This window comes from Xiphophorus hellerii, chromosome 18 (assembly GCF_003331165.1).
Source record: "Xiphophorus hellerii strain 12219 chromosome 18, Xiphophorus_hellerii-4.1, whole genome shotgun sequence".
Classification (NCBI taxonomy): Eukaryota; Metazoa; Chordata; class Actinopteri; order Cyprinodontiformes; family Poeciliidae; genus Xiphophorus; species Xiphophorus hellerii.
In genome coordinates this window covers 28,766,955-28,888,850 of record NC_045689.1, presented here as the reverse complement: position 1 = coordinate 28,888,850, position 121,896 = coordinate 28,766,955, and the positions used below count along the sequence as shown (strand labels likewise).

At 38.7% G+C, this 121,896-nt stretch overlaps 1 protein-coding gene and 1 long non-coding RNA gene across 2 annotated transcripts; one reads left to right on the top strand and one right to left on the bottom strand.

Annotated features, from left to right (window-relative positions):
- Positions 1-301: 301 nt before the first annotated feature.
- dph1 (diphthamide biosynthesis 1) lies at positions 302-75,782 on the top strand. The gene is made up of 13 exons (XM_032545866.1): positions 302-410; positions 2,916-3,065; positions 14,103-14,166; positions 39,744-39,865; positions 43,466-43,620; positions 46,591-46,712; positions 51,599-51,667; positions 52,795-52,951; positions 56,853-56,953; positions 67,821-67,899; positions 70,864-70,998; positions 71,346-73,803; positions 75,727-75,782. The coding sequence occupies exons 1-12, from the start codon at positions 359-361 to the stop codon at positions 71,436-71,438; spliced, it is 1,299 nt and encodes a 432-aa protein (XP_032401757.1). The 5' UTR covers positions 302-358; the 3' UTR covers positions 71,439-73,803; positions 75,727-75,782.
- Positions 75,783-79,046: 3,264 nt separating this feature from the next.
- On the bottom strand, positions 79,047-84,409 carry LOC116737232 (uncharacterized). The gene is made up of 2 exons (XR_004342753.1): positions 83,509-84,409; positions 79,047-81,231 (listed from the first exon to the last, which is right to left on the bottom strand). It is a non-coding gene; the product is annotated as an uncharacterized LOC116737232 (long non-coding RNA).
- Positions 84,410-121,896: the final 37,487 nt, after the last annotated feature.

Here is a 121,896-nt window from a genome sequence, read left to right as displayed (position 1 = left end):
TATATCAGCTACAATCTTTTTATTGTGCGCGCGCTATGTTGCTTTCTTTTTTATTTGTTTCACGTCCCTTTTATTTTTGTTTTCTAATACTTCATAAAGATGTTATTGCCTTTCAAAAACATTTTCTGGCGTGTGTTTCGGTTTTGTGAGGGCGAACAGTTCCAGCTAAATATCGTATCAGACGATTCGACGTAACTGGAAGAAGAAGAAGAACGTAACTTGTGTTCTGGTATTCTCCTCCCGTCCCGCCGCTGTGCCATCGATGAGTTCGGTGCTCGTCTTATCGCGCCTTTCCTCCGCAAGCGATTGGATTCGCCTTTCTGTCGCTCACGTGCTTCTTGTTTGGAAGTGAGCAAACATGGCTGCGCCCGCAACCGAAGTGGAGGTAGTTCCCGTCAAAAAGCCTGCAGGTGAAGGAAACGTGTCATTTGTCCTGTCGTTTCATGTTCGCTCAGTATTTTATTAACAGTGTGAGTCAGATACAGTTTTACCGGCGTTCTTGCGCGGTCTAGTAGGAGAGACAACGTGCTGCTTTAAATGTCTCTAATTCACACGACAACACGTCGTTGAATGTCACAGTTGATTCTTTTTAAGTAAATTACAACAGTTCTCTTAAAGTGCATGCTTTCTGTCTCTAGTTTTAAACCTATCATGTTCCATGAGCAAATGAACTCAGAGCTTTCTATTAGGCAAACGTGCTGAAATTAGTCTGCTTTTTACGCAAACGTGAGTATGGAAAGCCGTCAGTTAGTATAATTAATGCAAAAACCATACCGCGTCTTAAAATGCTTTACACTATTTTCCTCATTCAGTGGCTTTCCACTTTAAACTTTGGTTCCTTTTTGAATTAACTTAAAATAATACAAAATAGTTCTTGTAATATTTGAGTAGACTGCCTCTACTTTTTGTCAAAATTAAAAGTAGACTATGCGTTTGGTTAAGACGCTATAAAGGAAGTGCTAAGGAAATGGGCTGGTTGTCTGTCGTAAGTTCAAGAGAAGTACTAGTTTTGAGTAAATTATTTTTTCTTAAAAAAAAATTCATTTTGAGATAAAACAAAAGAAGAAGAAATTAGCTAATTGAACTTTTTAAGCATACCTTAACCTATTATGTTGTTCAGGGATGGGAAAAATAGGCAAGCGTTTAACAAAATATCCACCTCAGCTAGTATTTTATTGCTCTTACTGATCACTGTAGACTGTGAAGATACAAAATTCATTTTTCAAAGAGTAAGATGAGCAGTCATATTTTTACACAGTGTCATGCATTATGGTTTTAATAAAAACTAACCTTGAGAACAGGTTTTGTGTATAGATGACTGTAACTCATCATCTAAAATATTGGAGCAATCTTCTTGACAATGTCTGCAAATGTCTCGCTCGACTCTTAACTGGAAACGTGAGCATGTAGCCACAGTTCAGGCTCCACTGCATTGGCTGCCAGTTTCTTACCGGATATTATTTTTTAAATTATTTTGTCGTTTCTTTCTTTTTTCTTTTTAAAGTTATGAACGGCCTAGGATGCGCCGTATCTCCAGGATGTTCTTTGTCTTTTCCAGAACACTTTGATTAAACAATAAACTGCTCTTGCATGTTCCCAGAACCAGACATAAAAGCAGAGGAGACCGGACATTTGCTGTCACTGCTCCTTTTTGTGTAACAACTTACCCTTCGATATTACTGGAACACTTCACATCACTCCTTTAAAACAATTCTTTTATTCTTCTAATGCATTGTGATCCAACTAGCTGGCCTGATTAATTTATTGTGTTTTATTCTGATGTCTTTTCATCTGTATTTTCTTTCTCTTATGAATACCACACAAAACTTTTTTGCAGTTAATATCGGTTCTTAAAGTGCTTTAGAAGTGAAGCTGGTGTAGATTTGTTATCCATCTCTGAAAATGTCTTTCATCTACAACAGAAATGTAGACGAAAGCTCATATGTTTGGTGGTGGTCGGCGGCGCACATGTTGGGAATCACACTCATGTTTTCTAGTCTTGTCCAATTATTAACCCCTTCTGGGATAATGTTTTCCTATATATATATATATATATATATATATATATATATATATATATAAACATTCCTGAAGATCCAAAGTTTGCCATCATAGGAGCCATTCCTGAAGACTTGGTTGAAAAATGGCAAAAAAACCAAACAACAAAAAAAAAAAAATATATATATATATATATAGTGTATATAGTGTTATATTTAGCCTTATGTGTTGTTGCAGGGTAATTTTTTCTTTCTTTTTGTCCTCACTGTTTCAGTAAAAACAGCTGTTTGTGCTGGTTGTTCATCGTAGCTCAACAATTCACGTGTGCTGCTGTGTTTGAAACTAAAGTGATTTCTGCAATTTCATACCATTTTTTTCTTCTTATTTCAAACTATATGATGTAGATGGTCTTTTAAAACATAAAAAGAAAATCTTGATTGTTTTCCTTTTAATAGAAATGTATTTACACCCATCCCCCCTCTGTCCCCACAACAGGGTACAGATTTTATTTAAGATCTTTTTTTTAAAGAGAAAACCTGATGAATGACTATATTATTTACATTAGCTATCTATAAAATAATTCTTTTAGATTTTAGTTTCTGATTCAAACAGTAATACATTCTCCATCTTTTTAAAAAATAATATTTGCACAATGCATACTGGAATAATGCATTTGTTGCATACTCTGTGGAAATGTAAACTTGCACAATAAAGTTTTTTCAACTCTTCTCTGATTTCAATGAATTTTAAACCCATCAGTGATTTGTGGAAATCTAATTTGAGTGACGGTTCCTTCTCTGTAATCTGCTCCTCCCGCCCACCGGTTGTTAATGTTCTGCTGTTGGTCATCTTGTATGATTCAACTTGGTTCGTTTTCTCAAATTGATAATATGTCAACGATCACCTTTTGTCTGCAGCGCGGGGCCCTCGGCGGGTAGCCAATCAAATCCCAGATGAAATCCTCCAAGACCCTGAGCTACAGGAAGCCATCAAAGTCCTGCCGTCAAATTACAACTTTGAGATCCACAAGACCGTTTGGAGAGTGAGACAAGCAAAAGCGAAGAGAGGTGATTCCTTTAATCTTCCTGTAGACAATTTGTTCATTTTAATTTCTATATTTACACTTTCGACTCACCTTGGCTTAATATTTGCTTTCGAGATGAAAGTTTTGCAGATGTTGAATGGTAATATGGCAGGTTTAGACGATCCTTTACATCATTGCAAAAATATATTTTGCCGATCTTACCTTAAGAAAAATATGATGTTTTACACTTATGTGTCTGCATGTGCTTTACTTTGAAGAAGTTTGATTCTAACGCTGAAAATTGCCTAATTTCAACAACGCTTTTAGAAAATGAATCAGTAAGCGGAGCTCCTTTGAACAAATGATGTTTTAAAAGTGAAAATATTTTAGCTTATTTTTATTTTAATAATTTAAAGCACCAAAACAAGTTTGGGATTTTTAGCTGTTGAGTATGAGTATGGTGATTTGAAAAGAGAAGCATGTTAAAAAGCAGTTCTATATTTTAGGCAGACTACATGGCACTCATCTAATGGGATAAATGTAATTTTTATTATTTCAATCAATCAACGAAGTTTATCCGCATAGTACATATCAACAACACGGTTGTTCAAAGAGCTCTGCCTTGTGAAAACCATATAAAACATAATTATATATAACATAGTTAGCAGTTGAGAATACTAATAACAGACATTACATTTTGGCGAATACCATCAATACATCAAATATGTTGGTCAATATTCCAGTTATTATGGTTCAAAAACAAGTATGCAGGTTTGTTGTCTTGATTTAAAGGGACTCAGTGTTTCAGCAGTTTTGCAGTTTTATAAGACTTATTGAGATATGACTTGGTGCAAAAGACTTAAGTAACAAAGTGAGCATCAAGGAAACTTCAGATTGTTATTTTGTCTGTTTTGCACTTTTCTCAGAAATGTTACATACAGTAAGTGTATTACTTAGAAGAGACAAAACTGTTAGAAATTCCCGTATTTTCTGTTAAACTGTTGAGTTGCATGGAATATTTCACCAGTAACTCATTATTATTTCATAAATATAACTAGATTTGTATTACTTCTCAGAGGTAGGGGACTTTTAGATTACATTGCATTTGGCATTTGATACAGAAAGCCAGTTTAAGGTAAAAATGTTTGAAGCCATATATGAGTGTGTTTTGACTTAACTGACTTTGATAACTGCTACTGCGCAATTTCCCACCTGCAAGATGTCCTTTTTTAAAAAAGGTTACCGTTGCCTCCACTGACAGTAAGATGAGAATTTCTGGAAACTGCCTCAGGATGAATAATCCACCAAACCAAATAGGAAAAGTAGTTTCTCTGAGCCATATTAAAAAAAAAAGATATACTGTATATATATATGTATATATATATATGTTATACTAACAAAACGTGCATTGAGGGTGGCTTCTTTTGAAGATGGTTTAAGCTCCATGTTGCTGTAATTTTACAGAAAGGTTGTTGTTTTTTTTTTTGCGGTCTTCTCCCTCTTCTGGGTCACTAAACTGAAGCAAAATGCTTTTCACATGCACTTCATGTCTTGTGTGCTTTGGTGTCAGTTAACACTGAATTTGTAAATGGAACATGTTGGCCTTTTTTTGATCTTTAGAGTGATGGCACTCCCATAGGAATTGTGCTGGTGTGTTATTGACAGTTTTGGAGAACTGCACTCACTCCGAAGCTGCTAGTGCCCCAACTCAGATTTTCTTTTCTCCTCACTGTCCATACAGGAAGGTTTCTAAGCACACCACCTGTGAATGCAGTTTCCTCTTTTTACTTTTCCCCTTTGAATAGGTGTGGAAAATAGAGGATGGAGGAAAAAAATTGAATTGCCCAACTGAATTCTAAAATTTATTCAAGAAAATGTAATTTCTAAAAAAAAAAAATCTACCTTTGCGTGGATGTCCTCATTGAGTATGTGCAGACCTCCATGGAGTGAAGTATGCCAGTGTATATGAGACCCTTAAGCCTCCTCATGGGATCAACTGCAGACCTTGTTCTTAATAAACCTACTTGGTCTTCCTCTATAGCAGAGGTGCCCAAAGTGGGTCCTGGAGGGCCGGCATCCTGCATGTTTTAGTTCTCTCCCTGGTTTAACGCACCTGGATCCAATGATGGCTCATTAGCTGGCCTAAGAAGATCATTGACATGCTGAAAAGGTTGTTACTACCACCAGGGAGAGAACTAAAACATGCAGGACGCTGGCCCTCGAGGACCGACTTTGGCACGCCTCCTCTATAGCTTGGCTTCCATTACAAATGTACACAAAACTTTTTTTTTTTGGCTGTTTTTCTCTCTAAAACACAAATTTCTTTCATGGTTTGTTCACTATTGGCTTGCGAGCCAGTGAGCGATGGGCCAGTTCTAATTCCAATTCAGTACTAGTTCTTTTTTCTTGAGACCACTTATTTTTGTTGTAATCTGTTGATGACAATGACAAATAAATCTTATCTTATCTTTTTGTATTTCTTCTATGAAGGCGCAATCGGTATGTCCTCTGTCGGTAAAGCTTGAGTTATTCAGAGGGCTAGCTCAATAACAAATTTTGCTGGATGATAAATTGTCCCAGCAATTATTATGATAAAAGATAATATTATAGTTTTTGAGACCATTTTCAAGCAAGTATATAGAGAATGGTAGAGTAATGCAAGGTCAACCACTCAAATTCCAACCAACTTTAATTTTCTAAAGAACACTTAACACTGAAAGTGGAAGATATTTAAAATATCCAAAATAAAACACAAGCGCAAAACAATAAATGAAACAGAAATAAAAACCACACACAACCAAAACCATAAATAAAATGGATTATGATGTCTTTAAGAACAAAATTGCTCTTCAAAAATATTCCAGAATGGAAATGATCAAGCTAATTTTAGCTTATTCTGCTATTAAAGGGTTAATTGCTCAACAGTTACTTTCAGGTAGCTTGCAATTCAAGCCCATTGCTAGGTTGCTTGCTTCTTGTTCACACATTTAAAAATAATTGTAAATTTTACTGTTACATGACAAATCTCCAAGAAATGCATAATACTTGTCTCCGATTTAGGTTTTAACTTATCACAGGTACTTATGCCCTGACAAACTGAGAGGTGATTATTCCAAATATATTTTAAAAATAAATAAATAAATAAAAATAGCTGTCGGCTCCAGGAGCTCTCCTTGCAGATTGTCATTTTACCTGGCAGTCCTACATAACTTGGTGAGGTTTATTCTTTTATTTATATATTTTTTTCTGTGTCCAGTAGATTTTCCTTTCCAATAACAAACACCCTGGGCCCGACTGGGAGCCACATATTTTGGTATCTTCTCTCTTTATAGCATAGCATAGCTATTTTCAGTTTCTGCTCCCACGCAGTGCTCCATGCATGTTTTGACTTCTACTAATTCTTGGTTTTTCATCTACCAGCCTGAACCTGAAAAAAGCTAAATATTTTTCACCAACACGTAATATGTAATCCTTCTGTCCCTTATTGTCATCAATAGAAATATGCGAATTGTATGCCAAAAGGATTACATCATTGTATTTATTTATTTTTAAAGCATTTGCTGTTGGCAGTTGCAGTGTTAGGTTTGCTACATCCTGCTGGTGCAGTTTTTTTTAAATGTATTTATTTATTTTTATCTGTGCTCAGCCTTTCTCTGAACTCAAAGAGCATAACTCACCTTATCATCCCTGTTCCTCTTTGTTCCTCTTAGTGTCCATCTGTTTCTTTGTCATCCTTTGAACTCCTCTTGAGTCTCACACAATTTGTTAAAAATTGGGTACAGAAGAACAACACACGGTAGAATCTAATACTGACCGTCTAACAACTTTGGTTTGTATCGGCTGTGAAAAGAAATAAATAAAAATAACTTGGAAAAAATAGTTGATCCTCTGTACCATTTGATTAAAAAAATTATTTAGCTTTTAAAATGACCTGACTTAGGTTTAGGTTTTTCATAGATAATACTTTATTGATTTGTCCCAGCATAGCATACATTAACAAGAATAAAAATAAAAGCAATAAAAAAACCACTCTTACAATGTGTAGTGATGGTCGTAAACACACACACACGTAGCTCAGTAGATTGATAAAAATGTACATTTTTATCAATCTCTCATTTTTATCAATGAATTTGTGCATTCTTCATAAAATGCACAACTTTAGAGAAAGTGTATGTATTAAAAAGTTTGTTTTGTAAAGGAAATAAATCCATCCACACTATTTAGTCAAATTCTTGGAAAAAAAAATCTATTGTCAATTATTCAAATCAACTATTTTTGATTATAACTTTGAATCAATAAATGGATGTGTTTATTTGCTTAGTAGGAAGGTTTTCCCAAAGTGTGCACATTTGATTGGCTGCAGCTGTCTGTTATTTTCTTTCTTGATTGCTAATAAGACAGTAAAGGCTGGCTTACTCTTTTATTCACAAACTGAATATTATATTTCTTTTGTTACGTTTTATTTTATGTTTTTTAAAAACGACATATTGGAAAATATTTATGCTTTTCACAATTTTAAATGGATAAGTCTTTATTGGGATTAAAACTACCAAACCCTTATTGTGATTGCTGACCAGCTTTTTATGTGTTCTCACTGCTGTTTTAAAAAAAAAATGTTTTTTTTGTTGATGAGAATAGTCAGAAAAATCCAAAACAAAACACTGAGATCAACATGTGAAACTAACGCGATTAATGTGGATCACTTAATGTTCTGCTCATATTGCACCTAAAAACGACTTATTTTTGGAACAAAAAATATCATGTTTTCATAAGCTGCTGTTCTAATCGTTCCCTTTTGGATGGTGTTCTAATATGTCAGTACTCAGCTTGCACCGGAACTGTATCGCAGTGTCAGCTTTGTGATTCAGTGTTTTTGGCTTAGCAACGATTTTCTTTTACAACTTTTAATTAAATTTTTTCCCTGTTGTCTTGCAGCCTGTGTCATGCCAATCTTCAGGACACAAAATGCAAATAATGTTGATCGCTTAGCAAAGTTTCCTCTCAGATTCCACTGAATTTATCTTAAGCCTACGACAGTCGCCTGTGATTACCGTTTTCTCTGGCTTCTGATGTTGCACTTTATGGGGGGAAAAAAGTTCCAAAACGTATTGTGTTTGTCCTGGTGTAGGAAGGCTTTAGAATCTGACACAATATTTGCAGCTACACAGTAATGAAAAAATGCAATATTTAGTCTGTATCACTCCAAACTATACATTACATAGATTTTAGGGTACATTGTGCAGCTCTTGTTTATAGATCATTCATTACATTTTATGTTTTCTTCTTAACATTTGAGTTTTATTTCTATCAATAATGTTATATGCCTGAGATCATGTTCATAGGGAAATAATAAATGAGCTCAAACCCAAACTGTAAGTTCTTATGTAGAAGGCAGAAGGCAACTGGATTTCTAATCTTGGTTTGAAAGTCCATTCCAGATTAGGGTGCTTATCTGTTCAACACTTAGGTTTTTAAAGGAGCAGTATTAGGTAAAATAAACTTTTTTTGAGCTTAACATTGTGTCATAATGTTAATGTTCACTCATCAAAAACATACCTGGAGTGTTGCTTTGATTCTTTCATGCATGTTTGAGAAATCCTTTAATTTCCCGTGGCAACCAATCAACTGTTCAAAACACCGGGGTGGACCTAGCTCCGCCTTCAAGGACAAAGCTCCTGCAAGGAGCTGCAGTTTCCAAGCTTTATACTCACCGAGCGCCCCTCCCCTGCAGCTTCCCTGCTTGGCTGTTTTTAGTGTTTTTTAGTGTTTTTGTCGAGGTAAGTCTTCGATATTTGGTCTGTTGGGGCAGAAATGTCTCTCAAGTCGAAAGCATTTATAAAGCTTAGGTCTAAGCTTTAAGCTTGCACTCTCACTTCTGGCATCTGACTCATCCTTTCACAGGAACCAACAGTCGGAGACAGTTCTTTATTTTCCGTCCACTATGGCAGAGGTGCACTCTGGAATCCTTCTCCGCTAATAAACCTGCCCTTTTCCATGTAATGACCCGTCTCCTTGCCTGCATGAGCGCCGGGTGATCCCTTAACCTTTCATCTGTAAGAAGCACTCCCGCTCCACCCCCTCTTATTGCTCCGTCTATCACTCCATCCCGTGTACATCCCACCTCAGCCTGCTCGGCCCGTTGTCTGCTCCATCTTTTATTACTTCACTGAAGTGCTGAAATTGTTTCAGGCCAAGTCATGTAAAAAAGACCCTTTTGTGTACTGAATTCTGGGACTTCAAACTAAACGGGTTCACAGACACGTTGATGGATTTCTGGTGGAAAGATGTGACAGAGTTAACTGGCAGAAAATGTCATTGTTGATTGAAATAAAGATTTTGGTGCAAAGTTGCTCACACGGCTGTGTTGAAATCGATGGCAGGCACCTCCCATGAAAACCTCCTGCACTCTGGGTGTGTTTTTCAGAATAAACTCAATCAATAAATGGAGCTCTATCTCGGTAAATTTGAAAGTCATCAAAAAGTTTTTCTGTTATGCAGCTCAAAAAAAGTGAAACTCATATATACAGTGGGTAAAATGGGTAATGAACACATCACCAACTTTAAAATAAATGTATTTATAAAGATGCAAATAACATAAAAGTTTCACTAGATGTTGGCAACAACCCATCCAATCCACATATGCAAAGAAATCAAACAATACATGTACTTAAAATGTGTCATTAAATAGGTGTTATTAGTGCTAATTTCTATAGATCCATCCTTTAAACCACAAATGTTCTATTGTCCTGAACTCTGAACTCTTTGGTTCTTGGGCTGCAGTTCGGCACATCCCTTGTGATGAGCCACTTCTGAAGCAGATACAACATCAGAAGCCTCTTACCTGGGCTAAGGGGGAAAAAAAAGAAGACTGGACTGTTGCTCAGTGATCCATAGTAATCTTTATAGATCAAAGCGAAAATTTGCATTTCATTTGTTAAATCAAAGTCAAAGAGTCTGGAGGAAGATTGGAGAGCCACAGAATTCAAGTTATTTGAGGTCCAGTGTGAAGTTTCAACAATTAAAGCTCCAGCATACTTCATACGAAGCCAAACAGTCGCCACATAGTCACGTGGTTTTGGGACATATGCATTGGCGCACATCTTCAATGGAACACCACAGACCAGCTGTGGGACGCCCCTCCTCGTCCAGTTTACGCCACACCACTGCTGTCGGGAGATTCTCCTTACCTCAATGCATCCTCTGTTTAGCTTTTACAAAACAGTCACGGAGCTAGAGCCACACTTTCTTTTAGACTTCCTCCTCTGTGAACAACGATGTTACAGTTTTCATCCAGGAGTTAACTATTTGCCAGTCTTATTATTATTATTATTATTATTATTATTATTATTATAGTACTAGAGAAGGATCGAGCAAATGTGCATTATTCCTCACCGTGTCAGATAAATGTTCCTTAAAAGTACTCATGTTCTACGAATTCAAAAACCAGATAGTGGAAGCGGTCTAGTTGAGGAGAAATATCAACTCTGCTATCTGAGCCCATTTACGCATAAAATATGGCAACAAACTTCTGACCACTCAAACAACACTTCGAAATAGTTCAACCAGGGTCTGGTGTAGAGTTCGGCAGGCGGATGCCTCCCTACAGACAAAATGACACAATTTTCGTCACGCGTCGTCTACGTCAATGAGAACAGATTTTGGCACTTCAGATGAAGTATGTCGGGACCTTTAGTGATGATTTGGGGAGTCCTGTCATCTGTTGGTGGTGGTCCATTGTTTTTTTAGACATGTCCAAGGTCAGCACAACAGTCTAAGAATACCTTACTCTTCTCTCTGCTGATAAGCTTACTATCAACACTGTCCTTATGTCCTTATGGGATCTGCCCATGCTGCCAGAAGTACAAATACTTTGCTTAACGACCATGGTGTTACTGTGAAGCATCCTGCCCTGACCCAAACGCCACACAGAATCTGAAGTGTTGTCAAGAGGAAGATGAGGGACAACACACCCAACAGTCCATACAAGCTAAATGCTGCTATTACAGCAACCTGGGCGTTCTTAACATCTCAGCAGTGCTAGAGATCCCCTCCATGCTACATACTGTGATCCGCTGCAAGAGCTCCCCTCATCAAGTACTGAGTGCTTGTAATCGACTATGTTGTTTTCTGAAGAAAATAAATTTGGCTTTTCTCCAGCTGTCATCATCAAAACTATCAAACATAAATGCTTGCAATATGCCACTGAGCACAAATATATCTAACGAGTTCCACATTTTGAAATGAATTTATGAAACAAATTAACACCTTGATGTCAATTTATTGAGATGCACTTCCCATAAAATGAAGACATGACCTGCTAATTAAAGTGATCGCCACAGCAATAAAATTTAAAATGATTATTTTGAAAAGATAGAAAACGACACAACCATAAAAGTAAAAAAAGAATCAACCCCATTTGATGTAAAATTGTCAAATTTACGTTTTGTTTTCATAATGTAGGTCATTTTTGAAAGCAATAAGAAGCACGTCACTTGCAACTCTGCGATAACCATCTTTCACTTTGAACATGAGGAAATTATCATTCAAATCTCCCACAGCTGGTGAAATAATCTACCTTTTTTATTATTTTGTCAAGTTGAAAAAATATCTGAAAAGCAGATCCTTTTTTGTTTTTAGCAAATATTCACGAGCTGCGTTCCATTCATTATCACCACATTCCTTCTCTTGACTTTGTGCCACATTCACCTTCTCGTTGTCATCCCCGTAATCCACATCTGACTTTTCGCCTTTTCTTCCTCTGAGGATTACAAATGGCTCCATCAGTGTGTTTGCAGTGACTGAGGACAAGATGTTACCATGTTTAATTAATGGACACAGAAAATGATTAATATCACTAAATGTAGCTAAATTGTTCCTGGATTAATTTTTGATATACTATGGAAAAAAATCTTAAATGCATCTGTCAAGACATTTGCATTGCTGTAATGATGGACATTTTAGAGGAAAGTGCTTTTATTTAAAGATGAAGATCTAACTTGCGAATGTAATTAGAGGCAAAATACTATGTTAGCATTTTGAATAGAACCTAAACTTTTTTCTTTTATTTTTATTTCCTGATTACATCCAGCTGCTGTCATTTTAAATGTATTTTTTTAGCATCAGCTAATCCTGAATGAAGTGAGGAATATCAACATAATGCTGTTTAAACCCTGAATGGCTGCATTCAAAGAAAATCAAAAACAGACAGAAGTGTTTGATCCTTTGACATTCCCTTTATCAGCCCATAAATGTAATTGCACTGATCCCAGGTCAGAGCCCTTCAAGAGAAATTAGCTGGTTTTCATCACTGATTGACTGATTTGACCGGACTTTTAATGTGATGTTAGCATTGTGTTAGAAAGTAGATAAGTCTTTCTTAAACAAAACCAAGTAATCTGGTTTACTTAGTGTAAAATATTAGTTTGAGCACATTATAACAATCACATATCACTTTTTATTTTGGCTGTACGTTTTGCACAAAGAGTCTAATTCTTAATTTTTGGTATCTAAAAATGTAATATTGACCAGTCATAATTACGTTTGAAAGACCTTAAATTGTAATTACAGATGTGCGACCTGTCAAATGACAGATCTGGTGACGTCATTTGAAATATGTTGAAATGAATTTTGACTCGTCAAAATGTAACTGAAGACATCTTAAATTACCTTTTAGCATAGACAAAATGTAGATCCATTTTTAGCTCTCTAGAATGTAATTACGGCTAGTCAGGATGAACTGATTTTATGTTAAAAAGGTTTGCCATACACTGGCTGCACTTTGTATTGTATTTCTGTTCATTTAGTGTTTCACATATTTTACTCTTTTCATCTTTTTTTGATTCTGCAACCTAACAGATCCCTCTTTTGTCATATTTGATAAATATGTCTTAAGTTTAATATTGTGAGAAAATCACAGTTATCTGTTTATTCAGTCAGTATTTGACACAGCTCACACAAAGTTGTTAAAATATGTGCTTTTTAAAAAAATTCTGCATAATTAAAAATTTAGTGCATCATGTTGTGGAAAGACGGTTGACCCTCTTGATATGAGAGAAGCTGAGTTTTGTAACAAAGTGGCTGCTTGGTAATTAATAAGATCTATTCGTTCACTAATCGATAACTTGCATCCCTAATAGATTATACTAGTGATTATATTGAGTGACGAAATACAACTGTTGGTTGAAAAATAACTAATGCTGTAAGTGCTCAGTTTGCACAGGTTATCATCAACTAGATGTTTTCAGATGAACCGGCTGCCTTTTACATTTTCCTCATTTCTCTCTCTTAAGAAGTTTCCTTTGCCAAAGCTCCCACATGTTTTCCAGCGAATGTAGTTCAGATCCCTTGTGTGCGCCGAGCCGACTCACTTCTTATTACTGAGGTTTTGATAGAAAACATGTGAAATATCTTTATCCAGTTCGTTTTTTTCTTTCTTTAATATGCTTTTTTTTTTTTTTTTTTTTTGAGGAGGAGAATTTTTCATTCAAAGCCGGTTTGTGTGTTTACATTAGTAGCAGTCATTTGTCTTTGAAGGAATATGCATAAAGGAAAGGGGCTCCCTGATTGCATGCGGGGTGCAGCAGAGATGATAGGCAAACTGTGCTTCTGGGCACTTTTGCTTGTGTTTATTAAAATGAAAAAATAAAAGAACTAAAGCATGCCTGTCTGAGAAGAGACACAAACTGCTTAGCAAAGCCCTAAAATTAGATTTTTCTTTCGGGTTTCTCGGCTCATGTGTCAGTAAATCAACTGACCTCTTATTGTTGGGATCAGAGGGCCAAGTGAAAGTTAATTGGTTGCCTGACTTTAAGGGCAGAATGACTCAGCGCTGCGCATGGCGCTGGTGGCGAGTTGTGAGCCGCAGAGAGCTGCGGTAATCGTTTTGGACTCTCCAGCAGCCCGTCACCCGCTAAAACGCGACCGGCAGCAGCAGAATTAATATTTCTCTGAAATGTCACCGTTTGCTATCAGCGTTGTGAACCAGCACAGCTGTGCCGTCCACCAGGTTTGCAATAACACGTCCCCCATTGCTAGAACACGAGCATGTAACCTCTGTTTGTCGTCGTCTTTTTCGTTTCAGTCGCTTTGCAGCTTCCGGAGGGCCTGCAGATGTTTGCTTGTGCCATCGCCGACATCATAGAGAGGTAAGCTGGAGGAACTAAAAAGGTGTTTTGTTTATTTATTTATTTCAGATTATTATTATTTGGGAGTGTGCGAACGAGCTGCAGGCGTAGAAGTCAAACCAGCAGCATGTAACCTTAAACTTGCCGTGGCCACTTGGTACTCATTAACAGACTGAGAGCATCATTGTAACGCCACGCCTTTGACTCAACCACCAGTTCTGCAGAAAATGAGATGTGATTAAGCTGTGTTTTTTTGGGGGGGGTGGTTTTTTTGGACGAAGAAGATACCGGAGCTCCTGTTGCTCTCAGTTGGAGTGGAGGGAAGAGTTATCATTCTTGTTAATTACATCCACGTTGGCCCTAATGCATCAAACAGACTTCATTTTATTTTATTAAATTTTTTTTATTTCTCTACTGAACTAAGGAGGATTTTTGATTAAACATCTTGTAGCTTCTACAAGTATCTTAGTTTTTTATATTTCGATATTTTGTTGGAATTGCATGTGATTCTGCAAATGTTTCACTATGGCCTTTTTTATACAATACTGTAAATACATAAAATATGCAAGTAAACAGATAATTGAACTCCTTATTCAAATAAAAGCCATTTTGTTGACAAAAACACAACACTAAAATATTCCTTTACTCAGCAAAGGATTAATCTGCATCTGAAAAAAAAATACTTGTAATATCATCATGTGAAAAGCTCAGCCCTTTGTACTTGACTTAGCATCAAGGCAGTGATAATGCTGATCTGGTGATTATTATTTGGATTGACTGATTAATAATTGGACATCAAATTGTGCTTAGTTGGAGATTTTTTTTTACAATATTTGAACTGGTTGAAGCTAGAACTATGCCACTTCAGGAGTTCTGGGTTGAGCATATTTACAGACAAATAAGTTGTTTTTTTTTTTTTGTTTTTTTGTACCCCTCCAGGGGGTCTTTTGTGGGCTCTAGTGTCCCTTTTACGAAAGTAGGCTGACAGGAAACAGGGAAGGAGAGGGGGGAAGACATGCAGCAAATGTCGTCGGGTCCGGGAGTCGAACTCGCGACAGCCGCGTCGAGGACTCAAGGCCTCCAAATACGGGTCGCGCTAACCGCTACGCCACCACGGCACGCCCCTAAGTTGTTTTTTTTATCTTAAATGCAAAATGTTCGGTATATACAATGGGTCAATACAGCCAATGCTGCAATGGAATGGTTTGGATCAAAGCATGTTTATATGTTAAAGTGGTCCAGTCCATACCTAAAATCTAATTTAGAATAGGTGTCACGAGTTGAAAACATCGATTTCCACAGATTGACAAAACTTTCTATTACCACTTGTGGAAACTCATCAACTCATGATCCACGTTTTAGTGTTTCTGTTTAGTGAAACATTTTGAAAACCATATCTCATTTTCGCTTCACACCACAATCACGTGTTCATCTGTCACATAAAATCCCGATAAAACACGCTGAAGTTTCCAGTTGTAATGTGACAAAAATGCGGGGAAACGGGACACGGATGCTTTCGCTCCGCGCCGCAATGGTCCGCCGTATCTGAACTCTGGTTCTGGCTGGTCTCCAGTAAATTAGATTTTGTTTTGTAGTGCTTATAAAAAAAGACACATTTCAAAACACATTTGAGCAAGTGGGCCATAATGTACTTAAAACATCTTTTTTTTTCTCTCTTTCTGTTTTGCTCTCCCCCTGCTTGCTGTTACTGCGGTCTCATTTTGCTCTCAACTTGCCCTTGTTTCCCCAGGAGCTGTGCCTGTCATGTGTTCTCTTAAAGAAAATGGGTGCTATCATTAAACACTTAGCGTGGATTCCTTACTGTGTTCGTCGATTGAAACCCGATTACAAAATAGACAAGATGAACGATAGAGTGCTGGGAGCTCCTATAAACTTTTCAGGGCGAGTGAGGTATTTGATTTCATGCAGGAAGCTTAGATCACATCAGTTTTAGTGTGTTAAGTTTGTTCTTGATTACACGGGCTTTATATTACGATGCCTTGCTGCACTTATTTAAAATATAAATAGTAAGGCCGCACACTTGCTAAGTGTTGAGCTTTGTCTTTCTGTCTCTACATTTTTATACATCATCTCTTACACCGTAATGCTGTTTATCTTTACTGCTCCTCTGTGAGGCGTCTGCTGTTTCTCTATCTCCTGTTCGACTTACAGTCAGTTCTGCTTCTTTAACACAAACCAGATAGAGTGCAGTTTTGATGATAGACTCCGGTCTTATCAGCTCTGCTGCTATCAGACTGAGAGCTGCCAATATGTGCTGCGGCGCGCTCAGACCGCACATCTGTGCAGTCCACATTGACGCTACGTGTTTGGACGTCCATCACGGAACGCCGCTAAATCGGCCTCATCTCCTCTAATGAGAGCAATTAGCGGACACTAATTGCTTTTCTGACTTCCTTTATAGCTCGTCTTTTATCATTTGTCTCTCGATGTTTTTCGCCTTCTCGTCGCCATCTGCATGATTTTTCCTCCACACTGCAAAGCAGAAAATATCTTTCTCGCATAGTTTTCGTTTTGATCTGCTGGATTACTGATGCTTTTTTTATTTCTTAATAAAGATCAGAGCAGGCACAAAGTAAGCAGGTTTTCTAATGTTTAAAAGTTAACTTAAATTATTATAATTTTTTTTTTCTTAAGAGAACAGATGGTTCAAACTGGAGGTGTACCAATCAGATACTAATATCTGTATTGGTCCCGATATAAAAAAAAATTCTACATTAGGTGCCGGTGACAATGTGGCTGATCTATAAAGGCAGATCTGTTCAGTCTAATTCTATGCTTTGTGCTCTGGGTGACGTCATCCTTTATTTTTTTTATTTCACATTATATCATCCCTTTCCTGGAATAATGTGATAAGTTATTTTTTGTCAAAAGGGATTTTGGCCAAAAAAAACAAACAAAAAAAACAACTAAATCATCATTTCTTTCTTTTCAAAATATGTTTTAGGCAAAAAAAAAATTCACTTTGGGCAAAAATGACTTGGGTCATTATTTTAGGAAGCTTATGATATATTAGAATTTCTAATTTCAGTTTCTGAACCATTTAGAAGAATATTAGTTTTATTTTTACATGTTTATCAAAGGTAGTCAACCTATTGTTTTTGTCGGTATCAATTTCTTTATTACTTATTTCACATTGGCTGTTCTACTCCTACTTGCACTGACTGAACAAATTAATGTTGTTGTCTTTACATCTTAGACCAAGCTTGTGAAGCTACTGGTGTATTTATGTATGCTGGTGAAAAGTTATCGAATAAATTTGTAATTCAGTACATTTATTCAAAAAAAGAAACATTTTAAGTCCATTTAGCAGAGTTTTTTCTGTATCCGATCATATCGGCCGATACTAAACCTCAGATATCTGCATTAGTATCAGAATTGAAAAAGGGGATTAGTTCATCTCTAGTTCAAATCACTCTTTAAAAGCCCCAAATTAAGTCATGTTTTGGTTGAATAACCATAAACAACTTACATTAGCTTTATTTTACATTTGAATAAATTCACCCTTACTGTTTTTTTTTAAAGCTTTTTAGCTGATTTTGTCATGGTTTATCCAACTAGAAGTGTCTGTATCCTTGCCTGTGCTAGCTTTTGCCTCCCAGTTGTGTGGTCCTTGATTTCTATGTAAAGATAAAGCCCTAACTTTTTAAAGAGGAACCTAAACCAACCTTGTTTTTCTGCCTACTTTAGCTCATACTATATATAATCTCTTAAGTTGTGCCCTTGGAGTGAGGATAGCCTTGATAACAATCTCGGCATGGCACATGAGATTTAGCAGATCCTTTCAGTGGATTAACCCATAGGTGAAAGTTTTCTGCTTCTGGATGTTTAATTTGACACCCTACCTCTCCCACCCTCCCACCTCCACCAATAAAGATTGCTTACTGTTCTGCTGCGCTGCCGTGGAGCTGTTGCTTTTCACGTTAAAACTAAAAAAAGATCACAGGACGGAATATTTAGAAGCATCTATGCAGCAAAAAAAAATGTAGCATGTTGGCAGAACTTAGCGCTGACCTTGTCTCACCTGCAGATGTTTAGTGTTACTAGAAGTCAAAATAGCATCATATGTTGGACCCATTTGTCATCCCTATTACCAACCCCTGTTACATGGACCGGGCCGAGATCCATATTGAAATTAGGATGAAAAGCTTAAGCTGCACCAATAGTTAGGACCTTCAGCTGGATGGATTGCAAAGTCTTAATGAGGACTGGCTCTAGTGAATCATGATGTGCTTCGGCCAAAACGTGTAACGTTTTATATATGCACGTTTACAATAGATAATAATGTAACAATAATATCTATTTAGTTGTTTTGGCATATTTTTGCTCAGTATTTGAACTAGGAAAAAATATGCTTAAAAGGATGATCTCTCAAACTGTTATACTTAAATACAGTGTAGCACTGTAGGAAAAAAAAAACAAAATAGAAAAAAAAGAGAGGCAAGAATCACAACTAGCAACAAATGACATAAATTAAAGAACTCATTGATGCTCATTAGAGCAGTGATCTGTTTGTTCCAATGCTCAGCCTCTTTTATCTGATTCTCTTTGTGCCAATTTATATAATTCAGTCCGCTGCCTGTGGTGACAATGTCATATGGGTTCAAAGATTAGTTTAGAGTCAGCTCTCACAGGCGAATGAGAGAGGAAACTTTCTAATCAAAACCAATAATGCTGTGTAGGCTGCCAGTAATGTGTGTGCTGGTAACTGCACCATTATATTTTATTGTGTGTTTCCCATTGCCTTGTTCTAGGTTTGAAAGGTACTTTTATAAGCTAGAAGCAAAATTTACTGAGAGAATCTCTGCCTGCAAAGAAATATAAATGCCCTGGCTAATAACTCTCCCTTTCAGATATTCAGTACATGTCATAAAGTTCTCCAAGGCCCTTCTATAGCTGATGCCATCTCATGATTATTGGGGTGTGATAAGCATCATTAAAGGGCTTTTATTTGACTTTGTTTTCCAGAACAGTACAACAGATTCTACAGTCTAGCACAGCTTAAAACGTTTGCAGGTTAGGACGGCACTGTAGGATGGTAAAAACCAGCCCCTTGTTCTACGCTTTGCTCCGTACAGAGGGTCTGGGCTTTCAGCTACTAAAAATGATTGCTTCCTGGACGTTTTAAACTTTACAGCTTTACTGCTGTTGATAAAACTACAGGCAGACTGCAATTCTACAATTGCACAGAAAGTTGACGTCACAACTTCTCCTTCTGTCTGTTGATTGGCCCGGCAGAGATTCTGCTTGAAGAATCTAGCTCAACGGGAGAAATCCCAGGAGTAGCACAAAAGGCAGACTAAAATCGAGTGGAATTGTGTAGGAAAGCTATGGTCAGGCTAGCTGCGCAGTATCATGAACACATGCAATTTGCAATAATATTGTAAAAATGTATCAATACTGGTACAACAGCTGGTAAAAGAAGAAAATATAATTAACAAGTTACTTCTGAATTATCGATAAAATTGAATTGCTGGACACTTAACACTCCGGATAGCTGCAGTAAATGTGTGTGGAACTGCCCAAAATTACAGCAGGGTTGGAAATCAGTCAAGACTGTTGGTGTAAATGTATCTGTTGAGGAAAAAATGCCCTTGTTGGGTTGATATACACATAACTCTGTTTTTAGCCCCATTTTGTTAATGTTCAGAACTTTTGTCAGCTGTGGTTGAACTGTTAAGGTGCTTTATAGATAAATTATTATGTTATGCCTAGACCAGGCCTAGTAAGCACATGAGTTTTTGTCCAAAACCACAAGCATTAGGACAGAAATACTTAATGGGAAATGTTGCTTTTATTAGTGGAGCAGCTATTTATTAGATTTAAAAGGCAATTACGTTTTCACGCTCTTGTAAGTGTGATGAAGGAGCAAAACGATGAAGATAACTTCACTATGCCATCACTGTATTGTACACAATACTTGGCAGCAGTAGCTTTCCCAGCATTGGAATACTTTGAACTTATAAAATGTGAGTGAGAAAAACGAAGAAAGATGTATGAGTAATGCATTTGTTCAAATCCATATTTGATGTACAAGCTTGTACAGTCACCAAAAATAATCATTCTTAATCAGATCTTCAGCCTTTCCAATAGATAAAACCTACAGATAAATAGAAAATCCGAGGGTGCTTTGTTGAAAATAGGTCTAAAGATATAACAGTGACTGAGCCTACGCGTTGATTGAGATGGCCAATAATCCATGGCATTTATTTCATGGCATGAGTCATTGATCTGTGGTTTGGAACAACCACAAAGTTACATGTGTAACATTTAAAGAACCTCTGCAAATTATGAAGACTCATGACGAAGCTTGGACAGAGTTGGAAAAACGCACAAAAATGTATTCACCAAGTTTGTATGGAAACTGGGGTGACACTTTATTTGAAGGTGTGTGCATAAGACTGTCATGACAGTGTCATAAACATCACATAACACCTGCTATGAACATGTAGGAGTCTTTATGAATGTTTACGACTGTCGTCATGAAGTGTCATTCGGTAAATAGTGACACTTTCAATGCGAAGTTGCACTGAAAGTTCCATTAAAAGTCAATTAAAAGTGTCAACTATGCATTATTTGACCAATAATGTTCCTTTTAATGCAAATTTCTATGAAAATGTTCATAAAAAGTCAATTAAAATTAAAAATGTTATTTACCAAATGAAACTTCATGACAATAATCAGAAGCATTCATGAAGACTCCATGTTTATAACAGGTGTTATGTCATGTTTATGACACTGTCATGTCAGTCTTATGCACATCCCTTATCAAAAAAAATACATTTAGGTAATTTTTTTTTGCTGTATCGTCAGACTCTATTCCCCATGTGACAAGCATATTATGAATTGACTTTGGCCCTCCATTTTATGTTAGAACCAGTTACTCGCAAGGTCACTGGGGATGTTTAAGTTGACCTGGTAGACCTGTTACCGCGGGAACCAGATTTCAGATAAGTTCCAGGTTGGTAGATAGAAAACCAAAAATCAGGTGCAATGGACAGAAATTTTTATACTAACAGCTTACGACTTTCCCTTCAGGTATCCGAGAGAGAATTTTCTAATTAAGATAAGAAGTTCAGCATGGCATCAATATCTCAAATTTAAAAAAACATTTGTGACATGTGAGTTAGTCACAATAACAAATTGTGCAGGACGATAAATTATCCCTGTATTTATTGCAATAAATGATAATATTGTTGTTTTGAGACCATTTTCAAGTAATATATTGATTGAGGGATAATAATGCCCTCTCAAACACAAATACAATTTTGTAGAGAACACCACACTGGAACTGAAAGATGTCTAAAATGTCCAAAATTAAGCTCATAAACCAATAACGATAAACTAAACAGAACTAAAACCACACACAACCAAGACCATAATCAAAATGAATTTAAGTTTCTGCAAACAAAATTTCCCTTCAAAAAATAATCATCAGAATGGAAATTATTGAGTTCACTTTAATGTGTCATGAAATTAATTGCGTGTTGTGACAACCTTACATGTGAGAATTATATGTTCAATGATTCTGCTGGTTTGGATTTGGTATCTGTAAAACTGTCTGGGAATTGCTGGGTTGACAGGGTTATTCAGTCAAAAGGGTGATTGAAAACCGTCCCTCTGAGACCCCCACTGTCATACCGTACCTGTTTTCCATCCGTCTTCATCATGCCAAGCCTTGGTGACTGCCAAAATAACCCCCTAAATGGCTCAAATAAAAGCTATGTCAAGTGCTGTGTGTTGGTAAATCCAGAAACAATATAAGCACACAACTCCCCACATCCCCAAGACATCTCTACTTCCTAGCTGTCGACATCCATCAGAATAGATTCCCTTCTGCACAGCAGGTTGAATCATTTCAGTGAGAGCAGCAGCAGCCACAGCCCACAGCCTCCCGGGGTAAATGTCAAGTCTAGCATTAGGAAGAAGCCTCGCAGGAGACTCCGACGCATTCTTTCCCTCACGTTGTCTCGTTCTCCATGGCTGAGCAAGAGCAACAGGTCTGGCAAATGAGCGAGTGAATGATCGTACACACGTTTCCCCAAACTTGCGTTCGGCTCTCGCCTGTGCTGGCTCTTTAGCTAATTGAGATGCTTATTAGTACTCCTGTATGAGCTTCAAGTTCACCCATAGAAGGTTGTATTTTCTAATGATGGTTTCTCCAGACAGCCGTTTTCCTACTGCCCACTTAAAACTTTCCTGAAGAAGGATCTCAACAGGTTCCAGCAAACCCCAGTGAAAACTTGTCAGCTTCTGTGAGGCTGTTCCCGTGGTTTGTGACATCTTCTTTAGAGAAATACAGTGACAGGACTGATGGCATATATTTCAGTGGAAAAGTTTATCACTTTCCCCAGTGCCACTTTTCATCTGTTCTATTTGGAATCTTAAATTCCTTCTTTCGTTTAGTAGGAAGTGGGCGCCTAAGGGTGCATTTATACCAGCACGCCAGCCCTGTTTAGTCCACTACTCTTAACTGTCACCCTCAAAATACTTAGATCTAAGTCAATGGGTTAAGAGATTAATCCAACTCTGGTTTGTTTGTCTAGAAAGTCAAGTTCGTTTGACATATGAGAATGCAAGCGGACCAGAGACCGATCCAAAAGCAGGAAGCAAACAATAGTGCAGGGCATTCTGGGTAAATACAGCCAAAACCTCAAGAGAGTCTAGCAGTAGAGGGAGAAATAGCTTGTGGTCTTTTACCTAGGATGAAAGAGAAATCCAAAACCACGAAAATGGTTGCAATCCATTTTTGTTCACATTTCGTGAAGACGGAAGTTATGCTCATGTCTTCTTCAGAGGTTTTTGTGTCGTTTTCTTCAGTACAGCGCCACCACAGGCGAGGGTGTGAAGACATTTTTTAATTGGTTTGATTTGTTTGACTCTGTTCAGTTGCAACTTAAGTCCCCAATCGAACCGACTCTATCAGACTATCAGGTGTGAAAACACCCAAAGTTTTTCTACTCCTTTCACATCTCTGTTGTGTTCCTACTTAGTTTGAACACAGCAAAGACCAAAGGAGGCATTTAAGAATGAAACTGAAGCCTGTCAACACGACCACGACCCGGAGATGAAAGTGAATCAGCCACACTAATCTCCATCCTCATCTCCCGGACAAAGACTTACAGGATCACAAAAATATCCACCAGTCTCACCTTTGCGAAACGTAATCACATCACATCATGCCCTGGCAGACCTGAAATTCTGGTAGGTGCTGACACTGTGTAATATGATACCTTGGAAAATAGCACCTCTGAAATTGTCCCTGCTGTTGTGAAAAGTACAATTGATTCTTTCCACAGATACAGAAAGACAGGGTGGCCACTTTGGTTGTAACTTGCATAAAAGTTAATGCTTGGGTTTGGATTCGTAGTTTAAAGTACAATATGAATAATTATTGGCTTTTTAGAAATATTAGATACTTAAGCTTTTACATCATGCTGGATTCTCTTTGTTTGCCACATTTCGGCAACATGGAAGAAGGATATGCAAAGTTATTCCTTCTGTCCTCATCTGTTCTTCCTCCAACATAATCACTCTGACCCACCATAATCACTCTTCTTTTGGGTGACACAGTGCCTGGCACATCTGCTTGTAATTTCACAGAAAGCAGTGTAATATTAAGTTCAGGCTCCAAAAAGTCTTTTTCTTCTTCAAGAAACTAACTTTTAATCAGTCGTTCACAGAGTTGGAGATCATACCCAACTGTGGGTTATTTAGGTCTACGGGTTTATCTGCACAGAAACGGTTGTTTTCCAGGATGATTTTTCGAAGGTTCCTGGTAAACGTGGTATTGTTTCTAGCCCTAGTTTGTGGTCCCATGACATTGTCACAAAAATACACCAGAAACAGAGAACTGTGTGTGTAAAGTTCGCATAGCCTGGCAGTAAACACCAGCTGATTACTTTTATCAAAGTATACCAGAGTTATAAGTTACAGTTTCAGAAATGCTGACATTATCTGTGATGCTAATTCCACAGCTTAAAGTCCTTAAATAAGCTAGCAAAGGTTCTGGAGGGACATCATTCTTTAACATCTATATGAATTACATGTTGCTACACAGTGTCAGTCTGTAGAGAAAAGACTGTTATTCTCTTGTTGACAAACCTCTCTCCCCAAATTCAGATATTGTTTTGAAAGAAACACTTCTGCTAAGAAGTGAAACTAGTGAACCATTTTATATACAAATGTTATACTTGTGTTATTCTAATAAATGCATTGGGACAAAAAGGTTGAAAGTTTTGTGCAATAAGCAATTGATAACTTGCTCTACTTTAACAGATGTTTGTTCTACAATTAGACCCAAACTTTTTATTCCACAGATTCAGATTTCTTTTAACTTTATCAACACATTTCTTCCAACTGGCAGTCATATTATGCTTTTGAGTGGTAAATATCAGGGTAAAAGCAAGGAGGCCGCCATGCTGTACGAGCCCCACCGCCAGGCTAAGCCTTTCTTGATTATGTTTTCAGAATAACTATAATAAATAAAAAAAACTTTTCTGTTTTTTTTTTAAGCCGGATTACAAGCGTCTCTGTTGCTCTGAGCGTTTCACTGGCGGAACAGATTTATTCCTAAAAGATATGTTTATAGAAGATAGGTTTATAGTTTATGCATTTAAAGCCGGACCAATCACACCGTTGGTGCCTCTGTGTGTTGCCTCGCGCGCTGCAGCAGCTGGATGTCTTAAGTTTACCTTAGCGCAGATCCCACTCGCCTCCTTTCACTCAAACTGAACACAGGCTGACCTGTATAGATATTCACATCAACCCCCTGTGAGGAATTATGTTTCTTTCCAGAGTTTTTGATCAAGGTAAGAGTTTAAAAACCCACCGCATTAGCTCTGGTTGCGCAACTCTACGTGAACAGCAGGAATAACTTGTAGTGGTGCTTTCAGAGGTGCGTTGAGTGAGTGGTGAGAATGATTTATATTTGTGGACAAAGAATTTTGTGCGGCTTTTCCATCTCAACACGCTGCCCAGCGCCCGGCTCTGTCTGCGCTAATAAAGCTGTATGTGTTCCCGGTTGGCCGGAGCATTAGTGGTTAACGAACCAGCGCTAACCTCATCATACAGGTTCAGCCCGGTGAGGAGCGTTAGCACTCACCTCGTAGTCACGCATCACTCTGGTTTTTTATATTATTTTACTCTGAACATATTCACAGTTGTTGTTGCAATAATCATCTTCCCCCCTAATATTTATTTAGTTAAATTACTCTCATTTTTTCAAGTGTAATTAGTTTTTAAACTGGACATTTTATGAAAGTGAAGGTCACATTTCTTCCCGTAATGAGACGGAGGCTGAACATTATCTGAACCACAGTATTATTTTAATCTCTCACTTCAGAGTGGATTAGTTGGCATTTTAAGAGCCTTTCTTCAAAGAAAGGCTCTTAGAATGCTGCAACAAATGTTTTCTTTCTCCTTTATTTTTGAAACACTTAGAACTGTGTCCAAAATAATCAGAAAAGATCAGTAATTTTCACTCTGCTTCGCATATTTTTGTCTGTTTTTGTCGTAGTAATGAACATTTTCTCATATGTGTTCAAAGCACATCCAGATAAACTTTCACTTTAGGACAGTGACTTATTAATTATACATAGCTCAGTTCAATAATAGATCTGGGTTGAGAAGGATGTAAAATGTTAGGTCAGGACAATAATTAGCCAAAGCGTCTGTGAAGAGAAATACAAAAGATAAGTGTGATTTTTTTCTTTTTTTTTTCTAATTTAGGAATTCTGAAAAGCATCTTAAAGAGTTAGGAAAGGAGTTAAAAAAATAAGAATGGAGAGAAAATGTAAAAGTCTTGAGGGAGCAGAGCGACACATGATGAAGGAAAGCCTTAAGGATAAACGAGGGAGGGTTTATTCGTATGTGACCTCATCAATCGTGGCGAGCACAAAGGTTCTCACACCGGATATTTTTCACAGTTGACTTTTATGTCAAAAGAGATTTCTATAGGAATGCCAGCTATTGCTCCATTTCATGTATTTTTGCCGACAGAGGGACTGGTAAAATCCCAATTTAACTTACGTCCAGCATTCACCTTTTAGAAGTTTGAACCGGTTATACGTTTGGACAAGACTACAAAACACATGACTTGCTGGTACTTTATACTGATTTCAAACAACTAATGCCTTAGTTTTCTGGTTTGTCTGTTTTTTTATGTCCATTTAAGCTCCCCTGTTAAAAATATAAAACCATTTATCAAGTACAGTCTTCTAAGACAGAACTTTTAAACTGTAGAAAGACGAATGCTTGTTGTTTTGGGTTAAAGTAATAATGTTGGATGCGTGCAGCTTGAGAACATTTTAATAATGAGCTGTCAAAAACTTATACAAACATAAATGATGTACATATTGCATTCCAGCCAGTTAAATTTCTCCCGACTTTTTTTTTTTCATTTGAATGCAGCTGCATTTTATGTTTTAAACTCTCAGTGAACCATCTTGACTTTTTGTTGGCATGATGAAAGATTAGAAGATGAAACAAAAATGTTTAGTCTTCTACCATTAAAGACATTAAAGTAGGTAATAAAAAAGCCTTAAGGCCGACATCTTTTGTTTGATGATTTGAGTTGCTATGTAAGCACCTTCCTCCCAGTAAGTTTCTAGAGAGAAAATATGACATTATGGCGTTACAGCGTTATAGATACACCTGCATTATTTTATATGCAGAGTTCATTTAAGTGTTTTCAAGGTTTCTGTTTAGAGAATTACCAAAATGATTTCTATTTTCTAAATGCCAGAGAAATTATCAAGAACATTTTTTAGAGATTTTTTTTTTTAAAACTTTTTTTGTATATTGTGTTTGAGCATTTCATTTGACAATTTGTTTGGATTGTTTCAATGGAAAGAATATTACTTTACTCATAATGACTCAATGACTCATTGATCTGTTTAATTGAAGTAAAGGTTGGCTTATTTTTAGATATTTTTTTTTAGATTAGCGTTTTGTTCTCGTATTAGTTTGTGTGAGAGACACATTTCAAAACAAAGTTTTTTTTACATTACACTGAATTGAAACTTTTTTGTTTGTTTTGTTTTTAAATTGTTTTTATGTCCAAATTGTGAAACATTTGAAAATGAACTTCAGAATGCTTGAATTTTACTGTGGGAAAAGTTTATGAACCCTGTTATTGAATGCAGAATATTTGCACTTTGAAATAGCAAAAGTTGTTAAAGAGGCAGAGGCCCAATTTCAAGGCATTAAGTTACAAAATCAAATTTCTTTTCACTCATATGTATATAGTTTAGCTTCTGTCACCACTGAAGGTAACGTAGTTACTTGATTGTGCTATAAAAAGGCACTATGTACCTGAAAAACATATAATACTGTCTCTTTAAAGAATCATTTCTTTGACAACAGTTAATTAATAGAAAGTTTTAATAGTCGCCACTCTTTTGTTCGCTTCTTACGTCTGCCTTTGTCGTGATTAATAATTGCTCACACAGAAAAGGGGATGAATTATTAATTGCACACAGTAACATTATCTTAAAGGAAGCTTTAGGCATGTTCTCCGGTGGTGGCACAGCAGCACATAATACCCCTGTTATCTCCTCTCCTTCATGCTTATCACGATCCCCGTCTAAACCCTCGCTCATCTGATAACTACTGCATCGAACTTGATTTACTTTTATGATTTTTTTTTTTCCCCAGACATCTGTGAAGATTACCGTGACTGTGTTTGCATATAGCTTTGAGATTTCATCTTTGACAGTAAAGTCAGTACAACAATGCCACTCCCTGTAGCCGTTTGCCGTATTTGCTCTTTTGTATTATTATGTAGACTTGGTTTCCGTTGTTCTAACTACACGCCGTTTTACTGTACAGCTTTGGGTTCTGCCTGGATAAAGCTATGGGGCTTTTCTATAATGACCCATTGCCCAGGCTTAGGAATAAATGGCATAGCAAATAGATGAGATACACTCAGGGAAATGCCAGTAATGATCTTGTTTTTCAGGGAGTTAAAGGATTATCTAATGGTATTACGGAAAACATCTGTGTAAGCATCATCCACTGCTCACAGCCTCGCTGTTGTCTCATTTTGCTGGCAGATGTTCAACGGCTGCAGGTTGACAGTCACTTTTCTTTTGTTTAATTCAAATCTTCTTTGTGGATTAGCAAACCAATGATTCCTATGTGGAAAACATGACAAGAAGAAGAAGTTAAATTGGAGGAAATAGTAAAAACCTACTGACAACAAAAGAAGGAATGTGAGATAATTTAATCCTTTTGCTCGTTGCCCCCTGCTTAGAGGATGGCAGTTGGGATATTGTCATTGTTACATGTGCATAAAGCAGATTATTGCTATCAGATTTGGTGATATTACAAACACAATGTGATCGCCCGTTTTTATTTGTTTTTTAATTCTTTTTCTTTTATCGCTGTCCCTGTGTTTGTATCTGCTTTATCCAAACACTTCCACGCGTCATAGATAATGCTCCTCATTTTCTCCTGTTTAGTTTTCAAGGTGCATATTCTCTTGTTTTCCCACCGTACACAACATCATTTATTCCGGCGGACTTTCATTTCTCTGATTTAATCTTTTTCCCCCCCCACTTACCTAAACTGAATTCATTTGGAGAAATAATGACGGTTCATCTGTGCGGAGAGATCCTACCTTTGGGAAAGGCCGTCTCTCTCTGTACCAATCTGCTTTCCCCTCCATCCAAAGCCCACTCAGATCCATACAATAGGGCTGTTGGTGGGTGTGTGGGGGAAGTGGAGGTGGGTGGGGTGGCGGTCGCTGATATCTGAAATGTAATGGAATAAAAGATGAGCTTTTGCCAGATGTGGGGAAAAAAATCACACGCATGTTTTGTGCAGAGGGGAGATGGTGGGGGGGTGATGCATCCTCATGCACTGCTGAGTGTTGGTAGACACATGGCTTGATGGGATGGAAATTGTATGTGCTCATTTGTGCAGTTTGCTCTCTGTGGCTGAACAAGAGCAGCAATGAAGCACCTGTACCCTCCCCACCCCCCAACCTCCTCCTGCTGACCTGCTTGTCTGTTTGTTGCCTGTGAAGCTAGTCTACCACTACTGTTATTGGATTTTATGCAGATGTGTTCCTGACAACACAGTCAGAAATGTTCTGTTATTTAGTGCAACCTTCCTCTGACCAATCCATTTAATGAAAATAAGCAATTCTATTGCCTCTGTTGATATATTTAGATGTGATTAGTATGTTACTTTTACTAAAAGAAATTATTTTATTTTTACATAATTGTTAGAACTGTCGTAACAGTATGAGACAGATGATCTGTGAAAATAGCAATCTCCTCCCTGAGCTATTATTGGCATCTGAGGAATAGTAGCCATCGAATTGCTTCTCCTAATGGAGAAGCAACCAATCAGAGCCAGAAGGCGGGTCTTAGCGCTGTCAGTCACACTTGTGTGTGTGCAGCTAAGTGTTCTAGTGGCGGGGAAACAACTCACTGTTCCAGGAAAACCGTTTATCCACCGTCATCAGTGGCCATGCTAGCTAGTGTTAGCATTCATGACAGGTTGCGCCTAGCTGCAGCATGCTACATAGCTTTAAGGGTGGGGTGAGCAGCGCCACACACATGCTAAGGTTAGCTCTGGTTGATTCTAGTTAGCACTGTGAGAAGGCAGAAGAGCTCAATTTATTTCAGTGTTTTTTTTCTTATACCATTCTGTCACAACATAGTGACTGTTTCAAGAAATATTTATTTTTTTATATAAAAGTAACATACCACAGTTTAATGATAAAATGGCACCACTCACATTTATCAACACACCTGGTAAAGATATTTAAAGAGCCTTCAATTTATCTTTTATTTAAGTAGCAACACATCTTGGGAACATTCAAACAATTGAAACCCAATTTCAAACATTTTTTAAGTCATGTTTGATATGTACGGCATTATTATAGTAACTGAAGATAACATAGTTACTTGATTGTGCTATTAAATGACTCTATATGTCTGGAACACATAATACCACCCTCTTAAGAAGCCCCTACTGTTTCCGACATTACCTATTCAGATCATCATCACAACAACGTTTCTCCATCCTGCTGTTTAGAACTGTTCTGGACTGAGAAGTACTTTTTATGAAAGGTTAAGTGCCAGGTGTTTGCTAGTTGCTGCTGCCACTAGTCTGAAGGAACAGAGTGAAGGAGGAGCAGGGGAGGAGTGCTCTGTATTAAATTCTTGAACAATATATACATTTTTTTCCACAGTTAGCTCAGAAATGAAACCTTAAGGTTTTTGACCAAGCAATCAAAATAATGACTTATGTATTTTACTCCTCAACCCCCTATTTGAAGTAAATATGATGAGATATGAACAGATTCTTTTGCAAAGCTATTAAAAAAAACCTCTTTTAAAATCCATTTAAAATTGGTAACTCAGCTTGATGGTGTTTCAGAGTCCAGGGCATATTATGCATGTCATATGTATATTATATTACTTTATATAGGATGAAATATTACTTCATTAACCAGGGTGATGTGATGTGGGAATGCAATCATAATTCAAGGATGATGAGGGGAAAGTTGCAGAAGTGATATATGTGGATGGATTGTTTTCAATGGTTGCACCCTCTCACCTTAATGTCTTCATATTTGTCTTCATAAATTCCAATTAGTTGTGCCGCATAATACATATTGAGCATCTCCTGCAATTTGGTAGCTTGAAGGAAATGTTAAATAGACTAATCTCTACTTCATAATGTATGTCCCACAGTGCCCTGTTCTATAGGGCCGTTACCACCTAATCTTCTTGCTTATTCTCAGTGGCTCTTGTTACAGCTGTTTACTTGGATATTTATATTTTCAGTTATGAGTAAAACTGAGTTTGCGATCAGAGTTGGTTGTTTTTCCGGTTTGATTTGTTAAATCTCCATGAGGGGAACTGTTAAAGAATGTCGGGGTGAAAATTTCCAAAAATGGTTAGAGGTTTATGATATGATGATATCAGTCATTTGACACAAGAAATTAAGGTGGGAGGACTGTTAGGATTTTTTTTTTATTTCACATCAAACTAACTTCTATTTTTCTACTTTTCTCTTCTAAAGCTTTTACAGTGATTTAATAAAATAACTCTTACCGTTTAAGTGTAAAGGGAGCGCCTCTGGTAGCTCAACACAACGTAATTGTGAGCTAGTAAAATTAACATTGGGTGATCATTACCAATAGACAATACGTCTATGATTGTATTGTCAATATAGACAATACAATCTATATTGTCTATATTGGACAATATAGACAATATTGGTGAGTACCAATATATTGGTACCAGAATACCAATATATTGGTATTCACAGAATATATCAAAATTCTAATTAAAATCAGCTTTTAATTAAGAGAAAAATATGTCCTCAATGATTCATATATATTTTGGTCTCTCTACTGATGAAGTTTGAAAACTTGCCTATAGAAACAGCCATCTTCAGATGAAGATAAAATTCTCTTTTTGTTATACTTGGATCCTGAGAAGTGTAAGTTCACTCTATGACAAGCTGACACTGTAGACGTCCATTTCACATTAAAATGGAATCAACTAAGGAATTTGAGAAATGAAGTCAAAAGTGAGAGACAACCAGCCTCGTTCTTCCCTATTCCACCAACACCTTTGACTTAAATAAAATTGCATTTTCAATCCTGGTTTTTATTTTTATGGTTTAAATGAACACACTACCTCTCTGAGATAAAACCATTATTATTATTGGTTTTATTTTGTCGCTTTCCTCAAGTCTTGTGTCATAAATCCGATAAAATCCTTCCACTTATCTTCTTTCTTTCCTGAATTTACCGCCTGGCAGCTTTTCACATGCTTAACTCTGCCAACTACGATGATGAAAAGAGAGACTATGATCCCGATGTTTGAGCAAATTTTCATGAAACCGCAAATACCAATGAGTTTTGACTAAACATCTCAACACTGATAATCAAATAGTTTTTAAGCTTTCTTTCCCCTTTACTCCAACTATCATAACTTTGGAGAAGCCTTATGAAAAAAAATGTTTTTGTGCTGTTTTTACTAACAGAAACTTAAAAGAAAACTCGATGAGTTCTCTCTTAGAAAAGAGAAAAACCTCTTTGAAGAAGAGACGGTCAAACGAGTACGGCTGTGTTGATCTTACAGAAACTTGCGACACAACTTGTGTCAGTGCAGGAGCAAAAACGGGGACAAATTAGATTGACCGTCATGTATTTAGTTTGTCAGGTCCTCTGCATTCAGAGACAGTCTTCACACTCGGCTAGGGCAATGAGGGAGCATTAAGCAGCGCGTCCGCAGGGTTGTAAAAGGTATTAAATTAAATTAGTCAAAATTAAGACCATTAAAAAGTAATAAATGCCAACTGATGAGGGATGAATTTTTTAGCAGCGACCCAACTAATTTTATGTTTGAGTAGGTTTTGAGCTATGTCGATGTTGTCACGACATCGGCCGGTGTGCGTTCGCGCCTCAGTCGCCATGTTTGCTCTGAACGGTAAATAATCATCAGCTCATTTGGGTGGCAGATCAGGTGAAACACGAGAGGATGATGAGGCAGCGAAGGTGAATGGCGTGAGTGAAGATTACCAATGAGAACGAATACAACAAAAGCAAGAGTGAGACTACTAACATAAGAGAAACTAAACGGGACATAACAATAAACCAAAAAATGCTAAACTATATGGAAGTACACAAAGAACAAAATGCAAACAGAAACTAAATACGAAGGAATCTTCTTCTTTTGACCAATAATTAATACAAAGGACTGGACAGAATATGGCAGGACGTGAACTAGATTATTTATTTATTTTTTTCAGAAAAAAGGTAAGATAATATTACTAAAGTACCTTGTGCTTGTTTAAGCTAGACCTAATACTGAAAAGAAACATATTTCTATGCTAACAGTAACTTCTTTATGGTTTTGAGGAGCTTTGATCTTATATCTTTTTCAGTTTTATTTTTTTATATTCACATTATCACTAATCTTTTACTTTTTAATTAGTTCAGTTCGCTAAGCCATGTTAGTGTCACTTACAGTTACTACTTATACCTTTTATGATAATTGTGTTGTAGTTTCCTGGTTTTGTATTTGTATCATTTAATTTTTTTTGTACTAATAGACAAAATTTATGCAAAGTCATGTTAACTTTGTTTGTATAGTCTTTTTTTTAATTTATTTTTTTTTATCAAGACAGATTGAGCATCATCCAGGGACAACAGATGAAAAATGACTAAGTCTGGCCCATCTACAGAAATGTTAATTATTGGGCATTGTCACCACCAAATAAATCCCATGTTCATAAACAGTATAAAGACAAAAGGCAATTGATTATAGTTTATCACGGAAAGTATTTTGAGTATTTTTAAAGTCCCTTTGTAGGATTTTAAAGAAAGCGTTGTAAATTAGCACTTCTGCTACAAACATTACGGTTTATTCCTTAAGAAGAACCTTTGTGTTATTCTGTCTTCTATTTTCTTCCATGTTCTTAGTGAGCATCTCGTAGTGCAGTTGTTATGGTCCTTGAAAAGGTATTTGACTGGATTTCCCACAAACTAATCTGACATGCACCCAGCTCACACGGTGTGTTGAAAGGGTTTGTTTGTTGGACATTTATCTTCTTTTTTGATTCCATAAGCGTCACACAGTTGAAACCTGAAATCTTTCTTCCATTCTCCATCTCTGTTGGTGTTCACCAGGGGTGGGCTCAATCACCTCTTCTTCTTATTCTCTGCATGAATACAGCGAGAGTAGACGTCCAAGCAGCATCACACCCATTGATGGTGTTAGAGTAACACCATGGCTATAACTCCTAATGTCAAACTCAACAGTGGGATAAAATAAAAAATAGGGAGAGAACAGCTGTAAAAGCAATAATAATAAAAAACAAGATCTGAAAGTGGGTGCCAGGGCAGAAACCAATTTATCCAGCAGTAACTTAGTTTTGGTTTTTGCTGATGATAGGACATTCCAACTTCTTCTAGTGTCTTCGTATAAACTTAATAACTTTATTAAAGGCAAGATCCCTAGGCTGGACAACAAATAGTTGTCTTGTTTAGGCATTCATCTCCTGATTTTATTGGATCTTTGCACCTGTCCTTACTTTAGTTACTCTTTCTCTTCAAATGCCAACACCGTGTAGACTGGTAAAGACGGGCAGTGGTTAGTCTTTCTACAAACTATCAATTCTGCAATGTGGAAATCTCACTTTAACCGTCAAAATGTTATTCTGAAACGAGATTATGTCTAGAAATAAATGGTCTGACTAAAAGATAAATTAAATTAATGTGACCAATAAATGCAATTGACTCTTAGTGGAAAACATAAAATGAACATTTTTCCAACACTATGTTGCCATTGTGTTTCTCACCAAATAGACTCTTTAATCCATCTCTGCTGTCACTGTTACTGGTGTATAAAAAAACCCTATAATAACAAACAATGGTTAGCCTGGTGGGGGCGCAAGTAAAGCCTGGTGGCCCACCAGGCTTATAATGCACCAAGGAAACCCTGGAGGAAGTGGAGATTAGCCAGCAAGAGAGAAGAACTGGCACCTATGGGGAACATTTGCTAAAAAATAAAAAATAAAAGTCTTATTGAATGGGTCAATGACTCTGCCCACAGTTATTGTTGTTTTTTGTTGTTTTTTTTGTCTTGCAGCCCAGTTACAGTTCATACTCTGAGGTTTGCGGTGTTTCTAAAACTGTTTGAACATTTTTCACTTTGAATTTGTTACATTCCTGCTGTGATTAACTGAAGTATGTGCCATCAGTTATTTGCCAGATAAATCATTGCATCTGCAATATTTTCCAGCCCTGCCAGAAACAAATTTCATAAAAAGAATTACCATCTGCTTTATCTTCCTGCTTCTATCTCAAGCAATTTGAAAGTTTCATGTCTTACACAAACAGGCTTCTTAAGAGGCAAAAAAAGAAAAGAATTGTAACATCTCATATCACAAATTACTCCAACTTTAAATAAGCAAACTAGTCAGGCAGATGGTATTCTTAATTCAGTCTAATTATTTCCATCAAAAGAAGAGTGCCTTTAGTGACAGAACGTCTTTGTGCGTGCTAATGGGATGCTTCAGAGGCAGGTATGTTTTTTTTTCTTCTTTTATTTTCTTTGTCTGAGCTGTAAGGTGTTATTACCAAACAACTTTCTCTTTTATGGTGGCATCTGAAGGAATTCCTGTCAAAATCAGAAAAAAGGATCTCATCTCTGGAGGACAGAGCGGAAACATTAGCTCGCTTTGATGTTTTCTCTAGAACTGGAATGCAGCTAAGTGAAATGCTATTTATGAAAAATATATCAGCTTAACCTGTTGATACAAAAGTGATATGATCAGCTTTCAGTGAATACATAGCCTGTGTTTGTGTGGGCACATGTAAACATATTTTGCAGCCCGGTTGTTGACATGTAGTTGTGTTTGCGGCAGACACCAGTACAATTTTATTATTATTATTATTATTATTATTATTGAAAAGATTTTAATCGGAGGATAATTTCTCACACGTTTCAAATTGTATGCTAAAGAGCTAATTAACAAGGGCTGTTTCGGAGTTCACTAGCTCCTCTGACATCTTAATTAGATCTTAATGACATTTCCGCTGGAAAGGCTGAGCAGAGTACGACTGTGCAAATATACGACGTGGTACGAGAAAGCAACCGACACAACAGTTTTAGTTTTAGTGCAAACTAAAATGTCGAGATTGGGTTCTTTAGGAGTTGAAATATGTGCATATTAGTAGTGATATAGGACAGCATTCTTTATATGTGCCAATCTGTTCCATTGTATGTTTTATTTTAAAATGGAGCTATGGAAATCTGGATTTTATTAACATCCTCCTTTACCCTATCAGCCATCGTGCCGCTTTTCCTTTCTCCCAGTGAGATATGGGAGTGTGCATCGCCCAGTAATTACTGTGCCTACGTCCCAGTAGAATCGCACCTCTCATATCGGCCTCTTACTCAGATCCTTAGCATTTATTACCATAAAATGTCACCCTGGAAATAACTAGATATACTTTGCAGCGCCAGTGGAGGTAGTGTGATAATGATGTTTTTGGCAGATAGATGGCTGATTAGATACAATGATCTTCTGTAGTGCTGTGTTTTGCATTGTAGATGGCTTTTTATGGTCTGCAGTGGATTGCATCCTTCCCCCCTCTCCGGTGGGCATGCGATGTATTTTTAGCTGTAGGGTGGATGCCAATTTATTCATTTCTAAACAAAGTCAGCAGACTCCGTTGGACGAAAAACAGCAAGCCACAGCGAATGGTAAAACTTCTCCAAGCGTCCACAGACCTCTGAACCTACCCGTTACTACAACGAGCTGTTGCAAGCAAAATCCCTCCATCCAAGTTCCTGCTGGAAGGAATAAACTGCTCACCAACTATGACTAGCATTGGTTAGCTGTCAAGTTGTCATCATATTGCGCTAATTCTTAAATGTACAGATATTGTAAAAGAAAAAAGGACACAATGTTTTGCTACTAATTGTCACACTGACAACTAAATAAGAAGGTCCAAGGGTTTCACATTTCACATGTCAGTGCCAAATTTTAACTAAAAAGAAAAATAGAGGAAGGGAAGTAGGCTAGTTATGCTAGCTTGACTTTGACAATCCTAACATGTAGATGTGCTGCAGAATTCGGTGTGTTTCAGTTCAGAAAAAAAACGGGGGGACGCACACACCAACTCTCTGAAAGATCATCAGTAGAGTAGATGTTTAAATTAGCTAATCAATCACTGCTGTGTTCAGACAATTGCTTATTAATAATCGCAAAATGAATATCAAGCCTGAAAACATAACACTGTAGCGGACTGAATGTTCTGTTCTTTGTGTGGGAAATGTTTGCGTGTTTTCTGGTGTTGAATCCTGATACACTGTTGGAGCTGCTGTTTTCTAGGTGCTATGGCAACTGGTCTGTTTGTAGCATAAGGCCGACACAGAGCAATTTTTTAAAAAACAACAACAAAAAAAGAATACGAGGGGTTTTGAGTTGCTCTAAAACATCTCCAAAATTTCTGGATGTAAACAATAGCATGCAAACCATCAACATGCACCAGGTGTTGGCTCACAGTACAATCAGGCAGATGCAAACAAAGTCTGAATCTTAACATCAGAGAGGGCAATTGATTCAAACCATCAAAGGCAAATATTTATTTGCCAGACAAATTGCTAGTTCTGATTTTTGCTGGGTTCAGCTGGCCTCTTCACTTGAGATCGACCATTAGAGCAGACCGGACTAGGAAAAGGGAGGAGAGGGAGAAAAACAAACAACTTGTATAAGAAGGGGGTCAGTTGCTGGGGGGTGGGGAGGAGGAACCCAGAGAGAGAGAGCCCCACCTGGAGTTTTTATCACAGAAAACGAAGGTGGAAAGGCTTAATAGAAACTTTGTCTGAGGCCCCTCACAGAGGCCAGAGTCGGGAAATAAACTGAGTGGATGGAGGTTGAAAGCTGGTGCAGCAGCAGACGCATTACGAAGATTCTGTTGGCTGGAACAGATGCTGTTCTGTATGCAGCCGTGTCTGTTTATCACTTCCTAAGCCTTCTGTCTCATCTCTGTTCTCCCCGCTTTCTGTCTAGCCTGAATCTGTCAAACTTAAACCACAAATACCTGGCGTGAACCACCTTTTTTCCCAACTACCCCCTCTCCTGCAGCTCTGTCCTCGCTTTCAAATGGTTCATTTACTTGTTCTGTGTTCCACTCAAATTTTATTTGTTTTACTTAGCCTTAATGACTTTACTTAACATTAATTTGCCCATAAAGGGCTATAAAAGTAAATGCTTGGTTTCTCAGTAATGCACCCTGTTCTTTCAAACAATTTTGGGCCCATAGATGCATGTTCAATTTGTTAGTTATCCTCACAAGAAGCTAGTTTTTTTCTCTCCTCTATTACTGCAAACTGGAACATTAGGTCCACATGGTTTATGTTACACTTTCACAACCTACTTGTGCTTAGGGGCATTTACCCTGAATGGCTTATTTTCTTCAAGCAAACTGTAGTTGAAGCAGTTTTTTTTTTCTTGTTTCCAGGCAGATTAGCAAAGAATCCAGGCCATAGATGGGATAAAAAAGCATATAAACTTGAAGAATTTTAAAGGGATAGTTCAGATTTAAGTCAGGTTCTATAAAGTAATTTGTAATTAGAGATTAACTGATTGTGCTGATATCCAAAACCTGTTTTTTGTAATGCTTCTGTGTGCTCATAATCATCATTCATGATTTAGATTTATAAATCAATAATAAAAGTCAATCTATGTTATTGTTTTTCTTTAGCTGTTAGCAGAGGCTACAACGCTTTGCATACTTAAAAGTATGTTAGCTTTAAAACTAACCATATCACTGTAATTTGGCTATTAGCATGGGTAGCACAGCTACCATGACTAATACCTTGCATTCCTTTAAGCCTTGCTCTCTCTCACTCTCTAGCAGCCTAAATATACCACTTACATGTCTCTTACTTTGCCCCACTGATGGTGAAACGAAGCAAACTTTGAGTTTTTTTTTCTCACAATAGCATGTTTTTCATTGACAAGTGTTTTCTGCCCAACAAGGTAGGGCTAAAAACAGCGGCTATCAGTGACACCACTGTTGCCTGTAGTCATGTGGCGTTGCATTTCAGTCAGTTTACAGAAAAGTGAAGAAATCTCTAGATCAATGGAAAGCTAGCCAGACACACCTGGCCTATTTAACCTGATTTTAGCAATTTAGAATAGTTGAAAATATTAAATCTTATTCTAGCAGCTACTACTGTGCTACACTACCAAATGTCATTTTTCAAATTACAGATAACTGCTTGTAGTGTGTTGTGTGGCAGGCATGCTGTACTCAGCCCTGCATTAGCTACATTTGGCTGGCAGACTCAGTGAAGCTGCGTCTCATCAATTTGCGCCACCCAGTGCCAGATCATCAACAGCAACTTTTGGAGAAGCTGTAATTATTAGGTTCCTTCTACAGACTTCTGAGTAAAACCAGGATCAAGGTTAATTCCTGTGGCCGGTCTATACAATACAACACACTTTCACTTTGAGGTAGCGCTCTTTTAGTCCTCTCCAATGTAGCAGTAGACAGGTGTTGTCTCAGTCCTTTGTTTTAAGCTTTCATGACATCACAAAGTTTCTTTCCTGAAACTCCTCCTCTTCCTGCTGAAGTGGATTGTGGGATAAATAGTCCTTATACTGTCCTCCTGTAGTACATCCTACATGGCTGGAGTCTAACTCTGAAAATACCCTCATATAGTTCCACTTAATAAATTCAGAAAACTTAAAAAATCCTAACTCTACTTTGTTTCTTTTTCACTTCCCTGACTTGGTAACCTTTATATATCAGTGCTGTTATGCTACGTTTTGGCTGTTAATGGCTGGTCGTAAAGCCACAAAGCAGCTCGGTATGTAAATCTGTTGTTTTGAGTCAGTCATTGATCAGCAAAATCATCAGACTCGATGAGTTGTGGTTTGGCCTGCTGCTCCAACAAAGGAATTGATGTACCTCAGCTTTCTCATAATCACACAGCGCCTCGCATGGCATGCGCATCGATCCCCATAGCAAGAATCAAGGCGAGGCACACATGGTCTGTGACTGCGCTGATTATTGCTTCTGTGTTTCATAGATTCACGGAGGCGGACACCATCATAATGGGGGACGTGACGTACGGCGCCTGCTGCGTGGACGACTTCACTGCCCGTGCCCTGGGAGCAGATTTCATGGTTCACTATGGCCACAGCTGTCTGAGTACGTTTCTTTATCTCCCTCGTACATGTTTGTCTGGTTCTTTATTGCTCTGAATGCAAAAAGAAAAAAAAAACCCACCAAGGTTACCCATCTACAGACAGAGAGCTACCTGGAAAAAACCACGTAGGCCACATGAACATCAAAAAAAAAAAAAAAGGACTGAGACTGACAGGTGTTATTGATGAAAGCAAAATGTAGGTGATTAGAACTGTGTAAACCTCACAAATCTAATTACAACGCTTAGAATTTTCTGCAGTTTGTCGAGCTGCAACAACTAATTTCAATGCCTTTTATCAGGATTTTATTTTGAAGACCAACAACTGGTAGTGCACAACTGAAGACCCAGCAGGTCTTTGCAGCATCACATTCGCCCCACATTCACATCAGTTGAAAACACATCAGCGGTGTCCTTTGGAAACCTCAAGCATTTCTGCAGGACCTTCACACATCTCACCTCACTGTCAGTCTGTCTTTTGCACATGGGAAGAAATGTTAAATCAATAATTTTGATACATATCTGCCAGAACAAGCTCACCTCGGCAAAATACCAGAAATGACCAACAGAATCTTAATGTGACTGAAAAAAAAAAAGTTCCTCCCTGTTTTTGTTAGTTCGGCCGTTATTTATCAATTGTAGCGAAATGATGGTTAGTGCTAATATTTTTAATTTCTAGGGAGTGGGGGACAGTCGCACATCGGTGTCTATGCTTACAAGCACCAAAGTTGAAGTTTTTAAAGTCTGAGTTTCAGGGTTAAGTTAGATGAGAAGAAATTGCCAGAACAATTTTGTTTATGGTCGTCTTTCTGTCTGTGATCTTAGCCTTCATCTCTCAGCCATGAGACATCATTTGCACTGTTTCCTAAGATTTCAACCACCTGTGAAAGATGAAAGACTCAGGCCTCAGAGTGACTCAGAGCTACTGTCTCCTCTGTGTTCCTTTCATTTTCTCTGCAGTTTTTTTCTCTTTTTAATATATATATATATTTATCCCATCCTCTTAAATACCATTGTCAAAGAGTACCTTAGAACTAGGCATACAAAATCAGTGTGACATGATTAAAACAAACCAGATATTCTACAGTTCATCTGAGCAATATATTTAGATGCTTTTTCCCATCAGTTTAAAAAAAAATGTATCCATGTGTTAAAATGGCTCAGATGTAACTGTACTGTACACTTTAACCTCCTTTAGAGTAGGGATGGATCTATAAATATGCAGATTGCTCCACACCTCTCCCCTCAGCGTTCAGTTACAGTTAAATCTGCTCAGGTTTAACTCTTGGTTATCTCTTTCACTGACAGACCTGGTGCAGACTTACTGTGATAGTACAGTTATTTTATTTTACTTTTTTTAGATTAAAGTTTGTACAGTCTTGCACAACAACAAAAAAGACATTAGAAAAAGACTTTATCACTTTCAAAAACACAACATTTTACCAAGTATGTATGTCTAAATTTCTAGTGCAAATATCTCAGTGCACTTGAAATAAGACAAAACTAATTTTCAACTATCATTTCAGCAAGGTATAAGAGCTTGTTTTAAGTCAGTAATTCCTTAGCATATATTAAAAAGTACTTGCTCCATTGGCAGATTATTTCACTTAAAACTCTCATAAGTTAAATAATCTCCCTGAAGGACTAGTACTTTTTTAATCAATATTAATGTTTTACTAATTTATCTTGCTGGAAAGTTACTTGTAAGTTAGTTTTTTTTAAATTATTTCAAGTGTAAACAATATTTTCACTACTAACTAGATCAAAAATACGTGATAGGATTTTGTGTTTTTGCAGTGCAATGCCAAAGATATTTTGACTTTGCTAATATTAATCTTTTTCTCACTCACCTGCTTTAGTAGATGCAAAAAGCATATTGATTAAGTCGTACTGCAAATCTAGTGTTGTATATCTAGTTCTATATCTAGTGTCTCGCTACCTGAGCAGATGGTAACAAAAAAAATCTTATTTTACACTTGTTACTTTGTAGAAAGTTCTTGTTTTCTGCCCAATAAATATTTGAAAACTAACAATAATTTTTTAGATGTAAATTATGTTTTAGACTCCGTTTTAAAATCTATTTGATAAATTGTTATAGATAACTTCATTGTTATAAATAACTGCATTTAGTTAAAACTTTAATATGACGTCAACTGGTATCTTTACTCTGTGTCATAATTGCCCATGTCCATTAAGAACAAACACTTGATAGAAGATTGCCTAAATGCTCACTTGTAACAGATTAATCTTAGTTGTACCCGTTTGTCGATGAGCCCATGTTCCATTATCAACATTTACTTTTTTAGTAAATTTGCCCACATAGTTGTTTGCATGTTTTTTTTTCGTGTTGTTTAATAAGGAGCTGTGGTAATGTGCCTTATTGCTATAACACATGAGAATAAAACCCAGTGATTGTGCAGTGAGACCTGTCTGTCTCATTGACTGTTTCTCTAATTGCGGCACCTAAGTGCACTCAGACCGCCGTGGTAATGTGAACACAGATCGATGTCGCTTTGCTCTGCCCTTTTACCATTTGGCAGTACTGATAAACAAGCAACGGACAGATGGTAGTCTCAGCTCAGAGGTTTACTCGTTATGCGCAACACTTTTGGTCTTAGTTTTACCTCATTGGGCCCTGCAGCCAAATCGAGCTGCTTTTAATACCCTTCCATATCCATACCTTATACTTCCTGGATCAAAGGTGGAGTCGCTAATCCTTTCTCTATCCAGTTAATTTTACAACCCCACCTCTCACACACTCTGGATCATTTTTACTTTTTCCACTTCTGCCTTGTGCGGCAAACTATTTGAATTTCCTTTACCCGTCTTTGAAATCTCCCTCTCCCTAAATTAATTTTGTCTTCTCCAGCGTATTTCTGTTGGGATTTTCTCATTAATCCACTCTCGTTTCATTCCCATCTGCTTTCAGTCTCCTGTGAAGAAAACAGTTTAGATGTCTGTGTGGTTTCTGAATTCACGTATCTTTCTTTGCTCAGTTGTTTAATGTGGTGACATTAAGGAACCTCTTCCAATCTTGAAATTTGCACCTTAATGGGCCAGTTATTCAATTAAAACAAGATGTCCTCTTGGTCCCAATGAGCATTTTACTTGAAATGAAAGGATGAATAATAGTTTTTGTCAAAACAATTGGTAATTCTTTTGTTTTAAGCGTCTCTCACTCCTTTTTTTGCCCTTCCTGTCCTGGACTCCTGCCATCTTCACTCAGCAACTTCTTCTTCTTCTGCACGTCTCTAGCAACGCCTTCTAAGCCCAAGTGCGTGGTAAATGGCCTATGAAATTAATACCATTAATAGCGATCACATGTGTCCCTCTCCTTCCCTAAATAATTGAGGTCTTTGCATCAGTTCCTGCATGAGTTGGCAACTTGATGGGAATGATTTTCAATTATACCCCGCAGACGCCAGCTGTGAGCTATAAATGCGCCTTCATAGATCCTGTATAGCTGGACAACAGAACATGTTAAGGGTTTTAATGTTCCGGGCGCCATCAGCTGTGTATATATTGCCGATTCATCTGACAGAAGAGTGAATTATTCACCTGTCTCCCCTTTCCTTTTTTATTTGTTTGTCTCCACTTCCCTGCAGTCCCCATAGACTCCACCGCGGGGATCAAGATGCTGTATGTGTTTGTGGATATCCAGATGGACAATGCACACTTCCTGGACACAGTGAAGTTCAACTTCAGTCCTGGACAATCCCTGGCACTTGTCAGCACCATTCAGTTTGTTGCAGCATTGCAGGTAATTGACCAAGGCTATTGTTCTCATTTTTAGCTGCAGCGCTTTGCAAATGTGTTCATTCTTTGTCATATTCTGTCATGTCAGAACCAGAAAACTTATTGTGCTTTATTGCGAGTTTATGTGACAGACCGAACAGAAGGTATTAAACACTTAGACGCTTAAGAGAAGGAAAATATTTTTGTTGTTTTCGATAAAAGTCTGAATAAAAGTATCCAGCCGTCAGCTGCTTTTCAATGAATTTGCGGAAACAGTCAACTTTAGCTTGGAAGTCTTCTGGCTGTTTCTGACACCTCGATGTCCTGCTTTAATCAGGGTGAGCAGGAACAGCTGCGCTCCGTCGGCAAAGTGCTTAACGCAGCGCAGTGAAGTGGAGACGCATGTAGTGTAAATCCGCAGTGATAGAGAGGAAGTTGTGTTGTATGAAATCATTTATTTGCCTGCAAAATCATTTCTATTCATCTCGTTGACAACTACGAGGGCATGGTGACATAACTGCACCATTCACAAGCCTTAGCAGGTGTTCTAGCAGTCGCTAAGGTTAGCACCGTCAGATAGACGTAGCTATTTCTAATCTGACAAGCTAGCTCATCAGAACACCAGCAACACGTTCTTTATGTATCCAACTGTTAACTCGTACCTCCAGCTTCCAGCCTGTGATTAGATTTCATCTCTTCTGCAGATGGTAATATTTACTCCATGGTTCATGTACGTCAGTATGAATTATTATTTAACACATCTGTCAAAAAATGCATCATGAAGGGAAAAAAAAAACATACCCAAGTTTCACCTGATTAAAAGTCGCAGGACCAGCCAAACTTCGGAAGTTACTATATAAGGGATAAATTATTCGAGCAAACTTGCAACAGGCAGCAAAAGGTGTCAGATTGGGGATGAGGTACAACTTCCCACTAGGTAATGAGATGAAAAACAAAACAAATCCTGAGCGTAGATCCAATTTTTTTCAAGATTTCACTACCTGAATCCAAAAGAGAATCTTCAGTTATTTTGCAAAGAAGAATGAAGGGAGTTGAAATGCAGTCCATTCACAATGTTACTATGTTATTTTCCTTCCAATTCACAATATTACACTACTTTCTGCTGGACTGTCAAATAACATCCATGTAAGGTAAACTGAAATGAATCTGAAAACTTTTGCAAGACATGATACACTCATCGAATCAGGAAAACATCCAGGATGACTTCCACAATTTATATTCTTCATCCTCTCATGAGTTACAGTTTTGACTTCTGTATTTATCCTTCTCTGGGTTTTTTTTTTGTTTGTTTTTTGGGTGCCGCAGAAATATACAGACAAGCATTCATCTCAACCCTTGCGCAATATATGCTTTTTGTTTTTTTTTGTGGTGCCTGGTTTTCATGAACCCTCCTCTGAGCTCAGTTCAAGTGTGGGTTTGTCAAATCTGGCAGCAGTTATTTTTGCTTTGAAAGGCGCAATGACCTCGGAAAGCCTCTCAGTTCAGCATCATGCTCAGGACTGCTCTTTACATAAGCAGTGGCAGCAGTTATAGTATTAAGCTTTAACATCCCTCTCTCTCTGGCTTGCTGCCTCGCTGTTCTATAATGTGCTCTGCTGCTTTCATTTTCTGTGTTCTTCACCGCTGCTGTGGACTTTTGCTAATGTAAAATACGCTATTTTTATATCACTCTACACTCCTGGGTGATTCTAAATTGCATTTTTTTGTCGTTTCGCTGCGTCCACGTGTCCATGTATACTTGTGTGCATACTTGTAGTTTTTTATGCATGGACGCCTTTATGGTTTGTTCTTCAGTAGATTTTTTTTTAGATCTAGACAGTTTCTATGATGAATTCTCAGGAAAGACTAATGAAGTGATTAAATTTATTTCATTTCATTTTAGCATTTTAGATATAATGGAGATTATAATACATTATCTCTGCCTTTTCCATTAATTTATGTTTTCTTTTCAGCCAAAAGGTAGAAAACAATTTGCTGTAAATTCAGCTTAATTGAAGCCATGTTTATGCAAATATGTATTAGGCAAAATTTACATTTTTCACTTTTTTGTACTTCCATTTGGGTTTGTACTTCTTCTGAAAACATCCCAAGTGATTAAACAACAACAAAAAACACTCCCAATAAGTTAATGTTTTTTGGTGTCTGGAAAATTAACTGTTTCAAAAACCTCCTGAATGTTGAGTCACAAATCAGCATTCACTTCCCTTCACCTATCAACCCCAACGAAGCCCAGCCCATCACCTAGCAACACAAGCTTGAGCTCCAGCTCGTTTTACTGCTGTACAATGGCTGCTGGAAAATACAACAGTTTTATTACTGTGGGAGGCTGCTTTTTTTTTGCAAAGATGTACGAATGTATAATTGTGCATCTATTTGCCGCCATTTAAATGTTTAGTTGAGGGGAGGAGCTTATTTGGATTTAAAGTGACAGGAGGCCCTGAAACAGCTCAGAACTGAGCAGACTGAAATCTTATCACCCAAGACTGATTTTGTGCACAACATGTAATGAGCGTTTATATTTTATTGATATTTTGTTCACTTTCGAATGATCTATATTCAGATTTTATAAATAATACATTTATAAATACTGAAGAAAGGGATTAAGCTATGTTAAGTTATTTTAAGCTTCATTAATCAATTGGAACACTAAATTCTTGACCTTTCCATAAAGACATCTTTATAATAATCAGTAATTAATTACACTAATTACTCTACACTGATTATAAAAAAAGGGGGGATATTTTAAAAATACAACTCGAAATGTAAAATTCAGATACAATTTATCTAAAAAAAAAACCCAGAAATTTTTTGATAGTTCAGAATCCAGTGCCTAACTTCAATGGAAGAAAAACATTTAACTATTTTTCTTTGGGATAAGGTGATCAAAATTGCAAAAGTTAAATCCTGCAGACCCTTGTCTCACCTCTTTAGAATAAATATGTGGAAATACTTTCCCCTCCTCTTCATATCGCAGGCTGTGAGTGCAGCCCTGAGGCCAGAGTATGATGTGCTTGTCCCCCAGTGTCGGCCTCTGTCACCGGGAGAAATTCTAGGCTGCACCTCTCCACGCTTGGACTGCCACGTCGATGCCATAATGTAAGAAGCCTCCTTCCTCCTGTCTTCCCCTCTCGCCGGTTTCATGCCCACTCGTGTGATTTAAGTCATAATCACTGTGACAATACTCCCAGTCACATAAAATGTAGTTGGCAGAAGTAACCAGGTTTGTCTGTGTTCCGTAAGCAGCCAGGAGAAGCCAGATGCTGATCCCCCAGGAGGCTAAAAATACCTTCTCACTGTGGAAATCTGCAAATTCGATGTAGTTTGACAGCTTTGGATGTCTTAAAACCGCAACACAGCCACGTCCGTGCCAAATTTTGTAACTTTTTAAACAAGAGCTTTTTTCGAAGCGCGACACCTACTGCGACAAGCGCATGGCGAGAATTGATAAACTGCGCGGCACATCTCAGTTTGTTTACACATTTGTTGCAGCTCATGTGATTGCCTATTTTAACTTATCTCATTTTCTGTGGAAAAAATATAACTTCCAGCCAGTTGTTGCATGACTTCTAAAAGGCTAGACTGGCGTGTGTGTGTGTTTTTTCTTTACGTGACTGTGTGTAGGTAAGATATTTCAAAGCGTTGGGGAAAAAGGAACAGAGAGATTTGCAGAAATAGCAACGTGCCTGCAGCTGCTTTTCGTCAATAACATGCCGTGCTGGTCTGTGTTCAACAAATCCTGGGCTTTGTTGCACACAGCGAGATAATGTAATTTCCCTGATTTAATTATGCATAGGTGAAAATTCCTCCTCTGTCTTATCTGCACACATTTAGCTTTAGTCATTTGGTGTTAGACCATGTGATTTGAACCTTCCAGTGCGTGAAAACACATGGAAAAGCTTCGCTATGTGCACAAGTGGAGATGAAAGCAATGCAAGAGTTACTGTGTGTTTTACATATTTATTTAACATATGTTGTCCATCTATCACATTTTGAGAAGCTCTCTAATATTTATACAAAGTGTATTATATTTTAAATCATAAACATTTAAATCCTACTTGGTTTTGGAAATCACTTGTTCACATCACATGAGTCACATGATCAACAATAGGTTGTTGCCCCTGGCCCAAACCATGAAGAAGAAGAAAACAGGAAGTAGTTGGAGAATGATGGCGTGACATTTTTTTTAATGACTTATCACATGAACAAACTTATTAATGTGTGGGTTTTAGTGGCGTTTCTTATTTAATGGAAATTGTGAAATTGTGTTTTTTCGACATTAGCGGCATATGGAAAATGTTTTGTGCACATTTGTAAACGCAGCTACTGGCTCTGGCTGTAGACAGAAAACCGATCATATAGTCGAAAGAAAAATATCCTTTTAAGAACAATATTCAGATTTGTGGTGCACTCTAGACTACATCAAACAGAATGTGACAAATTCATCTGCAAAGAGCAGCTATGCAGAATCTGTGGGTGAGTTTGGTGGCAGTAAGTGGGGTTCCTCCTCCAGCTGCTCTTCAAGAATAATGAAACAGTCGTATTCGTACAGCCTGGTAAAAACCAAACCCGTGTTCTACGCTTTGATCAATCAATCAATCAAATTTTATTTGTATAGCACATTTCAGCAGCAAGACATTTCAAAGTGCTTTACATCATTACAAACACAGAAACACAATGCAACATAGAATCAATAATCAAAACAAAGCATTAAGTCAAGTTCCATCAATAAATTTGTAATTGATTACATTTCAAATACAATTCTAAACAGGTGGGTTTTTAGTTGAGATTTAAAAGAAGTCAGTGTTTCAGCTGTTTTACAGTTTTCTGGAAGTTTGTTCCAAATTTGTGGTGCATAGATGCTGAAAGCTGCTTCTCCTCGTTTGGTTCTGGTTCTGGGGATGCAGAGCAGACCAGAACCAGAAGACCTGAGAGGTCTGGAAGGTTGATACAACAACAGCAGATCTTTAATGTATTGTGGTGCTAAGCCGTTCAGTGATTTATAAACTAACAACAGTATTTTAAAGTCTATTCTTTGAGCTACAGGGAGCCAGTGGAGGGACTTTAGAACTGGTGTTATGTGCTCTATCTTCCTGGTTTTAGTGAGAACGCGAGCAGCAGCATTCTGGATCAGCTGCAGCTGTTTGATTGATTTGTTGGACAGACCTGTGAAGACGCTGTTGCAATAATCAATACGACTGAAGATGAACGCATGGACGAGTTTCTCTAGATCTGGCTGAGACATTAGTCCTTTAAGCCTGGAAATGTTCTTCAGGTGATAGAAGGCCGACTTTGTAACTGTCTTTATGTGGCTCTGGAGGTTCAGGTCAGAGTCCATCACTACTCCCAGGTTTCGGGCCTGATCGCTGGTTTTCAGTTGTAATAACTGAAGCTGTGCATTGACTCTAGATCGTTCCTCTTTAGGTCCAAAAATAATAACTTCAGTTTTGTTTCTGTTCAACTGGAGAAAGTTTTGGCACATCCACACATTTATCTGTTCTAAGCATCTGTTCAGTGATTGGATGGGCTCTGAGTCACCTGGTGACATCGTAATGTAGAGCTGTGTGTCATCTGCATAGTTATGGTAGCTAATATTATTTCCTGTTATAACCTGAGCTAGTGGGAGCATATAAATATTGAATAAAAGGGGTCCTAGGATTGAACCTTGGGGTACCCCACATGTGACCTTTGACCTCTTTGATGAAAAGTTTTCAATTGAAACAAAGAAATCCCTGTTCTTTATGTAGGATTCAAACCAGTTAAGCACTGGACCGGAGAGTCCGACCCAACTCTCCAGTCAATTCAGTAATATGTCATGGTCAACAGTGTCAAAAGCTGCACTGAGGTCCAACAGAACCAGCACTGTGGTTCTGCCACAGTCCGTATTTATATGGATGTCATTGAACACTTTTACGAGGGCGGTCTCTGTGCTGTGGTGAGCACGAAAACCAGACTGGAAGGAGTCAAAGATTCATCTGATTCATCCAGAGGGTCTGGAGCTTTGGCTATTGAGAAATGATTGCTTGTTGGAGGCGTGGACTCTGACATTTTAAGCTGTTGGATCTGATTTTACCCAGTTGCTAATGTTTGGCCATGATGTTTGTATTGTGCCAGTTCAATGAAGCTGACTGGAAATTGTCGCGCGCTCACGGTCACAACCTCTTTGCCAACAATAAAATGTTGATAAAACTACGGTATAGCAATAGTAGAGTACAATTCTAAAGCAGCACAGAAAATCAACATCGTTCAAAACTCTTTCTTGTGTTTGCTGATTGGCCCGATTGAAACTCAGTCAGAGGAATTCAGCTACATGGGTAAAAATCCCAGGCGGAGAACTGAAGGGAGATGAGAATCAAGCAGAGTTGCTGCCATAAACTGGTTCAGACCCAGTTTTGTTTGGAATCATCCTTTAGTTATTTTTTTTAATAATTAGCTATGTCAACATGATTTCTTTTCATTGTGTCTGAGCCAAATGAAGGAGAAATATTTGGTTTTAGATGCTATCTGAGTATTGAGACTAGTTATACTTGCAAATATTGTTACTCAAGTATAAGTGAAATGTGGAGCCCAGTAAAACTACTCCTAGGAATACATTTATTTTCAAAAAATGACTCAAATAAATTTAACTAGTTTTCTACAATATCTTGACAGCTGCATCACTGCAGTGCAATTAAATCCTCATGCATAAAACACTAGCTTTAAGACTTGAGAAACCATGGCTTCCTTATATAAAGTGTGCATGCTATGTTTTCTTACATTTCTGCTACATATTTATTGATTTTGTACATGGAAATGAATATAACTGTGGTGAGATACAATCCTGAATAAGAATAAAAAAGAAAACTTGTAAAACTGATAACATGCATGCTTTAAACTAATACAAAACATGTTGATATTATGATGAGGCTCCATAAACATGATCTTAAACACTATCTCTCTCATGCGGCACCAAATGGAGGGGAAAAAAAGTGTTCTGTTGTGATGTTGAGGCATCACTGAAAGCTTAATTACAGAGTCATAGTTTCCTTCAATAATTAGGCTTCCTTTTTGACTTTAATAAATTATTATCAATTTAATGTCACGACAGATGTCTCTAACAACAGCATCAGAGTTCAGTTTCGTTATCTGTGACATATCTTTTACAGTGTCGAATATCATAACCTTTTGAAATGGCATTAATTAAAACTCGGCTTTGGTTTATTTTTACTTTAATTAGAACTGAGCAAGTGTGACAGAAATGCTGCATGCACAAAATGTAAATGCACATACAAGTCATTGAAGCACTGAACAGAAAAAAAAGGGAAGAAAAACAACTCTTAGCAGCCAGAAATTGTATTCAAAAGAGCTTTAAGAAAAGATCAGTGGAGCGTTTCTATCTTCTGAAATGCGCTTTTGCTCTTTTCTACAAAAGAACAATATGTGGATGTGAACATGATGATAAGGCGGAGGCTCAGAGCGCGCAGCCGAAATCGGACAACGGGACTGAAGTGCTTGCAGGTTTGTTGTCGCGGATGTAATTATTCGAGGGGCTCGGACGTTTCCGAGCAATGGCAAGCAATGCAGAGGAGGCTGTGCCAGATTTCATTCTGTTCCGTCGTTGCATATTATTTTGCTGGGACACGCGGAGTGCACGTTTTCACATAGGCGCGCTCTGACACATAGTCTAGACGAGTTTCAAAATTGCCTGCATGGCAAACGGCCTACATGCCCGTTTCAAGCTGCTCAACAAAGAAAGCAATTAGTGAGATTATTTGCATGTCTTCAGTAAGAACAGGTACAGACCTGAACACCCTCCACATCCAAGCAGCAAGGCGCTCCGGTTTTATGCTCCAATATGCATTTATGTTAGTTCATTTGTGTTTCTTAAAAGAGGCTGTATATCTACGGCACATTCATATTGAGATACAGCAGGTGAAGACAGACGATTTATTTTTATCTTTTTTTTTTCGAATTCCTGTGCTCACAATTAAATGTTTTTTTTTTAGTTATCTTGGAGATGGAAGATTTCACTTGGAGTCGATCATGATCGCAAACCCAGACATTCCCGCCTACAGGTAATATGAAAGAACACGTTAGAGAAATGTTTACGTGTGTAATGTTTTCTTTCCTGGAATGTTAGTTTGTAGCTTTTATAAAAAATACAGTATAATACAAGATTGGTAATCTCTGTGGTCCTGCTACCATTTGCAGAAAGACACCACTTCCTCTCAGACACAACCAATCAGAGCCAGAAGGAGGGTCTGATTGGTTGTTTCCAGCACTGTCAATCATGTTCGCGAACACACTGCAGATTACCAGTTTGCTGCAGTTGCTAACTTACCATTATAGAAAAACTGTTCATCCTCTGTCAATGGTGGCTGTGCTAACTAGCCTTTCTTTTTATTATCTTTAAAATGGCTTTCCTTTTTCGTGCCATCATTTCAGATGAGGGATTGAACAAAGTTTAGATGGGGTATTGTTTTGTAGCTGCTTTAGCCTTTTTCCACTATTTTATCCCTGCTGTCTCTGCCATTCTTCTCTAACAAACCTCTGAGCCAGAACAGAACAGCTGTATTTATACTGAGATTGAATTACGCACAGATGGTCTCCGTTTACTAATTAGGTGAATTAAGGCTACTGGCAGTTTAGTTGTATTCGATTAAAGGGTGCTGAAACAGGTTTTTTATTTGAAAAAAATAAAAAATTAACCATAATCTGAAGAATTTAGATGTTTCAATCAAAGAAAATACTTCTTGTTCTGTTTTCCAATACCTTCTAAGTTAGAAAATCATTAATATTGCTGTGCCTTGAAAAACGTGCTAAATAATGTTGCTCTAAATAATACACTTTAAGCAAACTTGTTTGAATTTAAAGCCAAACTCAGTTGTTATACATCCATACACTGCAGCTAAGATCACAGGTCTCTCCCTCATAAACAAGATTCTAATCTCAAGTGTAGCAGAGAAAAAGAGATTAAAAGCTCTGAAATACCCCCATTTCCCTAAGATACTGCAGCTCCTGTCATACTTGATGGCTTTTCATGATTAAACTTCCCGTCTTTTTGCGCATATCCGTCCTCGAGATAGATACCCGAGCAACAGCTGGTAATGGGAGTGATAAAGCTTCTCATGTTTATGCCTACGCACACCACCTAAAACATCTGTGTGCCATAGCGATTCTCTCTCTCTGTGCCTGTTTGTAGATATGACCCCTACAGCAAGGTGTTCTCCAGGGAGTACTATGATCACAAGGCCATGCAAGCCACCAGGCTGCAGGCCATCGACCAGGCTCGGCTGGCCCAGAGATGGGGTCTGATCTTGGGCACGCTGGGCCGACAGGGCAGTCCCAAAGTCCTGGAGGTGAGTTTGCATCCTCGTTTCAGCAGTCTGCTTGTCCCGAGGCTTCTTGTGCAATCACTGGTAATACTTTGCAAAGTATGTTTTTTTTTTCTTTAGACAGGTGTTTTGATAGCATGTGATGCTGATTGGACAGGCAGCATTCTGTGTGGCAGCTTGTTATTTTGTGATGCAGATCCGTATCTTTTGATAGTACTCTTCTTCTCAGGTTGCTTCAGTTGAAGCGGATTTTTTACTGTGGCCCTGAAGTTCGATAACTCACTAAACACAACTACAAATTTAAAAACATAAGAACATATTCAAAAACATGACATTAACTAAGCACAACTACAAAACACGAAACCACAATGGCATTAACTAAAATCAATTACTAATCAAGAAAACACATTAAGCACAACTACAAATCAAGAAAATTACTAATTCTTTTTGATTTTGTAGACGTGTTTAGTGAATTATTGAAGTAGTTTGCACTTCTTTCCTTTTAGAAAGAAGGAAATGATCAATCAGAGTAGCTAGACATTTAAAATATTTATAGAAAATATGCAGTTTAAAATCTACCACTAAGCCTTTTGTGTCGCGGTATAAGTTGACTTTAACTTGAATGCTAGATGTAAAAGATTTCATACCAGATCACCTATCTTTCTTAAAGCTAATGCAAACTCTGAAGCTTGTACTTCAGGTTTACTTAAATCCAGATTCGAAATATTAAGCCAGCATTGATGTAAAAATGTCAACAGGAAACCAGACAGATCATTTTCTTTCTTAGAGGAGAGAGGATTTAAGAAGGCAGATTTTAATAATAATAATAATTTAAAAAAAAACCTCTTAAAGCTTTCCAGCAGCGAACTGCTCAGATTAAGAAGTGTGGTGTCAGATAACCTCACAAGTAAAAGAACAGGACTAACTCTGATAAGAGCGCAGTCATTGAAATGTCTCATAATCCTCCCAGGGAGGTTGGATATCAGCATTGCTTTTTACCTTTATCTCATTTAAAGAGCATTTGTGGGATTTTTTTTCCTCTCCCTCCGTCTGGTTGCCTCCTGCTCTCATAACAACTCAGCCAACTGCCCACATCTCTAAAGGCAGACTCAGCAGGGAAGTGGAGTTTCTAAACTCGAAGAACAATTTAATTTATTGATACATGCATCCTGTTGGAAAGGTTATATTTATATGGGATGTCATATAACTCCCCTTTATAGCCCAAAATGAACCCAGTCTTATCTGGGTCCACTACTCTCTAGAGGTAGGTGCTGGTCTTGCCCAGAATAAAATTCATGCAATGCTCCATAGTTTGGCTGAATCACTCCAAAACAATGCCAAAGGAGTATCAGTTTTTAGTTGGAGGCAAGGTGATGTAACACCATGTCTGGGAGAGAGGAGTCAGTGTAACAATCGGAAATGCCTTTTTTTTTTTAAACCTTTTAAACAGGCTGAAAGGGAAGGATAGCCGACGTTTTAATCTGTCTTTAGCAACTTCTGCTAATAATTAGCACAGTAATAAAATCTAGAATTTAAATCCTTTCTTTACTAGGGTTTTAAAAAGGGTTATTAAATTATGCCTTCTGTCCGCCAAATGCCTGTAGAGGTGATGGTTCGACAATAAAATACTTTGAACGTCACTACACCTTGACAGTACATCTAACTTTTTTGTGGTTGTTGTTGAATGAAGGACTTTGAAAACAGCTCAATCTGTTGGATGGACGTTGTTCAGGTACACTCAGTGAGAGGAATAAAACATCAAATCGGTAACCTCAAAACGACATCTTTTCTTTTGATGTCAATTCTCAGGCTCAAACTGAAGGGATGAGTGTGAAGTGATTGCAGGAGTCAACGGTTCACTGCTTCTCTGTGGCATTTTGACCAGAGATTTCTAAAAGAAGACTTGAAAAGACACATTAGTGGCAGAAATTCATGTAGAACTTGAGCGTACCTGAGTAATTTTACAGAAAGGAATGGTTGTCTTTTCCCCGTTCTTATCGTGCATTTGCTAGTTTGCAGACACGAGCAGGCAGTAAATGCAAATGTGAAATCTGAAATCTCAATTAAACCATCTTCTTTCTGAGATTATTAAAGCCAAACCTGTGGACAAGCTAGCAGGGAGCTAGGGAGTCAGTGAAAGTAGATGCTCTGCTCTTGTAATGCATCACTTTTTATTGTGAGGTTTCATAGCCGAGAAGAGAAATGTAAAGAGTGGATTAAAGGTGTAGGAGAGGTAACGCTGAGGTTATAGAACTGTGAAGCAACAGCCATATTTATCACCGCTCTCAACATAAGGTGTCAGCCAAAATCCTACTTAGGGCCAGAATTTACTGCCTCTCTGAAAGGCACAGGCAACCTTAAGCAGTTAGAAGAGAAAGAGTATAAAGAGTTTGTTCAACTTCATTGTGAACCCCGGCGTAAAGTTGCAGTTTACTGCCAGTAACAACATTCCAACCAATAAGTAAAGATGTATCCATAATTGAATTGCTCATACTGCACATCAGTATACCTCAGGGACAAAAAAAATAGTAAAGCTGCCTGGAATACATTTAGAGAATCTCAACTAATTTAGGTGACTTCAACTTGAGCATAAATCTACATTTTAACAATATATGTACAATCTGTACCTCTGCTACAGCTGAATGGAAACATAACTTGTAATTAGCTGCGTTCAGTTACAACACGGTCACAGACATACAGTTACCTCACATTGGAAGAAGAAAAAACTGTACAGTGGTGAGTTCAGCTGGGAAGTTTTTTATGAGTTTTGTGGACCCTACTGGAGAGCCTATCTAGTGGGGAAATGTGACTTAAAAAATTGCGGGGGTTTTAATTAACTAGTTGAAATTAATCGCATTTTAATTGAAAGCCATGTATCGACAAAATAAGCAACATTTTCAATTTAATAAAACATTTTTGCTGCTAAATTATTGACATAATAGACAAATGAGCCCAATAACAAAGACATTTGTTTTTACTCTGTTACTTTTTTTATTCAACCATCGGATTGGTGCGAAATTATACCCATTCGGCTTTGAAGTGTTTCAGGAACTCCTGATCATTCATGTAACGTCTTTAGAAATGTGGACTGTGGACGCCGCTGACATTAGCGTTGGATACGTTTGTGCTACTGCTACATGTCTAGCATCAAGATGCTTTTTTAGACTTTAATAGCTTCACTGATAGGCTAACTCTTTTTTAGCACACCTTGGACACAACAATAATCTTTTCCAGCGTCCAGTAAAATTGTTTTCTGAAACAAAAGCGAACACCCCAGTGGGCTGAGAGAAGCAGCTTTGTCATCCATCGTTGTTGTTTGTGGATGCTTGTGCGTCAGATTTACGGGTCTACTGGAAATACTTGGATACAAAGGTTCCGACTTGGGACTTCTGTGTGCAAAGGAGAAAAAAAAAGCAAAACTGTATTGTTCATACAAAGTAAAGTAACTGTAAATTGCAAATTAATTTTCCTCAAAGTTAGGTCAAGCAGTTTCCATAAGCTTCAAGCTGATTGGTCAAAACAAGAAAGGCTTACTAACCTGCGACGTGTGGGCGTGTTTGTGTGTGTGTGTTTAGAGAGTGGCAGTGGGATGACTGAATAGAAACTGACAATATTTGTTACTCTATTAAAATATCACTCTGCTGTTAAAAGCCTATTGCTTATTCCACCAGCATAATGGTTAAACGTCTAACTAAGTGGCTCTAAAGGTTAACACACAAAAAACTTCCTCAAAGTGGCCCCAAATTGCACCATTTAACTCAATTTTCTGAAGATTTTCCATGACAGTTTCCTCTGGTAGGGCTTAATGATTCACCTCACACTATTCCAATTGACCCCCACTGCCCTGAAACCAAAATAAAAAAGGTTCTAAATTGGAATATTCTTGTTTTTATTTTGCTAAAATCCCTTTTTTGTTTTTCTGTAGCACCTGGAGTCAAAGCTCGAATCTCTGGGCAAGTCCTTCACTCGAGTGCTGCTCTCTGAGGTCTTCCCCAGCAAGCTGGATCTGATTACAGATGTAGATGCGTAAGTATTATTATTCACAGATAAACACTTAAGCATATAATTTATGTATTTAACATTTATTTTCCTTTGACATAACTCCTAATCTTTTCAGATCTCCTGTTCATTAAATTTAGCGACTTGATGAAATTTGCGAATCAGACATCAAGCAACCTGCACAAAAAACACTTGATATACTTCAGTTTTACCCTTTTCGCTGTGTACTTTTTCTTGCGTTCATATGGTTACCTAAACAAATTTGAGAGATGCGTTTCTGTAAAGTAGGCCCAAATCTGAAACATACTTCAACTGATTAATGAACCCGTCAGTGGAGCATACAGTACAGTACTCTGTTTCTGAGTAGGACTATTGAGCCAGAGCTGCTCATTGGTAGATAAAACAAAAAGGGGAATATGCCCTCCAGAAGCCAATATTTTATCCTCAGTTTTCGCTGCGTGAACGCAGAAAACAAATCAAGCGCATCATTTAGACTTCGACTGTTGCTGGTTTGAAGGCGAGGCTGCTGCATGTGAAGGGATTTTGATATATTTTCCAGACGCCCCTGACGCCTTTGAGCCACATTGTATAAAAGCATGATTGTGCAAGGATAAGTTCTTTTTTCTTTATCTGTGAAGAGGCAGTCACTTTAATATTGTCACTGGGCAGAGTTGAAAGCTTGTCATGCTGTCTATTTTGTTGTGTGTTTTTTTTAAAAGCAAGAATCCCGCAATTTCCTCTTATTTCAAAGTTGAAATGATTTTTTTTTTTGCGTGTAGAAAAAAATGCCTGCAAGATCCAGACTAAAGGGCATTATTCTCCCTGACAACATAAGCTTCGGATAATTTGTATGAAATGTCTTGTTTGCCGTCCAGCCTTCGAGTCCTTTATTAAAATCCTTTTGAGTTGACAATTGACAAACAGCCATTTAATTGAGAGCCATTAGGCTGGAGTTTAAATTGCAGATCTCCAACACTGAACACTTTCCTGTGGCTGAGCTAAAAAGATTATAAATACAATAGCAATAATGTCAGCCATGCCACAACGGCTCGCAGGGAAAGCATGCGGGTCCCTTCAATCAATATCCCAAAGGGTATAAGTTGTTTTTTTAAAATACCGGAACTTGCTGTTTATTATCTGAATGCATATTTTTATACATTAAAACAGCTAAATTTTATATTAAACAAATGCTTGTAGGAACTAATTTTAAAAAATAATAAATGGATTAAAGGTGAGCATTTATTGTATTGTTTATCATTTATCGTGATAAATATTTTATCGTGATAAGGATTTTAATTTATTGTTGTCGCAGTAAATTCCAAGCAATGATGTTCTAATTATCGCGATTGATAGTTTTACTGTTTTGTCCACTGTTTGTTTAATGAAAGCGTCATTGAATACACATAAATTTGGAATAACGGTCGCAGTGTAGTGATACAAATCACACTTCTTTATGTGACCGGTGTCCTACAAATAGGAATGGTTTTCAAGAGCTGTATTTATGTTTGTGGAGCTATAATTGCTGTGACACACAGTCATAGAGTTACGTAATAGAGATGTAATTAATAGTTTTTATTGTCACTCTTATCGTTATATCGTTATTGCAATAGTATTGAAAATATCGTGATAAAATTTATCACCTAGGTCAGCTGATCCTTTTACCAGTATGTAGCAAATTGCAGATATCCTTAGGTCAACATTTATTGTTTTTTTAAAATGTGATTATATTTAAATTTACTTCAATTTCAAATCAGAAAATCTGTAATTCTGGATCTTACTTCCTTACAAAGCTTCTATTTGTCAATTATGAAGAGGAAGGAATGAAACCGTCCCTCTCAAATGTTTGCTTTATTTCAAATTCCTTACCACATTTGCCTCTTGGACATGAATAATTTATATGTCAACTAATTCCCCTACTGAGCTGGTGTGAAGAACAGCGAGTAGTCAATCAGCAACATTTCTGATGCAGTCTGTAAGCATCATTCTGAGCATAATTGAGGAGTCAGCATAGTTTGCCAGCGCACATTACAACACAGCTGACAAACACTGTTTTCAAGCTTATATGTTTATAAGCAACATTGGCATTCAGGTCTTGGTGAATTTCCGGCATAATTCATCGTGAATGTCTCGCACATTGTCCTCAGCATTAGAACAGGGTGCATGGAAAGTAGATTTCTTACATGAATAATTCACTAAAGAGCCTGCTTGAGCCACTTTTGCATTAATATAAGGGTGTAGAAATACATAGAGAAAGAAACACTTTCTTTTGATGGGATAGAGAAACTGACTCGCGGATCCTCCTGACATAACTTATTTGACCACGCACTAAAGTAAAAATTCACCTGACTTGTCAATAAATTTTGGGTTTTTTTACGTTGCTGAAAATCACAATTGAAGACAAAAAAAACATTCTCAAACGCCCCGGCCGGCAACACTCACTCCTATCTTTAGAAACGCTCTCCTCAAGTTACTCCGATGAAACATCAGATGCAGTCTGACTTCACGTCTCGGTTTTTGTCTGATTTATCGGACTTCCAGCTGCAAAGGCTGCGCCGGAGATGGACAAGGGGTCAGCGAGCCACTGATTTGCAACAGCTCCAATCACCAAGGCGCTGGCACTCAACCTTCTTCGGATTGGCCTCTCGCTGCGGAGTAATGAGAGGTGTGATGTGTGAGGGAGGAGTGGGTGAGATAGGGACAGAAGGTCTGAGAGAGATTGAGCCAGAGAGACCTGGATATAGTTTGAGGGGGCTGTGTTTGGAAAGCCAGAGATTGTAGTTAAAGTGATTCTTTTCTTTTGTTTTGTTGTGTGTGTGTGTGTGTGTGTTTTCTTTTTGCGCTCCTCCTCAGACTGACGTGCAAGTGCAACACTGAAATTATGTAATTCAGGCACGATTCGCCCAACCAAAACAAACCCTCATTACAGACAAAAAAGCTTTTCAACAAGATCTGCTTCAGTAGCAACTATAGCCTTGATGTAAAGGAAAAGTCTAGAATACAAAATGAAGGCTCACCCTGTGTTTTTTCATTCAAGTCCTTGGCATGCAGCATGAAATGTAAATGAAAATGCAGTGTTTGCAAATTTGAAACATGCATCTAACTAAAAGCTGTGCAAAACAACACATGAAATTAGAGATATCATATGAATCTTCATTAGGTTGATTCTAAATTCAAAGCAAATCGAGACTGAGATGGAGCCAAAAGTGACCATCCAGCTTATTAGTGTACTTTTATAGAGGCAGTATTATGTAGTTTCCTAGCACATAGTGCCATTTTATAGCACAATTAAGTAACTAGGTTACATAATCGACAAAGTTGTTCTAAAAATGCTATATGTGAAATTTGGGTGAAAAGTAATTTGACTTTGGAATTTAACGCCTTGGAATTGGGCCTCTGTCTCTTTAAAAACTCCTTCTCTTTTTGAAAATCCGCCTTCAGGAAGTCATCACAACATGGCTCCTCTTTTAGCCCTTAAAACGTTTTTTTTTTTTTTTTTACCAGCGTTGCTCTAAGAAGAAGCTCATATAATTGGCTGATGCCCCGTTCCACAATCTGTTTACTAATTGCTGCTGGCTAGTCTGAAGGAGCTGAGTGGGGGAGTCACGGGGAAATTAAAGGATTTCCTAAGCATCCATGAAAGAATCAATATTAATAGATTATAACATAATTTAAAGCTCAAAAAAGTCAATTTAACCTAACAGTGCTCCTTTAAAAGTTAGCATCTATTACATTATGAGGATATATTAGGAAACATTTTGTAGGTAACTTGCACATCTGTGATGGCAGTTATTTATTCATAAATGTTTTCATATGAAGGTAAAATAAGACTAGTCAAGGAATTCCTCCCAACTAAACATTCCACAGTCAACTATTAGTGATCTTTTAATAAAGTAATTAGGAATGACAGCAATTATCCCATGTGCGTGGAGAATAGATGGCCAACTTTCTGCATAATCTGTAGCTGCATACCTCAAAACTTCATGTATACCTCAGATTATCTTAATAACATTGTGAGCATGGAATGTTTTTTCAATGGCCAAGCGGCTGAATCTAAGTTAGATGCAGCTGTGTAAAGCACCGCTGCATAAACTACCATATATTGTGCAGGGCTTCACATTATATTGTGAATATTTCGTCATCCCAGTAACAGTGTGTGCAATATTCATATTGAAAAGAGCAGCTTTGAGTGCAATAAATAGCATTTTATGAATTATGTCTATGCTTTTTTATGTTAATTTAATATTTAGCCAATCCTATGATGATATTATTTACCAATATTATGACGATTGGAAGATTTTCTGCAGCCCTACTTTAGAGCACTGAACATATGTTGCCTAGAATGAAACTCATCAATCTTTGTCTCGCCTGCCTCGACTGTATCAAGTGTGATGTTTGCTGCAGAGGAGATTGTTACATGTGGCCGTCTTTCAAGAGGTGGGCTCGGCCGCTAAACTCCTTTGAGAGGAGCATTTAATGCTTTATTGTAGCAAAAGACCAACGCCGTACCACTCAGGCAGCCTAAAATCTTAAAGGTATCTAAGGTTACCACTAAAGTCTACTTTGGAGAGTTGAAGACAGCCAGGGATTTACAGATGCTGGACTATTTTAGGCAACAACTGGGAGGTCTTCCCTGGATAGCAACCACCTGTGGCCTGACCCGGTCCTTTGGTCTGATACCCAGCAAGAGGCTTTGTTTGTTTCAGGCACCGCCTCGGGAAGAAGCTGTGTAGAAGCCGTTAGGAGAAAAAGACTGATGTCATGATATTGCAGCGGAGACTAGACAGCAAGGATGGAGTGCAAAGATTTATCCAGGGAAAATGTGATGTGGGGGTTTTGTTGCAAAATCCACCTTGGGGATGACGAGAGACTTTGGCATTAGTGAACAAGCCTTACACTTGGCTGTTAAAGAACTATGGAGAGTGGTTGAAGTTCGAAATGAAGGACTCTACTTGATCTCCTGTATAATGTTGAACAAATTTATAGGAAGTTTTAATCGGTAACCTATTGATAACAAACAACAAACAGGTGAGCCTAAACACAGGCTGTATCCTTCGAAGGCTGCATTTGAAAGCTGATTAGGTCACATTGATGCAATGAAGGCTCCTCCAAATTTAAGTAAAAAAGGTTAAATATGTAATAAAATAAAATTTAAATAAATATGCATTTACTGCACTTCAGTTGTTCCAACCTATTTGAAGTGTCCAAATGTTTCATCCTTTTACTCATGACTTCTCACTTTATTAGCTGAAGTTGTTAGCATGTAGACTGATAAAGACAGGCCGTGGTTACAAAGGTCCAGTGAATAAAAAAAAAAGACACCTGATCTCAGTCTCCATATGCGTACAGATACTGACCACGTTATTTTGCCATTGTGCTTCTCAACAAAGAGACTCTTTAACCCACAGGTGTCAAACTCCAGTCCTCAAGGGCCGGTGTCCTGCAGTTTTTAGATGTGCCACTGGTGCAAAACACTGGAATGAAATAACTTAATTACCTCCTCCTTGTGTAGATCAGTTCTCCAGAGCCTTGCTAATGACCTAATTATTCTATTCAGGTGTGGTGCAGCAGAGGCACATCTAAAAGTTGCAGGACACCGGCCCTTGAGGACTGGAGTTTGACACCCCTGCTTTAACCTGTCTTTAAACAGTAAATAAACCATTTTTAGCCTGGTGGTGGTGCAAGTAAAGCCTGGTGGCCCACCAGGCTTACAATACACTTGCAAAAGCCACAATAAAGTATTTTTTGGTCCTCTCTTTTTACTGTATCTTTTCTGCTCGGATTAGCCTGCACGAACACCCGCATCCTCCATCAGCTTATAGTAACAGTGACGAACAATAAGCGGCACAAGGCTGAGGCTGCATCAAAGCCGAAGTAAGAAGCATAGAGAGACGGGGCAGATTGGGAGGTAGATGGAGTGTGTGCAGCTGCCTAGCACCATCAGACACAGCGCGCAGCACAGAGCCCACCCCCAGGCTGTCTCTGTCATTAAACACTCACATACTTTTCCATGGACTGAGAAAGGCACCATTAGCATATGCTCTTAAGTGTGTAATTAGTCTGTCCCCAAGCAGGTTTTAAACTAATGTACACATATCTGCACACCACACACACACACACACTCTTATCTAAGACAGCAAAACATTATGCAGTGCACTTCTTATCTCTCTGTTTAAAATTTAATTTTGGGCCACATTTAAACGAAATTGATTGTTTTATTTCAATTATGCCCCGGCATTTAAGGTGAGCACTATTTCTCCGCGGTTCTGAGGGGTTAACTTTTAATGCTTTCAGCGGTTCGAAGCCGAGAGTCAGAACTAAGTGGGAGCGTGCAGGTGGAGGTTCCTTCCCCTAATGTTGTGGCGTAATGGTCCACAGCAGGTAATGCAGCATGGCCAAGCTGGAGCTCATATTGCATAGCTGCAGAAAATGTCACATGGTTTTAGCTTTTATACATCTCAGCGTGGGGGCTCGCCGGTCCTGAATCCCGCTCCTCTAATCGCGGCATGCTTCTTTGTATTTGAAAGGTTCCACTTTCTGTTGAAGTCAACGCATTCTTAGGAGTAAATAAAAGTCATAATCATAGATTCTTTATGTCAACTGACTTTCTCGTGGTAAAATGAATTCGCCTCATTTGAGACTAAATGCTGGCTTTTTCTTTCTTTTTCATGCTTCGTTCAGTACTGGTATCTCCTTGTTTCATAGCTCTTGATTATAACGTTTTTCCTACCGTCTCACCAAATTAGAATGTTGTCGAAAAGTACATTTGTTTTAGTTATTAAATTCTTGTGGCTGTAAATCTGCTGCACTTATTGGCTTTAGCAGCATGCAACAGCTCATCTGTTTGATCTGATGTTTCTTGACAAAACCCCAGAGACTTTCTGTTGTATTTAGGTAAGGGCACTTTGCAAACCAATCAATCAAAGAAGCTGCGTTTACATTACAAATGTGTACAAAACTTTGTTTGTATGCCACAAAAATTTAAGAAAAAAAAAACAAACACAATTTACACAAATAAGAAACTCAATTAAATTTGTATGTCAATAAGTTTGTTCACGCGATAAGTCATTAAAAACATGCCGTGGCATTTTTGTCCCACTACTTCCTGTCGTCTTCCCCATCGTTTCTGTCAGTAGCAAGATCCAGCTTTTCATCACATGACTCGTGGGATGCACAAAAGTTTTGGAAAATGCACTAATTTCAAGACAACATCATCCTAGCTCCAAAACCTTTAATTGAAAACTTTATTTTTTTAAAATTGGTGTTTTGATTAAGCAAATTCATTTTCGTATTTTCAGTTGGCACAATTTTAAGGCTAATGGAAACGCAGCTAGTAACACCATGGCAAATAAATCACCAGTTGATACTGTAGGCAGTGATTAGGTGCCACATCCTGTTGTAAATGTGAAAACTGCAAATAATAAATAATTCCATCCAAATACCATAATAAAATATGGAAATTTATTTTAAAATAAAACTGTTCCATGACTATAATGCCTTTCAAAAGTCTTCATACGCCTTCAACTTTTTCACAGTTTATCATGTTAAAGCTAAGAATTTATTTTATGTGAAAGACTAAGATAAAATGTGGCCTTCATCCACAACCTTGTATGTTTTGAAAAACTGAAACGACACATGACCTTGAACAAACTGTCGTCACAATGAAACACGGGGATGGCAAGATAATACTTTGGGGGTGGATTTCCTCACCAGGGAAAGAAATTTGATGACAATTACATGGCAAACCTGATGTTATGCATGAGCTAGTTTGCATTGGAAAGTGCAGGGAAACATTTAGTCTCTGGATTATTTGATTGATTTATGAAATTTTTAGTTAACAAATTGAAACGTGTCATTTGCTTACCCACTTTACAAATATTTACTAGTTGTTGTTGACCTTAATCAAAAAATTCTGGTGAAACAGATTGATGTTGCGTTGAGACATAATATCAAGATAGTATGAATTTCTGTACAAGAGAATGTGTTTGTCACTTTTATTTGAAATATACACATATTTTTACTCATCTATATGAAGCAAGTTAGAATTATTAAATGAAGTGCAAATAATAATGGGCAAAAGAATTAATTTAAATGAAGAAAAAATATGCTTACGCTACAAAAGCACAAAGAAATACCAAGTAATTTTGGTCTACTTTTAGTGCAAATAGCTCTATACACTTGAAATACGACAAAAAGAAAACTCACAAGTAACCTTTGTAGCAAGATGTAGGAACTTGTTTTAGGTCAATAATTCCTTAATATTGATGACAGCGTACTTGTTGTCTGGCAGATTATTTAATTTATAACAAAATCTAAAAAATTTTCTCTTATGCCCCTGGGTCACAGGATTTACAACATTCACAGGGTTGTAATTAAAGCAGCTACCGGACTTAAAGGCCGTGCTTTCCATTTCACTCTTGGCCCAAACTCAGCAGACCCATGTGTTATTAGGCTGATGTTTGGTGCAGTCGTCTCTGACTCGGTCGACTTCGGAATCAGAAAGACGAATGCGAATTTTTGGGGAGCCACGAGAGAAGAATCTACATAATTTGAAAATCACATTTTGCCTAGGAGGTGTGGAAATATTTCCGAGACGGAAGGCTGAGCCTGAGTGTGGCGCAGTCTTCTCTGCAGCTGAGAAACTGTGTGAAAGTTGGGAAAACAAGGAACGAACAAAAGAGGCTGGGATTTGCCGCAGTAAGGTTCACATGAGCAAATTCTGTTTTCTATATTAATTTTTTTCTTTTCGTTGCCTCAAATCCTTTTTCTCCCATCTCTCAGGCTGGTATGTTGTAGTTGAAATTAACCTACGTGTAGTGCTTTTGTTTTTTGTTTTTTTTTCCTTCCCCTGTGCAGCAGGTAAATCCATATATGCTCGTATCTCCTGCGGAGCCGTGTGATAAGGATTAGGGACAAAGTAAGACACGCTGCCTCGGCAGAGATGGAGCTGTGGATAGCATTGATCTGTGAAACTTAACCCTTGTACCCCCAGCTGCTTTCCGTCTTCATTTTCCCCATTGTTCACTCCTCCCTGCAGCTGTTTACATCCACACTCTCCTCCTCCTTCCTCTCATGCATTTTCCAGAGTAAACACTTTCCTCCCTGACAATCTTTTCTCCCCCCCATGTCTCTCGCTCCTTCTTGTCTGTGCCTCTTTGACCACTCCTCCTGTTTTGGTCTTTCTTCTATCACTGCATATCTCTCTCCTCCTCCTCTCTCTCCTTCTCTCCTTTCCTGTTTTTTTTTTTTGCCCACCCCTTCCCCATCTCTCTGAAACAGCCCCACCACCCTGTCTGCGAGCTATGTAGGCTACCTCCGTGGAGACCAGCTCTTGTAGCTTTTTTATTCACACTCACCTAACCTCTCCCTCTTTTCTTTCGCAGCATTTTTTCCCTCCTCCTCTCTATTCACCCATGCTATCCTCTTTTTTTTCTTCTTTTTTGTTTTGTTTTTATGTTGATGCTTCCCGCAGTCAGTCAGGACTAGACCACTACATGCTTTCTTTACCTTCTCATTCCTGCTTATTGCGGTCCAACCATCTTAAGAAGTGCTACACATCAGCACCAACAGATGCTGGTTTTCAGGTGGAGGGAGGCTTTCCCCTCTACATCACGAATTCACATGCAACGTGCAGTCGCAGATGTGCCCTGCCTTTCTAATCGCAACTTTCTGTCTCAGGCTTCATCACATAGGATAGGCATAGGATAACACTTGTAAATGTACAACTAAATCACTAACAATACCACAAAAACAGAGCCATAAGAGTGATTGATTGCTTTATTTCAACAGACTCATGGTCCACATAGACACATAGACCAAAAAGAACAAAGACCTGATACACACAAGATATACAAAAAAGAAAACTAATTAAAGGGACGGTATGTATTTTCTAGGCACATTGTTTCATTTTGTAGCACAATCAAGTAACTGTTACCGTTGGTTGTTCTGAAAATGCTCAAATTAGGGTGACAGTGGTAGGAGTTTGCCCAGCAATCAGTGTGTTGGTGGTACGATCCCCACTGCACCCGCAACAATGCAGCTTGAAAGAAATAAGTATTTTTCAGTATTTATTTAACGCCTTGAAATTGGGCCTCTGTCTCTTTAAGAAACTCCTACTCTTTCTGAAGCTCCACCTTCAGGAAGTCATCACAACATCACTCCTCTATTAACCCCTTAACAAAATTTTTTACCAGCATTTCACTGAAAACTAGCTGGTACTCAGATTAAGTTTATTTTTGATGAGGGAATAACACTAGAACATGTCTTCTGCAGACTTTGCATTATACTGTCCCTTTAATAATGCTAACTTCAAATATTATACAAACTCACTATCTTTAAAATAAAAAATATAAAAATTTCCTGACCTGGTTAATTATCAAAGACCACAATATTTGCGTAAAGTAATACGCAAGCTCCTTCCAGGAAATAATCAGATCTTCTTCAACCCCTCATTCTCTGCTATGCTATTGCTAGCATAGCCTCTTGTGAATGCTAGTGTTTGTTAGTGTAGGCACCATTGATGGCAGATAAATGGTTTTCCTGTAACAATAAGTTGTTTCTCCACCATTAGTACAATGTAGCAAAGTACATGAGGTTGATTGACAGCACTAAGACCCTCCTCTTGGTTCTGATTGGTTGTTTTTTGGTGGAGGAGGTCAATCTTTTCACAGATTATCTGTCTCATAACATACTGTCACAACATGATGACAGTTTCAACAAATATGTAAGAAACATTCTTTATAAAATGTCACACTGCAGCTATAAACATGTAACCTGTTGTTTTCGTTGGCATTCATGTCCAAAATAAACCAACAAATCAAATCAAATCAAATGTTTCCCCTGTTGCACTTATGAATGCTCACTGATCTGCCTTTTCTTTATTGTTGTATTGCTACAGGTGGGTCCAGATCGCCTGCCCACGCCTCTCCATCGACTGGGGAACAGCCTTCTCCAAACCCCTGCTGTCTCCGTATGAGGTAAACTCCTTTCTGCCAGTCACTGTTTCCCCCACCCCTCAAGAAAACCCACACACACACACGCACAGGCCTTCCTAACAGCGCACAGAGCCTTTTACAGACTGGCATCTTGAGGCTTTTTATCAAAGTACAGGAGACAAGTTACAGTGGCGTGTCTAAAAGGGCAGTGAATTTATGTGGCTCTCAACAAGGGCTGTTGATGCTCGAGATGGAGTGTCACTCTCACTCCATCCTCGCCACACCATGAAGCACGACATGTGAAAACGCTACGAGTAGAGGACTAGCCCCCCCTGCTGGTCCTGGGGATAAACAGTCCCACCCCTCATGCAGCTGTCTTGTTTTTAGGGGAGGTTTTTAAGAAATAGAGGAGGAAGAGAGAACAATCGGACATTGGAGAGAGCGTTAGTTTGCTGCAGCTGGCAAACAACCAAATGACAACACTTTTGTGTTGTTTTTTTTTTTGGCATTGTTTAGCATCTAACTACCCCTTTGTACCAGGATTTCTCTCATAGATGGGCCACTGATTTCTTTGCGAAATTACTGTAGGGGAAATTGCTCTCTTGAATAGAAATAGTTTCTGTTTAATTGCAACTATGCACCTCATTGAAGCACTTCCACTTGAGAGCAAAGCCGTCTAGAATGAGAATAGCATTTCCATTTAAAAAAATAGAAAAAGAAGAAAGGGATTGTTTTGGGTGTTTTTTTACCCTCCCCTTTATAATTGCGCAGAGGAAAATCTGAAACTCGCCCCCCGTTGTAATGAGCTAAGCGCTAATCTCTTTCCTTAAATTCCCTTTGTATTCTTCCGGCTATCGCTCTCCCTGGCAGCCATTTGTCTGCGCGTCGAAATAATTTGTATCTGAACGGTTGTGATGGGACTCAACTCAGCCTCGCCTCATAACCACGAGCGTACCGGGTAAACTGACGCTGTGGCGTTTAGGATGAAGATGAAGAGGAATGAGACGGGGAGGGTGAAGGGTGTGTGGTGGTGGGAGGGGGACTACACAGCATTTATTTTTCAGTGCTTCTCATGTTATATTTATAGTCAATAATACACACTTGGCTTTCCTGTCAGAGCAGGGATTAGTGAGGGATGCTAGCTTCCACGGAGAGGAAGATCTCGGTGTGAAAGAGGAAAAGAAGGAGAGCAGCGGCTAATAGGTGGAGTAAATGAGAGACTGTTGGTGCAGAGGGAGAGGAAAGGTGAAGAAGGAAATGAAGGGAATGCTGATATTTGTCACATTTGTTCTGCTAATAGAATAATCTTTCAAGACTCCTATTTATTTTAAAACCCTGCATCTACTTTGGTTTATGTTGAATAGATTTTAACAGGTGGGGCAAATTGATAGAATATGTTTAACTGCAAAAAAGATTGCATTACTTTGAAAACTAACCTTAGATATTTGGTCTTGATATTCTATGTAGTCACACATAGATTATCCTTAAGCCAAAGTATCAAAACACTTTTCATATACCTTAACACTTGTGTGGTCTTAGCCCGGTAAATGTCAGAGTTGGACAGCAGGGAAAGAGGGGGTCAGAAATGATCCTGTCAGATCGTCAGTTCCCGAAACCACACCAAAAAAAAAACTAGTCTCTTAAGATAGCAGGAAGTCTTATCACATACATGATAGCTAAATGTATGTGATAGAGTGGCTATTCATTGTACCATTTATCAGTTATTGTGGTAAATTTCTTATCATGATAAGAATTTTCATTTATCTCTGCCACGATAAATTCCAATCAAGAATGTCTTAAACTCCCCAAAACTGTCAGGATTGTTAGGTTTACTGTTTTCTCCTCTGTTTGTTCAATCAGTAAATATTAATCAATTTGAAAATATGATTAAATGCAGTTAGTGTGTGGAGTGTAGCAACACAAATCTCGCTCCATCATGTGACTAAACCCCTACTAAACAAGGATAGATTTCTTTTTTTCTGTGGGATGGAAAGTGATGTTGAAAATAAAAAGCACACACATTCCAAATAATTTTCAACAAACGTATTACTGGTACCTTTCATGTCTTTCTCTCTAGAAATGCTATGCAAATATTGTAGGAAAAAATAAATAAGAAGACTCTCCGTATGCGATATTTATATGCAAAAACATCAGTTAGTTCTTCAAAATTTTTAGCCAATGTTAATAAGAGCCAAGGTGGAAGGTCCAAAGAGCCAGCTGCAGGTTGTAGACTACTGATATAAACAGATATCACTGTTTAATCAAATAGAACTAATTTTAATCTAGTAAACCATTCATTGACAGTTAAATCGTAATTCAATTAATTGTTTGCATCCCTGCTACATATGCAAATCTGGCAAAGACAAACCCTCCAAAATGTAAAGTTTTAATCTTTTAGTTCTATATAGTATCAACTCTGAGGAGCTGAATACAAGGGGGAGCCAAATTTTTTTAACATTTGTACTTGTAAAAAAAACAAAAAAACAAAAACTTCACAATAATAATAATTCATGTCATTTTGACTCATCACACAAAATCCGAACCAAATCCATCCCATTTGCGTTTATTGCAATCTCAGGAAAACGGCGTGAATGCCTTTCACACAACTCACCGCAAGCAATTTGGACGAAGTAACGAGTGGAACATTAAAACGTGTGTTCTGCATGTTTATTCATGTGTTCAGCCTCTGAGCTGCTCTCTCCTGCATTCATAATCAATATTCACTGTCACTTCTCGTCCATATGGAGCCGGTCTGCACTTCCAGCGTGTCGTGTTGCAGTCCTGCTCGTGCGATTGTTCTCCTCTAACAGCTGTTATGTCACACGGCGCAGCTGCATGGAGATAACTCGACAACTCTACGTGTTACCCAAGCTTAATATCAACAGTACCCGTCCCGCCTGGATGCTCAGTCTGTGGCGTCTTCTCATTGTTCTGCAAAGTGTGGTTGGAAACGAGAGACTGAGGACGCTTCTTTGAGGGTTTTATTTTGTTCCGACTTCTCCTCAGGCGGCTGTTGCTCTGCAGGAAGTAGGCTGGAAGGAAGTGTATCCCATGGACTTCTATTCCAATCAGAGCTTGGGGCCGTGGGCACCCAACCACCCTGAAAACCAGCCGGCTCGGCCCGCTCGGAGACACGCCCAGGTGAGCATGGCTCGGAGATAACAGGAGGAAAAAAATAAAAAATAAATAAATAGTCAAACAGGATGGTAAAGATGGATGCTGGGGCTAAATTTGATGTTGCCGCACTGACACCCAGTGGCCCAGCGGCGGCACAACACCAGCAGCAGGAGAAAACATCCCCTAACGGTGTGGTTTTAACCTTGACCTTCATGTAGTTTCTACGTTTTTCCGCTGTTAAAATTCAATTGGAACGCAGCTCTGTTAATCTACCCCACAGTAGCCATAATGCCTAATATTCCCACTAATCTGTCTGAGGTAGGTACTGTCACTGTTCCAAGTGTTAATGCTGTCCCACCGCCTGCCTGCAGAAACAAGGCACCGAGCCAGCCCTTCCCTCCAAGACGTGCGAGCGGAGTCGGGGCGCCCCCTGCAGATGTGAAGAGGGAGCGACAGCCTCGTGACCGCTGCTGTCTGTGATTCATCTCATGCCTGCCTCTTTTTACAGAGAGAAAGAGGTCAGAGGGGAGGGAGGAGAGGACGGGGAGGTAGAGCGGACCTGACGAGAAGCAAAGAGAGAAGAGTTTTTATCCTCATTAGCAGGATTAGCAGCAAGATCTAATCCCTAATCACATCCCAGCAGATCAAACAAACTCACATTTTGACTGTATGCCTTTTTCTTTTTAATGTGAGGGGTTCTTTCTCATAAAGGAGGTGTTTATTTGCTTTAAATCTACCTGCACTGCAGCCCCCACTCCTCCTCCTCACCTTTTCTTCAGCACAGACATTTGTGACGGAGAGAAAGAACCGGGAGCCGACCTTGAGCGGCGCGGTATGGAAAGCCTGTTGACGTGGGCGTCTTCAGTCAAACGCGGCCCGTTTTGTCAGAAAGCGCTGCAATTTGCCTGACATTTCCCATGCCACTCAGACGGTTTTCTTTGTTTGTTTGTTTGTTTTTTAGTGGGGAGGCACTTCTGCGGACATACGGGCAGAAAAATATCAACGTTGTCTGGCTCGCTTTACCCTCTCCCATTTTCAGAACAATTAATCAGATATCGAACCCTGTGAGGTTGTTTTAAAACGCAGCGCGCTTGTTTACGAAGCCAAGTCCTGCGAGTTCCTAGATGTGAGCCGGAGCTAGTCACGACTGCTCTCCATCCTCATTATTTATTAATGTTGGACCCTGTCGATAAATAAATATAAAAAGAAGAAAATGAAAAAAAAAAACAACCCCACTATATTGCTGTTTTCCTGCAGCAGTAACTGATTGACAGTAGCCGGCTGCGGCCTCGGAGGAAGAAGTTGTGAAACTTCCCTCACATCACTGGCTTCTGTCTCAGGTGTATAGAGTTGTCTTTTGGGGTTTATGCGGCTACAGCTACTAGCAGGCTTCTCTTGTCATATTCATCATCTGTTCTCCTCGGCAACAAAAAGTCAGCGTGATGCAATTCTCCCGCCAGTTATCAATATTTCTCATGATGTGCATCCTCCCCTCCTCCCCTGCTAGTGGCGGATATTTTAAAGCGCTTTGTACTCCCCATCGCAGACTCTGTGATCCTCAGTGGAGGGGTCAGGAATAAATTATTGACCAGCAGAGTGCTCTCTCTCTCTCTCTCTTATTTTTTTTCTGTCTGTTAGCTGATGTTTTATTTATTTTTTAGCATATTCTGTCAGGAAAAAGGAGTGAGTTTTTTTGTTTTTTTTATAAATCCTCTTTCCTCCCCCATATAAAGTGCTCTGCTTTTCATCTGAAGTCGAAATCAATAAAATATAAACTGATTTCTAAATATAACTTTTGTGAAACAAATGTGTCATTTAAAGGTCAAGTTTACTTATTTTACTTTTATAAACATTTTGCATTTGTACAACTTCTAGCTGCTTTCAACACATTTTTTTAGGTGGATTTGTTCATGAGCAAAAAAAAAAAAAGAAATAGTTTAGAGTTATTAGTTTTTCATTTCCCTCGTCCCACAGCGATTTTAAACACCAAGCGTGAAAATCTGCCAGAATGTAATTGTTGGATGTATCTGTTCCTCGCGTTGTTTCATCATGTGACACTTAGAAATATCAGAGTTAATATGTTTTGCACATAGTTTGTTATAAAATTAGTTATTGCCCTTGAGCTTCTTCACATTTTGTTTTAAAGCGTCTTACAAATATAAATCTGATAAATAAAGTTTATCAGTATAAAATGTATATGATTTATTCAAAGAACCCAAGCTTCTAGCTGCAAATGTGTCCCGTCTGTGTCTAATTTAATCCAGCTGTGCTGTGAAGGCCTCAGATGTTTATTAGAGAACAAAAAGCATCATGGAAGACGAGGAACACACCCTGCAGACTCAGGATGAAGCTGTGGAGGAGTCTAAAGCAGAGTTAGGCTCATAAAGCAAAATTCCAGGCTTTGAACTTCTCACAGAGCACCGAGACTCTGTTTTAGGATCATGTTCAACTTGTCATTTCACACTGTACTGTAAAACAGTTTGAAAACCTTTTATTAGGGATCCAAGTGATCAGTTAATGAGTTGATCTAAAGTTGATTGAGCTTATCGATCAGCTAACGACCCAGATAGCAAAAGATGTTCATTCAATGTTGAGTTATGATCACAAAGGTTGATTTTTTTTTTTTTTTTCCCCGTTAAGGTCGATGACTGATGGTGGATCAAACATCAATCATCCATTTCTAGTCAATTACCCAATGCTGAAAACTTGTCTTTAAATCAATTTTGTTTTGTGGTCGAATTCTAATGATTGAAATACCAACGTCTAATCAATTATGGATCAACAGCTTCCGACTGTCAGAACTTCATTCTACTCTGAGCACTTTTTTAGGTACGTTTGGCAATTTCACTTTTATCTTAATAGTGTTTATTGAAGAAATAACTGCATCTTTTTGTGCTTATGCTGCAGCTTGATAAATAAATGTGTGATATACAGTACAGACCAAAAGTTTGGACACACCTTTTAATTCAATGAGTTTCCTTTATTTTCATGACTATTGACATTGTAGATTCACACTGAAGGCATCAAAACTATGAATAACACATGTGGAAATATGCACTAAACAAAAAAGTGTAAAACAACTGAAAATACCCCTTATATTCTAGTTCCTTCAAAGTAGCAACCTTTTGCTGTGATTACTGCTTTGCACACACTCTGCATTTTCTTGATGAGCTTCAAGAGGTAGTCACCTGAAATGGTTTTCACTTCATAGGTGTGCCCTGTCAGGTTAATAAGTGGGATTTCTTGCCTTATAAATAGTCATAAAAATAAAGAAAACCCATTGAATTAGAAAGTGTGTCCAAACGTTTGGTCTGTATTGTATATGCCAAGAAACGTTCAGATAAATATTTAAGAATATTTGTTGCCATGTCCTTAGTGTACAAGTGGAACTATAAGGTTTCTGTACCTGTTCTCAGACCTATAACCAGTACAGTATTAAATATTTTAATGTGCTTCCAAACTTTTCAAATGTTTTTTATCTTCTTGTTACTTTCACAGGAAGGGTAATGGCCAGGTTAAGGATGCTCAGTGTTTATCGGATACACCGATAAACACTGAGCAAAAAAACCAAATTTTACATTGTCTGGTCCTCTAAAGACAAAGTTTTAATGTTTGTGCTTTACACAAAGATGGCCGGCAGGTTTTGAAAGGCGAAAATTCCTCGTGTATTATTCGCAGGTTAGTTTTATTTCTCTCTTAATGATTTTAACATTTCTTCTGAAGACCTTTCCATCCACAAGATGACTTCAGTGCTCGCTGAAGTTCTTGTGGTGGCGAAGGATCTGTCCACAGATGTTCTGTTGATCAAGAACGAGTTCGCTTAGGGCAACGTTAATAATCAGCCATTTTCATAAAAACCTGAGTTTTCTGACGTATCAAGAGGGTCGACGGTCTTTCCATTACATAAATGAATACATTTGTCATATTGTGAACTTAAAAAAAGAAGCACATCATTATATTTAGAAAAAAAAAAGATTTGAGTCGGCTGACTCAAAAAAATGCGATTCAGTTTTACATTTCAAAACTGAACCGCATAAAATGCATTTTGCTTCTGTTAGAAATATTATTTGTGATCGCTTTAATTCTCCAATACATCTCACACCGGAACCTGTGTGCTCAGTATTTCTTTCCTGTTCTGGGATAGCTGCCATCTTTTTTTATTTCTGTGTCAGCTGACTCCACTTCAGGATGACCAGCGGTGCCCTCTGCTGCACGGAGGCCAAACTACAACACTAAATGGATGTGATTGGTTGAAATATTGAACCTCAGTTCAGTCTAACAAACCATTAAACCATAATTAATAGTAACTCAATCATTTGAAAGGATTTTAGTGTAATCAAGATTCACTAAAATTCTTACTAAATCTGATCTGTTGCCAGTCATTTGAAAAAAAAAAAAATCTTAACATTAGACTGCAAATGACAGAGTTCTAACAATCCAAATCATATATAAAGATTTATGGATTTTGGAGAAATCTCAGTGAGTAAAGGTGATGTCTGGAAAATCATTGCTGGTGACCTAAAAGAGTTTGTTACATAACTTTGATCATACTGGCCACACAGGCTCAGGAGTAAAGGAGTAGTCTGCTGAGGCATGTAAGAATTCATCTTTTACATGTCCTTAAATAAGTTAAAGACTTTTATTTCAATTATGCACTTAACTGTTTCTAATGTCTTTAGGCAATAGATCATTTAAGGAGAAAGAAACTGATCTTTGTTTCTTAGATAAGTCTTTGTTTCATTTTGCTTTTAGGAAACACTGACCTTCGGTGTGCCGCAGATGTAAAACACAATTCAGGTAGTTAACAGCAAAAATACCAACAGAATTATACCAGCAGTGTAATCTTCCATGATGTGTGAGCGATTCTCAGTATCCCTCAGGTGGAAAAGTAGAAGTTCTGCACCTCGGAAAGGTATTTATAACTCGTAACGTTTTTACATTTGGTAACATTACAGCCACAAATTTTTCTGTTGTTCATTGGAATTTCATGTGACAGACCAAGAAAAAGGCTTAGCATACTTGGAAAGTTTATCAAATGTAATTCATATTTTTGTTTGTTTTGTTTAAGGGAGTCTTTGAAGACGCCCCTTTCATTGCAATTAAAGATACAATTCTTTTCTTTATATGTTTGTCTTCTCTACCAACTTTGCACATTCAGGGACTGAGCTATTTGTTTTTTGTGACGTCTAATAATTAGAAAGTGTAACCACTGCGACTCAGACCCAGGGTTTATGTACTGCATAACATCCATAAATACATGTTTTGCAATCACCAGCTCCAACAATTGGAACATGGATAACGAAGATATGGAAAGGGTCATGTAATGTTGTCCTTCAGGACATTATATTATTCTCTCTATAATGTGGATTTTTATCTTTTGTTATTCGAGTTCCCTTCCCACATCGCTGTGATCCGTCTGTCATCTAAACATCTCGCCGCGTCAGTAATTGAGTGACCACTGAGTGTCACTGTTTGCCTGCCTTATTTGCAGACTTCTCCCTGCGGAGAGACGAGGCGGCGTGGACGTTCTTCTCACACAGTCGCTTTTCATCGCTTACTTGTTTCCCCGCTCCTGCACATCAGAGGAACTCGACTCCGAACTTCACCGTTTAACAACTTAGGCCTGTCGTTTCACTCTTTTCAACTCTTGAGTGTTTTCAACTCATCAGACTGATGTGGAGTCTGATGAGACTCCACATCAGTTTTGATGTGGAGTAAAAAGAAGAAAAAAAAAAGCCCCAAGTGTTGCACACCGCAGGTCACAAATTCACCTTCACCGTGAGCTTCTGAATGATTGCCAGTCTGAAACAAAATGGCAATTCAGTTCGTTCCCAGAACAAAAGGAGTTGATGGAAATGAACCCATATTTATATAAATTCATAATTGGCATCTGTGTACATTTTACGTGGCTTGCCTTCGCATGACTCTTTTACCTGTAGGAGGGAAAATCACGCCGTCGCTCCCGGTGCGTTCAGTTGTTTGTGTCTGTGACTCAGGGAAAGCTGAGTCACCGCCGTCTCTCGCTGACCCCAGGTGGTCAGCAGCCCTCTGCCCATCAGGCAGCGTGATTTTAACCCCTTTGGGAAGTAATTGCAAAATACCAGCCTTTTGTTTGAGATCATTTATTTATTAAATTTTTTGAAATAGAATTGTGTGGCATCCGTGTCCTGAAAATACAAAATGAATCAGCAATTAACGCTCATTCATCAAGACAGGTTCACGTTTTTGTCTGTTTTTCCAAATCTTAAGAAAAGAAGATATAAAACACATACAGATATATTAACAGAGACCTTTCTTGAATATTATATTATACATAATAAATAAATAAAGCGTCTTCTTTCAACCTTGTCTTTAGAAGCCGTATTCCTCATGTATTTTCTTCAATTTCTTTTTTTTTTTTTGCTCCTATCATTTTCTGGATTACAGAAAGCGATTTGTTTAAAGCGGTCTGTTCTCGTCTCGTCTGTCAGAACGCCGCGCGTGGCTCAGGAGCTTGGAGAAAAAGATGTGAAGGAGAAAAGAAAAGCTCCACATGTTTGTTTCACAGCGGAGAACCTCTGTTCTTTGAATGCGCCGTCGCTGTGATAGTGGAAGTCTGACGTGGCTCAGCAGGTGCAATTTCAATTTCAGATGAAGAGCCGCAGTAAGAGAAGTCACCGCTTTTTTCTTTCTGTGATTTGTGCATTTCCGGGACGATTTTCCGGAGAGGATAACACACATCCACTGCAGGCCCCTTTTTTTTCTGTGCAGAATAAACCAGGAAAAAAAAATCTGTTCAAAGATAAACTGAGCTGTAATTGTTTAGCTTTTATATTCAAGTTTAGCCAAACAGCCTCTTGCGTTTATCTCAAACCGATCTAATTCTACAGCCTCCATGTGAAGATTTGAACAATAATCATGAGTAGAGGCTGCTGACGGCGTGTGTGTGGGGGTGTGCGTGTGCGTGTGTGTGTGGGAGAGAACAAGAAGAAGAAGCCTGGACGGCCAAACAGTGGGGTGGAAGGTTGCTAGAAGGTTGAATGAGAGTCTTTAGTGGAAAAAAAAAAAAAAAAAAGAAGTGTTGTACAGAGATGACTAATTCTGCGTAGGAGCTCAGCCTGTCCCAGATTATCCGGCCAAAGTGCCACCAGAACACAAGCCTGTCACAGAAGTCGGCATCTTTTTCAACATGTCGTGTTCTGACACCGAGTGAAACTCTGACGAGATTAAAGGCTTTCACCTTTTTACTCCACAGTGCTGCTATTTGACTTGTGAGGCTGCAGGAGAAATGTTGAAACCTTAAAAACCAGATTCGACATAAAGTGTATGAAAGCATCTTTGTTTTTTTTCCTCTCTCATTCTCTGACTTTAGATCAGACTAACTGTTTCCTGAATTAGCTTTCTTATGACTTCTAAATGTATTTTGTTTGATGAGGACCAGAATTAGGGGCCACGCTTAGAAAATAATTTAAAAAATAAAATTATGAGAATAAAGTCGTGGTCTCACGAGAGTCAGTATATGATGACTTTATTCTTGTAATATTTTATCTCTTTCTTTATCCCTTTATTCAGGGAGAAATTTTTATTAAAACTAAATCTTTTTCAGAAGTTTACATGCACTGAGATTACCTTACTGTCAATCAATATGATATTTATATCCTCATATTTTAAGTTTGTTTTTTCTTATTTTTTTTATCCGAACATAGAGATTGACCTCTGTTGTTCAGTCTCGGATTGCTATTAAATAGGACATTTGCATGTAAAATTATTTTTGGGGAGTTTAAATCCTTTAGGCATTAAAAGGATTTTAAACTAAACTATTTTTTCATAACAGCTCAGTTATAAAAAAAGGATCAGTTCAGTTCTTTTTCATAGAAAATAACTAAATTGTTAAATGGCTAAGCTGCTAACCAATGTCTAAAGTTTCTATTAACCACATACCGTATGCTGTTTAGTCAAAAGACAATACACGGATTTTTTTTTTTTTTACTTAAAGGGGAATCTTTAGGCCAAAAGCAAAAAATACTTAATCCAAAATGAATAACCATAAAGTAACTCCAGAAAGACATAAACAGGATTTGACAGATAACAGATGACATAATCAGACTGTTTTATCTTACAATTATTTTCATAACATTAAACATTTGAACATGTATTGATTTGTGCTAAGTGTAATTGCAGGCCTGCAAAAGATAAAACACACCACATCTTCATGTTTTTAATGTTTGGCCTTTGTACTTTCAATGAAAAAAAAAAAACCTTTTGGAAAAAATCTTCCATCCGTTTTGTTGTCAGAATATCGTCTTTTATTATTTTACAAGAAAATCAGCATTTTGTGCAAATGTAAACTTATCCGTGTTCACGATGGTGACTTCTTTAGCGTCCAGACAAATAACATTGAACATTTCTTCCCATAGAAAAATCCTTTCTCACACACACACCCCCACACCCCCACACACACCCACACACACTTCTCAAAGTCAGATAGTGATTGTTTTAAAGTTACTAGAGTCGCTATATAAGTTCAGTCCATTTACCATTTTACTATTTATCAGAACAATCCCCTTAAAAACTGGACGGTTTGAATCGTATTTAGACATTTTTCAACATTTTTGTTAATTGATTTTCATCAATTTACTTTTCAACCTCATTCACAGACAGAACATCTCAGGGAATTTGCTTCTAGTTTTTTGTTTCAAAGTACGTCTAGACAATAAATAAAACATTCCACCAGAGAGTCGAACATTATTTAATAATTTATGAACTTTTTTTTCTATACTTCCTCATCTGTTTAACTTCAAACAGCATGAACTCTAATGTCAAGAGTTCACTCTTCCACACATTATGAGGACGTCCTAATCATCTGCAGCCAATGTCTGCTGAAGGATTGCAAAGACTGTAATCTTTTTTTTATTACTATTCTTTTTTTCATCACCACGTCAATCACTGGTTTTAAAATTTCAGCTGATTATAATCAGGCGCTTTTGTTCGACTTGGCATAAAGAGTTTGTGTCCTGCTTGAATTCGCCGGATCTCGCAGAAACAAAAGTCATTTCACTGACGAGGCCACGACCAAAAACGTTGCTATATCAGAATAATTGACACGTCATTTTACACTGTGGCCAAAAAGAAAAATGTATTAAAATTACTGGGGGGGGGGGGGGGGAAACACAAACAAAACATCAGTTCTCAGGGGCTTGTGAATAATTCTTTATTTAGAGAAAAAATAATCTTACTCCAATTTGCACACATTCAAAGAAACCAGGTAAAATAGTGGAATCAGCAGCAGCTGTCAGCCACATGAATCTACTTCAAACATCAAGATAATCTCACTCTGAATTCACCCGGCTGCCGCTCAGACTCTTTAGTTCGTCAAATGCATTACATAATCCCACTTTGACTCCCTGAAAGTAAAACATGCAGTCTTTTCCTCCGTGTCGCCAATAATCTGGTTTTAGGTGTGTGTATTGCCCCCTAGCGACCATGGCTGTAGACTGTTACCAGTGGTGCTGTTGCTACAGTAACAATCTAATGCCACGGTTGCCATGGAGACAGCAGGAGGGAAGAGGAGGGTTGGCTGTGGTAACCGCTGACGTCGACACGTTTGTGCGTGTTGGGGTGTGTGTGTGTGTGTGTGTGTGTGTGTTTGCGTGCAGCCTCGGTGCTTCACGCAGCTCATCAGAGTCACACTCGCCGTGCAGAGGTTCGCCAGGCGTCAGTAGCCATGACTGTAGACTGTTACTGTACTTCTGGTCAGGCTTGGCAGTAAGCAGTCTAGAGCCAAGGTATTGATGCTCTGACTTGAGGCAAAGTGGGTTCAGATCGGGCTTGGAGGGAGCCGGTGGCATGCAAAGAGGGGGAAGTGCAAAAGGTCCAACATTGTTTTATTATTATTATTTTATTTCAATATAATAACGGTGCCACACAAACAAAATCAAAGGTGGAAAGTGCAAAACAGCTTTGATTTAAACAAAACCACCGAGTGACACGATGCTCAGAGCAGCACACACACACACACACACCACTGGCAGAGGCCCTAAGGCTTGTCATACGCACGGCCAGGCAGGACAGTTACATAGCCCACTTGTTGTCGTGTTTGTCGTATCGATTTCCATGCCGGTTATGGATGAGTCAGCCGCAAGATGGGGCCCCAGACAGGAACACAGGGGGACGGGGCCGATGCTGGGCGCTTATGCAAGCCCGGCTGGGTATCTGTGGAGGTGACGTCAGGACATCGCAGTTCGCCCGGGCGCTCAATTTGACAGATCTGTCTGTGTGCTAGAAGACAAAAGAAAAAAACGAAAATAGTGGCTCAAAGAGGGAAGTTTGTCTGTTTTTTCATGCGAACATAAAACTGACCAGAGAAGGAAGGTTGAAGTGGAAATTGGTCGTCAGAGGTTTTCACCGACTTTAACTTGCTTATGATGATTAAATGTATAAGTTTGCAATTATAACCAGTATAGAAACGATGTATGAACATCATCCGTGTTGCTGGAGACGGCCTGGTCAACACTCTGCCTCCATCATCTACCTACACCTTTTGCTGTTGAGTCACTTCCTGCTTTCATTGCGTATCTATGTGCTTTAACTGTTCCCATATCAGTTCATTTGTGTTGGTAATTAAACTTTATCCTTTGAAGGTTCAGTTTTTGTCATACCAAACTTTAGAGAGTAATAAAATGGAACCTCAGGGGCTCCATGTTACCCTTTGACCTTTACCCTTTCCATTCTGTGCAACAAAGCATTTTGAACCTACACACTGAAAATCATTGTGCATCAGTTGGGTTTTCTTTGTAATGTTCATAAATTATCAAAACAAAATCCTAAAATCTCAAACAATTTCAATTTAAATGTACAGAAGTTTCTTTAAATATCTGCGTTTCACCCAATTTCTGTATATTTTTGTTCTAATCCCTTTTGGGCAAGTTGTCTCTTAGAGTAGACTTTAAATAGACCACGATGGAAAGCATTAAGGTGAGAGTTTATTTACAGATACGAAAAATGAAAGTAGGAAGGAACAAAATGCCTATGCCTTTTTTTTTTAAAAAAAAAGAAATGAAAGCAACAATGGGCCATTTCCTGTTGGCAGACGTCAGTTTTCTTACCGTACCCTCTGACACGATTCTAGTGAATAACTTCGTCTGTCAAAGCGGCTCTGGCTGGGAAGCGACCAGAAACTACAACCTTACGAAACGGTGAGGACGTGACCGTAAATACTGGATGAGGCGAACATGTGCTTTCCGTGAGGCAAATGTCAGGCAGTTTGCAGCGTCTCTGCTGCATTGTCAAACAAACCGGAAACTTATAAAGGAGAGCGACATGCGTGGTAGCATGTTTAAAGATGATTGTACAATTTGAGTAAATTGTAAAAAAAAAACAACTAAACACTGGAGACAAGTCATCTAATGACGTCTTTTTTGTACTATTAGCGACCTGCAGTGTCATATTGTTTTTCCGTACAGTCTAAATCCAGGCTTTAGCTCACTTCCAGCACCGCGGACAGCGACACGCTGATCGTCTGTTTGCCTCACGCCGCCGCTCCGGCCCCCGCGTGTCCCGCCTCAACACGGCGTGTTTCCCCCCCTCCCCCTCCGCTCCTCCCCCCGGGGCGCAGGTGGATATTTAACATTTAAAAACGCTTATTGACCGGAGCTCGTTGTGATTCTGATCACATCAACCCACCTCCCCTCTTCCAGGAGTTACCTTCGGGAGTTTTTTTTTTTTTTTTCCTCCCATCATCAGCAGGCACTAGCCCCCCCCCCCCCCCCCCCCCCCGGCACATAGAGACGCAACGCAATGCAGGTTATACACGCACACAGGCGGCTGTAGCCCGTGTCTCTTTAACGCGTTGCTGCCGGTTGATTGGAAGTTGCCCGCATGTGCGCAGGAATGACGCAAAATTGACTTCGCCTCAACAGCGCGTCACTGTGTCATTTGAACATGAAAAGGAGGAAGAAGAAGAAGAAAAAAAAGAGGCTCCGCTTGAGAAATGATCACTTTATATGGCGTCTTAGTGATGCAGGTTCGTTCCTTAGAAACTGGGTCATCCAATCACATCCGTTGCTTAGTACAGCGGGTTTTGGCCGCGCGGGGAAAGAATGGAACTAGGACGTCCCGCGCAGACCGACGTGGTTAAAACTCTGAAATGACCCCACACCCCCACCCTTCCCCTCACGCCCCTACGCATGTCGCGATTCGCTATCTTATTATCTGCGGACACGCGGCCTGGTTAACATGTGACCAGCGTAGCCTACACCCCACAAGTCACTCTCCTTTTTTTTTTTTTTTTTTCCCTCTCCCCCTCTCCACAGTTGTCACTGCCCATGTGCGCCAAAGTGACTCACACTGCAGCAACTTCCAGCCGCTGTAATCTACCGTACATCCGCGGAGTGAGACGCACAGGGCAATTGAGGTGATTTCACTAAAAACGCGTGACGCCTTATTTGAAGTATTCTCGTCGTGCAAGACTCGGGTGACGCCTGTATTGTACGCATAATTAAATAAAGATAATAATAATAATAATGAAATAGGCAAGTAGAACAAAACATACCTTACCTTTTTTTAAAAACAAAAAAACTTCACCGGTCCAACGGAGGTTTTAATGGTGTACGACTCGATCAAACTCTTTAAATAACCCGACCTCCTCTAAAAAAATATATTTTATTCAAAAAATGCAAACAAAATAAAAGACGAATCGCGTTCTGTCTAAGCGCATCGTTGACGATGAAGGTTATTTCATGATTTAAAAAAGAAGAAGAAGAAGAAAAAGAAGAGCTCTGATTCGGATTCCTGTCCAAGTCCCGCATCCGTTTTCCGGTGTCTCATAAAATTCAGCGGGCTGCCCCGGTGATCTGCTCTTATAGACGTCCCGTAGTACTAGTAATGGAGATGGGAGGGGACACTCATTCATTCAGAAGCATCACCTACATGGATGATGTACGTGGACTCTGACGTCATCGAGGCGCCGCAGTCAACGGGAGGACGCTCAGGGTTCCGCGAGAGGGGGAAGCAGTGGGGTTGCTGGCTTTTTATTGGGTGCAGCTATGCTACCCCCACTAGTCCTATTTGTGTTTGTGGAGCACGTTTCACGGCAGTGGAAATTGCTTTGGAGGTGTGAAGTGGCAGAAAGGAAGAGCGAGCAATTAAGTCTGGCAGGAGAGAACTGACAAAAATAAAATAAGTAAAAAGGTTAACTCTAATTTCCCCTTCTTACTCCGCTAATGAAGCCATTTTTCCTCTGGTCATTGTTCGCTGAATCAGTTTGAGTATTCTCAAAGATGATCAATGAATCACTTCCGTTTTTCCTTTGGACTAAACGCCCTCGTTTTCTCATTAGTGGCTGTGGAAGTCATTCGTCTTTTCATTTTTATGATTTTTGATGAGGCGTTTGGGACCCAAAAACAAGAAAACTGCATATCATGACATTCATACGTTACCTCACTGGAAGGAACTCTGAATTGTTTCTTAAAAGGAGAGATATGGGTAGTAAGTAGTTACATTTACTTGATTAACTTTTTTGGGGGGAGAAAATGTACTTTTAGTAGTTTTACGACTCGCTATATTTGACTTTAACAGACACGTTTTAAAGAAAATGGCAGGAGCCACACATGAGCCTGCAGGTTATGTTAAAGTGATGCTTTGTGTTTGTTCACAAGCTTTTTCTTCTAATGTTTCTGCTCTGTTGTGCCGTTTGCAGGTCAGGAGAAAGTATTGTTACCATAACATAGTCATTGAAAGTACTTTAATTTGTTCTAACATTACCTAAGTATTACTGTTCTAGCAAACCGCTTATTGAACACAAGTGGTTAGGAAAAGTGTTTCTTTTCATTCTCTAATCATTTTATTTATGTGTAATATATGTTTTATATGGCTTTATATTCTTTTCTTTTACTTTTTAGTGAGTAAAAATAAGTTGCGGTATTGCTACTCTTACTTAGTGAGATTCCCAATGGGTAGGAAATGATAAATTAATGTGTAACTATCCATTAATAACAGATTTTGATGTGGAAGTTGACTTCATTTAGCACCTAAATAATGGACACAAAAGATTCTCCGATAGTTTGGAAAGATGAAGGAATAGTTAACAAATTATTAACAACAGATACCGATGTCTGATTTCCCCCAAAAAAAGTTTGTCCAAGAATGAAACAATAAAAGAACTGTTAGCTTAGAACTGTTAGCTTAGAACTGTTAGCTTAGAACTGTTAGCTTACGTTAATGACGACTTCTGATATGCGACTTCACTTTAAGGGGACGTGAAAATGCTTCCTAGTTATCAATTTATGCATATCTTATCACGAGTTATCGATTTTTACAAGTGACTTCACTTTATGGAACATAGAAAAGTTTTTTAAGGCTTAGATAATAATGCATCACTGGTTAATTAATTAATTGGTAATAAAAGAGAAGTTGTTGTGTAACTCCACTTTAGGAGGCACATTCCCTCCCCCCCAAAGTTTTAAGTAACTATTAATAAAAGGTTAACTAATGGTTAGTAGCAGATTTTGAAGCATAAATTCACCTTTAGAAACACAAAAATCTTTCCTATTAGTGAAACAATAGTAAATTAGCTTCTAACTAATATGATCAATCACACATAACTAGCTCGTTTTGTTTGGTTTAACTATAGGGGACAGAAATTGTCTAATATTAAGGTGATGGTTAAATAATGCTGATGATTTTACATCAGGTTCATGGTTAGCTGGGGTTGTATGGTTATTTAATGGTTTATAATAAATCTTTTTGATTAGTATAATGATAACTAGTTATTTTTAAAATAAGTAGTCAAACATGAAACTAAGCTTTTCCTAATGACAGGCCACTGAATAAATATGATCATCATCAAGTACCATCAGTCATAAGTTTATTAATAGTTCCTTATTAATTTCTTTACACCAAGTCATTTCTGTGACTCTTATTAGTCGTTTTTCTAATATCAGTTCTTAAACTTTGCAGGTCATTATAAGCTCTGCTGCTTTCACTTCCCAACCCCAACTTTCATTCTTTAGCTTTGTCACTAACAACATAAAAAAAACAAAACATTGCATGATTTAAAAAAAAAAAATTCTGTTCTTGTTTATTGCTGACTTTTAATTCCCTCTGAGTCACACACGAGAAACGGTAATACAGCTTCTAATAGGAAAGCATCAAGCACTGATTTAGATTGTTCAGCTCGATAGTTTCTAACGATTTTTGTCCTAATAATCATTTCTGCTCTGAGTTACTATCCGTTCATTCGCTGGTGTTTCATATCGCAGCGGCTGCTCATAAACACGGCTCGTAAGGATCAAAAGACGGATGCTTTTCGAAAGATGCAAGGCGGCGTTTATGAGGCATATATTCGTCTTCCGTCACAATTATGCAAAAAATAAAACAAATCGAAACCACATATGGCTGTTCTGTGGCGGTTTCTCCACCCTCACTTACGTCTCGCCGTCTTATAGGTGGTGTTCTTTCTTAGGTTGTCGACGGATGTTTTTCTTTTTGTTTTGTTTTTCCCATGTGTGAGTGTACAGGCGAGAAAACTGCAGTTAACAGAAGAGGGAGGGAGCGACGCTGATGATTCACTAGCTTTACTGTAAGCAGGAAAGTGACGAGGGGGAGGTAAACGTCTCCAGACCGGAGAACAGGTTCCACAGCTACGTTGACGCTGAACGGCGGAGAGACGCCGTGCGACACAGTGGAGTCATGGGGTTCGGACTTCAGCAGAAAAGAAAGGCGATTCTCTCTGGAGCTACAGATTTGTGTTTAAGTCTAAAGAAATTTATGAAATATTTGATTCTGAGAGGAAGTAAAGTTCAAAAGTGACAGATTCACAGCAGATATTCTGATGTTTATTCATTTCTGTGTTTTTAGCTGAAAGTGACATTTCTGTTTCTCTCAAAAAGAAAAAAGTTTTGTTTTTTTAATTTATCCTCCTTATTTCAGAGCTGGTAGGCGTAACTTCCTGTGGACCTTAGTGAATGTGAAGTGCGATGACGTCCACTGAAGAGGTTTTCTCCTCTCCAGTGAATTCGACTTAAGACTGTGGCTAAGTCTAAATAGCTTCTTTTTCATGTCGTCATCGTTGGTGCTTCAGAAATGAGGAAATAAGTTCCTGAACTTCCCTCTGACGGCTGGTGTGAGATTTGTCGTTTATTGTCTCTCGGTTTCTTCAACCAGACCACAGCTCTTTATTTACATGTCCTCTACAGACCTGTTAACAATAAGCAATAAATCGGTTAATCGCATGATAAATGAAAACAAACTATCATTTCCATTTGCATGATCTTTTTTTGCCTCTTTTTTTTTTCTCTTTCTACCAAAAACAGGATGACAGATGTCTTCCGTCTAGTGCTTTGGTTAACAGCGACTTCATAATTCACTCTATTTATTCTTTCGTTTATTTGTTTTGGATATTTAAAATGTCCTCCAGTTCCAGTTGTTAAATGCTCATCAGAGTTTGACGCTTATTGATCTCTGAGGATGTGTTCTTCCATTATGTTACTTGAAAATGGTCTCAAAACAACGTTATCATTCATCGCAATAACATCTGGGACAATTTATCATCCAGCAAAGTATCCGGGCAACACTACAGGACTGAGCCTGCAGCGTTTTCAGAATAGATCTAACTAGCAAACATATTGACGCAAATTTAACAAAAGAAAAACTCTTGATGTAGGGATGTTCCAATTTCAAGACGAATATTAGTATCAATAAACTTTAGGTGAATATTTTCAGACTGACTGCCCAGAAACGTACACGAGAATCTATTGTTCTTTCCAGGCTCATTCCAGGTAAACGGTGTTGGTTGTCGCACAGACTTTTAAATTTGTGGCGCGTTGACCCGTAAAACCGCTTCATAGGCTCAATACGCTACATTGTTCACATAACAAATGTAATTTTTGTTAAAGATGCTGTCACAATGTTTCTGATCTTGCCACGCAGCTCGTCGTTCATATTTAGTGAAACATCAAGTCCTGCTGTGGAAACCCAAACCAAAAGTAGAGGAATAATTATTACCTTGGAATACTCTCCTCTTGACACAACTCTGAGGTACTTGACAATGTAAGACGAGCGAATCGTCATCAGTGCAGACAGAGCGTCTGCATAGCGCAGCATGAAAGGAAAAGTCCTGCATGCAGTCACCTTTCTAAAATAATGACCTAAGCGCACTTTTTGCCAAACATGATTTTTTTTTTTTTAGCTTAAATAATCTTCTGGTAATAAAGAGGTGGTGATTTTTATTTAATTATTTTGCCAAAAGTGATGTTTGGATATGACATTTGCAGCATTTTAATTCGTTGACACTTAGATTCTATGCTATCAGATATGTAGAAAGACGGCCTGTTTTTGTGTTGTCATGAAATTATCTTGATCATTTGTATTTGCATTATTGTTTGTTTTTCTTTCCTTCTACCAAAGACTGGATAACAGAAGGCTTTGCTCTGGTTCATTGGTCTCAACCAGCTCCTTTTTTAGGGCAGTTTTGCACAGCTTTGTATTGGTACTAGGCATTTTCTGTATTCCTAAACTTAATCATATTGTTTTAAATTGAATAAGTAGTGAGGCAAAAAAATCCTTAATTGGGATTAATCTGTCAGTTTAGTTTTCAAAAAATTTCTCTGACAATTGTAACATTTTTTGTTCGACTGATTTCAAATTATGACCGAACCGTTACAAAACTGTCTTAAAAGGAATTTGCATTCTGTGGAATTTATTTAATCTCATCTGAACCCATCTAGTGGCACGATTAACATAGTTACAGGGATTCCTGCGCTCCGTCTGTGGCTGAAAAACACACAGCTGCCCGTGATTTTGGATGGTTTCCACAAACGCGTAAGCCGGGCATTAATAAGTCATGGTGAAACGGTAGCTTCGATCAGCGCTCCTGCTCCCTCCAACGCCCCGACCGGCCGTCAGCGCTCCCACCAGGGTGTCATGAATTAAGAATGAAACAGCAATACGTCACTGGGAGTTCAATCCTCAGCGCACCTCATGTTCTTACGCTTGTTTCACTACCACCCCCCCACACACACACACCACACCACCACCCGTTTTCACCCCCAGGCTGTTTTTCCACAACTCTTTGCTCCAGCATCACTATTTCTTCATGTACAGTGGAATCATCTCCAGCCGCACCAGCCTCGACCCGACGTACAGTCCTGAAACCAGAAAATATGCGTTTGCCAGACAGAGGAAAACACACACACACACACACACAAAGAAAGAGAAACGGAGTTGAAAGAAGCTTTAGGGAGAAGCGTTTATGTCCAGGAAATCTATTCCGAAACATTCGATGTATAAATCCAGATTCATCTTTAAACCTCTGACTTTTCATGTCTTCTCATTTTGTTGTGTGATGGTGACACAAGAACATGGGAAGAGAGAAGAAACACCCCATAGGGTTATGTTTCACCTTTCCCTCTCTTACACACACACACACACACACACCCCTGCTCACACACACACACACCACTCCTCAGTATTCTGCTGAACTATTTACATTTTCCCACTCTTTTTTTCATCTCTTTTTCAAAGCAACCATCTCTGATCCACAGCGTACGCTCCCACTTGACAGACGCTATTTTTCCAGTTTCAGGTTTCCTGAAACTATGAGCTCTAACTTCATAAGAGGCATATCCTGTATTCCTAAAACGAATCATATTGTTTTGCTTTCTGCTCAACAGTTCATCTTGATGCAGAGTATCAACTAAAAATGTCATTTGTTCCATCAATTAAAGTCAAAATATGGTAACTTGGATTTGCATATGACATCGATTTATCAAGTATGAAAATACCGGTGATATTTTCTTATAAACTTTGACATTGATTTATTGAAAATGAAAAGAATAGTTTTCTTTTAATAGATTATTTTAATTTAATGAAACGTTTTGTTATTGTTGACGTTACTGATTTATCATGAACCAAAAGTTCAGTTTTTAGAGCCCTTGTTCACTGAGTGCTTTGTCCAAACATATTAACGGAAAGTTTGGTGGAAAGAAAAAGTTGAGCAAGTAACACGAATACCTGCATTGAGAGAATTGCGACGCAAATCCCATTCCAGAACATGGGGAGCATGTCAATAAATTAGAATACCATCTAAAAGTAAAATAATTTCTTTCATTGGATAATATATACAAATAAACTTGGATATGTCTATAACAATACGCTTCTCTAAAATAATATTTTTTTTAACGTTGGTGATAATGATTTATTGTAAACCAAAAGTTCAGTTTTTCTAATAATTTTAATTTTAAAAAATCTTCAGGCGTGACTTTACACAAAACAGATTAATGGAAAGTTTAGTGGAAGGAGAAAGTGTCATAAAATTGATGATCAAGTTAAGACCAATACCTGCATTGAGAGGATCGTGATGCAGAACTCATTCCAGAACATACAGAGAGGATAACAAAGCGTGAAGCCTACTAATCAAAATGAACATATGAAATTGATCACTAAATAGGCAATGAATCTACATGTGACTTTCACTTTTGGAATGGAATAACCTTAAATACATAAATCGTGTGATAATATTCTAAGTGAGTGCGTCTGTACAGGTTCTTCGTCACATTTTTGTAAAAGTAACGCGATTACTTTGTGTCTGCCGTCGACGCACATGTATCATCTACAGCGTCTCGTTTCTCAGGTTGATGTAAAACCCCTCTCTATTTTCGAACATCAGCACCGCTCATGAATCTTTCATCACGTTCCCCCCTTCCTCCTTTGCAGCTTTTTCTTTTTCTTTTATTTTTCTACAACACACACACACACCCACACCCACACCCACACACACACACCCCATCGCACACAGTTGGTGGGAGAGAAGAGAGAATTAATTAAACAGGATCACCCGAAGCCAGTTTTGATTCCACCGGACGTGATTGTTCACGCACTCTGTCTTTACAGGTGTGGTTCTCTGTGAAAACAGAGAGAGAGAGTGAGAGGGAGAAAAAAAGAATCATCCAGCTAAAGAGACTCTGCACGACGACGGTAGACCTGATTAAAACTCTCGCGCCGCGTTTCTTTGTACGTGGAAACGGGGTGGGTTCGTCAGCGACCGCTTGAAGGCAGAACGCAGCCGCTTGATCAAGGGAAAGAGTTGGAGTCCCACTGCCTCGCCGAGGACGAACCAGATGAATTTGGACAAAGTCTGCAGTCTGACTCAGCTCATCACGACTCATCCAAGCAAAGAGTACCGAGCTCAGCAGCTCGCTTTTGGCAAACACGTTACGGTGGCTGTGCTTTTTCCTCCGTCTTATCAGTTCCTCTGCTCAGGAACTGATGGTCTAATAGCTCAGTAAGCTGCTTGTTATGAGTTTAAGAGAGAGCAACAAGGAAAGTGGTAAAAGGGCATTTTATAGCACCACCAAGTACCTGTCATATCTTCATTTGGCATATGAAAAATGCTGTGTATATAAAACACAACTTAGAAGCATTTTGACGCATTAAATTTGGGCCTCTGTCTCTTAGGGCGTTTTCACACCTTGTAGACTAGATTGGGGTCCAAAATTACAACATCTGTTACATTTTCAGCTGGTGCAGTTTGCTTTCACACTACTGTGTCAAACAAACCAAACTGTTTGAAAAATCCGTTTCCCTCCTCGCCTGTGGGGGCACTGCACCAAGAACTACTGAAGGAAACGACACAGAAACATTTGCACAACTTCCTTCTTCTCAACATGTAAACAAAAATGGAGTAGCATTAGATTTTAGCAGTTGAAGGATTTTTCTCTTGTATTGGTATAAAACCATAAACCATTGGCATTAGACTGTCTTGTTTGTATTTACCCAGAATGCCCTGCGGTATAGTACTCTTCCTGCTTTTGGAGCGATCTCAGGCCTGTTTGCTATTCACATATCTGTTAAAACCGAACTGAGAACTACAGTAGGTTTTTAGGGGGACCAGAGTTCGCTTTGTTTGTCTGCATCAGAGTTTGATTACACCTTCACACCTCCCCAAACGAACTAGACTTTCCAGACAAACGAACTAGAGATTGATTAAAGCAGATCAAACAAGGCTGGTGTGAATGCATCCTTAAAGAAGCTCCTGCTCTTTTTGACACTCCGCCTTCAGCACGTCATCATAACAATGCTCCTCCATGATGCTGTTCGCCACCATTCTAAGTCTGTATGATGAGCTCAGCAGAACCGTAGGTGCTGTATGAGGAGGGAGCTGCAGCTCCAAGGAGGAGCTTTGTGGAACAATGTTTACTTTGTGAGAGCAAGCGTTTATGCACCCACCAATGGTTGCCATGGGAGATTCAAGGATTCCTAAAACCTGAAAGAATCAAAGCAACACTCCAGGTATGTGTTTTATGAGGGAATTAGAACATGATGTAAAACTCAACATTTTACATAAATCCTCCCTTAGTTAACTTTTTGTTAGTCCTCTGTAATTGGAGGACTAACAAACATCTGGCAGAAAATCTTGGAATATTTTCTGAAAGTTACCACCATTTAAACTTCCATCTACCCAGCATCCAATGTCATTTCTTATTTCTTATATCGTAAAACCTTCTCACACATTCCCAACTCTCCCGACTCCCTTTAAATCCCCTGGAGCCCTCTGCTGGTTGTATGAAGCACTACAAGCCTGAGCCTAACTGTTTGTCATTTTTGTCTCACAGGAACGCAGCACTCAGACAGAGAATACAGTAGATTCAGATTTCAGCCACACTGCAGCAAAGTATGTCTTGCTAAAAGGGTTGGATGCTAAAACATCCATCCATCCATCCATCCATCCATCCATCCATCCATCCATCCTTCCATCCGTCCATCCATCCGTCCATCCATCCATCCTTAGCTGAGCTGTCCACACACAGCGCACATGACTCATCCAGATGACTCACCCCTCCCTCTCCAGCCCAACTCCCCCCTCCTCTTTCCCACACGCACGCGCACACACAAGATGTCTCACACATCTTTGTATTATCTCTCTCGGCTAACCTTGACTGAGGAACACAGAAAGTTGCCCAGTGTTTTTTAGATGTAGCTGGAAATCTGCTTTTTTTTGTTGTTGTTTTTTTTTTGTTTTTTTTTAACGCAGTTATATCTTTTACGTAAGTGACCTATGGAGCTGCTTGTTGTTGGAAATGGTACAGTTTTAGAAATGGATCTGCCAGCATCACTTGTTTTCAAAAATAGTCTTCGTGGTCAAATATAGTGCGTGAGCTCCTCCTGAGGCAGCACGGCGTGAATCATTTCATCCAGTCCGAGACATTTTACACACGTAATCACGGCTAAGAGCAGGCCGACATGCGATGTATGTATTTACCATGTAGGAGGATTCAGAACCGTTAATAGAATCTATTTTAAACCAGTAACTGCTTTGAGCGAAAAGCTTTACAACTTGATAAGTAACAAGAAATTCAAACAACAGTACGTCTGGGATTCTGTACACAACATCCTTTCGGTCCTTTGGCTTGATCAAGTCATTTACCTGTCGGTCAGCTAAAGTCATGCCAGGTTAATGCTTGCTGTTCAACGGGTGTTGAAATGTAAACCTCTTATTCACAATAATGTCAAACCGTTTGCTGGACCTCTCCAGAATATTTCATATACAAAGTAAAAAAAAAGGAAAGTATATAGTGACTGGATTGCAGTGAATTCTATTGAAAATAAAAAAAATTCTGCAGTGTGACAGAAAACAGTGTGTCTGCACATTTTTCCTCAATCAATCAAAATTTTTATTTGTATAGCACATTTCAGCAGCAAGGCATTTCACAGTGCTTTACATCATATCAAACACAGAAACACAATGCAGCATAGAATCAACAATCAAACCATGACATCAAGTCAAGTTCCATCATTAAATGTGTAGTTGATTACGTTTCAAATACAATCCTAAACAGGTGGGTTTTTAGTCTAGATTTATAGGAAGTCAGTGTTTCAGCTGTTTTACAGTTTTCTGGAAGTTTGTTCCAAATTTTTGGTGCATAGATGCTGAAAGCTGCTTCTCCTCGTTTGGTTCTGGTTCTGGGGATGCAGAGCAGAACCAGAACCAGAAGACCTGAGAGGTCTGAAAGGTTGATACAACAACAGCAGATCTTTGATGTATTGTATTTGTATTTCATGTTAGTTTAACACTCATTACACCCTTAGCCAGAGTTAAAGCGAGGATAGAATCTACAAAAATCAGAGGAAGGAAGAAGATGAGGAAGGAGGGACATTTCTGGGAAATGAGTAAGAAATTAATGCTCCAGATTTAAATATTTTCTCCAAATTTCTTAATGCCATACTTTTTCAAACGGACAGACATCTTTGTAAACCTGACACTCATCTTTCTTTCATTTGCATGTTTGTTATTTCTTTCTCTTTTCCATCCATCCATCCATCCATCCATCCATACATACTGTATCTTAATCCAAACATTTTATATAACGAGGTTTTTGAATGTGAGACATCAGCTCACCAACAGATGTCAGTGTTGAGCTGATGAACAGCTTCTCCTGCATGGTGTGTGTGTGTGTGTGTGTCTCCAGATGTGTGTTTTGGTGGACCTACGTCAAACGAGTATGTTTCCTGCTCACACAGGTTGTAAACAGTGTGTGGTGTGTGATGGCTTCAATTTATGATCAACAGTCTCAGTAATTTCACAACCTGCAGTGGAAAACATGTCCCATTTATTTAAATAAACAAATTTTAAAAAAAAGGTGCAGAACACATTGCTACATATTTTTTTTTCTTTTTTCTCATTCTAGATTTTTGTGGCTGTACACCCTGATACTTTTTTTTTTCCATTTTGTTTTTCCCTGGGATCTGTCAAAGGTTTAACTTGTGAAAACCGAGTTTATATTATCGGACATTCCTGCAGTGACTGTGTGGGTTAAGATTGCAGCTCCTAACTGCCATGGGAAGAGCAGATATGGCTACAATATGAAATGATTTAGTGCTGCAATCTAAACCACTACTGGTTGGCTGCAGCGCAGGTCACCGCACACTCCTGGTGTGTAATCTATCTCTGGTCAACCTCACACAGGATATGCCAACACACACTCGAAACCCACCGACTGCCTTCCTCCTCAAAATCTGGCCCCTGCTCTGTGAGCAGAATCACAGCGGGGCTGGCTATTTATCTCTCTGCGTCAGCTATGTAGCAAAAAGGAATTCTAAATGTCCTCTCCTCATAAATTTCTAGAAGTTTATGTTAGTTGGGGACATGATCTGGCAGCGCTCAGAGAACAGAAAATTCTCAAATAATGCAGAGGGCCAAGCAATTTCTTAAAAGCAAGTTTTCTTCTTCGGCCGAGCCAAAATATAAAGGAGAAAAGTTTGGACTTTGGGACTTTAGAACCATGTAAAAGACACAATTTAATCATTTTGTCATTATTAAAGGGCAGCTGAGGGACTTAAGATGTATATATTTTATTTTGTAGGTTGTGTAGATTGTTTGACCTTTTTACTGATGGTGTGCATCGGTATTTGCCAACATGTATACAAGAAGCTAAACTTGCAAATTAGCTTTGGCAGTAATCTGGTGCATCGCATCAAATGGTGACATTTATGTTTGAATGATCCCTTTTTAAATAACGTTTATTATCATTACTATCAAGCAGTACAACATAAAAAGAAAAAAGAAACAATGACAAAATGGGAATCTTGCCAAAAAGGGATTGGACCTTTATTCATTTCTAGGGTTTTGCTCTAGGACACAATAACTTGTGTTTTATAACAGGTTCAAACAGTTTTAATCTTTCTTAATAATAATAATAATAATGAGAAGAAGAACTTTAGTAGTAATATTATGAGTAATATTTTAATCTTTATTTTACCTTGTTCAGGAAACATCAAAACACAACCAAATATCAGCAGAAAACAGAAGAATGTTGTAAAACAGAAAAAACTGACTAAACGTACTATAGACACATGAATACATATACATAGATTACCTAGATTACTCTTAGATTCTGACCTGAAGGGCACCGAAACACACAACAGATTTCACATTGATTACTAAGCAAAGATGACATCAAAAATAATAAAGTGTTACTTGAAAAACGACGTGCTCCTCTCAGTTCAACAGTTAGCTAAACCGGCTAGCTTAGCTTAGTTTAGCTTAGCTTAGCTTAGCTAACTGCAGCCGTTTTCTGTGCGCTCACTGACTCGGACGTTTGTGAAGGACCCACTGCTTTTTACCGCCTTGCCTCAGTTCATTGAATGACTCTGACGGTTTTTGTTAATACAAAACTCTCTTAAGCTCTCGCCGCGGCGCTTCGCTCGGGTCGAGTCTCGGTCTGGACCTGGTTTTCCGTGTCGCCCGTAGATTAGCCGCCGTGTTTCGGGGTCGTCGCCCTGCTGCGTGACCGCATTTCAGAAGACAGACGGCCTTCATGTTCCGCTACAGAACATTTTGCTGCGAGCTCCTGACGCCGCACAGCAACCAGCAGAACCCAGTTGACGGAAAAACAATCTCTGCTTTGGTGTAATTTGTCAAAGGGTCACAACTTAATGTTGGTAATTGCTGGGTTTTTTAAAAAAAAATAATTCCTACAATACTGCAGTTCAGGTTGTTTACAAATGGCCTGGAAACCCTTCTCACATTGACGAGGAGCAACATTTCTTCTTTACACCAAAAATCCCTGCTTTGTTAGACTCAGTCACATTGACCGATTGGTTAATGTAATTGATCAGCAGCATCTGGCTTCCACTTACCCTGTCCAACCAAGCGGAGGCTTCAAGAGCAGACTTCTTTTTTTTTGTCACACTTTGACTTTTTGTTCTAAATAATTACATTATTACACTGTTTTTGTACGTGTGTGATTAGACTTAAATAGTTTTTGAATCTGGTAAACATCAGGTCGCTTTTGATCATTTTTAACCATTCTTTAGATTCAACTTTAGAAATGAAAATAACTTTATTAAACCCGTGTGCACGGTCATATTCAGTAAGTTCCATTATGTGTTACCATGAGGGTTTTGAAAATAACCTCTATTGAGGTATTAAATATGGTTTTCATGAAGCCCAGACATCTGAAATGCACCATTTCCACTAGCTGTAAGTAGAAAATCTTCGAAATTAACATAAACGGAAGAGCTTGAAAACAAAACAGTGAGTTAAAACAGCAAAATCAATGAACTTAACAAAAAATATTCAAACTTATTGAGCGTGGGTTTTTGTGAAGCAAATATAGCCAAAACGGTTAGTTTCACAGATGTGCCTTTGTTCCTGTGTGCTACTTTTGGTCAGCAGGGGAAATTCAGAAGGAATTATCTGCTGCTTCATCGCCGCCTTCTGGACTTGTCATGCGGTCTGTTTAAGCTGCGTTGTCACTTCCTCTTCCTCATGGAGCAAAGTTTTTTTTGTTTTTTTTTGCGGTCGCTCTGCTTTGAATAGTTTCTGCACGGTCTTATGTCTCAGTAAAACCTTCAATGTGGAAATTTTAGGAATACTGCCCCTGCCTTGTTTCGCTTCACCCTACTGCTAGGATTTTATTTCAAAGTTAAAATAATGTTATGAAAATAGTTTGGTCTTTTTTGCAAAAGTTGCAATTTTCTGTTCAAATAATGGCTATAAAACAATTGTGCTGTCATTGCTTATCTTCAAGTTCATTTTATATGCGAAGGACAAAAAAAAAAAAATAACTTCATCAAATGAAATACATGACAATGTTCTGCATAAAGTATTTACTTGTACCTTAGCGTGACATCATGCGTCACCAAGTTAAGTGCAACGTGGGTTAGCTACTTCAATGTAGTGTTTTATTCCTTAACGTTTACTTTTAAACTTTATTTTCAGCATTATTAGCAAGACTTTGGAATTCATAGGAAAAAAAGAGAGAGAGAAAGAAGAATCAAGAGTCTTAATTTTCTCTGAGATGTTTCAGAACAGAGTCTTCATTGGTTTGGTAGTCTGAATTTGGACTGAAAGAGGCGTGTTTGTTGTCATCTTTATGATTTCTTTTTCATTGCCTTTTATCAGATTTGATGCTTATTGGCCTTAAACAGACTTCAGTTGCCTTTTGGTCGTACCAGTGTTATGATCCTCTGCACTTTGGCTGAAATTGTTGCTCTGTTTGTGTGTTTCAGTGTTAATTTGTGGATTCCTGTGTTGGCTGTACTGTGTTTTACTGGTGTTCTGGTTTTTAGTCATTTAGGGTTTTGTTTTTTTTACGATCTGTTTATTTTAGATCAGTTTTTCTACAAAACTCAGTTTAGTTTTCAGTGTTCTGCACTAACCTGTTAATTCAGCAGCGTCAACACTTTTTCTCTCCTGTTTTATCAATCTTCTTCCTGCTCTTTCCATCCCCTCCTCCATGAGTGTTGCTTTGACTCTTTCATCCATGTTTGAGAAATCCTTCAGCCTCCCGTGGCAACGATTCGTGAGTGCCTAAACGCTTGCTCTCACAAAGCTCCGCCTATTTCTCCTAAGCTCCTCCTTGGAGCTGCAGTCCACGCCTCACGAAGCAGCCCTTTCTCTCAAGTCCCCCACCCAGCTCCTCCAGACTAGCAGCAGCAATTAGCAAACACCTGGTGGAACTGCACCAGGTGTTTGCTGGGTTGAGCTCATCATGCTTCTCAGTGAAATTCTCCTAAGAATGTTGCTCAAGACTTAATGGAGAAAGGTTGTTGTGCTTACTTCCTGAAGGTGGAGGAAAGGTGTGGGCAAGAGTAGGAGTTTCTTAAAGAGACATACACCCAATTTCAAGGCATCAAATTGCAAAGTCCATTTTTTTAAACCTATGTTTTGTAGATACAGCATTTTTATAACAACTGAAGGTAACAGAGTTACTTGATTGTGCTGTAAAATTGCATTATGTGACATAATACCGTCCCTTTAATTGATACGTTTCACATGATCCTGCCTGACTCCTAAACTACTTCAAACTTTCACATCAACTAATTGGCTAATTATTATTTGTTTGTTGTTTTGAAGTTATAAATATTAAAGCAAGTCAGTCTATAAGAACAATGAAGGCCACAGTGTGACTGCTGAGTGTTCTTATGGAGATAGATAATAAAATCAATCCTGCTCTAAAGATATTTCAGGATGTGAGGCAAATCATATATTTAAAAGAAGTTTCTAAATTGATTTTGATAAAAAAAATTAAAAAAAAACACTTAAAAAACAAAGTTTTAGTTTAAAAAATAGCTGGGTAACCCAAAAGCAGCTTGTTACATACAAGTTTACAAGACTTGACAACTGACTTGAAGATGGACGCACTAAACTGACCAAGTTCATAATTACACAGATGAACTGACTTTTCATTCCTTTCAGCTTCTTTTTGTTAAGTCCAGTGAATTAGGCTTTGTGAAATGATGAACTGCGAACACACATGTCAGCGTAATTCAGACAGAGTGTCAGCATGCGTACTCTATGTGCTGCAAATTCTCCGTGCACGCTCCTTGTGGTCTGGCAGCGGCGGCTGCACGGCCAGAGTCACGCCCCCCCCAGTGCAACGCTTGTGGGAATGCGGCGAGTTTGGTCGAGCCCGGCTCATAAAACACTGCGCCCTGGCACTGCAGACAGGGAAGCAGCGACCAATGGGGAAGCCACACAAGGCGGCCGATGTGGAGCGACTCTCCCCGCCGCCGCTCCTTTCCAGTCCCACACATGTCACAACTCAGCTGACCCAGGGGTCGAGACCTTTTGGCCTGCGGCTGTGGCAGCATCCCGTCTCTGTGACCAGTTTTATTTCAGCTAAATGGGGAACAGTTCGCTTGTTATGAGAGATACTGCCGTTGTTTTCACCTGACCAAGCAATTCACACGTCTTGGTAATTGATTAAAGTTGTTTTATCTTCACCAGTCGGTGGAACTACTGAGTGTGACATAATCTTGGTTTGGAATGTGATGGATACAGCGCCTCGCAAAATTATTGCATTCCCTCGCAATAATGTATTTCCTAGTCAGGTCATGTGGCATTTTAAATACTGAAAGTCTTTATGCAATAAGGTTTTTGTAAGGCTTTTACATACAGTATATATATATAAATTCTTCCACACTCAGTTCCTTCAGACTAGCTAGCAGCAATTAGCAAACACCTGGTGGAACTGCACATCTGCTGAGCTCATTATGCAAACTACTTCTCAGTAAAATGCTGGTAAAAACATTGCTAAAGGGTTAATAGAGGAGTGACGACATCCTGAAGGTGGAGTTCCAGAAAGAGCAGAAGTTTTTAACGAGACAGGGGCCCAATTTCAAGGTGTTAAATTACTTTTAAGTCATATTTGATACATATGCAATTTTTATAACAACTAAAGTTAACATTGTCGCTTGATAACACAATAAAATGGTGCTATGTGCCTGGGAAACACAATTCTGCCCCTTTAAATTTAAGTGCCTTGTCGAAGGACAAATCACTGGTGGATGGGGCAGCTGGAGTTGAACCTGCAACTTTCCACCTTTGAGTACAAGCGAAAAGATTTAAGGGTTTTTTTTTTACTAAAAATTTGAAGTGTGGGTCTGTACTTCTGTATCCTACCCCATTTACTTCTTTTTCCCACTGGATTCATTGGTGGTTGCACACAAATGAATGTCGTGCTCTTCAGATTTGAATTAATAATCAAAAAAGCAGACCAAAAAGAATATTATTTTACTTTTGCTTCAAAATTATGCACATAAAACCCCAAAAATTATTTTTAGGAAATGTACAAAAATCTAAAAATAGTGAGTTCAACCAATTTTCTCCCCACTTTACTTTTGGTTAAAACTTAAAACTTTAGTTTTTTTCCTCATGACACTTTTTTTTTAACATAAAATCTCACCATCCTTTTAAAAAATTTCAAAGAATCTCAAAACCTGACATCTACTAAAAACCGAGCTGTTTTAAGCATTTCAGTATAAGGAAGCTGAAGCCGACTGAAAGTAGATTGGAGCTTGTTTGTGACCTTTTGTTCCAGTAGAGGTAGCAGAAGTGACTCTGCGGTTTGCTGATGGGTCGCACTGTGAGTGAGGGTGGAAGTGCCTCTGCCCCGTCAGTGCACTCTGCGGGCCAAGCTCCCACACTTTCACAAACACACACACACACACGCACACGCACACAAATGGTACGCCTGAAAGGCGCTAATTAGAAGCAAAAGTAAATCAGCGGTTGTTGGATGCTTTATGCATCATTACAGCCCATGGAGAAGCTTTCTGCATGTGTAGATCATCCCTGACAGATCTCAGTTTCCATGAAGAGGCTAAATCTAGACCTTACTGTACCCGCACATACAGTCACACGTGGTTCAAACAAGACGCTTTGTTTTCGCAAATCTACCTGGAGCGCATTTGTTTTTACAATCATTTCTCGTGACCCAGCGGGTGATTCCGGATTTGTTTGGACGCCGTTTGCGTCTGGTGGAGAAACGTTGGCCTCTGCTGCCTGCTCCAAAGTGGGAGGGGGGGGCCTTCAACAATTCCCAGAGGTCCCAGAAACCCAGTTGGCTCCGGCGTTGTCCTTAGCCACGACTGCATTCTCTGCTCTGGGCCGCTGCCATGCCCTCAAACCCTTGGAAGGTCTTCTTCCTGCAATAAATGTCACAGCGTTCACGCACAAGACAGATGATAGTTGCAGCCCTGAGCCAAATTAGATCATCTAAAATCAGCAGCAGCTTCATGCACCTTCCGTCTTGCTGTGATCCTTCCCCCCCCCAACGCCCCACTGACTCCGCAGGATGTAGTCGGCAGCGCAGAATCTGTGCAGACGTGTCTGAGTGATGCCGTGTCTGTCGTGTCTGCATGTGAGATTTGTAAATGAGGGCCGTAAAAAAAACGTGTGTAGATGAAGGATCCATTTCTGGGTCTTGGTTATTTATTGCGTCATACGGTAGATAGACATTTTCCAATTCCTTAACTTGTGCTTTGCATAGAAAGACATAATGAGCATCAACCGTTATAAAGAAGAATATTTAAATATTTGTATTTTAGAATACAAAATCTCCTTTCAGCTGCATTCAGTTTCTCCCCTGTTATCAAATTTGACACATTAATGAATCAAACAATACACTGTTTTAGGTATATTATATTAAGAGTAGAAGTAGTTTATTAATCCCAATTCTTCAAATATCTTGATTTTTAAAATGTGCATTGTAAAGTCAAATGCAAATAGTAATACAAGAAAATGCTTAAATATACATCTTTATGAAACTGGATAGTTATTTGTGTTGGATAATTTATGTTTAAATCAAATATTGAATTTTTATTTTCAGTTTCCCTTTTTATGTATCATCTCAGTACATATTTTAGACAGAAGTACAATTTGACTCCAACAATCACATTTTGAATGGTTTAGGATTATTTCAAAAATAATAAAATGTCAGTGAGGTCTTTTGTTTTGTTTTTACAGTTGATGGTCCATTGTTAATTCAGTCTCTAACTAATATGCATGGAAACAAATGTGCATCTTATTAGTGGGGATTTTCTAATTCTTTTTGGCTTTTCCTGTCATTTTTGATAGCTGGTATTTTTTCAAATTGATATTTACAATGTGTGAACGAGGCAACAAAAAGCTTCACTACATATCTAGTCTTAAAGCCGCCATGCTGTGAAAAACGTCGTCCTTTACAGATTTCTTCTGCTTTTGCCTCTCCCCCCCGCCCCACGTTTCAGATCGTCAGAAATGTTTAAATATCAAAGTTAATCTGATTTAAAATTCAGTTTTCAAATTGTGGTTTTATTTAAATACAGCAATTACAGCCTGTATCAGTAGTCGTGCCACACTTGGTAGCAAGATCTGCAATATGTTCATAATAGCTGGCAATTAGTCCGTGACACCATTGTTGTGGTGAAACTTTGGCGCGCTCTTATTGGCACAGTTGTTTTAATTCAGCCAAGTCAGAGGGTTTTCCGATATAAATGACTTTTTCACGACAAAAGCATCTCAATCGAATTCAACTCAGGACTTTAACCAGGTCATTCAAAAAGAAGGGACGACGCTTCGTATCGTTGTCTGTCAGCATAACCCAAATGAACTTGAGCCTAATGTTTATGGCCAGACATCCTTCTTCCGGATACTTTGGTTGAGATCATCATTCAGGGTTTCATTAATCATTGCACAATGTTATGTTCCTGAAGCAGCAACGCAACTCCAGGCCACAACACTATCAACACCATGACTGACTGTAGGATTGATGTTCGTTTTCTGCCGAGTTTTTAGCCAGATGTGACGAGACACGCACCTTCCAGTTCCAGTTTTGTCCCATCAACTCAAAGAATATTTCCCTAAAAGCTTTGGAGGTCAACATGAAGTCCTAATGTGAAACAACTTGACCAATGTTGACCAAAAACACCAATGTCTCTTTGGTTGACGTTGGTTTTCAACTAAACTTTTTCTCCAGTCTCTCATTCCTTAAGTTATTTATGTTCTTTGTGCTTTTTTGACCTCCTGGATAAATTGTTGAGGTGATTCTGAAGTAACTTTTAAAGCCTGATTCATCCTGGAAAGGTTCACCTTTATTCTTTGTTTTCTCCATTTGTGCCCAATGGTTAGCCAGTGTCCCAAAACATGTTGAATAGCTTTGCAAGCAGTTTTCTTCAAATTTGTTTCTCATCTGTTTTTGAATTTCTTTAACCCCAGGCATGGGTTGTTGCTTTTTGAGGCATTTTTACACCGATAATTCGTGATTTAACAAGGAAGTTGATTACTTTTTCACATTAGACCAGATCAGCTTGCGTGGCTCTGCTTTTCCCCGCCAAGTAAATAAAATCATCATCTGAAAACTGCCTTTGCCGTTTTGATTTTCAGAGACGACATAAATAAATATATATAAATATTTTTTTTCACAAGATGTGTTGCTGATTTCATAAAACCGGATCGCCAACCTTTGCAAATGGAATGCGGCTGTTTTAACCTTCGCAAAGAAGTCGGCAAGACACCACAAGAAACTGTGTAGTCGGGCTTAATTTTAAAAATAAATAGCAGTGAGAAACATTCGATGTGACTCTTAAGTTCATAAATCAAGCAGCAGTCTGTTATATCGGTGTGTTTTCAAGTAAAGGGAAGCAGTGCAACCCTTCTGCCATTTATATCCAATTGTGTCTGCTCGTTTATCTTCGTTCGCAGTTGGTGACCTGTTTTTGCCTCTCTGTGGTTTTTCTGTTGATTCTGTGCTTGCGCTTCCATGGCTGCAAGCCACACACACACGCACACGTGTACGCATCATGATCTACACTTCCACTGACTTTATATCCCTGCACCTCTCCAATAAAAATACACTTTTCTCGAAGAAGCGGTTCAGCATCAATGGAAACACATGTGCTTTGGCCGGGACGCGCTCTTCCCATTCAGCCTTCTCACAGTTTCACAAACAGTGATTGAATCTTGAATGGACGTGATTATGATCTGCTGTCAGAGTCTGGGGCCAGATCACACAGATGAAGGTGTGTGTGTGCCAAGCCAGCTGCTGTTGGCCACGAACAGGCCTTGGCTAAAGCTGCTGGCCTTTCAAACAGACCTTATCTTTTCCGCATATCGAAAACTCAAAGCCGCTGGATCACAGCGCTTTGGCTCTCCACAATGTAACAATTTTCCACCTGTACGCATGCATTACAGACACACACGGGCTTCTGCGAAGGGGGGGAAGAAAAAAAATAAAAAATCCTGCCAGAGATTGATTAAATGATTCAAGCGCTTTAAAACTTTACAGTGGCTTGCAGAAGTTTGTGAACTCCTCTGACTTTTTCATGTTTTGTCAATTTACAACCAAAAACTTCCATGTCTGTATTAGAGGTGGGGGAGATGTGAGTTTATTGCTTTATCGCAATATTTTGTAGTACTATAACAATGAAATAACTATTTATTACAACTTTTTTAGGGAACGTTATGACTGTAACTGTGTGCCACATCAATTATAGCACCACAAACACAAATGCTGCTCTTGGAAGTCATTGCCATATGTAATTTTAGTGATACAAATCACATAAAGAAGTGTGATTTCTATCACTAAATTGCAGACATTTTAACTGCATTTTAAAACTTTTTGATGCTTTCATTGAACACTGGATGTAGGGAGTTGGTTGGGTGAACAAACTCCTGCCTAATATCAGAAGGCTATTAGCGATCAGCAGCACACTGCTAGCGGATGTTTAGTGTAACATGGAGCAGAAAACTGAGGTCGTAGTTTCTCCCTACATCCAGTGGGTGGCGCAGGTTGCTACAACTGATAGTAGCCGCACAGGCACACAGGCTAGAAGGGAACAATGACCACTCGTTTGAAAATTAAAGATACTCTTCATCCAAGATTGAACAGCCGACAACATACATCTTAAACTAATTTGAACCTTAAAAAAAAATAACAAAAACAATAACCTAAATTTCAAACGGGATTAACAAACAGTACGGCTAAAGCAGAAGGTTCTTCTTACCACTCCTACTTTTTCTTCGCATCTTGCATAGCAGAGAACTCTAGCCATGCTCATGTGTGACTCGAGTCAAGTTCCAAGTTCCACTCAAAAACGACTCGAAATCCTTTCGAGTCTTTGTTCTTTTTTTATTTTAACAATGTTCCAATTATGCTAAATGTAGATAATAGACAACCACCTCAGTTAGCATCTCGCAGCGGATTGTAGCTTTAAGATTGGCCCTTTAAGATGAAGCTTACTTACTTCAAATTGCAATCCGCTCTTCTGATATCGCTACGATCTCCTTTAATGGAAGAGGTGAGTGGGAACTGTCATATTTATGATGAATCCCATATGAATTTGTCCCCACCACCTAATTCAGCGGCTGACGGCGGACCACAGCATTCCTTGAGCACACACACTTCACCCTTGAACGAAATGTTACCTGAGGGAGCCAAACAACGGTAAAACGATGGAGAAACCTTCTTTGCAGTCATCAAAACATCAATGAGTTTTGAACCTCAAATCTCAAGATAGAATAAAGCTTTTAAAAACAGTCTATGAATATTGGTCCTTGAACTTTTACAAAATAAACTTGCCAGTTCCTTAAAAACTTACATTTAAATGTTAAACAATTTAAAATATTTAAATTTATGTATGCTGAAACCATTAAATCAAATCTAGCAGCATTGATCATTCCAATAAATAAATGTTACATTTATATATCTGTGGTCTGTGTTAAAATATTAGCATTCATGGGGCCCCTGAAGCCCTGGGGGGCCTTATGGAGCTGCTGACTTAATTCGGATTAAACAGAAGTGCAAATAATTGCTATTCATTTTAATTGCATTTTTGGATTTGTTGTTTTTAAGACTAGTTGTGGGTTTAAATAACATTTCACTGATGATGTTTTCCCGTAACACATAATTACCCAGTTTTTACTTTTCCTGTCTATTTAACATCTTTTAATACAAAAACACGGTGGACCGCCTCAGCGCCCCGACCTCCGGGCTTAGCAAGTTTTCTGAGGGAAACCCTGCACCCCAAAATTCACATGTTCTGGTAAAAAGAAAATAGATCAAATTTTATGGCTGAGTTTTATTCAGATACAAAATTGTTCAGTGTTGTTACGGTAAAATATTACAGAAGTTAGTAACTGTAGAGATTTACCATGCTGTCAAACATGACGTGCACATATGTGGACAGAAGGACTAAGTGTCATTAGTTTTGTTGAAGATGTCCACAAGAGTGGACAATGGGAATTAGTTTTGTAGAAAATGTTTGTGTAATCATAAACAGAATGTGAGAATAAAATTATATTTTGGGATGATTTTAGTAGCTTACTCTATTATAAGTAGATGTGGCATTTTTGTATATAAATGTACAAAGATTTTTACTAGATTTTTCTAGGGTGTTTTTTGTCCAGGGCGATTGTCTCTGTCAAAAGTAATGGGACTAAATGGTGGTAACATCTCAAAGGTTAAAGATCTGGAATCTGGGTTTGGAAGGCTTGGTGATAGATCATCTGTCTTAGACTCTGCATCCAAGGTTTACTGAGATTGGCTCTTCTCAGCTATCCAAAGTGTGGAATGCACAGCTGTTTCCAGGGTTACCTTTACAAAGTAGATGTAGGTTACTGGTGTAGTGCGAAGAATTGGGTCACTGAAGCCGTGCAGAGGCTACCAACTGACAAAATTTCGAAAACATTTTACGTAAGCAGACATTCGGTGCGATGTCACGGCTGACTTTTATACCAATAGAGCGATATTTGTAGGCGTGAGGGTGAGTTAAAAATTGTTTAGGGGGTCAAAAATCCACTCCATTTTTCACTCTAACGGAGTGGAAATTTGTTGGGGCCTGCCATAGCAATGCATAGGAAGAGCAGTGACTGACTTGTGAAGATGTTCAAAATGTTCTGATCGATGCCAAGAAGGGAGCTGTTATTTTTTTACTGGGAATCGGGGTTACCATGGCGAAGTAAAAAGTGAATAACAAGCAAAATTTGTTATTTTGCTCTGCCGAAATTTAGAGTGTAACTTAAACTAACTGCCACAATGTTAGAGTGAGAATTGGAGTGGATTTTTGACTCCTTAAACAAATTTTAACTCGCCCTCACGCCTACAAAAATTGCTCTATTGATTTGAAAATTGATCATGACGTCACACCGAATGCCTGCATCCGTAAAATGTTTTCAAAATTTCTCTAGGGCTGACGGTTTTCTGTCAAGGTGCTTCAGAGCGAGCTGATGTGACAGGGAAAACTCTGGCTCCCAGCCATTCATTTTCATCCTTTTCTGAAAAGGTTCAGAGGTTCTCTGCTCTCTTAAACATGCCATTACTGTGAGTGAGGTACAGATAAGAATCGCGGTACTGTCGAAGACGAGAAGTACCCCTCTCACGCGCTTCAAACGATTTTCGAATACGTCTCATGGTTCCTGAACAGGAAGGAGTTGTTCAAACTGCTTTTTCAGAAACACTGACTCGGTGTCGGTTCAGAATTATTTCTCCACCTTTCTGCCGCACATGGCAGAGGGCTGAGGCCCCCTCTAGAGCTACAGACACGGGGGAACACTATCAATATCTACAGAGGAGGACTGAGCAGAATTTCAGAACTATAGAGGTGACGGAACACTCAGTTACTACAGAGGAGGGCTGAGAAGAAACTGACAATTACTTCGGACCGTCAAAATAAGTGCAACCCATACCCTCCAAAATGTGCTGCATTATATAACTGTGTTGGGCGTTATATAACTGGTTCAACCCAACCACTGTTGGTTGAACCCATGGGATTAGTGTGGCCCTTTAAAATGAAGCTTACTGAAAATTTCAAAAATAAAATCCTCAATATTCCTCCAAGGTTAGTGCACCTTAGGCTGTGCACTAATATTAACCTTTACCATAAAATAAACATTTTAGCTATTTCTTTCTCACAGGTTAGTGCAATAACATTAGCAAAAACATCAGGAGTGCACTGCCCCCCACTAGTTTGACTAAAGCTTTCTTCTGCTTTTTTTTCTCCATTATATGCTTTGTTCGGCTCTTTCTTGCATATTCTGCAGCAATCATTCTGCAGATTTGCATTCTCACGGCTGTTTCGCTAGAAACAGCAATTTTTCTTGTTAGAATTTGTTTTGACAAATGAAATGTCATTGTAGGAAATTTATTGTATTGCTTATCATTTATCTTCTCTAAATTTCTTTTCATAAGAATTCTGACTTACTGAATTTCTGTTGACGATGTCTTAAAGCCCTCTAAACCGTCCATATATTCTGAATTGATAGTCATGCTATTCTCCCACTGTTTGTTCAATGAAAGCATCAATGAATACCAATACATTTTTGTTGGATTATGGCATAAAATCCAACATAATATAAAATAACTTAGCACATTTTAACATAACTCATATTACTTCCTAGAAGTGCTATGCAGAGGATCACATATGAATTTGTTTGCAAAAGTGTATTGTAAAACTATGTGGTGATCCACCTTCTGAAGGGGAAAAAAAAAGACAGATTCAACATGATCTTATTTCTAATCATCAGCTGGTTTGTGTGGGAGCAGAAACATTTTTTTTTTTTACAGTTTGACCTGCTTGTCTTCAAAAAGACAATGAAAGCCACTTGAAAGAAACGCTGTGATAAACTGATCTGTAGCGGCTTTCAGAGCGACTCGCCCACGACTCAGCATTTCCAGGTACAGAACCTGTCCTGTTTTTGAGGTGCCAATAATTAACAAAGCGCACTTTGTTCATAATTTAAATATTAGCAGCAACGTGGCTGTCATTAAAAAAAAAAATTTGATAAAAATTATAAGTGCACAACCGTAAGTCTGGCCTTGGTGTTCTTTGGGGACCAGAGTGAGTTGTTGCACAGGAAGCTGATGATTGTCATCATCACTCACCACAGCTGGTCAAGGGTGGGGGCAGTGGTGTGTCAGTGGGCAGGGAGACGAGTAGCAGCGCCTTCACAGCTGTTTCCAGGGTTACCTTTTGTCGTCAGCAGGCATGCAGAAGCGATGCTCTTACAAAGACAAGGCCAGCTACTTAAAATGAGTGGGACTGACATTGGAAAACCCTTGTAATGCTGGGTTTTTTTTTCTTTTCTTTCTTTTTTGGCTGAAAATATTTGTGCATTTAGGCTGCCTTTCTTCCATTCATCTATTGGTTTTCTAAAATAAACTAAATATTTCCACTAATCCTTGCATGCTGGCATTAGTAACTGTTAGTTTTTTATGTAGCTAATGAAGACGCACCCTAAGTTTCAGTGCAACTGCCTTAATATTTATAGTCTATTCATGTCAATAAGAAAAAAATATATTGGTGTGATTATCTTTTTCCATCGTGTTTAACGAAGTCAAAAAAACCTTCTGAAATATATTGTAAAAATCTAGAAAGTGAAATATCCTCATGTCATGTTGCATTATCATAGAGAAGTTTAAAGTCTAATCCCAGACCAAGTGAGTTTGTCAAGAAAGCGACAACAGTTCCAGAAATCATGTCATGTTTATGAAGAGGAAAAATTAATTGACGTAGCAAACGCATGGATTAGTTTTTCAGCATCACTCCTGGACAGAAGCGCCGGAATATTTCAGCAATATTCCAGAGATGACAAGGAGGATATCCCAGCAAACAGTTTAATGTGGAATTTAAAGGACTTTTCCCGGTCGTATCGGTCTTAAAGCAGCAACGAAGCCACTGAGGATTAAATACAATCAGCCAATTGGAATCTTGGAAAAGCATCACATCACCGTCACTTCCTCGAAAAATTAATCAAGATGAAGTTTGCGAATGCTTAAAAAATGGAGACCATAGAGTACTAGTTCAGCAACTGGTGGAGCGTCCAGGTACTGATATCTTTGGCTTTTTAAGACATGTTTTATATTTGTTCTTTAGTTTTCCTGTAAAGCAAAACGAATGTCCTAAAGCCCAGTGTATGTTATAAATTAGGATATAAATGCTAAAGTGTACAGCATTTCTAAATAATCACCAATTAAGATAAACTAAACACAAGCACACATTCATTTATTCATAAGAATTTAGAAGGACCAACTAAACTCAGAATTTTTTATTTTTTTTAATCTGGTGAGTGTATTGTTGGGATTCAAACTCAGGACCTCCTGTTAAAAAACTAAACAGATAAATATGGTATATATTCTAATAAAGACATGGCAATGTAAAAAATAAATAAGAAAGAAAAAAAAAAATTATATTGAATTACATTACAATGTATTTTTTTGGGGAACTTATTTGGACAGGTATTCATTCACATATAAAACAGTAGCTTTGAAATACAGGTGAAAGTTGTTCAATTTTAGTCATGTGAAGCGAAATAGAAAGTTCTCCATAAAAGGTTCTAATGAAATTCAGTTTGTAGGAAAAGCTTTTGAGCGTGGCCATGATGGCATAAAGTCAGAATATGAAAATAGAAATCTTAAAGCCATTAGCATGTGCTTGTACTTTGGTGTGAAAGCTTCAAGGATAGTGAAGAAAGTCAAAAAGCACGGAGGACTTTGGTATCGCCAAGCATCAATGACAGGTTATCTGAAATAAATCTGTTTCAGTGGAATGGAAATATAGATCTGCTCATTAGATTTGAACCATATTACCTCATTAGTCCATCGCTGCTGCGTGCGAGCCTCGTTCTTCTGCGGGCAGCGCTAAACCTAGCAGAGGGATTAGCAGCTGTCTGTGGGATAAACATCTCACCGCTCGCACTAACATTAAAGTGCCAGACCTGCTCGAGGGCGTGTGTGTGTACACAGGCACCGAAGTACGTGTGTATAATCTATAGAAACACTCTTGTGTTGTGTTGATACTAAAGATGATTTATGGGCAACTCAGCAGAGGCTACTGTATATTATTTTAATCCTTCCTGCTCTGGGTCAATGCCTTGTTAACGTCTGTCTGTATGACTCTGCATATTAAAGACGGCCATTAGCGGGTGACTAATGGCCCACTCTCTGTGCCCGAGGCTGCTGCTCTCTGAAGGAGCTGTTGTTTGTCTGTGTAAAGGTGTGTGTCGCTCTGCTTCACGTTAGGCCTTACGAGTTCACAGGACGGCATTTTGTGTTGTTAAAGCTGCAGTATGTCACTTTTTTTAAAAGTGGTTGTTTTTTGTTTTGCATATTTGTTAAAACTGTCGTCATGTCGTGACAGAATGTTATGAGACATAATCTGTGATAAAGATGGAGCTCCTCCACCTCCTTCCTGAGCCGCTGTTGCCGTCTGAAGAAATTTCCCGCTCCCGACCAAACACAACCAAACGGAGCCAGGTGGAGGGTCTTAGAGGATGACTGAGGATGTCAGTCATCCTCATGTCCTCGCTGCTAAATGTGGCTTAATGTTATAGGGAAACTGTTTATTCGCCGTTAGCATGCAAACCAGCCTGGGCTTTTATGATGAGCTCTGCTATCTGCAGCTTAGCATAGCGGAAAAAAAGGCAAATGATTGACAGCGCTAAGACCTGCCTCCTGGCTCTGATTGGTTGTTTCTAGGTAGCACCGGGAGAAGGCAGAGATCGATTTTATTTTATTTTTTTTTTTTTCATTCACAAATTATCTGTCTCATACCAAACTGTCACGACATAGTGACAGTTTCAACAAATATGTTAAAAACCTCGTTCAGCATTAAGGTTTTTCATTACGTCTGACATACTCGCTTACGTTAATTGCTGTTGAAAAGTGTGGCATTGCAAGCCTTGACAATGGTTTTCATATTAAAAAAAGAAATACCACTAAATAGATGTGCAGATAGTGTAACATGTAAAATGTATTCAGGCTGTTAAAAACATTTATTTTCTGGAAAACGTTGAGGAACAATAGCACCTGCTACCTTCATCACTTACCGCTCTAGCGAATGTGACAGCTTTCAGTCGCTTCTCTTTAAACGTTGTTACAATTCTGTTTGTCTTCGTTCTGTAATTTATTCTCCACTTTCTTCCTGAAAACAATTCAGCTGCCCTGAGGTTCTTCGGTTCCTCCATTTCTATTCAACTTTGTATGACTATTTTTACTTTTACTGAACTACACTGTCAACAGACGCTAACTCCTTACTGAAAAATCTACCAAGAAAAATATATCGCTCTGTGTCAGCATCCCCCATCATAATTATTAGGCAATATACCTGCGCTAGGTTACGAAGAACACGTTGACGATGTGCCTAGTATATCATCTAGGGTACATTCTGTCCTTTGCTGTTCTGTAACTTAGCAATCTCCTGTGTTTGTTTTCCTCATTTTCTTTAGCTTCATGAACTAGCCTTCATATAGTAAGAGAGCGATTCGTCAGTTGCCGTTGTCCTTATGTCCACTTTTAATTTAGTACTGCTTTTTTATTTAGGCACAGCAGCCTGAGATGGAGTGCATTTAAGGACTTAATGACGCTCTTTTATTTATTAAATGTCAGTGACACAAATTGGATAAGCTGATCAAAACCTGTTAAGAATTGTTCTTCGTCAAAAAGCTTTGCTGTGTTTTTTTTCCCCCCTTTATTTTTCATAAAAGTAAGTTGTCATTAAATTGAGATTGTGATTTTACAGTATAATAAATTATGACTGAATAGTCAGTGGAATAGTCAGTTTTGCGTCATCTAAATAAGCAAGAACTCATAAGCTCAAATCACTCATGGAACCCTATATATATATATATATATATATATAAGAAAATTCAAAATCTACAAATACACAATGAAACACCTCGGATAATATTTCTATAATGCTTAATTTACAGTAGTAAGCGCCTCATACGCTACCATATCCTCTTTTTGGGTGGGTTATTCATATTAATTCTTACCAGAGCAAGGTCAGAGTTTTGTTTATTCTGCCATATTTTCCTTTTTCTTCATCAGATACAGACATATGTATTGTAAATGGAACTGTAAAATGTAAATTTAGTATATGTTTCACATTTATAGTTTATCACCTTTACCAACAATGCATTTAATTTTTTTGTTGTTGGTTTTATATATATATATATATATATATATATATATATATATTTGCATCACCTGTTTTAGTCCTGTGGTAGATAAAATAAAATAAAGTAGCTCATATACTATGTTTCTATTTTATTTTCTTCAAGATCAACAAAAAATGTTAACTTTATGGATTCAAAGGAAAACTTTTGAGGCCAAATTTATGCATTATTTATTATTTATTAATGCTGCTACATGTATTGCATTGAATTAGACTGAACTGGACACCGTTGTTTAGATTGTCAATCTGTCTGTACGACTGGACTGGCAAGTGGGTGTCAACTGACGTGAAACATGGTTTTCGCAGGAAGAAGCTTGAGTTGGCATCTGTTGTAAATTGATGTTATATTCAGAAATTTTGTTAAACTGACTTTTCTAAAGATGACGTTTATGTTGAAACAGAAATTCAGTAACTTTGCACTTCTTGCTACTTTAAAAAGTCAACCTAAATAACTATACAAACGTGCACTTCAACAGGCTGTCAGCAGAGGGCAGACTCTTCCTGTAACAGGAGGTATAAACACAGTGACCGTGAGTGGCATGTTTAAACGAAGACATTTAATTCATTTCAGACTTGACAGCTTTCTTTTCTCCATCTTCTTGGTTTTGTGTCACAATATCAAGCTGCTGCTCAAACTCTTTTGTTTAGATTTTTTTCTGTAATAATGTGCTCATCTTCTCTCTTTCCGAGATGTAAAAAGCATTTTGTGTTTGTGTGTGCGTGTCTTGTCTGGTCTCACTGACAGTGTCTGGAATCCAACGAATCGGAAGATGAGAGTCAAGTCCAGAGAGGGCTTAGAGGCCATGAGAAAGACTCGTCCAGCACTCCAACACTCGCCGTCCTCCTCCTGGCCTGCGCTTCTCTCACCCCGCCAACCCGCTGACACACAACCACACACACACTCACACTCACGTAGTATGTCTTTCTATCTTCACAAGGAGTTTACATTGACTTCCAGACTTTTTTTATTCATTTCTATAACCTAACCCTGATACGTACCCTAACCTCAACCATAGCTAATACATGCCTAATCCTAAGCCTAACCTAAAGTCAATTCACACCTTAGTCCTAAATTTAACCCATAACCCTAAAAAAGCCATTTTACTCATGTAACCTGGGCTTTAGACACCATATGCACCTGTGGGTCCTCACAACATAGTCTTTGTTGGAGAAATGGTCCTTACAATGTATCAAATGCAAGACCACGCGCACACCCACACACGCGCACACCCACCCGCACACACACACACACACACACACACACGCCCACGCACGCACACACACACACCCACACACACACACGCATAGTGTGCCTTTCTATCTTTACAAGCGCAGTGCATTAACTTACATTTATTTTTCATTCATTTCTATAGCCTAACCCAGACATTCACTCTAAACCTGACCTAAATTCAATCAACACCTTTGTCCTAAACGCCACCCATAGTTCTCAAACAGCACTTCTCTGTAATGGGGCCCAGGCTTTGGCCCCATAAGGAGCACTAGCTTCTCCCAACATCAGTATTTGTTGGTACAAGGTCTTACGTGTGTATCAAATACAAGTACACACACACACACACACACACACAGTCTATGTCTGTCACATATGCTGAACACAAACACGTTCAGATCCACCAGAGCGGCGCTACAGTGACTAATCTTGAGACAAAAGCAGATCCTCTATTACCTATTTCCGCAGCAGAGGTGTTAAATGAAAAAATAATCACTTTGGTTTGATCAAAAGTCTGACAGTTTGTCCATGCAAATGAGTCACAGTCCAGACCCTGCCGATTTCCCAGGGTCAAGTTCCCCATCTCAGTATAGTTCTGTAGCGACACCACAAACGTATTTTCTCATGTGCTCATTTCTCCTGCGGCGGCATGGTCTAGTTAAAGCTTTTTCCTAGTTTGTCTTCACTAATTCTGAATCCGGTGGATTTCTCCGAAAGACTTGTGTTGGGCTGTACGTGTCAGCCAAATTTGGTGCCTCTCTAGACAACAGAATCTTACCTGTTTTATGGGCCGGTATGCCAATTGTTTACCTGGGATGCTGTTTGATACGCTTGCATATCTCTTTGCACTTCAATTGCATAAAAATTGTGAAATAAAAACTTTGTAAATTTTACTTCTTCAAAGTGGTGTTTATGTGTGCCTTGACCTGCATGTGAACCTTAACCTTGGTGCTCTGGTGTTTCAAGAGTGCTGCCACATAAGGCAGAAGTGAAACTTGTGGGTGTGCGGCTTTGAGTCGACCTGATGTGTGTGTGTGAGTGTGTGTGTATTTCCAACCATGTGCCTATAGACGTGTGTCTTTTCATACCCATATTTGAACAGACTGTCTTCTGCTGCACTTCTGACGCCTGCCTCTCTTTTTGTTCTCCAAATTTCTCTCATTTAGTCTCTTTGTGGCGGGCATGTTCTCGTTCGTTGTGGTCACACACTTTTGCAGTCATACTGGGGCTAAAAGTCATAAGCACACACTTTCGTACACAGACGGGCAGGTCGGCACGTACTCAACCTGCTTTGTGCACGTACTATACTTTGCCCCCTTTCTGGTAGCAGCCACTCTGTGCATGGGAAATCTCATGTGTCCAATTTCACATGGTGAGATATTTTCTCTTAGTGGAAGTGATTATGAAACTGAGCTCTCTTTTAAGTCTTATAATGCTTCACGGTTTGTGTTGTCTGCTGAAAGATAAATTCTCGTCCTCGTGGTGCGCAGGGACGAACATGTCTGCTGACCACTGTCAATCTGATAGGGTGAACACGGCAAATTGACGAGTGTGAGAGCAACTGTTTGGCAGTTTTTCACAAGTCATGTATAGAAGATTATCTTGTTGCGAAACCATAACACCAGAGTAACGTGGAGACAGCAGAGGAGTTGACTGAAACCCATCGCAGGAATGACTGTTACCCGAGTTTCTTGATTTTCCACTGAGAAACGTATTGATATATGTAGTACAGTGGCAGCTAAGGTTCAGTTGATTTCATGGTGCATGAACAAGTATTTTCTCAAAGAAAATGTTTACATTTAAAAAAAAAAAAAAGACACTAAAGAAAAGGTGTTAAAGCTAATCAGGTAAACTTTATCTCTGGTTTGAAATTGTGTGATGGGATTTCAAATATTTAGATAAATTTATACGCCAAGTTATTATCTGTGCTGGATTAGAGAGTGAAGAAGTTTTTGTGAACGAAGGAAATGACACCTCAGCCTTCTAAAAAGAAAGGAGTGTGCATTTGCAAAAAAAAAAAAAAAAAAAAAAAAGAACAAAAGCATTTAACCTACTTACATTTTATACTGCCATTCACACCTACATTTACAGTCAACAGACTTGGAATGGTGTGGAAATTGTTCCTGAAGTTAAAACATTTGACTTTTATTTACTTACTCTTATTATTTTAGCATATATATTTTTTGTATTATGTTTCTCTTCCTCTTTTCACCAACTTATTCTCTTGTGTGACTGTTTTTGTACAACACTTTGGTGCAGTTTTAAACCTGTTTTTAAAAGTGCTATATAAATAAATTTGACATTGATATTAAAAAACTTTCCTTTCTCTAAGGTTCTTCTGTACCTGTATTTTCTGATGCAGTTAGTTCGCAAGGTAAAAAAAAACAAAAAACAAAAGATTTTTGAAGGTGGCTTCAAATTAATTCTATTACTGATGTTTTCACAAAGTTGGCACTTTTACAGGGGGGTTTTTGTGTTTTTTGCAATTCTGTAATATTTACTCTTCGGAAAATGGTAAGATCGCATCAAATCTACATCCCCATTTGTTACTCAGAAAAGTCTTATCATGATTAAAACCATGTGATCCAAAGCAGTGCCATTCTTCATCTTCCACCAAGTTATTTTGATCCAGAAGGAAAGGCATGAGAATTCCACAGAAAGATACAAAGTCGGGGTCTGGAAGTGAATGGCCAGCCTTTTATTCTCTGTATGAATCCAGCTGAGAGTGATTCAGTCTCTGATTGACTTTCCAGTGAAGGCCCCTCTCGGTTTTCTGCTGCCCTGCCAAGAACCACCAACCTCTCTGTCTTTCCTGGCTTCAGCCCGTACCCAGGGGCAGCACAAATTAGACCCAGGGGGTCACCAAGGGGTCAGAGGGATCAAGGGAGAACTAGCATGCGTGTGGATGGCAATGTCAAGGGAGACAGAGAGAGAGAGACAAAGGAGGGGAAGGTGGGAGAGAACTCGGGAGGCCTTCAGAGAGGAAGGATTTCCAGCAAATTGAGTGAAACACTGTGTGATTCAGGCCCCAGACGAGGGCGGGGGTAGGTGTGGGGGAGTGGGCAAGAGGGCAAAAGGATGGAGGAGGAAAGGATGAGTTAAGGGGAATTGTCAGTAAGGAGGGAGTAGGGGAGAGGTTGAGGGGAAGGCTGACAGATGCCACAGTCCAGGCCCAGAGCACAGGAAGTCATCAGTAACCGGCTGTTGCCTACAGTCCATCCCAGAGCCGAGTCAGAGTCTTTAGCTTACTTTGAATGAAACTGTACCCAGTCAGCACCGCTTTAAACCATTATGTCACATCATGACACCGCTGTGGCACAACCAAATCAGTACACTCATGATGTTTCTGATTAACCTGTTCTTTTTTTTTTATTAATCATTAAGCAGAGAGGCACATCTTGAGACAGAATAGCTCCGTCTACAGTTTAGAAATGTCACTTTTGAGCTTAATACTTGATTAAGCACAGCTTCATTTTTATGTTGCAGAGGCACACTGTCTTGAACTTTGTGCGTCAGCTTTGGCAAGCTTGCATGCAAACATCCTTTTCCCTTTTAAATGTGGAAGTATGCAAATGTTTGTGTGGCAGGCCGATGATCACAAAGCGTACTAATATCTGCAAACATAAATATCAACATCATGAACGCCAAAGCAGGTAGTCTCTTATTTATTTTCTAATTAATTATTGTTTTACCAGAAAGTCCCTTCAGATAAAATCTCTTTTTCTGAAGGAGACCTGGCCAAGAGGCACACTGGTGTACATTACACAAACAACTGCTTCCTACTGTACATTATAAGAGTATTCCTACAGCGGTGTGTCTGCTCTTCAATCAGCCTAAAAATCACACATCAACCCCTCTATTCATTGAACTCCTCAGTCTACTCAAAGCCACCCGCATCAAATTCAAGTCACTGATGTTTGTGAAGGACTTTGAATTGCCTTGTTGCTGAGGTGTGCGATACAGATAGACTTGCCTTGCCTTGTTGGTATTCAGTGAAACGGCTCCCATCTCCTTGAAAGTTCCCCCAAAGGCTTATGTCATGCCTTGATCATTTTTGGTCTGTGACTACACCGTAATCAAGACGATACAAATTCCTCTCCAGTGTCGTTCCACAACTACTAAGAACTATTAGAACAGGATTCTTCTTGCGTATTAAAGACACAGCTGTTCAGACCTCACCTCCAACCCTAGTACCTACCCTGTGCTTTTAGCACCTCCTTCTATGCCAGGTCTATATGTCACCCTTGCTACCACTGATAAAGTCTAACTAATGGTCTTACTTAACTTGTTGTTTGTGCAAATATTAACTGCATTGTGACAACCTCATTTACAAGTCACTTAGCAACTGACTAAGTGACTTATGTTTTGCTAAATGCATAAACATAAACCACTTCAAGCTTGTGATATTTTGTCAGACGAAGACAGAAAACCTAGGCGTATAATTTATTGGGTTTTATATGACAGACCAACACAAAATGGTGCGTAATTGTGAAGTTCAAGGAAAATTACACTTTTTTATTTTTACATTTCTTTGTAATAAATGAAAATCTTAGGTGTGGTATTCATTTTTGGCATGAGGGATTGCTGGAAAGTCAGTGACAATGCAAGCGACATTGTCACTGACATTGTCTGAGGTTGACTCTACCACACTGAAAAGTGTGGTAGATGTGCCACACTTTTCAGATTTGTATTTGTTTAAAAACAAAAAGAAGCTTTAAACCATGTACAAATTTCCTTCCACTTTTCAAATATGTACTTATTTGTGTTAGTCTCTAACACGTGTCTATAAAACACATCACAGCTTGTGGTTGGAACATGATAAAATGTGAAGAAAAAAAAAGTTTGTGGCTTTAAATACCTTTTACAAAGTTGAAATAAGTCCATACCTGTACATGACTTTTCTAACTGTACTTGCTGGTAGTTGCATTGAGTTGCTTTTCTTGAGTGTAATGTTAAAGCCATGTGAGTGGAAAACTAAAAGTCAGTTGTAAGGGTCAGGAGTGTGTGCGTGTGTGTCAAAGTGTTGGAAATTGATGGGGATGAACAAGAAAGTAGTGGTGAATGTATGCGTGCGTGCGTGTGTGTGTGTGTGTGTGTCAGGGGGTAAATCATACTTTGGCAAGGAAATGCTTTCTTGTGCCAGAGACGTCTGCTCATCTCATTGCCCACTCACGCATGCACATTCACACACACACACACACATAAAATCACTACAACCCCTTTATTAAGCCCACTTCCTTTGCATAGGGCATGGGAACTCCCCCGATCCCTCTCCTCCCACTCTTCCCTCTTCCTCAACATCATCCCTGTCCTCTTGCTCACCCTTTCTCCTCTTGTCCTCTCCTCTCCTCTCCCCCTTCTCCTTCGCCTCTCTTCAGAACGCCCTCACCTTGTCCTGCCCTCGTCCCGTCGCTCTCCCCGGTGCCCCTCTTCTATCCCCTCACGGCCCTCCTCCCGGGCTCGACTTTTCGAGTGTCTTCACCTCCGCTCCTTTCTTTCTTTCTTTCTTTTTTTTTATTTCCTGCCTCCATCTGTGCCCAATTTATCTCGAGCGCGGCCTGTGTTTTTTCCCTGATAATTTGTTTTTGATTCCCCAGAATTAGAAAAGCGTCGCGCGCACTCTGGCAGGCACGCGCTCTTACACACACACAAGCGCTAGCACACACGTACGCACACATTTTTTATTGTATTATTCTATAAAAGTTCCTATAAATCACTGGTTATTAATCGGCCCCAGACGGCCGTCCCCCTCCTTTTTCTCCCCCTCCCTCCCCACAACCTCCCAGCACAAACACAGACCAGATGCATAGGAAATGGGATGGCAAAAAGGGCACCCAAGAGACAGACTGCACTTTTTCTTTTTTTTTTCTCTCTCTCTCTTTTTCTCTTCCCCTCCTTTTATTCCCCCCCCCCCCCCCCCCCCCCCTTCCCCACTCCCCAATTCCTGATTCCTCAGAATGTTCATTTATGTAGCAATGCCCGGACCCCAGCCTCACAGAGGAAATAAAGTTTAAATGAGAGTTTAGAAGAAACAAATTAAACAATAAATACAGCAGTGATCCGCTGCCAAACAGCCTGGTGTGTGGGATGGAGGTTAAACGTCCATCCTCCGCAGTCCAAAGGATTCCTTTCCAGCTGCTTCAATTAAGTCCTCAGACGTGTTCGTAAGCGCAAGCACCGATTCACCTGGCTTCTCTTTGAATTTGATCCAGCTCTAAGTAAGCTAACCCTCCACTTTCGGAGCTCCACTTCCTCTGTTTGACTTGAATCTTGCACCTGTGTCGCTGGGCTAGTCTGAAAGTCTGTCTCTTCTAATTTGGTGAGACATCTGTTTGCCCCCAAATTGACACCGTGCCTACCAGACACCCGGCTTCCTTCCACCCATTAGAAACTTTCAGATTAACAGCTTTTTCTCATTACTTTAAGAGCTAAAGCTCTCACACACCTGGCTTTCCTCAGACTGAGCAAAGAGGGAAGTAATTTCTTGTAGCTGCGTTTCTATTTCAAAAATTTTTTGTCAACATTCGGCTGATGTCGGAAAAAAATATGATTTTGCACTTGAGTCATTTCCTTTAAAGGTGCAGTGTGTAGCTTTTATATATATATATATAAAACAATCATATTTGTTAAAAATGTCACCATGTCATGAAACTGAGACAGATAATCTGAAAAGATTGAGCTCCTTCACCCGCTCCCTGAGATGCTATTGCTGTCTGAAGAAATGAACTGCTTCCAATCAAAAAACAGCCAATTAGAGCCAGGAAGAGGGTCTTAGTGCTGTCAATCATCCTCATGTACTCTCTGCTAGATGTGCTAGCAGCGGACAAACAACTTACCTTTACAGGAAAACAGTATCATTGGTGGTCATTGGTGGCCATGCTAACTAGCTTGAGCATTCATGACAGGCTGTGCTAGCATTAGGAAAATGCTGAGAAGCTCTTTTTTCCCCATAACTTATCTTTTCATACCACACTGTACTGTCATGATATAGTGACAGTTTAAAAAGTATATATTTCGAATGTATACATATTTGTATAATAGTTACATATAGCAGCTTTAAGTAAGAAACACAATTAAAATCCCACGTAAATAGGTTTGTCCACGCGATAAGTTATTAAACTACACGCCAAGCTCATATCCTCCCATCACTTCCTGCCGTCTTCGTCTTTTCCGGCCGTACCAGCATCGGGTGTTGATCACAAGGCTTGTGCGATGTGGAAAAAAAGCGTTTCCATTGCAGTTTGCATCACCTTTTATATTATATAAAAACCCTATATCCTATAAAAACCTTTTACATTTATCTGGAATTGCCATGCTTCCATCAAGCTAAGTTATTTTCATAACTCCAATGTGTGCAGTTTCAAGGCCAATGGCAACCGCAGCTTGCGAATGACAAAGAACTCGAGGAAGAGCTACAACAGAGGATGTGGACCTAACGCATACAGGAGTTACCTTCTCCTCCCCCCACTGCCCTGCACCACCATGCCTGGGAGCCTGGATGCTGTGGG

Coding starts and splice junctions, on each gene's coding strand:
- dph1 (XM_032545866.1), top strand. CDS start 359: ATGGCTGCGCCCGCAACCGAAGTGGAGGTAGTTCCCGTCAAAAAGCCT. Junction 67,900..70,863: donor CCCTGCTGTCTCCGTATGAG/GTAAACTCCTTT, acceptor ACTTCTCCTCAG/GCGGCTGTTGCTCTGCAGGA. Junction 70,999..71,345: donor CCGCTCGGAGACACGCCCAG/GTGAGCATGGCT, acceptor GCCTGCCTGCAG/AAACAAGGCACCGAGCCAGC.